This window comes from Mobula hypostoma, chromosome 2, assembly GCF_963921235.1.
Source record: "Mobula hypostoma chromosome 2, sMobHyp1.1, whole genome shotgun sequence".
In the NCBI taxonomy this organism is placed as follows: Eukaryota; Metazoa; Chordata; class Chondrichthyes; order Myliobatiformes; family Myliobatidae; genus Mobula; species Mobula hypostoma.
In genome coordinates this window covers 249811326-249924446 of record NC_086098.1, presented here as the reverse complement: position 1 = coordinate 249924446, position 113121 = coordinate 249811326, and the positions used below count along the sequence as shown (strand labels likewise).

Below are 113121 nucleotides of genomic sequence, written 5' to 3'. Positions count from 1 at the left end.
AAAGCTGCATTTAATTGAATATATGTCTGGTGTCAACCTTTCCTGGTAGTTGAATTGGAAAAAAATCAGAATGTTTCTGTTTGCATTCGATGCAGGAATATTTCGCGTGTGAGGCGAACGCGATGTCCACTGCACTGGAGAAATACTGGCCGCCAATTAGCCTGTATTGCTTGAGCAGACGCGAACGTCCTCTGTCCAATGCACACTGCCAGAAGTTTGTCCAGCTCGCCAGCATGAAAGGACGGTTAAAGTACCTTTAAAAATTATTCGCGGTATCAATAGACTAAACTGAATCCAGTGCGTCATTTCCGCTGATATCAACCATAACAACCCCACCGCAATTGAACTGCATCACTCATTTCACATTCCAATAGAGGTCCTGTGGTTTCATTCCTGTGTGTGCAAGTCGGAGATTTCAATTCGAAAGGCAAACGAAAAAAAACAGAAATTATCAATGTAGGCCGTACTGTGTAAACGGAAAGAAATAAACGGTGAGAGAGATACCCGCGATGAGGCGAAGTGCTGATTGTAGGCGGGTCTACAGACTCAGGCACGATGAGAACACAGTGGGATTAATTGTGTACATTTACGGTTAATATATGTGGCATTGCACTGTTCTAGTACCTCGTCCAGCCAGAGGTGGTCATAGACTTTTGAAACTGTGTTAGGGTGTTTTCAAACTGTAAGCGCATTCCCATGTTTCTGAAGCAAAGCTTCGGACACTTGTTGTCAATGTTAACGAAACAGCCTGACATCGCAATCGCCATCAATATAGAATTTGAAACCTTTCGCGTGTAATGGGAACGTGATAGTGACTACACTACAAAGTCGGCTACGTAAAGATGCAGACCATGGAACCCAGCTGGACATTTACGATGACAGGGAAATATGTAATGTCAGTCTGCTGGTCGGAAGCGGAATCTGTTGAAAGGTTTCTGGAAGCTTCTCCCAGTAATGGGTAATAAACTTCTGTCGAACTTGTTCGCTTCCGCACCACTTGGGGCTGAGGACGTCCTGAGGGAGGGGATGTACACTCAAGGAATAATTCCCTTGGGCGTGCGAGTCAAATTAAACGCAACAGGCCGGCAACTGAAGTTCTCCAAACCGAGCTAAAGAACTATCAGCAGCCGCCAGCTTGTGCAATTATCAATGCTGTACAGCTGGTGAACCTCAGCCAATCCATTGGAACGTAGATGTTGCTTGTATAAGTCAACTGCCTTCGCTTGACTTCGTGGCGCAATGGTAGCGCGTCTGACTCCAGATCAGAAGGTTGCATGTTCGAATCAGTCGAGTTCACAAGCGCTGCGTCGGATTTTGTCACTAAAATGTTTGCTGCGTGTCCGCTCAGTTGTTCCTCACGAAATTGAACGCACTTTACCCTTCGGAAAACAGCCAGCAGAAGTGGGCCTGTGAGGCCAATTTTAACAATGAACTGTCATGTCTGAAATGAAATACTGTGTCGAAATACAAAATCATCTTTCCTTTATTCTGAAGCCTCTGTTCTTGGAAATTTGATATAAAAAAAAGATTATGCGGTAGGTCACTCAGCATCGGTGGAAAGCAGCTACAATTTCAGCACATTCAGCGTTCCCACCATCTCTGCATTATTAATTTTCTTCCCTCTGTTACCTGTCCCGTGAGCATGATGTAATTATCTTGTGATGGGCATGATGTAATAGTCTCATGATAGCTGAGTGATGTGATGTAACGTGATGGTATGTTCCAACCGGTATAAAGGGGTAACCGTAGTTTGTTTCGTTGGTGTTTTTGTTGGGAGTCATAGTCGGTAGTTACGCAATCGCAGAAGGAGAGAGAGAGAGAGAGACAGAGAGAGAGAGAGAGAGAGAGAGTGAGAGAGAGAGAGTGGAGAGTGAGAGAGTGAAGAACTCTCCAGCTTCGTACGAACCCAAAAGAATTGGGTAGAAATCAACGGCATTCTGTGATTGACAATTGGTCCGGCACATACGGGTATTATGGCACACACTGTTGGTTAACCCCTGCATGGCCGTGGGTGCGGTGTGATGTCCACCTCCGGCAAAAGGTCAGTTACTGTGAGAACGCAAACAGGAAATCTGCAGATGCTGGAAATTCAAGCAACACACATCAAAGTTGCTGGTGAACGCAGCAGGTCAGGCAGCATCTGTAGGAAGAGGTGCAGTCGACGTTTCAGGCCGAGACCCTTCGTCAGGACTAACTGAAGGAAGAGTGAGTAAGGGAGTTCCGTCTTTTCTTCATCGCTGGTTCACGAAGTCTCTCCTCTCATTTATTTCATAAATCACTTGGACGCTTTAATCTACCACCTTAAGACTGTGCTTAAATAAGATCTGTTAAGAATTGTCTTTAAGTTCGACTGTTTGATAACTATATACGCATATCACTGTTAACTTCCGTTTAAGTTAGTCGTTTGTTTATGTTCTATGTTTTTGAGTAAAGGTTAATAAATCTCGTTGTTTATTTATAAAACCCGACTCAATTTCCTATCGATTGCTGCTGGTACATAACAAAAAAATGGCGGCTTGTCCAGATTTGAACAGATTTATGCCTTATTGGTTGTTTGATTATCGATCTGATTGGAAAAGTGGAAATAATCGGGTTTTTTTTGTTTGGTTGGTTTGTGAGTGGTAATCAGCAGCAATGGATGTTGGGGCATTTCTGGCATCACCAACACCTGAGGTATTAGCGAAAGCCAAAAAGGGTGAGGTGCTGGAAATTGCTGAAGGAGCTTCTTTGGATAACATCGGCTATGACAAAGTCAGTGATTCAGAGAAAAAATAGCTGACTACTATATAGCTGCGAAAGTGCTTGATGAGGAGGTGTTAGAGAAGTTTCCAGTGAGTAAACTTGAGATGCAGCTACAAATGGAACAAATGAAGTTTGAGAGATTTAAAGATTACATCGTCTGCATACCATCCAGAATCACAAGGAGCCTGAGAAAGATTCCAGTCTACCCTCAAAAGTGGTTAGGACGTATTGTGTTGAAAATGAAAAGAATTGTGATGAAGGAGTTTATTTGCTTTTGTTTGCAGTAAGGGAGTCTGTGCAGGAGTCCCTATGCTTTAGTCCCTTTGAACTTGTGCTTGGGCACAGAGTCCGAGGACCTTTAGCATTGTTAAAAGAACAGTGGGTTAACAAAGAACTACTGTACATACTAATTTGCTCGATTATGTTTTAAATTTTACGGAGAAATTACAAAAAGCTTGCAGCTTAGCAAGGGAAAATTTAAAATCTGCTCAGGAAAGGAAGAAAACTTGGTATGACAAGGAAGCTAGAATGAGATCATTTAAGCCGGGAGATAAGGTGTTGGTTCTTTTCCCGGTGCAAACGAACCCTTTGAAAGCTAAATTTCATGGACCTTACGAGATTATATCTGAAGTTAATACTGTGGACCATGTGGTAAAAATACCAGATCGACGAAGGCCAACGCATCTTTGTCATGTGAACATGATAAAACCATATTATGAAAAACAATCCACTACTATGACTGTTGTCGTCAATAACAATGAGTCTGATTTCCCTGGAAACTTGTTAGCTGATCCATCTGAGGGTTATTTTAAACCTAACATTATTTCTACCAGACTAACAAATTCGACAATTTTGGAAAATATTGATGTGAAATTGACCCATCTACAGCCACAGCAGCGGCAGAAAATGAAGCAGTTAATTACGAAATTTAGGGATTTATTTCCAGACATTCCAAAAAGAATAACAGTAGCCTCATATGATGTAGATGTTGGAACCACCAAACCCATAAAACAGCAGCCATATCGAATGGACCAGGAAAAATGTAGAATCGCTGAACAAGAGGTAGAATATATGTTAGAAAATGATATTATTAGACGTTCTACTTCGAATTGGAGTCATGGTGCCCAAACCAGGTGGTAGTGTTCGGTTTTGTACTGAATAAAGAAAGGAGAACTCTGCAACAAAAACCAATCCCTAGGGTAGATGATTGTGTGGAGAAGGTTGGAAAAGCTAAGTTTCTCACAAAGATCGATATGTTAAAAGGGTATTGGTGTGTTCCAATGACAGATAACACCATCTTCAGTTCTGCGTTCTTCGCTCTTTTGAATTTTGCCTCTGTGGTACAATTTAACTTTGCATTTGTACACAATTATTAACTTGTCCTTCCTTACATTCATGTTACACCCATCATCCACTCGTAAATCTTCTAGCTCATCCTCAGCTATATCATACGGGTCCCAATCTCCCTGCCAAATTAATTTATACCACTCCCAACAGTCTAGTAAGTCTGCACGGAAGAGTATTGGTCCTCTTCGGATTGAAGTGCAACACGTCCCTTTTGTATAGGTCCCACCTGCCCCAGAATAGGACCCAATTACCCAGAAATGTGAATCCCTCCGCCCTGTTCCAATTCTTCAGCCACGCATTTATCTGCCACCTCATTCTATTCCTATCCTCAGTGTCGCGTGACACAGGAGTCTCCTGGATATCCCACATCTGACACTCAGAGCAGGACCCTGGCTCTGTAGACGTACTCCATATTTTCTCTAGAGTTAAATAAGAAATAATGGAATTAACTTATATATATCCGGCTGTCCTCGCCGAAGATTACTACTCGGTAACTTGATGGGCATGACACTGTGTAGAATCCACCCCTGAACACGCTGATGCAACGTTTCGAAGTAAAAGGCATAGTGAATCTGAAGAAGTTAGCAGAAGCTGACACAATTCCCTCGCTGTCAGACGATACAGAGCAAGACACATCTTACCTGTACAGGCCGAGGACGGTACCAATGAAACATCGCTTGACTGATTAAAACGTCTGTGCAATGAAAACAAGACGATGGTCTCAACTCCCAGAGGCGCGCTTAGTTTATATGGTGAATTGCCTTTGCGGAAGACGCGTTTCATGCAAGCATTGGCGCTCTCCGCCCTGACACGGAAGCGTTGCTTGTGGTCAGCGACCGATCTCAGCCTTAGAAGCACCTGGGAACCGATATCCCTTGCCGGCTCAGTCCAGCCACACATCGTACCATGCATTAATCTGTCACGCTGCAATCTTCGTTAGATTCATTGAGAATTTTATTCAAACACCGCAGCCCCTCCCGACGCGCTATTCTGCCCGCTTAGTTTGCACAGATGAAGATAACAAGAATAACCAGAAGACGAAGAAAACTGAAATGATGGACTATATGAAAGAGGTCTCTCTCTCTCTCTCTCTCTCTCTCTCTCTCTCTCTCTCTCTCTCTCTCTCTCTCAGTGTCTATGTCTGTCTCTCTGTCTCTCTCTCTCTCTCGCCCGATGCACACGCTTCGACATTTAGGGCTGCCGCTGCGGCCTGACTTCGTCCTCCAGGAGAACGGCAGCCTATCTCATTGACGGGCCATTGCCGCCCGTTGATCCGGAAGTGCGGCCTGACAATGGCGGCCGCTTTCAGACCGCACTGCCGGAGGGGAGGCATTGGAGAAGGATTTAGGGTCGGACGGAGAGGGGACGTTCCCCAAAACTTTTCCCGCTCCAGGGAGCGGAGGCTTAGCAGGAGCTTGGCAAGGGAACGGGAAAGAGTAAAGGGGTCATATGCGTTTGTCAGCCATTTGCGTGTATGTAGTTGTAGAGCTCTGGTAACTGAAGATGTCAGGCTAGCAGGTCTATAATGTCCCTTCTGCTGCCTCCCACTCTTCTTGAATAGCGGAACAACATTTGCAAATTTCCACTCATCCGGTAATATGCCAGAATCTATCGATTGCAGAAAGATCATTTTGAATGGCTCCGCAAATTCTCCAGAGTCCTTCAGAGTCCGAGAGTGAATTATATCAGCTCCAGGAGTTTTATCCACCCTGAGACCATTAAGCTTCCCGACCACTTTCTCAGTCGTACTATTCACTGCACATACTTCACTTCACTGACACTGCTGAATGTCCGGTATATGCAGAGGACTTCCACTATAAAGACTGATGCAAAATACGCATTCAGTTCCTCTGCCATCTCAGCATCTCTCATTACAATATCTCCAGCGCCATTTTCTATTGGCCCCATATCTATCCGCAGCTCTATTTTACCCCTTATATACGTTTGCTCTTAAAAAAACTTTTACTATCTTCTTTGATATTAGTCGCCAGCTTCTTCTCATAATTCATCTTTTCCTCCCTAATGACCTTCTTAGTTTCCTTCTGCAAGTTTTAAAAACCCTCCAAATATCTGTCCAGCACGTCCCTCATTTTTCGCAGAAACTCCAGCCATTGCTGCTGTTCTGCCCTTCCTGCTTGTGTCCCTTTCCAGTCAACTATGGCCAGTTCCCCTCTCATGTTATTGTAATTTCTTTTATTCCACTGAAATACTGGCACATTGGAATCTAGTTTCTCCTTCTCAAATTTCAAAGTGAACTCGAACATATTGTGATCACTGGACCCTAATTGTTCCTTAACCTTACGCTCTCTTATCACCTCCGGATCATTGCACAACACCCAGTCCAGCACAGTCGATCGCCTAGTGGGCTGAACAACACGCTGTTCTAAAACGCCATCCCTTAGACATTCCACAAAATCTCTCTCTTGAGGTCCAGTAAAGGCCTGGTTTTTCCAATCCACTTTCTTGTTAAAATCCCGAACGAATTTCATTACATTGCACTTCTGATACGCCTTTTCTATCTCCTGCTATAATTTGTAATCCACATCCCGGCTGCTGTTTGGAGGCCTGTATACAACTGCCATTATGGTCCTTTTACCCTTGCCATTTCTTAACTCAACTCACAGAGACTCTAGTGCTTCCGATCTTATGTCATCCCTTTCTAATAATTTAATATTATTTCTTGTACATAGGGCCACACTACCTTTTCTGACTGCTAACCTACCTTTCTGATACACCGTATATCCTTGGACGTTCAGTTCGAATGGCAGCCATCCTTTAGCCAAGTTTCAGAGATGGCCACAAGGTCATACTTTCCAATCTGTAGTTGCATTTCAAGTTTGTTCATTTTATTTATGCTCCGTGCTTTTAAATATAACATTTTCAGTTCAGTATTTTTTGCTTTCCGTTTTAACTGCATCACGGCTCTGTTGCCCTGTAAATCAGCGGTCCCCAACCACCGGGCCGCCAAGCATGTGCTACCGGGCAGCGAGGAAACGATGTGATTTGGCGTTATGAGTCAGCTGCACCTTTCCTCATTCCCTGTCACCCACTGTTGAGCCACTACGTACGCGAGGACATTACCCGCGTGTCATCCATGTCAGCGCGGGAAGGAGATCAACTCCTCGAGCTTGCAAATGACGGCGGGCTGAAAAGTATGTCTGACATAACATCTCTGCCAGCATTCTGGATCAAAGTCAAGGCTGAATATCCTGATATAGCCACGAAAGCACTGAAAACGTTGCTTCTATTTCCAACGTATCTCTGCAATGAATGCAACGAAAACTAAATTGCGGAATAGACTGGACATAAGGAACCCCCTTCGGGTATCGCTGTCTCCCATCACCCGTCGATGTACCGTCTTGTTGCAGGAAAAAAGCCCAGGGCTCCCACTGAATCTGCGATATTGGTGCGTTGCAATGATTTTATATGTTCATACGGGGAAGATATGTGCTGTGTGTTTCATATCCAGCGTTACTTAAAACGTTATGATGCTATTGACTTATAAATGACTTATAATTGACTTAGCATTATATTCATGCGACGAAAATATGCGCTGTGTGTTTAATATTAAATTCGTTAGATAAACGCTTTTAGAAACGAAATTGAGTGTATTAGCCACTTAGCGCCTATATTCCGGTCGTGATTAACACCCCACTGGAACAGAATCGCCAAAAACAATTTGTAGGGAAAAAAACCGGCACATAAACGCATGCGCACTGGTGCCCGCGCAAGGCTTCATGGTTATGGTAGTCTTTTGGGATAAACTCAACGTATTTGACTGCTACTCTCGTCCGTTGGCAACGCTCCCCGCCGCCCCTCGCCCCCCGCCCCCTTCCAGTTGGCCGGTCCGCAAGAATATTGTAAATCCGCGGTGCAAAAAAGGTTGGGGACCCCTGCTGTAAATCATCCTACTGGCTCTGATTATGCCTCATTTCCTGTCTGCCCTTTCTATCATCTCTGTTGCACGCTATCTTTATTTTATTTCTATTTTCTCCTTCCTCAGCCGTATCAATCCGGTTCCCATCCCCCTGACAAATTCATTTAAACGGTCCCTAACAGCTCTATTCAACCTGCCTGCTGGGATACTGGACCCCTTTGGGTTCAGGTGCAGCCCATTCTTTTTCTACAGGTCATTCCTCCCACAGAAGAGGCCGCAATGATCCGGGAACTCGAAGCTCGCCCCCTACCGCTGTCTCTCAGCCACGCATTAATATGCCTGATGATACTATTCGTCAGCACATGGCACAGGCAGCAATCTTGAGATTACTACCCTGGAGGTCCTGTTTTTCAGCTTCCTGCCCAACTCTCTGAATTCTCTCTTCAGGCCAGCTCCCTTTCTCTACCAATGACATTGGTACGAACGTGTCGCAAGATTTCTGGCAGTTCACCCCATGCCTTCAGAATACTCTGCACCCGATCCGAGACATCCCATACTCTGGCACCTGGGAGGCAACACACTATATGCGTATTTCTATCAGGCTGTTCCCCTGAATATTGGGGAATATTGTGATTGAAATGACAAACTGGGTGCTGAGTGAATCGTACGCATGTACCTGGGATGAGAAGAGATCACAGTGTGGGACAGAGAGAGTGTGTCACTACGAACAGTGTCTGAGATCAGAATTTTATACAATTCTTCTCCACGCTCCCTGCACCTTACCTTCCCTGTCAACTGCCTCCTCCTATCACCTGCCGGCGTGTACACACCTTTATCAAACTTCTTATTCTGGTTCGTGCCCTCTCTTTTGCAGACCTGATGAACGGTCACGGCACGAAATTAACTGCTCTTGCTCCAGAGTTTTGTGGGTGAGGGGATGCTCTGTTTACGGAACGAGTAACAGAAATACTCCATTGAATTAGCGTGTGGTTGTGTCCCTTTCCAAGGACTTGTTGTATACAAAAGTATGACAGAATGTTTCTGCCTGGTTTCGAACCAGGGACCTTTCGCGTGTTAGGCGAACGTGATAACCACTACACTACAGAAACGCTACGACTGCCTACTATGTACCACATCCAGCGGATACGAATAGACCTATACAAAACACTCACTGCAACCTAATGGAAAGCTGATATGAATGACTGAAATGTATACTGAAATCAAACACAGTAGCAATAACAAATGCATGCTTTCGCTCATTTCCACTCTTCACTATCTTCACGAATCCCGCCCTAACTGTGACTAGCTCCCGCTGAGTCCATTTGGGACTGTAAGAGCGCACCACATATCTCAAAATCCGCTTGTCCTTCTTTGACTTTTTTAATGTGTCGTCGATTTAAAGTTTGCAACGCCAGAGAAACCAACAAACAAATTGAAAAATGTCAATAACGGTGGACACGAGAACATGGGGCAGAGATCACGATGGAGACAGGGCCCGACCGGGGGAAGCCTTCTTCAAAGTCGACTGAACGAAAGATTCCGACACACAGAGTACATAACGATGGCGATTCTTTCTTTTCATCCCTTGTGCTCCGTATTGAACCGGTGCTGCCCTACTTCCCACCTGTGATGGGCAAACAAACTTGTCCGAATGCTTGCAAAGTAGAAAGATACCTTCGGGAAGCATTTGTTCATTTGAATAGAAACCCACAGTAGATACGCTCTTGCTGACAAACTGGAACAAGAGAAATATGTTGGGATGTTAAAAAACAAGACCAGTTTACTTAGGACGTGAAAACCGGCTGGGCGTTGAAGAGTAAATCGAAGGATACTGCTTCAGGAAACGGCTGTGAGAGAAAGAGAAAGGGTAATCTGGTGAAATGTTTCATCGTGTTTCTCCCCGATCCAGAATGTGAAGATTTGTCACGAAACGCACACAATAGCGGCATAACTCTCTTGGTCATGCAGGAGCGAGAGAGAGGAATACGCCGTCAACGTTTCGAGCGAACACTCTTTACCCGAGCAACGATGGGGCGCACCTGCTGATCACCGCACCACTGGATCCGTCGGTGGTGTTGACGGCGCCTGAAGAGACGGGATCAGAGGAACGACACACTCACAGTATGTTTTCAGTGCGGATTGGGGGACAGTTCCAAACAAGCAGGCCCGATGCTGAAGTTCTTCAAGTCAGGCCGGTGAATTATAAGTAGTCGCCACTCTGCATTCCAAAGATCTCTATATCGGTGTAAATAAAGTATCGATCAAGCACCTTGGCATGAATTGTGAATTGTTTATTCTCCTCCGTAGATGCCGTCTGACATCTTGATTTCCCCGCAATTTTGAACGTTTGCGCAATTTGTTGTGATGTTGATTCCTGCAGCAGTTTGTGTTTCTTGCAACATACACACCAAGCGGATCGAACAGAGGTGTGGGGAGGGGATGCAGTTGTGACTTAAATTCCATTTAGCGAATGCAACGAAGATTAAGTCGTGTCAGGAAAGCGCAATCATCTACCTGCGGATGGACTGAGTCAGAAAAGGAAAACGGGTTCCCAGCGCTTCTCAGGCTGAGATACGTCGTTCTCCTGCGGAAATGTCTGCGTGACATCGCGCGGAATGGATATTCTTGCATGGAACGCCCCTTCAGTAAAGGAAACTCACTAGATCAACTAAAAGCGCCTCTGGAAGTTCCAAATCGCCTTGTCCTTTTCACGGGGCAGACTTCTTGACCATTTAAGCGACGTGGCACTCGCGCGTCCTCCAGCTGTACTGATGGGATGAGACTTGCTCTGTATCGGCTGATGGATGGAAATGCTTCAACTTCCGCTAACTTCTTTAAATTCAGTATTCCATCTATTTTGAAACGTTGCATAACCGTGTTCTGGGACGGATTCACCTTTGTGCAATCTACGCCTGATTTGCTAAATACTGCATTTGCTACATCCGAATCCTTCTCTCGCCTCTTGTCGATCTGTGAAGCCAGGTGCTAGAAGACACGTAGATGGGGGAAGATTGTGAAAGAAATGAGAAAATGGGTGTTGAGTGAATCGAACGCAGATACCTGCGATGAGACGAGTCGCATGTCAGAAGAGATCAGAATGTCGGACGGAGAGTCTAAACGCGTACAGTGGTCTCAGAGGAGAATTTTACACAATTCTTTTCCACGCTCCCTACATCTTATCTTCCCTGTCAACAGCCTAACTTCTATTAACTGCCGGAGTGTGCACACTTCTACCAAACTTCTTATTTTGATTCCTGCGCAATCTTTTCCAGTCCTGATGAAGGATTACGACGTAAATGCGGACTGCGCTTACTCTAGCGTTTTGTGAATGAGTGGATGCTTTGTTTACGGAACGCGTAACGGCAGTTCTCCATTGAATAAACGTGTGGCTGCGTCCTTTGCGAAGGACTCGATTTATACAAAAGTATGACGGAATGTTTCTGCCTGGTTTCGTGCCAGGGACCTTTCGCGTGTTAGGCGAACGTGATAACCACTACACTACGGAAACGCTACGGCTACCTATACACAATTGCACCACATATTTCAAAATCCACGTGTCGTCCTGTGACTTCCTTCGTGTATGTGCGAAATGGAGTTTTCAACGCGAAGCAATACGGTGTAATAGGATACCATTTCATTGAATCTGTCGGTTGTGAGAGAAAGCGGAATATGTTGAAGGCCTTTGACAAGCTACCCCATGAAAGGCTTACTGTGAAAGTAAGGAGTCATGGGATCCAGAAGGACATTGCTTTGTGGATCCAGAATTGTCTTGCCCACAAAAGGCAAAGGATGGTTGCAGACGGGTCATATTCTGTATGGAGGCCGATGACCAGTGGTGTGCCTCAGGGATCTGTTCTGGGACACCTACTCTTCGTGATTTTTATAAATGACACGGATGTGGAAGTGGAGGGATGGGTTCGTAAATCTGCTGATGACTCAAAGGTTGGGAGTGTTGTGGATAGTGTGGAGGGCTGTCAGAGGTTACAGCGGGACATTGATAGGATGCAAAACTGGGCTGAGAAGTGACAGATGGAGTTCAACCCAGATAGGTGTGAGGTGGTTCATTTTGGTAGGTCAAATATGATGGCAGAATATAGTATTAATGGTAAGTCTCTTGGCAGTGTGGAGGATCAGAGGGATCTTGGGGTTCGAGTCTACAGAACGCTCAAAGCAGCTGCGCAGGTTGACTCTGTGGTTAAGAAGGCATACGGTGCATTGGCCTTCATCAATAATGGGACTGAGTTTAAGAGCCGATAGGTAATGCTAAAGTTATAGAAGATCCAGGTCAGACCCCACTTGCGGTACCGTGGTCAGTTCTGGTCGCCTCACTACAGGAGGGATGCGGAAACCATAGAAAGGATGTAGAAGAGCTTTACAAGGATGTTGCCTGGATTGGGGAGCATGCCTTATGAGAATAGGTTGAGTGAACTCGGACATTTCTCCTTTGAGCGAAGGAGGATGAGAGGTGACCTGATGGATGTGTAGAAGATGACGAGAGGTACTGATCGTGTGGATAGTCAGAGGCTTTTTCCTGGGCGGAACGAAAGGGCACAGTTTTAAGGTGCTTGGAAGTAGGTACAGAGGAGATGTCAGGGGTAATTTTTTCACGTAGATAGTGGTGAGTGCTGGCGATGGTGGTGGACTCGGATCCCTCTGTCCTGTGTCCAAGCTCCGCTTCCTCTCCTTCAGGGTCCAGCTGTAACCCAAGCTGCCCAAAGACAGTCCACCCCAGGCCCCACTTCACCTGACTCAGTGGAAGAACGGCCAGGAGTCTCTTCCTCAATCAAAGGGGAGTTAGCGAAAGGCAGCATGTACCACACATCCAGAGCAGCATCCTACAAATCAGTATCCCTCTCATGGGCGGGGCTCGGCCCCGACTCTCCTGCTGTGGGCCCTGCAGTCGCCCCGCATTTTCGCAGAGTCCTCTTACCAGGTGTAGGCTCGAAGTCGGGCTCCGGGTCTACCTGCACCTCTTGTCACAGGGGCAACAGGTGGTTCCGATGGAGAATCTTGAAAGGCCCATTCCCCTCTTCTGGTTTCACACGGAAAACTGATAGCTCTGGCACCTGATTCTCCACTACATAGCGTGTGGCCGCCCAGCGGTCAGCCAACCTGTGCTTTCCAGGTAGCCCCAAATTCCTTATGAGGTCTCGGTCTCCCGGCGGGAGTTGGGAGAACCTCATTTTTTTGATCATACCTCCTCTTATCTCTCGATTCTGCTTGGCGGCCGCGACCTCAGCCAATTCATAAGCCCTTTTCAGCTCTTTCTTATATCAGACACCTACTTCAGATGAGGCTTAGGTGGTAAGTCACCCTCGTTAGTCCCAAAACAAAGGTCAATGGGCAACCTCTCCTCGCGCCCAAACGTCAGATAATTTGGCGAGTACCATGTAGTTTCATTTCGTATACAGTTGTAACAGTGAACCAGACGCCCAATATGTTGACTCCACCTGCTCTTCTTTCTGATTTCCAGGGTGCCGAGTATGTCTAGCAAGGTCTGATTAATCCTGTCAGGCTGGGGATCGCCCTGCGGGTGATAGGGTGTGGTCCTCGACTTCGCCACTCGAAGCATTCCCAATAACTCATTGATGAGTCTACTCTCGAAGTCCTGTCCCTGGTCACTATGCATCCGCCTGGGAAGGCCATAATAAACGAAATACTTCTCCCATTAAACTTTTGCCACCGTAGTACCCTCTGGTCCTTGGTAGGAAAAGCCTGAGCCTACCTGGTGTGGTGGTCCGTGATGAGTAAGACATTCGCCGCGTTGGTGGCATCGGGTTCTATTGACAGGAAATCCATATACATCAGGTCCAGGGGCCCTGCACTCTGCAAGTGGGATAAAGGAGCTGCCCGCGTTGGCAGTGTCTTCCAACGTATGCAGCGAATGCATGACTTGCAGGCTTCTGCGACCTCCGACTTCATTCGAGGCCATTAAAACCGGTCTCTGAGCAATCCATAGGTCTTTGCCACGCCCAAAAGTCCAGAATCATCATGAAGTGACTTCAACGCAATCCTCCGATACTTCTCGGGCAGAACCAGCTGTCAACGTGACCCGGTATAAGATCTGGTACTTCAACTCAAGCCGAGGCCATTCTTTCAGTAATGGAGGCACCGAAGCGTGTTTCGTCTTCTCCTCCTGAGCCATATCTCCCTTTTTGACCGCGAACCAAATAATGCCAATGCCCGGATCATCTCGCTGAGCAGCTGTCACTTAGGCAGAACTCATTCCACAGCTGATTTGTCTTAAGAGCAGTCCGGTTACAGTAAACTTGGGGTATGCCGTCATCAGAACTTGGTCTGTATCGTCTGATAGCGAAGGAATTGCTTCAAATTCAGTATTCCATCTACTTTGAAATGTTTCGTAGCCGTATTCAGGGACGGATTTTCCCCAGTGCAATGTACGCCTGATTTGCTGAATGCTGCATTTGCAGCATCCTCATTCTTCTCTCTCCATCTGATGATCAGTGAAGCTAAGTGCTATAAGGCACGTAGATAGGGGACTATTGGGGATGAAATGACAAATTGGGTACTGAGTGAATCGAACGCACGTACGTGGGATGAGAGTAATCGTAGGTCAGTAGATATGACAATGTAGCACCTGATGGATGTGTCCCCTTGTCAGCGTACTGAGATGAGAATTCTTCAGAATTCTTCCCCACGCTCCCTACACCTTACATTCGCTCTCACCTTCCTCCTCCTATCACCAGCCGGCGTGTACACACTTTTACTAAACTTCTCATTTTGGTTCGTGCCCTTTCTTTCACAGTCCTGATGAACGGACAATTTGCTGACTAAATGCTGACTCAACCTGCTCCAGCGTTTTGTGGGTGAGAGGGTGCTTCGTTTATGGAACGAGTAAGAGAAGTACTCCACAAAAGCGCAAGATATAGGAGCAGAAGTAGGTTATCCGGCCTATTGAGTCTGCTTCGCTATTCAATCTTTGGCTGATCCAATTATCCAGTCATCCACACTTCCCTGACTTCTCCCCATACCCGTTCATGCCATGGCTAATCAAGAACCTATCTATCTCTGCCTGAAATACCCCCAATGACTTGGCCTCCACAGGCGCTCGTAGGAACAAATTCCACTGATTTACCACCCTCTGACTAAAGTAATTTCTCTGCATCTGCGTTCTAACCGGACGTCCATCAATCCTGAAATCTGCCCTCTTGTCCTAGGCTCCCCTACCATGGCAAATAACAACAATATCTAATCTATTCAGGCTTTTAACATTCGCAATGTTTCGATGAGATTCCCCCCTCATTCTCCTGAACTCTGGGGAATACAGCCCAAGAGCTGCAAAGATTTTCTCATCCGGTAACCGTTTCACTCGCGGAATCACTCTCGCGAATCTTCTTTGAAACCTCTCCAATGTCACTATATCGTTTTCTAAAATAAGGAGCCCAGGACTGCACACAATGCTGCAAGTGGTCTCACGGGGGATGTGAGCCTCAACATCACACCCCTGCTCTTATACTCTATACTTCTAGAAATGAATGCCAACATTGCATTCACCTTCTTCACCACCGACTCAACCTGGACATTACCATTTAGGATATCCTGCAAAAGGTCTCCCAGGTCCCTTTGCATTTCTACATTTTGTATTTTCTCCCCATCTAAATAATAGTCTGCCGTTTATTTCTTCCACCAAAGTGCACGACCATACATTTTCCAACGGTGTATTTCATTTGCCACTTCTTTTCCCATTCCCCAAAACTATCTAAGTCTCTCTGCAGGCTCCCTGCTTCCTCAACACTGCACCCTCCTCCACCTATCTTTGTGCCATCGGCAAATTTAGCCACAAGTCCATTAATCCCATAGTGCAAATCATTGACATACAGCGTAAAAAGCAGCGGTCCCAACACCGGCCCCTGTGGAGCTCCACTGGTAAACGGCAGCCAGCCAGAATAGGATCCCGTTATTCCCACTCTCTGTTTTCTACCGATCAGTCAATGCTCCACCCATGCTAGTAACTTACCTATAATTCCATCGGTTCTTATCTTGCTAAACAGTTTCACGTGCGGCATCTTGTCAAAGGCCGTCTGTAAATTCATGTACACCACATCTACTGCATCTCGTTTGTCTTCTCCGCTTGTAATGTCCTTGATAGATTGCAGTAGGTTAGTTAGGCAGGATTTTCCTTTCAGGAGATCATGCTGGCTTTGGCCTATCTTGTCATGTGCTTCCAGGAGCTCCATAATCTCATCCCCAGCAATCGATTCCAACGTGTTCCCAACCTATGATGTCAGGCTAACAGTTTTATAGTTTCCTTTCTGAAGCCTGCCACCCTTCTTAAATGGTGGAGCAACATTTGCAATTTTCCCATCATGTGGTACAATGCCAGAATCTATCGATTCTCCAAAGATCATTGTTAATGCCTCCGCAAATTCTGCAGTTACTTCTTTTAGAATCCGAGAGGGCATTCCATTAGCTGCAGGAGATTTAGCCACCAGCAGACCATTAAGTTTCCTGAGCACCTTCTCACTCGTAATTCTCACTGCGCATAGTTCACTGACACTCTTGAATGTACAGTAAACTGCCCAGGTCCTCCACCTTGAAGTGTGATGCAAAAATACGCATTCAAATCCTCTGCCTTCTCTGCGTCTCCGATTACAATATCTCCAGCGACATTTTCTATTGGTCCTATATCTACTCTGAACTCACTTTTACCCTTTATATACTTAATAAAGCTTTTACTATCTTCTTTACCATTATTCGCCAGCTTCCTTTCATAATTCATTTTTCTTTCCTAACGACCTTCTGCGGTTCGTGCTGCAAGTTTTTAAAAGCTGCCCATCCTCTATTTACCCACTATCTTTTATTCCCAGTATGCCTTTCTTTTGCTTTTACTTTGGCTGTGTCTTCACTTGCCAGCCGCGGTAGTGTCCTTCTTCATTCATTGGAATATATCCTGCCTGCACTTCACTCATTTCTCGCAGAAAGTCTAGTCATTGCTCCTGTGCTGTCCTTTATTCTCATGTCTCTTTCCAGTCAGCTTTGGCCAGTTCCCCTCACATGTCATTGCAATTTCCTTAATTCCACTGAAATATTGACTCATTGGAATTTCCTGTAAAATGCTTTATACTTTATTGTCGCCAAACAATTGATACTAGAACGTACAATCATCACAGCGATATTTAATTCTGCGCTTCCCGCTCCCTGGAGTACAAATCGATATTAAATATTAAAGATTTAAATTATAAATCATAAATAGAAAATAGAAAATGGAAAGTAAGGTAGTGAAAAAAAAACCGACAGATAGGTCCGGATATTTGGAGGGTACGGCCCAGATCCGGGTCATGATCCGTTCAGCAGTCTTATCACTGCAGGAAAGAAGCTGTTCCCAAATCCGGCCGTAACAGTCTTCAACTTAGTTTTTCAGTCTTCAATTTTTCTACGAATTTAGTTTCTCCTTCTCGAGTCTCAAATTGAACTCGTTCCTATTGTGATCATTAAGGGATCCTTAACCTTACGCACTCTTATCACCTTCTAATCATTGCATAAAACCCAATCCAGCACAGTCGATCGCCTCGTGGGCTCACAAACAAGCTGTTCTAAAAAGCCAAACTTTAGACATTCCACAAATTCTCTGTCTTGAGGTCCAGTACTGGCCTGCTTTTCCCAATCCACTTCCATGTTAAAATCCTCAACGATTATCATGACATTGCCCTCCTGATACGCCTTTTCTATCTCCTGCTGTAATTTGTAATCCACATCGCATCTGCTGTTTGGAGGATTGCATACTACTGCCATTATGGTCCTTTTACCCTTGCCATTTCTTAACTCAACCTATAGAATCTCTGGACCTTCTGATCTTATGTCATTCCTTTCTAAGGATTTAATATTATTTCTTATGCACGGGACCACACCACCCCATCAGCCAACTACCCTATCTTTCTAATTCCCTGGATGTCCTTGGACGTTCAGCTCCCAATGGCAGCCATCCTTTAGCCAAGTTTCAGAGATTGCCACAACGTCATAATTTCAAGATCGTCCATTTTATTTCTTATGCTGCGTGCATTCAAATATAACATTTCCACTCCAGTATTTGTTGCTTTCTGTTTTAACTGCACCGCGCCTCTGTTGTCCTGTAAATCATTCTACTGTGTATTATTATGCCTCATCTCATGTCTGTCCTTTCTGTCATCTCTGTTGCACGCTATCTTTGATTTAGCTCCATTTCCCCCAATCACCCCGGTTCGTGGAGGCTAAAACATTAGGGGTATTTAAGAGCCTCTTGGGCAGGCACACGGATGAAAGATAAATAGAGGGTTACGGGGTAGTATGGGTTTCGTACTTGTTTTTAAAGGAATATATAGGGTCGGCACAACATCGAGGGCCGACGGTCCTGTACTGTCCTGCAGTATTCTAGTGTCTAGTGTTCAGGGACGGAATTTTTCCAGTGCAATGTACGCCTGAATTGATCAATTCTGCACTTGCAACACCCGAATCTTACTCCCACAATTTTACGATCTGTGAAGCCAAGTGCTAGAAGGTACGTTTGGGGGCGTGGAGTGGGGAACAGGGGGGCCGAAATGACAACCTGGGTGGTAAGTGAATCGAATGCACGTACCTAGGATCGAAGTGTCACAGCTCAGAAGAGATCACAGTATAGGAGCAGAGAGACTGTGTCACCGTGAGCAGCCGTCTAAGAGAAGATTCTTCAACAATTCTTCGCCACTTCCCCTATACCTTAGCTTCCTTCTCAACTCCCTTCACCTATCACCTGCCGGCGTGCAGAAACCTTTACCAACCTTCTTAGTTTGGTTCTTCCCCCTTCTTTTTTTGAGTCCTGATGAACGGTCACGCCATAAATGCTGACTGCTCTTGCTTCATCGTTTTGTATGTGATGGGATACTCTGTTTACGAACGAATAACGGAAGTACTTCATTGAATAAATATGTGGTTACTTTATTTGTACAAAAGCATCAGAGCATGTTTCTGCCTGCTTTCGAACCAGGGACCTTTTGCGTCGAAGACCTCGCGGGGCCTGCTGTCCCATTATCCTCTCCTGGACCTCCTGTCCCATGATCCTCCCCTGGGCCGCCAGTCCCATGATCCTCTCCTGGGCCTCCTGTCCCATGATCCTCACCTGGGCCTCCTGTCCCATGATCCTCTCATATCCCCTTTTGCCAATCACCTGTCCAGCTCTTGGCTTCATCCCTCCCCCTCCTGTCTTCTCCTATCATTTTGGATCTCCTCCTCCCCCTCCCACTTTCAAATCTCTTACTAACTCTTCCTTCAGTTAGTCCTGACGAAGGGTCTCGGCCTGAAACGTCGACTGTACCTCTTCCTAGAGATGCTGCCTGGCCTGCTGCGTTCACCAGCAACTTTGGTGTGTGTTGCTTGACCTTTCGCGTGTTCGGCGAACGTGATAACCACTACACTACATTAATATATCATGTACCACATGCAGCCAATACAAATGGACCTACTGTAATTCTTTATTGATATTGAAGTTGATGTTGGTATATAATTTAGTCATCAGTGTTTAGCTTCTGTTGGCTGGAAGAGTGTGTTGTATGTAGTTCCATTGGTATTGGCTGATTGCGGTACTTGATGCACAGCCACAACGTTTCTGTAGTGTAGTGGTTATCACGTTCGCCTAACACGCGAAAGGTCCCTGATTCGAAACCAGGCAGAAACAGTCTGTCATACTTTTGGGTAAATCAAATGATTGGAAGGGACGCAGCCACATTTATTCAATGGAGTACTTCTGTTATTCGTTCCGTAATCTGAGCATATCCTCACCCACAAAATGCTGGACAAAGAGAAGTCAGCATTTATGCCGTGACCGTTTACCAGCAGTAAAAACGATACGCTCTTTTTATTAGTTCGGGCTTTTCAATTTTCGATTGCCCAATGAAACTTCTTGGTCAACTGACCTAGATTGCGCAATCAGCTTCTTTCTGCTGAGTATGAGCTATTCAAATCTTGATTGACTTGATTGCACAATCCAACTGCCAAAATTATCAAAGCCTCTTGATCCACGGTTCTGAAACAGTTCAAATGAGAGGGAACACTGAATTTGAAGACGTTAGCAGAAGCTGAAGCAGTTCTATAGATATCAGACGATGCAGAGCAAGTTCCATCTCATCAAAACAGCTCGAGGACGGGCGAATGCCACGTAGCCCAACCTGCCAAGAAGTCTGTCCAGTGAAAAGGAGCCGGGTTTTGGAATTCCCAGAGGCGGTTCTAGTTTATAGGGTAACTTCCTTTATTGAAGGGGCATTACTTGCAAGAATCGCCATTCCCTGATTTGTCACACAGGTGTTGCCGTAGGACAACGACCTATCTCTGTCTGAGCAGCGCTACTAAACTCTTTTCCGTTTCTGACTCAGTGTATCCACAGGTAGTAGAGCGCGACACGACTTAATCTTCGTTATATTCACTATGGAATTTAAATCACAGCTGCACCCCCTCCCCACACCTCAGTTCGTTGCACCTAATTTTGGATGTAGCAAGAAACACAAAGTGCTGGAGGAACTCAACAACACAAGAAATTCCACAAATGGCGGAAATGTGAGGGGAAATCAAGATGTCAGAAGGCGTCTCCGGAGGAGAATAAACAATTGACAATTCATGCCAAGACACTTGATCCATACCGATACTGAGATCTCTAGAATGCAGCGGGGAGGCTTGACATGAAGAAATTAAACACCGGGCCTGATTGTTAGAAACTGTTTCCCACCCCGCAGTGAGAATATAACGTGAAAGTTTCCCTTCTCTTCGGGTGCCGTCAGCACGACGGAGGTATTCAGTGGTGCGATGAGGAGCGGGTTCGCCAGATCGTTGTTGAGATGCAGAGTCTTCGCCGGAAACGTTGGCGGCGGATTCCTCTCTCTCGCTGCTGCGTGACCAGAGGAGTTATTCCACTACTGTGTGTGTACTGTGACAGGAATTCACAACCTGGATACAGGAGAAACACGTTGACACATTTCACCAGACTGCTCTTTCTCTTACAGCCGACAGATTCACTGAAATGGTATCTTTCCTTTTACTCTTCAACGCCCAGCAGGTTTCCATGTTCTATGTAAATTGGTCTTGTTTTCTACACCCCAGCGGTTTTTATATTGCACTGGTTATCACGGTCAGATTATATGGCCATAATTCCCAGTTCGATAGAGGACGGCGACGTAAATATTGCTGGTGTCCCAGGTTGTCAGTAAGAGCGTGTCTATTGTCAGTTTCTATTCAAACGGACAAACGCTGCCCGAAGGTATCTTTCTAATTTGCAAGCATTCGGACAAGTTTGTTTGCCCATCACAGGCGGGAAGTAGGGCAGGATCGTTTCAATACGGCGCCCATGGGATGAACAGAATTACCATCGCTATGTACTCCGTGTGTCTGAATCTCCCGTTCAGTCGACTTTCAAGCCTTTCTCCATCTTGTCTCCATCTTAGTATGTCTCCATTTTCTCAGTATCTGCCGCTATTGACAATTTTTAAATTATTTGTTTTCCTACGCATTGAAAACTCTATTTGGGCCACACATGAAGGAAGTGAAAGGGCGACAGGCTGATTTTGAAATACGTGGTGCGTTCCTACAGCTGCAGGTGGACTCAGCGGGAGCCAGTTACAGTTGGAGCGGGATGCGTGAAGATTGTTAGGAGAGAAGTGAGCCATTGCATTCAGTTTAATTTATATTATGTATGATTTTATTGTATAATTCAGTCTTTACTGTCAAGTGTCTATTAGTTGGAAGTGAACGTTTTGTATAAGTCCATTCATATCCGCTGCATGCGGTAAAGGATAAGCAGCAACAGGGTTTCTATAGTGTAGTGGTTATCACGTTCGCCTAACACGCGAAAGGTCCCTGGTTCGAAACCAGGTAGAGACATACTGACCTACTTTTGTGTAAATCAAGTCCTTCGAAAGGGACGCAACCACAGGTTTATTCAACGGAGTACTACTTCCGTTATCGTTCCAAAAACAAAGCATCCCCTAACTCACGATGCGGCAAAAAACACAAAGTGCTGGAGGAACACAACAACAGAAGAAAATCAGCAAATAATGGAAATCTGCCGGCAAATTAACAAGTCAGACGGAATCTACGGAAGAGAATAAACAATTTGCATGTCACGCCAAGACACTTGATCGCTACATTAATTACACTGATACTGAGATCTCTGCAATGCAGCGGGGGCGGATAGTTATGATTCACCGGCTTGACTTGAAGAACTTCAGCACCCGCCAGCTTGTCTGAAACTGTCTCCCAATCCGCATTGAATATATACGGTGAGTGTGTGGTTCGTCTGATCCTTTCCCTTAAGGCGCCGTCAACCCCGCCGACGTATTGAGTGGTGCGGTGATAAACAGATTCGCCAGATAGTTGCACGGATAAAGGGTCTTCAACGCCCAGCAAGTTTCCACGTTATACGTAAACTGGTCTTGTTTTTAACACTCCAGCGCTTTTTTTTTATAGTGCGGAGGTTATCACGGTCAACTTACACGCGAATACTTTCTTGTTAAATAGAGGATAAATCGTAAATATTACTCTCGGACATAAACCCTTCGTGAACAATAGAGGGCTCGATTGGAGGGCAGACTTAGATTGATCCTCGAGTAGCATAAAAGATGAGCACAACATTGTGGGCAGAGTTACGGTGCTGTTCTGTTCTATGTGATGTCTTACATTGGAAAATCTGCTTTTGGGGCAGGCAGTGGCTTCCTTGGGCTTTAGGAAGGAAGAAAATGAATAACGTAGAGATGGTGGGAACGCTGAATGTGCTGAAAATGAAGCTCCTTTCCACCGATGCCGAATGACCTACTGCTTAATTTTCTTGTTTTTTATTTCAAATTTCCAGCAACGCAGGTTTTGAAATAAAAGAAAGGTGCTTTCATATTTCGACACAGTATTTCATTTCAGACACGACAGTTCACTGTTAAAATTGGCCTCACAGGTCCACTTCTGCTGGCTCTTCTCCGAAGGGTAAAGTGCGTTTAATTTCGGGAAGAACGACTGAGCGGACACGCAGCAAACATTTTGATGCCAAAATCCGACACAGCGCATGTGACCTCGACATGATTCGAACACGCAACCTTCTGATCTGGAGTCAGACGCGCTACCATTGCGCCACGAGGTCAAGTGCGGACAGTTTCATAGAACATAGAACATAGAATAGTACAGCACAGTACATGCCCTTCGGCCCACAATGTTGTGTCGACCCTCAAACCCTGCCTCCCATATAACCCCCACCTTAAATTCCTCCATATACCTGTCTAGTAGTCTCTTAAACTTCACTAGTGTATCTGCCTCCAACACTGACTCAGACAGTGCATTCCACGCACCAACCACTCTCTGAGTGAAAAACCTTCCTCTAATATCCCCCTTGAACTTCCCACCCCTTACCTTAAAGCCATGTCCTCTTGTATTGAGCAGTGGTGCCCTGGGGAAGAGGCACTGGCTATCCACTCTATCTATTCCTCTTATTATCTTGTACACCTCCATCATGTCTGTTCTCATCCTCCTTCTCTCCAAAGAGTAAAGTCCTAGCTCCCTTTATCTCTGATCATAATGCATACTCTCTAAACCAGGCAGCATCCTGGTAAATCTCCTCTGTACCTTTCCAATGCTTCCACATCCTTCCTATAGTGAAGCGACCAGAATACTGTTCAGCAGTAAACATTTTGATAACAAAATCCGACGCAGCGCATGTGACCTCGACGTGATTCGAACACGCAACCTTCTGATCTGGAGTCAGACGCGCTACCATTGCGCCACGAAGTCAGCGATAGCGGTTTCCTTGTACAAGAAACTTCAACGTTCCGTCGGATTGGCTGAGGTTCACCAGCTATACAACAGTGATAATTGCACAAGCTGGCAGCTTCTTTATTTCTTACGCGCGGTTTGGAGAACTTCAGTTGCCGGCCTGCTGCGTTTAAGTTGACTCGAACGCCCACTGAGAATTATTCCTTGAGTGTACATCCCCTCCCTCAGGGCGTCCTCAGCCCCAAGTGGTGCGGAAGCGAACAAGTTCGACAGAAGTTTATTATCTGTGACGGGGAGAAGCGTCCTGAAACCTTTCAACAGATTCTGCTGCCGACCAGCAGACTGACATTACATATTTCCCTTTCATCGTTTATGTCCAGCTGGATTCCATCCTCTGTATTTTTACGTAGCCGACTTTGTAGTGTAGTCACTATCACGTTCCCATTACCCGCGAAAGGCTCCAAGCTTGATATTGATGGCGATTGCGATGTCAGGCTGTTCCGTTCACATTGACAACAAGTGCCCGAAGCTTTGCTGCAGAAACATGGGAATGCGCTTACACTTTGAAAACAACCGAACAAACTTTCCAAAGTCTATGACCATCTCTGGCTGGACGAGGTACTGGACCAGTGCAATGCCACATATATTAATCGTAAATGTACACAACTCATCCAACTGTGTTCTCATTGTGCCTGAGTCTCTAGACCCGCCTACAATCAGCACTTCGCCTCATCGCGGGTATCTCTCTCACCGTTTATTTCTTTCCGTTTACACAGTACGGCATATAATGATAATTTCTGTTTCTTTTGCTTTGCCTTTCGGATTGAAATCTCCGACTTGCACACACAGGAATGAAATCACAGGACCACTATTGGAATGTGAAATGAGTGATGCAGTTCAATTGCGGCGGGGTTGTTAAGGTTGTTTTCAGCGGAAATGACGCACTGGATTCAATTTTGTCTATTGATACTGCGAACGATTTTTAAAGATATTTTAGCCGCTCTTTTGTGCTGGAGAGCTAGACAAACATCTGGCAGTGTGCATTGGACAGAGGATGTTCGCGTCTGCCACTGCGGTACAGGCTCATCGACGGCTAGTATTCCTGTAGTGCAGTGGTCATCACGTTCGCCTCACATGCGAAATATTCCAGCTTCGAATGCAAACAGAAACATTCTGATTTTTTTTAAATTCAACTACCAGGAAAGGTTGACACCAGACATATATTTAATTGAATGCAGCTTTTGATCCTTCCACTACCATCAACATTTCTTCACCGACTTCCCGCCGTTTCAGTGCGCGCACGTCAGACATTACTCCGGATCTTTCCTCGGGGTTTAGTCCCGAAGCCTTTCCCATAAGTGCATGTATCCGCAAGGCAGAGAAGGACTGAGATCAGAATTTGCCTTCTCCTAGATGAGTTGCCAACCCCGCCCTTCGAGCCTTATCTTCCCAAAGCAATAGGTTTTAAGCCGCCAGTATTCCGCATTTGCCCCTTCTCCTCTGCGTAGAAAAAGTTCCGTTGGGAGTTGTTAAACCACGCGTGAAGAGCGGGAGCTGCACTTGGTTGACAGAGGCTATTTGAGATGCAATCGGCAGGTAGTGAGAGCTTGGCCCGACTACCTCCGCTGGTTAGCACACCCTTAAGGAACAACCAGCCATATATGCCAGATGAAATGTGGAATTGCACTGAAATAAAAATTGAAGCGCAATATGATCACAGACAGGCAGCCACTGTGGAAATATATACAATTTTAGCGGTACGGAACTATCGGAGATCGTGATTATGTGATAAATCACTGTCTTTAACCTGATGAAAAATATCGTATTCCTCGTTTTCTTTCGGTGTCAAGAAACAAGTGTATATCCCCGTTTCCTTTCATTCTTTGGATTTCGCACTTCTCCTGAGCTCCACATAAGAGGTCTGCGATGCCCCTTGTCGGGTAACCATCTCTCTCTGGTTATCCTATTCCTCTTAATATATTCATAGAATTTCAGAGTCTGATCATCTGCAGGCCGTATTTCCTACCGCACTCTCCTCTTCACGCCACGGGAACAGAAGGAAGCAAGAGGATTAATGGCAAAAATTGAAGTTTTCCAGCTTATTCCGTCAGTGCAATTCCCCAAGTAAATGGAACCCGGCTACAAACAGGGTTCGAACCTGCTCAGTCGGATTTCGAATCCAGCGCCTTAAACACTCGGCCATCACAGCGTGGCAATGAAATGTTGAAATGGAGGTCACATACCATGATGGAAGTGGTGCTTCCTTATGGAGGCAACGGGAGAGGTGTGCGTATTTTAATTTGTAATTTAGGCGAAGTTAAACCCGAAACTAATTCCAGAACGAAGCTAGAATAATATAGAAGAAAGCCAAAGTGAAGGAATGAATTTGAATATAACCTATCTGAAAATATGCAACGGAAATGAATGTTTGTTTTTCCAGCTAATGGTGTAGGGTGTTTCATTTAATAGTTTTCTGTCGGATTGAATTGACTTTATTTCAAACGTCCTTCACACACATGAGGAGTAATAATCTTTACTTTACGTCTCTGTCCAAATGAGCAATGAGCAATTTATCGTCATTTTGTAATAAATAGTATGTGCAACACGACAGTTAATGTAGCATAGAAATACAATTGTATCAGTGTGATTTAATCAGTGTGATGGGCTGGTGGAAAGAGATGTCCCGAAGCCTGTTGGTCCTGGCTTTTATGCTGCGGTACATTTTCCAGCTGGAACAGGTTGTGGTTGGGATGACTCGTGTCCCCAATGATCCTTCGGGCCCTTTTTACGCACCTGTCTCTGTAAATGTCCTCTGTAAATAGTGGAACTTTATTAATGCCAGTTCACCATATATGCATCTTTTTTTTAAAATTTTGCTAGAATCCTCAAAATGCCTCGTCAACCGTGGTTCCCTAATCCTGTCATAACCAATCTTCACACCAATAGGTGTGAGTCAGGTTGACAATTCACCTGCTTATATGTTACCTTAATCAACGATCGTCTGGTGATTCACGTGTTTGGAACTGCATCGCAACTTCGTGGTAAAATGCTCTGTGGAAGACAATAAATTACATATTCGACGTGGGCAATATACGATTAATCCATTTGCTTTCTCAGGAACAATTCATTCATCGCTGGCTGTCTAATTTCAAAAAAAAATATTGACTCATCCTCAATCTCCTTGAATGCTGCTTGATGTGTTGAACATCCTGATATTGATGAACATCCCACAGGCCGTGTCACGCACTCTCCTCACGTCACTGTCTCAGATGAAGACACTCAGTTCAAAGGCAAAAGCTGGTACTTATCAGCCTAAATCTTGAGTGTAAGATTAATGAAACCAGCTGCGAGCAGGGTTTTGAATCTGTGTGCAGAAACTCCACCGGATTTCGCATCAGTTGGCTGTGACTGCTTTCTGTTGAATTACTCGAAAGGATGTCATATATCAAGAGCAGACTTGTCACTTGAAGTAATAAATATTACCATTTGCAAGCGAGGTTTATGCGGGATCCAGATACCAGTTAAATAGACTCTTGCATATAGATTGAGGCGACAGATTCCAGGTAGAAAAGTGTCATCATTGCTGAAATATAGAATACAAACTTACAGATCTTTAATCAGAGAGTTAGATGAACATGATACAAAGTGCTTGTCACAATTAGGACATTAAACTAATGGAATAATTTAAGGAATGTGAAGGCACCCAGAGGTATATATATCTGCAGACATACGTCCGTGCGCTTTGGTAAGACTGACATTTCAGAATCAAAATCTAATTTAGGTTTACTAGCACTCGCATATGTCTGCAATTTGTTGTTTTGCGTCAGCTGTATATTGCAATGCATAATACAGCATGTATTAGATTATTAGATTATGAGGACACTCAGTCCTCGTTTATTGTTATTTAGAAATGCATGCATTAAGAAATGATACAATGTTCCTCCGGAGTGATATCACAGAAAGAACAGGACAAACCAAAGATTAACACTGACAAGACCACATAATAATAACATATAGTTACAGCAGTGCAAAGCAATACCATAATTTGATAAAGAGCGGACCATGGGCACGGTAAAAAAAAATTCTCAAAGTTTCGATCGACTCCCGGTAGTCCCGATAGCAGGCGGCAAAAGGGAGAAAAATCTCCCTGCCATAAACCTCCAGGCGCCGACAACTGCCGGTGCATTGGAAGCACCCGACCACAACCGCGTCTGAGTCCGTCCGAAAACTTCGAGCCTCCGACACCGGGCACCGAGCACCATTTCTGCCGAGCGCTTCGACTCCGTCCCGGCCGCCGAGCAACAAGCAAAGCCAATGACTCGGGGCCTTCTCTTCGGGAGATTCTTACTTTTAAACCGTAACTGATTATATCCTATAATTGATTCAGGTGTTGAGTGATGGAGTTCAGTATTTCAAACAATGATCTGTTTTTCCTATTTTCTCCGCCATCGTTTACTGGAATTCTGACTATCTATATCTGACCTTCTATAACTCTAGAAAATTGAATTCAGACGCAACACCGGCTCTGGTGGGACTCGAACCCACAACCTTTGAATTACCTCTTCACACATTCTTAGAAGTCCAACACGCTATCCATTGCGCCACAGAGCCTGTAGTCGATACTGCTGGGGAAAATTATTTCACAAGAATTTGCAATTTGTCAACTGGAGGCATTCGTTCACTCTCAATCGTTCTTCAACTGAAGAACCGACAAAACCAGTCCATCAGTACCAATAATATTACAGCAGTAGATTTCTCAGGAACATTTGGAGCGGATGATTAATTAATTAAATTAATTTAATTACCTTAAGAATAGGTAATGGAGGCATCAGCTAGTGCCGTTGAGTGCTCCGTTTGCAGTATTTGGGAAGTCAGGGCGAACACAATTGTCCTTGATGACTACACCTGAAAAAGGTGCATCCAGCTGCAGCTCCTGGAAAACCGAGTTAGGGATCTGGAGCTGGAGCTGGACGAAGTTCGGATCATTCGGGAGACAGAGGCAGAAATACACAGGAGTTACAGGGAGATAGTCACCCCTAAGAGTCAGGAGACAGGTAGCTGAGTGACTGGCAGGAGAGGGAAGGGGAATAGACGAATGAGCAGAGCTCCCCTGTGGCTGTTCCCTCCAATAATAAGTATATCATTTTGGATGCTGTTGATGGGGACGACCTACCAGGGACAAGTTGCAGTGGTTGTGTCTCGGGCACCGAGACGGCACCCTGAGCACAGAAGGGAAGGAGGGAAAAGAGGAGAGCAGTAGTCGGTGGTAAACCATGTATACCTGTCTGGACATGCCTGGACATGCCTCTCTGCTGACTGCGCCTGTGGCTCCTCCCACAGAGCCCTGAATAAAGACGATTGTATCACTGCTCCTCCCTCAGTCCAGGACAGATACTCAGCATGGGCGTTGGTCCATTGACTGTTAATAAAAGCCTTTCAGTATTTACTCTACTTCCAATTTTTTGGAGTAATTGATAGAGCATCATAGTGATAGGGGATTCGATAGTTAGGGGGACAGATAAGAGGTTCTGTGGAAGCGATCGAGAAACCTGGATGCTCTGTTGCCTCCCTGGTGCCAAGGTCCGCGAGATCTCGGATCGAGTTGTCAGTATTCTGAAGAGGGATGGTGAGCACCCGGATGTCGTTGTCCGTGTAGGGACCAATGATATGGGTAGGAAGAGTGAGGAGGTCCTGAAAGGCGAGTTTAGGGAGTTAGGCGTCAAGCTAAAGGACAGGATTTCCAGGACAGCAATCGCAGGATTGCTATCAGTGGCACGTGCAGGCGAGTTTAGAAATAGTAAGATAGCGCAGATCAACGCGTGGCTGAAGACATGGTGCAGGAGGGAGGGTTTAGATTTATAGATAATTGGGCTGTTTTCCAGGGAAGGTGGGACCTGTTTCGGCGGGACGGTTTACATCTGAACTGGAGGGGGACAAATCTTCTTGCAGGTAGGCTCCAGTGGATTTAAGCTAGATACATGGGGACAGCGGAACCAGAAGGTAGGAACAGATGTAGAGGAGAAGGAAGAAAAACGAAATAGTAAAGTTGTTTGCACCGTCAGTGATAAACAGAGAGTAAGAGATGGAATATTTCTTAAATGCATTTATTTTAATGCCAGGAGCATTGTAACAAAGATGGATGAGCTTCAAGCATGGATTGATACCTGGAAGTATGATGTGGTAGCTGTTAGTGAAACATGGTTACAGGAGGGGTGTGATTGGCAACTAAATATTTTTGGATTTTATTGCTTCAGGTGTGATAGAATCGGAGGAACAAGAGGGGGAGGTGTTGCGTTGCTTGTCAAAGAAAACATTACAATGGAGCTCATGCAGGATAGATTAGAGGGCTCGTCTAGGGAGGTTATTTGGGTGGAATTGAGGAATGCTGAAAGGTGTACTAACACTTATGGGGTGTATTGTAGACCACCAAATGGGGAGCGAGAATTCGAGGAGCAAATTTGTAAGGAGTTAACAGGTATTTGTAGTAAGCACAAGGTTATGATTGTGGGAGATTTTAATTTTCCACACATAGACTGGGAAGCCCATTCTGTAAAAGGGCTGGATGGTTTGGAGTTTGTAAAATGTGTTCAGGATAGTTTTCTGGAGCAATACATAGAGGTACCAACTAGAGAAGGGGCAGTGTTGGATCTTCTGTTAGGGAATGAGATCGGTCAGGTGATGGAGGTTTATGTTGGGGAGCACTTCGGGTCGAGTGATCACAATGCAATTAGTTTCAATATATTTATGGAGAAGGATAGGTCTGCACCCAGGGTTGAGATTTTTGAGTGGAGAAAGGCTAACTTTAAGGAGATGCGAAAGGTTTTAGAAGGAGTGAATTGGGACAATTTGCTTTATGGGAAGGATGTAATAGAGAAATGAAGGTCATTTAAGGTCAAATTTTGAGGGTACAGAATCTTTACGTTCCTGTTAGGTTGAAAGGAAAGGTTAAAAGTTAGAGAGACCCATGGTTTTCAAGGGATATTGGAAACTTGGTTCGGAAAAAGAGAGATATCTACAATAAATATAGGCAGCATGGAGTAAATGAGGTGCTCGAGGAATATAAAGAATGTAAAAAGAATCTTAAGAAAGAAATTAGAAAAGCTAAAAGAAGATACGAGGCTGCTTTGGCAAGTAAGGTGAAAATGAATCCAAAGTGTTTCTAGAGTTATATTAATATCAAAAGGATAGTGAGGGATAACGTTGATCCCTTAGAGAATCAGAGTACACAGCTATTTGTGGAGCCAAAAGAGATGGGGGAGACTTTGAACAGTTTCTTTCCTTCTGTATTCACGAAGGAGAAGGATATTGAATTGAGTAAGGTAAAGGAAACAGATAGGGACACCGGTGTGGCCTTCTATATATTGATGAAACGGGGAGACCGTTCCTCTGAACACCTACGCTCTGTCCACCAGAGAAAGTAGGATCTCCCAGTGACCACTCATTTTAATTCCACCTCCCACTCCCATTCTGAGATGTCAATCATGTCCTCCTCTATTGTCAAGATGAAGCCACACTCAGGTAGGAGGAACACATTATCTTCCGTCTTGCCCCATCCCTTATTGATGTATTTATTATTGACTCCCTTTCTCTCTCTCTCTCTCTCTCTCTCTCTCTCTCTCTCTCTCTCTCTCTGCCTTTTTTTCTCTCTCTCTCTGCCCCTCTCACAATCTCTCATTGCCGGCTTTCCATCTTCCTCTGGGCTCCCCTCCCCTTTCTTTCTCCCCAGGCCTCCCGTCCCATGCTCCTTTTCCTTCTCCAGCTCTGTATCCCTTTAGCCAATCAACTTTCCAGCTGTTAGTTTCATCCCTCCCCCTCCTGTCTTCTCCTATTACTTCGGATCACCCCCTCCCCTCCCATTTCACATCTCTTACTATCTCTTCTTTCAGTTAGTCCTGACGAAGGGTCTCGGTCCGAAACGTCGACTGTACTTCTTCCTATAGATGCTGCCTGGCCCGCTGCGTTCCCTCAGCATTTTGTGTGTGTTGCGAGAAATTAGATAGTTTAGGGGCATGGTCAAAAAAGTGGCAAATGAAATACAATATAAGAAATTGTATGATCATGCACGTTGGTAGAGGAAATAATCGGGCAGACTATTATTTAGATGGGGAGTGTATTCAAAATGCAGGGATGTAAAGGGGCTTGGGAGTCCTTGTGCAGGACACTCTAAAGGTTAACCAGGTTGAGTCGGTTATGAAGAAGGTGAAAGCAATGTTGGCACTCAGTTCGAGAGGAAGAGAATATATGAGCAGGGGTGTGATGTTGAGGCTCTATAAGGCACTAGTGATACCACACATAGTATTGTGTGCAGATTTTGTCTGTCTGTTTTAGAAAAGGATATACTGACGTTAGAGAGGGTTCAGAGAAGATTGGCGAGAATGATTCCCGGAATGAAACGGTAACCGCATGAGGAACGTCTGAAAGCTCTTGGGCTGTGTTCCCTGGAGTTCAGGGGAATGAAGGGCAATCTCATAGAAATATTTGGAATGTTAACAGGCCTGAACAGATTAGATATGGGAAAGTTATTTCCCATGGTAGGGTAGCCAAGGAAAAGAATGCACGACTTCAGAATTGAACATTTAGAACACAGATGCGGACAAATTACTTCTGTCAGAGTGGTTAATCTGTGGAATTTGATGCCACGATCGGCTGTGGAGGCCAAGTCATGGGGTGTCTTTCCCGCAGATATAGATAGGTTCCTGATTAGCCAGGGCATCAAAGGGTATGGGGAGAAATCAGGGGAGGGGAATGAATGGAGAATTGGATCTGCCCCTGATTGAATACCTTTGCAGACTCGATGGCCCGAATAGCCAACTTCTGCTCCTGTGTCTTGTGGTCTTAAGAAGTACTTCTGTTACTCGTTCCATAAACAAAGCATACGCTCATCCAGAAATCGCTGAAGGAAGATTAGTCAGCATTTATGCCGTGACCATTCATCAGGACTGGAAAAGAAGGGCCACAAACCAAAATAAGAAGCTTGATAAACGTGTGAACACGCCGGCTGATGACAGGAGGAGGCAGATGAGAGTGAATGTAAGGTGTAGGAAGCGTGGAGAAGAATTTCTGACTTGGCTTGATCTCCGTTGCATTCACTAAGTTCAGTTTAACTCAAAACCGCACCCAGTCCGCACACCTCCGTTCGTGCAGCCTAGTTTGTATGTAACAAGAAAGACAAAGTGCTGGAGTGACAATTCATGCCAAGTCATTTGATCGATACTTTATTTACACTGATAATGCGATCCCTGGAATGCAGAATGATGGCTACTTATAATTCTCCGGTTTGACCTGAAGAACTCCAGCCCACGGCCTGCTTGTTTGAAGCTGTCTCCCAATCTGCACTGAAAATATACGGTGAGTGTGCCGTTCTTCGGATTCCTTTCCTTAAAGCGCTGTCAACACCACCGGCGGATTCAGTGAACAGCGCTGAGTTCAGTGGACGGATTCAGTCTTGTTTTTTACATGAGTTACTCCACTTTTGTGTGCGTATTGTGACAGGAATTCACAAACTGCATCGGAAAGAAACACGTTGAAACATTTCACCAGTTCTGCTTTCTGGCAAATCAACAAGTCAGACGGCATCTACGGAAGAGAATCAACAATTTGCTTTTCATGCCAAGACACTTGATCGCTACATTAATTGTACTGATACTGCGATCTCTGGAATTCTGCGGGGCGGCTAATTATGATTCACCGGATTGACCCGAAGAACTTCAGCACCCGGCCAGCTTGTCTGAAAGTGTCTTTCAATCCGCACTGAAAATATACGGTGAGTGTGTAGTTCGTTTGATCCCTTCCCTTGAGGCGCCGTCAACCCCACCGACGTATTCAGTGGTGCGGTGATGGACAGGTTCGCCAGGTAGTTGCACGGATAAAGGGTCTTCAACGCCCAGCGAGTTTCCACGTTATACGTAGACTGGTCTTGTTTTTAACACTCCAGCGTTTTTCTTTATATAGTGCGGAGGTTATCACGATCAACTTACACGCGAATACTTTCTAGTTCGATCGAGGATAAAACGTAAATATTACGCGTTCTCCAGTTTCTCAGTCAGAGCGTGTGTACTGAAGGTCACTACTCAAACGACACAACTACTGCCCTAAGGTAGTTTTGGTGCTTTGCAAGCATTCGGTCAATTTTGTTTGCCCATCACAGGCGGAAAGCAGGGCAGGACCGGTTCAATGCGGCGCTCAGAATTACCATCGCTATGTACTCTGTATGTCTGAATCTCTCGTTCAATCGACTTTGAAACCTTCCCCCTCTCAGGCTGTCTCTACCTTAGTTTTTGTCTCATTTTGTCAGTATAGGCCGTAACTGAATTTGTTTATTGTGTTCCTTCGTGCTGAAAACTCTATATCGACCACACACGAAGGAAGCCAAAGGGCGGCAAGCGGATTTTAAAATACGTGGTGCGTTCCTCGGCTCCAACTAGACTCAACGGGAGCCAGTTACAGTTGGGCCAGGATTTGTGAAGATTGTTAGGAGTGGAAATGTGCCATCGCATTAATTTTTATTGATATTCAGTTTGATTTTAGAACACAACTCAGTCGTTAATATTGGTTTCCCATCAGCTGAAAGTGAGTGTTTTGTATAGGTCCATTCGTATCCGCTGCATGCGGACATAACAGGCAGCCGTAGCGTTTCTGTAGTGTAGTGGTTATCACGTTCGCCTAACACGCGAAAGGTCCCTGTTTCGAAACCAGGCAGAAACATTCGGTCATATTTTCGTTCTTAGAATGGGACGCAACCACATGTTTATTCAATGCAGTACTTCCAATTCTCGTTCCCTTTCCTGTTCCATCCGCTCACCCACAAAATGCTGGAGCTCGATCAGTTACGGATTTTGTCGTGACCGTTCATCCGGCGTGCAAAAGAAGCGGCACGAACCAGAATAAGAAGTTTGGTAAAGGTGTTTACACTGCTGCAAGTCACAGTAGGAGGCAGTTGAGTGGAAAGTTCAGATGTACGGAGCGTGGAGAAGAATTGTGTAAAATGCTGATCTGAGCCACTGTTAGCGCTGACACACTCTCTCTGTTCCACACTGTGATCATTTCTCATCCCTGCTACATGCGCTCGATTCACTCAACACCCAGTTTGTCATTTCAACCGCAATCTTGCCCAATATTCAGAGGAACAGATTTGAGGATCTTGCCGCCTGATAGAGATATGGTGTGTTGCTTCCCATGTGCCAGGGTACGGGATGTCTCGGATCGGGTGCAGTGCATTCTGAAGGCAGAGGGTGAACAGCTAGAGGTCTTGGTGCACCTTGGTACCGGTGACATTGGTGAAGAAAGTGGGGAGGCCTCTAGGGTAGTAATCTCAGGATTGCAGCCACTGCCACGTGATAACGAGCCCAATAATAGTATGATCAGGCATGTTAATACGTGTCCGAGAGACTGCTGTAGGGGGCGGGCTTCAGGTTCCTGGATGACTGCGGCCTCTTCTGGGGGAGGTATGACCTGCGCAAAAAGAATGGGTTGCAACTGAAGCCAAAGTCGTCCATTATCCCATCAGGCAGGTTTAAAGGAGTTGTTAGGGAGCGTTTAACTTAATTTAACAGAGGGGTGGGAACAGGGGTGATGGGGAAAATGGAACTAAATCAAAGATAGCGTGCAACAGTGATGATAGAAAGGACAGACAGGAGATGAGGCATAATAATACACAGTGGGATGATTTACAAGACAACAGAGGCGCGGTGCAGTTGAAACAGAAAGCAACAAACACTGGACTGAAATTTTTATATTTGTATACACGCAGCATCAGAAATAAAATGGACGATCTTGAAATTCAGCTACAGATTGCCAAGTATGACGTTGCGGCCATCTCTGAAACTTGGCTAAAGGATGGCTGCCTTTGGCAGCTGAACGTCCAAGGACATCAGGGGTATCGGAAAGATAGGTTAGTAGGCAGATGGAGTAGTGTAGTCCTGTGTATAAGAAATAATATTAAATCATTAGAAAGGGATGACATAAGATCGGAAGGTCCAGAGTCTCTATGGGTGGAGTTAAGAAATGGCAAGGATAAAAGGACCCTAATAGCAGTTGTATCCAGACCTCCAAACAGCAACTGGGATGTGGATTACAAATTTTAGCTGGAGATAGAAAAGGCGTGTTCAAAGGGCAAAGTCATGATAATCGTGGGGGATTTTAACATGAATGTGGATTGGGAAAAGCAGGCCAGTACTGGACTACAAGAGAGAGAATTTCTGTAAGGTCTATGTCATAAGGGGGTCATTGGTGGCGTACCAAATGCAAGACATAGACACTGATGTACTAGGAACAGGACAAGTTTTATCAAGAAAACAAGGGGAGTCAGGAAGAAAGAACGCTGGACATTGACACAGGCCCCGAACGAGACTAGGATGCAGGGCCTGCGCTAGGACAAGGACAAAAAAACACAACCCGGAGAAGGAACTAGGAACAAGGAGCCTCGACGAGGGACACGAGACTCCGGAACTACAGCCTGAACAAGTACCCGGATCCTGGGTCTTTTTAGGACTAGGAACCTGGGTCTTGATTCGGGACCAAAATCCGGGTTTAGGCTAGGACAAGACGTGGCTACAGGACAGGACGTGAGACTCCTGATCAGGACGAGGGAACTCCAGCACAGGGCTGGGCGAGGCGAATGGACCAGAAGAGATATATGGACAGGAAGAGAACACGAAGCTTTGACTTGATCTTGGGAGACAGGAACCTCGGAGTCTTGGACTTGGAACTCCGGAACCTCGGAGCCTTGGAATTGGAACTCCGGAACATCGGAGCCTTGGACCTTGAACTCGGGAAACACGGAGCCTTGATGTTGAGCACAGGAGTATGGAACACAGAGCCGGGATCCTTCCTTGGGAGCAGGACGTAGGGCCGGGACTCGTACACAGCACACAGAGCCAGGTCGCCCTCCTTGGAAACAGGATCAAGGGCCGGTTCTCTTCCTATACACAGTACACTGAACACGAAGAGACAGTTTGCCACTCAGGGCAACGGTAAACGACGGGACCTACATAGCGAAAGCGAGGACAGAAAGAGACAATTCCAAACACCGACAAACTGTTCCTTATCTTGACACAGCATGGCCCGGGTCTTGTTCCGGCGGTTGAACTTGACGGCGTTACAGGCAAGGCTTCAAGTGAAGTCATCAGGCAAGGCTACAGGGAAATCTTCAGAAAGCAGAGGAAGGGAAGAGAACCGTCCAGCAAATGAAGCTGAACCCAGGAGCTATTTATGTAGCCAGCCCAAAATGAGAATCAGATGCCTCAATTGAGACACTCAAAAAAACAAGGATCGATGGACCGGACCGTGAACCGGAATGCGGTCTTCAAGGACAGGACCATGACAGTCTAAGGGATGGCTTTTTAGAACAGCTGCTTGTTGAGCCCACTAGGTGATCGACTGTGCTGGATTGGGTGTTATGCAATGATACGAAGGTAATAGGAGAGCTTAAGATTAAGGAACCCTTAGAGATCAGTGATCACAATATGATCGAGTTCGCTTTGAAATTAGAGAAGAAGAAACTAAATTCAAATGTGTCGATATTTCAGTGGAATAAAGTAAATTATAACAGCATGAGATGGGAACTTGCCAAAGTTGACTGGAAAGGGACACGAGCACGAAGGACAGCACAGCCATAATGTGTCATAGTGGGGCACGAGGAGTGGAACTAAATGCAAGACATAGACACTGAAGTACTAGGAACAGGACTTCACTAGAGAGCTGGGACAAGAACACAGACTTGGGCTAGGACATTGGCTAGGCAAGTGGGACCAGGACAAGGAACTGGGAACTAGGACCCAGGGCTTGGACCCCGAGCCGGAGACTGGACAAGGACCCAGAACCTAGGTCTTGACTCGGGCTCGGAGCCGGAATTAAGCGAGGACATGACGTGGCTACAGGACTGGACATGGCTTGCGTTCTTCATGGCTTGGGTTCTTCGAGGCGAGGACATGACGAGGCTTGGGTTCGGACTCCGAGGCAGAGACTGGACAAGGACCCGGAACTTGAGGCTTGACTCGGGCTCGGACTCCGGAACTAGGCGAAAACATGATGTGGACTTGGGAGACAGGACTAGGCGAGGCTGCAGAGCAGAACAAGAGACTCCTGGGCAAGATGAGGGAACTCCAGTGCAGGACGAGGGAAATCCAGCACAGGTCGAAGCACATGGACAGGGCGAGAACATGAAGCCTTGACTTGGTACTTAGGAACAGCCGAGCCTTGCACTTGGGACGGCCCAGGCGAAGGTGGACACATAGACAACTCCCCACCAGTCAATCCCTTCTTCACCGATGGAATAGCAATTTGGATCGATCCGCCTGATCGAACCTCCAAAACCCACTTTTTCTGCGGGCACAACAATGCTCATTCAGTGTCCAGATCATGTGTCCTGAGGTCTGCATCATCTGACCTCCCATTTATTTCACCAGGCTGAGCATCACCTGTCATTCAAAGAGTCCTTCCTTCCTTTGTCTACAAAGGAGTGCAAACAGGCAACAAGTCCTCGAAGATAACATCAACAACCAGCCTTTGGTCACCATAGCAACCTTCGAGCTGCTCGGTGCTGTCTCCAAACCCAACTCAGTAGAAATCCAAAGTTACTTCCAATGCCTTAAAGTGACAGTCCAACCGTTAATCTTCGTCTCTCTTTCTCTTCAAAAGCAAAATATCGGTGGTAAATAACTCTTGTCTTTCTCTCCTTTCCAAACAAACCATCAATGATAAATGTCTCTCTCCGAACAGTTAATAGGGGCACTCTTGGATCCCCTCACAGCAGAGACAAGGGTCATGTCGAGTATCCAGGAAACGATGCGGAACTTAGTACTGACAGTTCTCAGGAATCATGAAACGAGGTTTGCTCACTCTAGAGTCGACCAACGAATTGTCAGCTCCTTGTTGTGATCACAGGGTCTTTATACTGATTTTCTGATCGAAAGCAGGTGTGTGTAGTTGGTGGAATCAGGGAATGATTGGAAATTCATCAAGGCAACGTAAATATTGCTTGTGTTCCAGTTTATCACTATGAGCGTGTATACGGTGGGTATCTATTTAAATAGACAACTGCTGCAGGAAGATATCTTTCTACTTTGCAAGCATTCGGACGAGTTTGTTTCCCATCACAGGCGGGATGAAGGGCAGGACCCGTTCAATACGACGCACATGGGATGAACAGAATTACCATCGCTATGTACTCTGTGTGTCGGAATTTCTTGTTCAGTCGACTTTGAAGACTACCCCCTCTCGGGCTCAATGACCATAGTGACCTTTGCCCCATTTTCTCCGTGTCGGCCGTTATTGATATTTTTTAATTTGTTTATTGTTTTCCTTCGCGTTTAGATCTCTATTTCGCCCACACATGAGAGAAGTCAAAGGGGGCAAGCGGATTTTGAAATACGTCGTGCGTTCCTACGGCCCAAATTGGACTCAGCGGCTGCCAGTTACCGTTGCGGCGGGATTTCTGAAGATTGGTAGGAGTGAAAATGAGCCATTGCATTCACTTTTAGTTGATATTATGTATAATTTTAGTATATAATTCAGTTGTTACTGTCAAGTTTCTGTTAATTGTGAAGATTTGTGAAGATTGTTAGGAGTGGAAATGAGCGAAAGCATGCATTTGTTATTAATATTGAGTTTGATTTTAGCATTCATTTTAGTCGTTCATATCGATTTTCCATTAGCTGGAAGTGCGTGTTTTGTATAGGTCCATTCGTATCCGCTGGATATGGGACATAACTGGCAGCCGTAGCGTTTCTGTAGTGTAGTGGTTATCACGTTCGCCTAACACGCGAAAGGTCCCTGGTTCGAAACCAGGCAGAAACATTCGGTCATACTTTTGTATACAACAAGTCCTTGGAAAGGGACGCAACCGCACGCTAATTCAATGGAGTACTTACGTTACTCGTTCCATAAGCAGAGCATCCCCTCACCCACAAAACTCTGCAGCAAGAACAGTTAGAATTTATGCCGTGACCGTTCATTAGGACTGCAAAAGAAGGGGTACGAACCAGAATAAGATCATTTGTAAAGGTGTGTACACGCCGGCAGGTGATAGGAGGAGGCAGTTAAGAGGGAAGGTAAGATGCAGGGAGTGTGGAAAAGAACTGTGTAAAATTCTGATCTGAGACACTGTTAGCGGTGATACTCTCTCTCTGTCCCACACTGTGATCTTTTCTTATCCCAGGTGCATGCGTTAGATTCACTCAGCACCCAGTCTGTCATTTCAACCCCAATCGTCCCCAATATGCAGGGGAACAGACAGGAGACTCTAACAGACGGATAGAGATACCCGCATGGTGTGTTGCCTCCCAGGTGCCAGGGTATGGGATGTCTCGGATCGGGTGCAGTGTATACTGAAGGCAAGGGGTGGACGGCCAGAAGTCTTGGTACTCGTTGGTAACAATGCCATAGGTAGAGAAAGGGACGTGGCCTGAAGAGAGAATTCAGGGAGCTGGGTAGGAAGCTGAAAAGCGGGGCCTCCAGGGTGGTAATCGCAGGAATGCTGCCTGTGCCACGTGCTAACGAGCGCAAGCATATTATGATCAGGCATAGCGTGGCTGCGAGACGGCTGTAGGGGCAGGCTTCGTGTTCCTTGATCACTGGGGCCTCTCCCGTGGGAGGTATGACCTGTACTAAAAGAATGGGCTCCAGTATCCTACCAGGCAGGTTGAATAGAGCTGTTTGGGACGGTATGATGGGAACCAGACTGATAGGGCTGAGGAAGGGGAAAATAGAAATAAATCAAAGGTAGCGTGCAACAGAGATAATATAAAGGACTGACAGGAAATGAGGCATCATCACAGCCAGTGGGATGATTTACTGGCTACAGAGGCGTGATGCGGTTAAAGCAGAAAGCAAAAAAAAAAAACTGGACTGAAAGTAAAAACGCAAACAACAGGAATTCTGCAGATGCTGGAAATTCAAGCAACACACAAAAGTTGCTGGTGAACGCAGCAGGGCAGGCAGCATCTCTAGGAAGAGGTGCTGTCGACGTTTCAGGCCTGAAACGTCGACTGCACCTCTTCCTACAGATGCTGCGTGGCCTGCTGCGTTCACCAGCAACTTTTATGTGTGTTGCTGGACTGAAAGTCTTCGATTTAAAATCACAGAGCATAAATAAAATGGACAATATAGAAATTCAGCTACAGGTTGGCAAGTATGACGATGTGGCCATCTCTGAAACGTGGCTAAAGGATGGCTGCCATTCGAACTGAACGTCCAAGGATATACGGTGTATCGGAAAGAAAGGTTAGTAACCACAGAGGGTAGCGTTTCCCTGTGTACAAGAAATAATATTAACAAGAAAGGCATGACAGAAGATTGGAAGGTCTTGAGTCTCTATGGGTTGAGCTAAGAGATGACAATGGTGAAAGGACCATAATGGCAGTTGTATATAGGCAGCCAGGATGTGAATTACAAGTTATAGCAGGAGATAGAAAAGGCGTATCAGAAGGGCAATGTCATGATAATCGTTCGGGATTTTAACGTGGAAGTGGATTGGGAAAGCCAGGCCAGTACTGGACCTCAAGAGAGAGATTTTGTGGAATGTCTAAGGGATGGCTTTTTAGAACAGCTTGTTGTTGAGCCCACTAGGCGATCGACTGTGCTGGATTGTGTGTTGTGCAATGATCCGGATATGATAAGAGAGCTTAAGGTTAAGGAACACTTCGGGTAAAGTGATCACAATATGTTCAAGTTCACTTTGAAATTTGAGAATGAGAAACTAAATTCCAATGTGTCAGTATTTCAGTGGATTAAAGAAAATTACAATGGCATGAGAGGGGATCTGGTCAAAGTTGACTCAAAGGGACACGAGCAGGAAGGACAACACCGCAGCAATGGCTGGAGTTTCTGCGAAAACTGAGGGAAATGCAGGACAGATATATTCCAAATAAGAATAAATTTTCGAATGGAAGAAGGACGCAACCGTGCCTGACAAAGTGAAGTCAGAGCCAAAGTAAAAGCAAAAGAGAGGCATACAAGGAAGCCAAAGATAGTGGGAAGATGGAGGATTAGGAAGCTTTTAAAAACTTGCAGAAGGAATGTCATTAGGAAGGAAAAGATGAATTATCAACGTAAGCTGGTAACTAATATCAAAGAAGATAGTCAAAGCCTTATTAATTACATACAGTCCCAAAGACACTCTCGGGTTCTGAAAGAAGTAGCTGGAGTATTTGCGGAGGCATTAGCAATGATTTTCAAGAATCGATAGATTCTGGCATTTTACCGTATGTCTGGAAAATTGCGAATGTTACTCCGCTATTTAAGAAGGGTGGGAGGCTGCAGAAAGGAAACTATAAACCTGTTAGCCTGACATCAGTGGGAACATGTTGGAATCGATTGTTAGGGATGAGACTATGGAGCACTTGGAAGCACATGACAAGATAGGCTAAAGCCAGCCTGGTTTCCCGAAAGGAAAATCCTGCCTGACTAATCTATTGCAATCTATTAAGGAAATTACAAACGGGGTAGACAAAAGAGATGCAGTAGATGTGGTGTACTTGGATTTACAGAAGGTTTTTGACATGGTTCCGCACATGAGGCTGCTTAGCAAGATAAGAGCCGATGGAATTACAGGGAAGATAGCAGAATGGGTAGGGCATTGGATGATCGGCAGAAAGCAGAGAGTAGAAATAAAGGGATCCTATTCAGGCTCGCTGGCGGTTACCAATGAAGGTCCACATGGGTCGGTGTTGGGACCGCTTCTTTTTACTATATATGTCAATGAAATGGACTATGGTACAAAACATAGGTGGACGAGCGGGTAGCGTTGAGGAAACAGAGAGCTTGCAGAGAGACTAGATAGTTTAGGGGAATGGGCAAAGAAGTGTCGAATGAAATACGAGGTTTGGAAAGTGTATGGTCATGCACTTTTTCGGAAGAATTAAACGGATAGACTATTATTTAGATGGGGAGAAAACTCAAAATGCAGAAATGCAAAAGGACTTGAGATTCCTTATGCAGGATACCCTACATGTTCCCCTCCAGGATGAGTCGTGGTGATGAAGGCGAATGCAATGTTGGCATTCATTTCTAGAGGTGTAGAATATAACAGCATGGATGTGATGTTGAGACTCTACAAGACACTCGTGAGACCACACTTAGAGCATTGAATGCAATTTTGGATTCTTTATTTTAGAAAAGATACGCTGACATTGGCGAGGTTTCAGAGAAGATTCACAAGAATGATTCCATGAATGAAAGTGTTACCGTATGAGGAATGTCTTGCAGCTCTTGGGCTGTATTCCCTGGAGTTCAGGTGAATGAGGGGGAATCTCATAGAAACATTCCCAATGTTAAGTAGCCTGAACAAATTAGATATGGCAAAGTTATTTCCTAAGGTAGGGGTGACTAAGACAAGAGGGCACGACATCAAGATTGAAGGACGTCCAGATAGAACAGAATTGCGGAGAAATTACTTTATTCAAAGGGTGGTAAATCTGTGGAATTTGTTGCCAAAAGAGGCAGTGGAGGCCAAGTCATTGGATGCATTTCAGGCAGAGATAGAAAGGTTCTTGATTATCCATGACATAAACCGGCATAGAGAGAAGTCAGTGGAGTCTGGATGACTGGGTAATTGGATCAGCCCATGATTGAATAGCGGAGCAGACTCAATAGGCCGGATAATCTACTTCTGCTCCTATGTCTTGTGCTCTTGTGGAGTACTTGTGAAAAAACGGCCTTGAAGTACCAGCCCTTAGTGCAGGAGAGTGTAAAGAGAAGGGATGGCAGGCATGGTTGTTCCATCTGGAGCTCGGCTGCAGAGGTTTCCCAGCCAAATCAGCATGGCGGTTGTTGTCAGCTCTGGGCCCGGACGGAAAGCACAAGCAGCTCCTAGGATGGTGGAAAAGACAGAACGAGTCTCTTGTTGGATTTAGAGTAGGCGAGAGGAGGGAAGCTGGGAGCCAGGAGCAGAGGAGCAGTGATTTGGCCACCACTGCTGGCCCACCAACTGGAGAGTGTCGTGGTTAAGGGTCGAAACACTCTGTGAAGGTTGGCAACCACCTGATGGCATCTGCTCCTGGCTGAAGGCTACGGTTAGCTTATAAGTTATCTGGAGAATGCACCCTAACAGGTGTATGTAACAAGCGAACAAGTTACTCGTTCCATAAACCAAGCATCATCTCACGCACAAAACGCTGGAGCAAGATCAGTCAGCATTTAGTCAGCAACGTGACCGTTCATCAGGACTGGGAAAGAAGGGGCACGAACCGAAATAAGAAGTTTAGTAAAAATGTGTTCACGCCGGCAGGTGATAGGAGGAGGCAGATAAGAGCGAATGTAAGGTGTACGGAGCGTGGAGAAGAAATGTTCAAAATTCTCATCTCAGTCCGCTGACAAGGAGACACATCCGTCCTGTCCCACGCGGTCATATATGCAGACCTACGATTACTCTCATCCCACGTTGGTGCGTTCGATTCCCTGAGCACGCAATTTGTCATTTCAGCCCCAATCGACCCCATTCTACGTGCCTCATTGTGGCACTTTGTCTGACTGATCATCAAATGGAGGGAGAAGGATGAGGATGTTGCAAGTGCAGTGTTTAACAAATCAGGCAGACTTTGCACTGGGGAAAACCAGTCCCTGAAAACGGTTATGAAACATTTCAAACTAGATGGAATACTGAATTTGAAGAAGTTAGCGGAATTTGAAGCAATTCCATCGGTATCAGATGATACAGAACAAGTTCCATCTCAACAGTACTGCTCGAGGGCAGCCGAATGCCACGGAGCTTAACTGGTCAAAAAGTATTTCCAGTGAAAGGGAGACGATGGTTTGGCATTCGCAGAGGCGCTTTTAGTTCCTAGGGTGAACGATCTTTATTGAAATGGCGTTCCTTGTAAGAATTGTCATTCCCTGATATGTCACACAGGTGTTGCTGTAGAAGAGCGACCTGCCTCTGCCTGAGCAGCGCTGGGAACCTGTTTCCCTTCTCTGACTCTGTCCATCCGAAGATAGTGCAACGCATTTTTCTGACACAACTTCTTCTTCGTTACATTCGCTGAGTGGCATTTAACTTAAAGCGCACCTGCTCGCCCAAACTCCGTTCGTCACGCCTAGTTTGTACGCAGGAAGAAACACACAGTGCTGGAGGAACTCAACAGCATAAGAAATTCCGCAAATGCTGGAAATGCGCGGGGAAAGCAACAAGTCAGTCGGCATCTACGGAGGAGAATAAACAATTGGCAATTCATGCCAAGGCACTTTAAGGATACTTTATTTACACTGATACTGAGATCTCTGGAATGCAGCGTGGGGGCTACATATGATTCACCGGCTTGACTTGAAGAACACCAGTACCCGGCCAGCCTGTTTGAAACGGCCTCCCAATCCCCACTGATTATATAATGTGAATGTGTCGTACCTCTGATCTCCTCCCTTAAGGCGCCGACAACTCCACCGACGTATTTAGTGGTGCGTTGATGAACGGATTCGCACGATCGTTGTTCGGATAAAGGGTCTTCGCCCGAAACGTTGACAGCGAATTCCTCTCTCTCGCTGCTGCATGACCAGCGGTGTTACTCCACTATTGTGTGCGTATTGTGACAGGAATTCACAATCTGGATCCGGGAGAAACACTTTGAAATACTACCAGCTTCCCCTTTCTCTCACAGCCGACAGATTCACTGAAATGCGATCCTTGCATTTACTCTTTAACGCCTAGGAGGTTACCACGTTCAATGTAAACTGGTCTTGTTCCCCCCCCCCCCCCAAGCGGTTTTTATACTGCAGTGGTTATCACGGTCAATACATACGCCAATAGTTCCCAGTTCGATAGAGGACGGTAACGTAAATATTACTCGTGCTCCGGTTTCTGAGTAAGAGCGTGTATAGTGAAGGTTACGACTCAAACGGACAACCACTGCCCAAAATTATTTTTTTGTACTTTACAAGCATTCGGTCAATTTTGTTTGTCCATCACAGGCGGGATGAAGGGCAGAAACCGTTCAATACGGCGCACGTGTGATCAGCTGAATTACCATCGCTCTGTCCTCTGTGTGTCTGAATCTCTCGTTCAGTCGAATTTAAAGCTTTCCCCCTATCGGGCGCCTGTCTGCATCTTCGTTTCTGTCCCCATTTTCTCAGCATCGGTCGTTATGGATAATTTTGAACGTATATATTTTTCCTTCGCGTTGAAAACTTCTTTCGACACACACACACACAGGAATGAAGTCACAGGATGATAGACGGAATTTGAGATACGTGGTTCATTTCTACACCCTCATCTGGAGTCAGTGGGGTGCAGTTTCAGTTGTGGCGGGATTCGTTAAGATTACTATGAAAGGAAATGATCCATTGCATTCATTATTTATTGATATAGAAGGTTGATTTTAGTATATAATTCAGTCGTTAGTGTTTGGTTTTTAATGGAGGGAAGTGTGTGTTGTGCATTGTATCCACTGCATGTGGTACATGATAGGTAGCCGCAACGTTTCTGTGGTGTAGTGGTTATCACGTTCGCCTAACACGCGAAAGGTCCCTGGTTCGAAACCAGGCAGAAACAGAATGTGATACTTTTCTATAAATCAAATCCTTGGAAAGAGACGAAACCACTTTTTTTCAATGTAATACTTCTGTTACTCGTTCCGTAAACTGAGTATAACCTCAGCCACAAAATACTGGACAAAGAGAAGTCAGCATTTATACCATGGCCGTTTATCAGGGCAGGAAAGGATGCTCTGTGTGTGTCCTCCGTCGGTCGTGGTCGACCATGGGTACTGCGCCTCTGGTAGTCACTGGTTTGTCGAGCAGCGTCGACTGTGGCGTGAATATTGTGGGAGGCCCAGCGCGGGAGAGGACCTCAGAGTATGGGACCTTGTCTCTCCAGGTGATGCCGAGGCTGCGGCGAAGGCTGCGCAGCTGAAAAGTATTGAGTTTCCTCTCCTGTTTCGAGTAGATGGTCCAAGTCTCGCTACCATACAGGAAGGTGCTGATAAGGTATGCAGTCCTGGTCTTTGTAGCGAGTTTCCGATTCTCCCAGAGCCGCGTGGAGAGTCGAGCAAGGATCGATGCTGCTTTGCTGATATGGCTATTATTTTCAGCAGCAAGGGAGAGAGTGTCGCTAATGGTCGACCCCAAGTGTGTGAACTCGTGGACCACTTCCAGATCATAATTGTTGATGGTAATGATTGGTGTCTCCACTACGTTCTGGGCAACAACATTTGTTTTCTTTAAGCTGATGGTAAGCCCAAAGTCCTTGCGTGCCTTAAAGAAGCGGTCCATGAGAGTTTGTAGTTGCTGTTTGGTGTTCGAGTTTATAGCAGCGTCATCGGCAAAGAACATGTCACATATTAAGATCTTTCAACACCTTTGTTTTTGCTCTCAGGCGCGCAGGGTTGAACAGCCGCCCATCAGACCTGGTGTGCCTTCTGTCGACGTCCCAAACGCGTGCTTCAATAGCAAAGGAAGAAGATGCCGAATAATGCTGGGGCCAATACGATCCTTGTTTGACACCACGATGAACAGCGAAGGGTTCTGATGAGCTGCCATCGTAATGAACAGTAGCCCTCATGTCGTCTTGGATGACTTGATCATACATTGGACAGCCGATCTTGAGGAGAATTTGAAAGAGCCCATCCCTGTTGACAAGGCCGAAAACCTTGGTCAAGTCGATGAAAGCGACATAGCGGGGTTTCTGTTGTTCCCTGCACTTCTCCTGGAGTTGACGGAGTGAGAAAATCATGTCGACAGTTGACCTCCTTGTGCGAAAACCACACTGGGACGCGGTAGACCCATTCTGCCAGAGCTTGTAGACGTGCCAGAGTTACACGAGCAAAGACTTTGCCCGACAATACTCAGGAGGGAGATACCCCTGTAGTTGTTGCACTCACTCCTGTCACCCTTGTTCTTGTACAAAGTGACGATTTTGGAGTCGCACATATCCTGTGGTACGGCTCCTTCTTTCCAGCACTGACGGAGGACCTTGTGTAAAGGTTGGAGGAGTGAGCTCTTGAGGTGTTTGATCAGGTCTGGAGGAATCCCATCATTGCCAGGAGCTTTCCCTGGGGCCAGACTGTAAATTGCCTTGCTGATGTCCTCAATGGTTGGTTCGGAGTCGAATTCATCCATGACGGGTCCATAATCGATGGCATCAATGGCTGAGCTAAGAACAACATTTTCCCTCGACTAGAGCTCAGAGTAGTGTTCTACCCAGAGCTCCAGCTGCTTGATTTTATCGGTGATTATTTCACCGCTGGTTGACTTTAGGTGTGCTGTCTCGCTCTGCGATGGGCCAAGGGCCTTCGTGATGCCATCATACACCGATCTGATGTTTCCTGTCATAGCTGCTGTCTGAATGTCCTCACTGAGCTGGAGCCAGTACTCATTTGGGCACTGACTTGCAGTCTGATGCACTTTGCTTCTAGCAGCTCGAAGTGCCTGGAGTGTTTGGTCGGATGGTGAGCACTTGTACTCTGTGAGAGCTGCACGCTTGGCTTCGATGACAGGAGTCATGATGTTGGACTTTGCCGCAAACCAGTCACTGCTCTTCGTGGTCTACCTTCCAGAGATAGAGAGTGCTGATTCGTGGATTGGGTTGCGAAGGTATGACCATTGCTCTGTTGCAGTATCTCCTTGTGAGGGGGTAGTCATAGCACCCTGTCCTGACTTGGCAAAGTGGTCAACCGTTTCTGACTGTTTCATCTCTGTTGTGTTGACGCGAGGTTTTCCACTTTGTTTGGAGTGGTGGATTTTCTTCGGACGTAGAAAATGTCCTGGTTATGATCATGTCTAGACGGTGCCGGTGTTTAGACCGTGGATATCGCCATGAGACCTTGTACTGCGACTTCGTCTGAAAGTAGGAGTTACTTACACACTAGCCGTGATAGGAGCAGAACTCCAGGAGACGTTGTCCACTGTCATTTATTTTGCCAATTTCAAAGATGCCAAGACAAGACGGCCAGAAATCGTTATCGGCTCCCATTCTGGCGTTGAAGTCACCAAGGAGAGCGAGGTGTTCATCACTGGGAATATTCCTGAAAACGGCTTGTAATTTGTCGTAGAACATGTCTTTTGCCTCAGAGGTGCAGTTCAAGGTAGGGGCATACACACTGACAAGAGATACTGGGCCATGATTGGTGTGGAAGCGGAGAGTCATAAGTCGTTCTGATCCATTTTCTGGTGGCTCCACCATTTGAAAGTTCCTAACGGCAAAACCCACTCCATGCTCGCGGGGCTCATCTTGATTCTTTCCCTGCCAGAAAAATGTGCAAGTCCCTTTCATTCAGTGTACCTGAATCCGCCAAACGTATTTCTTGTAGGGTAGTTACTAACTTGAGCCTTGGTCATTCATTGTTAATGACCGCTGTTTTTCGTGCATCTCCGGTATCCTTGAGGTTTTGGTCAAGTCCAGTCATCATTGTGCGGACATTCCAACATCCCAACTTGTGGGGTGTTCTTTTATTCGATTTGCTTTCTTTCTTGTCTGGTGCAGTACCTACAGTCAGCTCTTCGTGGAATAATCTATTACTGTATCCCCATGGACCAAGTGAGGAAGACTGACTGTGGCGGGACAGCACCTTATTGGCTGGGGGCCGCACAACTTGAGGCGGGCGGTATCTGTCCAGTGAAACGCGGTGGTCTCTTCCACAGTCGAAAGTAACCCCTGGCGCCATGCTCTACACCAATCCAGCATTATAACTTATAACCGGTAACTCCTGCTTCCCGTGTTTGTCCGACGCTATAAAGCGAAGCTAGAGTGGCCTCTCCAGGGCGCAAGCCAGGGCAGAGTTGATATGGAGATCCGTCTGTTGCTCATGCATTCGGACCCCCTCTCCGTACTGATGACAGGTTCAAAGGAACCACGAAAGTCGATACAGTTTGGTGTCAGAAGCATCGCAGGAGTTGCCGTGCCGGTGTTAGATACAGCAGTCAGCTGCCTTCGGGACTCCGATTCCGGATTTTTCCTCGGGGTTTACTCCCCAAGCATTTCCCGTGAGCGGGTATAGCCGCAAGGCAGCGGAGGTTTGAAATCGGAGTTTTTCCTCTCCTAGATGAGCTACCATTCGTGGTTAACGAGCCCCAACTGCCCGGAGCAACTGGTTTTAAGGCGTCAGCTGCCCGCCTTTTCCCCTTCCCCTGTCAGTGAGAAAAGCTCCGCCAGGCTAAGAACTCTGCCACGCGTGAAGGCCAGGAGTTGGACTTGGTTGTCAGAGGCTGTTTGAGATGCACGCCATGAAGACCATTTGTGTAGCAGTGGGAGCTCGTCCCCACTACCACTCTTCGGCTATGACTACCTTTGGAAACAAAAGATGGTGCACGAACCAAAATATTAAGTTTGGTAAATCCGGCTGGTGATAGGAGGAGGCAGATGAGAGGGAAAGTAAAGTGTAGGGATAGTGAAGAAGAATTGTGTTAAATTCTCGTCTGAGACCACTGTACACGGTGACGCACTCTCTCTGTCGCACACTCTGTTGGCTTCTGACCTGTGATTCTTCTCATCCCAGGTACATGCGTTCGATTCACTCAGCACGAAGTTCGTCATTTCATCGCCAGTCTTCCCCCCAATCTTCCCCTATCTAGCACCTGGCTTCACTTATCGTCAAATGGCAGGAGAAGAATTCGGGTGTAGCAAACGCAGTACTTAGCAGATCAGACGTAGATTGCACATTGAATCCCTCCCTGAACACGGCTATGCAACATTTCAAATTAGGTCATGGAACACTGAATTTAAAGCAGTTAGCAGAATTTGAAGCAATTCCATCGGTCAGACGATACAGAACAAGTCCCATCGCATCAGTACAGCTCGAGGACGGTGCGAATGCCACGTAGATTAACTGGTCAAGGAGTCTGTCCAGTTAATAGGAGACTGTGGTTTGGAACTGCCAGAGGCGCTTTTAGTTCATAGGGCGAACTTCCTTCACTGAAGGGGCCTTACTTACGGGAATTGGCATTCCCTGATTTGTCACGCAGTTGTTGCCCTAGGAGAGGGGCCTATCTCTGCCTGAGCAACACTGGGACCTCTTTTCCTTTACTGACTCAGTCCATCCGAAGGAAGCAGGACGCATCTTTCTGATACGACGTAATCTTTGTTACATTCCCTGAGTGGATTTATCTCAAGACCGCACCCCATCCACACACCTCCGTTCGTCCCGCAGCAAGGAACACAAAGTGCTGGAGAAACGCAGCAACAGAAGAAATTCCGCAAATGCTGGAAATGTGCAGGGAAGTGAACAGGTCAGATGGGATCTACGGAGGAGAATAAACAATTGACAATTCATGATCCATACTTTATTTACACTGATACTGAGATCTCTGGATTGGCGCGTGGCGGTTACTTGGTTTGACTTGAAGAACTTCAGCACCGGACTTGCTTGTTTGAAACCGTGTCCCAATCAGCACTGAAAATATACGGTGAGTGTGTCGTTCCTCTGATCCCCTCCCTTAAGGCGCCGTCAACACCACCGACGGCTTCAGTGGTGCGTGATGAACGGGCTCGCCGGATCGTTGCTCGGATAAAGAGTATTCGCCCGTAAATGTTGACGGTGAATTCCTCTCTTTCGCTGCTGCAAGAACAGAAGAGTTAATCCACTATTGTGTGCGTATTGTGACAGAAATTCACAATCTCGATATGGAAAAAAACCCTGAAATATTTCATAGAAACATTGAAGCATAGACAACCTACAACAAAATACAAGCCTTTGGCCCACATAGCTGTGCTGAACAACCCTTACTTTCGAAATTACCTCGGGTTACCCATAGCCTTCTATTTTTCTAAGATCCATGTACCTAGCAAGGCCTCTCTTAAAAGACCTTACCGTATCAGACTGCACCACCGTCACCGGCAGCCCATTTCACGCACTCATCACTCTCTGCGTAAAAAAAAACCTTACCCCTGACATGTCCACTATACTTACTTTCAAGCACCTGAAAGCTGTGCTAGCCATCTCAGTCCTGGGAAAAAGCCTCTGACTATCCATATGATCAATGCCTCTCGTCAGCTTGTACAAATCTATCAGGTCACCTCTCATCCTCCGTCGCTCCAATGAGTTCACTCAACCTATTCTCATAAGGCATGCTCTCCAATCCAGGCAATATCCTTGTACATCTCTGCTGCACGTTTTCTATGGTTTCCACATCCTTCCAGTAGTGAGGCGACCAAAACTGACCAGAGTACTCCCAATTGGGGTCTGACCAGGGTCCTATATAACTGTAACATTACCTCTCGGCTCTTAAACTCAATCCACGATTGATGAAGGCCAATGCACCGTATGCCTTCTTAATCACAGAGTCAACCTGAGTAGGAGCTTTGAGTGTCCTATGGACTCGGACCACAGGTCCCTCTGATCCTCCACACAGCCAAGAGTCTTTGCATTAAAACTATATTCTGCCATCATATTTGACCTACCAAAATGAACCACTTCATAGTCATCTGGGTTTAGCTCAATCTGCCATCTCTCAGCCCAGTTTTGTATCTTATCAATGTCCCGCTGTAACCTCTGACAACACTCCCCCCCCCCCACACACACACTATCCACAACATCCCCAACGTTTGTGTCATCAGCAAATTTACTAACCCATCCCTCCACTTCCTCATACAGGTCAATTATAAAAATCACGAAGAATTGGGGTCCCTGAACAGATCTCTAAGGCACACAACTGGTCACCGACCACCATGCAGAATATGACCCGTCTGCAACCACTCTTTGCTTTCTGTGGGCTAGATAGTTCTGGATCTACAAAGCAATGTCCTCTCGGATCCTGTGCCTCCTTACTTTCTCAGCAAGCCTTGCATGTGTTACCTTATCAAACGCCTTCAACATATTCTGCTTTCTCTCACAGTCGAAAGATTCACTGCATTGATATCCTATCATACCGTATATTCTATTCCTTCGCGTTGAAAACTCCATTTCGCACATACATGAAGGAAATCCCAGAACGACACGCGGATTTTAAAATAGGTAGTGCAATTGTACATCCTCATCTGGACTCAGCAGGAGCCAGATTCAGTCGTAGCAGGATTCGTGAAGATTGTAAGGAGAGGAAACGATCCATTGCATTCATTCATTATTGGTATTATGTTAGATTTTAGAATATAATTGACTCGTTCCTGTCGGGCTCCTATTAGCCGGAAGTGAATGTTTTGCATAGCTCCATTAGTATCCTTTGCAATCGGTACACGGTAGGTAGTCATCGCGTTTCTGTAGTGTAGTGGTTATCACGTTCGCCTCACACGCGAAAGGTCCCTGGTTCGAAACCAGGCAGAAACATTCTTTCACACTTTTGTATACATCAAGTCCTTCGAAAGGGACGCAACCACACGTTTATTCAACGGAGTACTGCCGTTACGCGTTCCGTAACCAAAGCATCCATGACTCACATGACGCTGGAGTAAGCGCAGTCAGCATTTATGTCGTAACCGTTCATCGGGACTGGAAAAGGGGCAGCAACCAGGATAAAGTTTGATAAAGGTGTGCACACTCCGGCAGGTGATAGAAGGAGGCAGTTGAGAGGGAAGGTAAGATGCAGGGAGCGTGGAAGAAAATTGTGCAAAATTCTCCCTCTGAGACTGCTGTACACGTTGAGACACTCCGTCCCACACTGTGATATTTCTGACATGCGACTCTTCTCATCCCAGGTATGTGCGTTCGATTGACTCAGCAACCAGTTTGCCATTTCTTTCCCAATCTTCCCCTATCTACGTGTCTTCTAGAACCTGGTTCCACTGATCGACAAGTGGCAAGAGAATGATTCGGATGTAGCAAATGCACTATTTAGCAAATCAGGCGTAGCTTGCACAGGGCTGAATCCGTCCCTGAACAAGGTTATGCAACGTTTCAAAATAGATGGAAAACTGAATCTAAAGAAGTTAGCAGAAGTTGAAACAATTCCATACATCAGACAATACAGAGCAAGTCTCATCCCATCAGACATAAAAGTTGCTGGTGAACGCAGCAGGCCAGGTAGCATCTCTAGGAAGAAGTGCAGTCTACGTTTCAGGCCGAGACCCTTCGTCCTTTATGTGTGTTGCTTGAATTTCCAGCATCTGCAGAATTCCTGTTGTTCTCATCCCATCAGTACAGCTCGAGGACGGTGTAAATGCCACGTCGCTTAACCAGCCAAGAAGTCTGTCCAGTGAGAAGAACACGGCGGTTTGGAACTCCCAGAGGCGCTTTTAGTTTATAGAACATGGGACATAGAAAAGTACAGCACAGTACAGGCCCTTCAGCCTACAATATGGTGAACTTCCTCTACTGAAGGCGCGTTCCATGCAATAATCGCCATTCCACGATTTGTCACGCAGGAGTTGCCGTAGGAGAGCGACCTATCTCTGCCTGAGCAGCGCTGGGAACCCTTTTTCCTTTTCTGACTCAGTCCATCCGCAGGTAGAAGAACGCATTTTCCTGACACGATTTAATATTCTTTACATTCACTAAGTGGAACTTAAGTCACTGCTGCATCCCCTCCCCACACCTCTGTTCGTCCCGCCAAGCTTGTATGTTGCAAGATAAAAAATTGCTGCAGTAATCAACAGGAAAAGAAATTCGGCAAATGCTCAAATGTGCGGGGAAATCAAGATGTTAGACGGCATCTACGGAGGAGAATAAACAATTGACAATTCATGACAAGGTTCTTGATCGATACTGTACTTACACGGATATAGAGATCTTTGGAATGCAGAGTGGCGGCTACTTATAATTCAGCGGCTTGACTTGAAGAACTTCAGCATCGGATCTGATTGTTTGAAACTGTCTCCCAATCCGCATTGAAAATATACGGTGAGTGTGTCGTTCCTCTGATCCCGTCTCTTCCTGCACCGTGAACACCACCGACAGATCCAGTGGTGCGGTGATGAACAGGTGCGCCCCATCGTTGCTCGGGTAAAGGGTGTTCACCCGAAACGTTGACGGCGTATTCCTCTCTCTCTCGCTGCTGCATGACCAGAGGTGTTACTCCACTATTGTGTGCGTATTGTGACAGGAATCTGGATCGGGGAGAAATACGTTGAAGCATTTCACCAGATTCCCCTTTTTCTTACAGCTGACGTATTCACTGAAATAGTATCCTTCCATTTATTCTTCAACGCCCAGCCGGATTTCACGTCCTATGTAAACTGGTCTTGTTTTTTGCACTCCAACGGTTTTTATACTGCAGTGGTTATCACGGTCAAATTACACGCCAATAGTTCTCAGTTCGACGGAAGACGACAACGTAAATATTGCTCGTGTTCCAGTTTGCCACTATGGGCGTGCATACTGTGTGTTTCTATTTAAACGGACAACTGCTGCCCGAAGATATCTTTCTACTTAGCAAGCATTCGGACGAGTTTATTCGCCCATCATAGGTTGGGAAGCAGGGCAGGACTGGTTCAACGTGACGCACATGGGATGAACAGAATTACCATCGCTATGTACTCTGTGTGTCTGAATCTCTTGTTCAGTCGACTTTGAAGCCTTCCTCCTCTCGGGCCCTGTCTCCATCGTGATCTTTGCCCCATTTTCTCCGTGTCAGATTTTGACAAGCGGATTTTGAAATGCGTCGTGCGTTCCTACGGCCCCAACTGGACTCAGTGGGTGCCAGTTACATTTGCGGCGGGATTTGTGAAGATTGTTAGGAGTGGAAATGAGCCATTGCATGCATTTGTTATTAGATTAGATTATGAGGACACTCAGTCCTCGTTTACTGTCATTTAGAAATGCACGCATTAATAAATGATAAAATGTTCCTCCAGTATGATATCACAGAAACACAAGACAGACCAAGACTAAAACTGACAAAAACCACATAATTATAGCATATAGTTACAACATTGCAAAGCAATACCATAATTTGTTAAGAGCAGGCCATGGGCAAGGTAAAAAAAAGAAGTCTCCAAGTCCCGATAGCCCCAACATCTCACACAAACGGTAGAGGGAAGAAACTCTCCCTGCCATGAGTTTCCAGCGCCGCAAAATTGCCGATGCAGCATCCTGGAAGCAGCCGACCACAGTCCGACTCTGAGTCCGTCCGAAAACTTCGAGCCTCCGACCAACCCTCCGACACCGAGCGCGGAGCACCAGCTCTGCCGAGCGCTTCGACCGCATCCCCGGCCGCCAAGCAACAGGGAAAGCCGAGGATTCGGGGCCTTCCCTTCCGGAGATTTCGGATCACACAGTAGCGGCGTCAGCGAAACAGGCTTTTCAGAAGTTGCACCAGATGTTTCTCCGTGCTCTCACGTCTGCCTCCATCAAATCAGAATTGTGCACGGCATCCTACTTGACAGATAACAGATATTCATCACCGGAGAGACCGCGCGGTAATATTGAGTTTCATTTTAGTATACAATTCAGTCGTTAATATCGGTTTTCCAGTAACTGGAAGCAAGTGTTTTGTATAGGTCCATTCGTATCCGCTGAATGTGGGACATTACAGGCAGCCGTAGAGTTTCTGTAGTGTAGTGGTTATCGCGTTCGCCTAACACGCGAAAGGTCCCTGGTTCGAAACCTGGCAGAAACATTCAGGCATACTTTTGTATGCAACAAGGCCTTGGAAAGGGGCGCAACCACACGCTAATTCAATGGAGTACTTTTGTTACTCGTTCCATAAACACAGCATCCTCTCACCCACAGAACTCTGGAGCGAGAGCTGTTAGCATTTATGCCGTGACCGTTCATCAGGACTGCAAAAGAAGGGGAACGAACCAGAATAAGAAGTTTTGTATAGGTGTGTACACGCCGGCAGGTGACAGGAGGAGGCAGTTGAGTGGGAAGTTATAATGTAGGGAGCGTGGAGAAGAATTGTGTAAAATTCTCATCTGAGACGCTGGTAGCGGTGACACACTCTCTCTGTCCCATACTGTGATCTCTTCCGACATACGACTTTTCTCATCCCAGGTACGTGCGTTCGATTCATTCAGCATCCAGTCTGTCATTTCAACCCCAATCATCCTCAATATTCGGGGGAATAGTCAGGAGGCTGTATCAACCTGATAGAGATACCCGCATGATGTGTTGCCTCCCAGGTGCCAGGGTATGGGATGTTTTGGATCGGGTGCAGAGTATTCTGAAGGCATGGGGTGAACGGCCAGAAGTCCTGGTACACGTTGGTAAAAATGAAATTGCTGGAGAAAGGGAGGTGGCCTGAAGACAGAATTCAGGGAGTTGGGTCGGAAGCTGAAAAGCAGGATCTCCAGGGTGGTAATCTTAGGATTGCTGCCTGTGTCACGTGCTAACGAGCGCAAGGACAGTAAGATCAGGCCTATTAATGCGTGGCTGAGAGACGGCTGTAAGGGGCGGGCTTTGATTTCCTGGATCACTGGGGCCTCATCTGTGGGAGGAATGACGAATGGGTTGCACCTGAACCCATCGGGGTCCAGTATCCGAGCAGGCATGCTGAATAGAGCTGTTAGGGAGGGTTCAAATGAATTTGCCAGGACGATGGGAACCGGACTGATAGGACTGAGGAAGGGGAAAATAGAAATAAATCAAAGATAGCGTGAAGCTTTTAGTCTCATGAGACCATGGATTTGCGCCTTGGAAGATTTCCAGAGCGCAGGCCTGACAAGTTTGTATGAAAGATCGGCAGTTGCCCATGCTGAAAGTCTCCCATCTCCACGCCACCGAAGTTGTCCAAGGGAAGGGCACTGGGGCCGATACAGCTTGGCACCGGTGTCGTCGCAGAGAAATGTGTGTTTAAGTGTCTTGCTCAAGGACACAACACGCTGAGGCTCGATCTAGCGAATTCATATCACTAGACGAACGCCTAACCACTTGGCCACGCGCCAATACAATATCGTGCAACAGAGATGATAGAAAGGACAGGCAGGAAATGAGGCATCATCACAGCCAGTGGGATAATTTACAGGGCAACAGAAGCGTGAAACAGTTAAAACAGAAAGCAAAAAATACTGGACGGAAAGTGTTATATTTAAAAGCACGGAACATAAATAAATTGGACGATCTTGAAATTCAGCTACAGATTGGCCAGTATGACGATGAGGCCATCTCTGAAACTTGGTTAAAGTATGGCTGCCATTCGAACTGAACGTCCATGGATATACGGTGTATCGCAACCATAGATTAGTAGTCAGAGAGGGTAGTGTGGCAAAGTTATTTCGCAAGGTGGGGAAGTCTAGGACAAGAGGGCAAGACTTCAGGATTGAAGCACGTCCGGATCGAACAGATATGCGGAGAAATTACTTTATTCAGAGGTTGATAAATCAGTGGAATTTGTTGCAACAAAAAGCGGCTGTAGAGGCCAAGTCATTGGGTGTATTTCAGCCAGAGATAGATAGGTTCTTGATTTGCCATGTCATGATCCAGCAAATGGAGAAGTGAGTGGAGTGTGGATGACTGGAGAATTGGATCAGCCCATGATTGAATAGCGGAGCAGACTCAATAGGCCGGATAACCTACCTCTGCTCCTATTTCTTGTGCTCTTATGGAGTACTTCCTTAATCATTCCATTAACATAGCATCCTCTCACCCACAAACCCTGGAGCATGATCAGTCAGCATTTAGTCAGCAGCGTGCCCGTTCATCAGGACTGTGAAAGAAGAGGCACGAACCAAATTAAGAAGTTTAGTAGAAGTGTGTACATGCCGGCAGGCAATAGGAGAAAGAAGGTGAGAGCGAATGTAAGGTGTAGGAAGCGTGGAGAAGAATTGTGCAAAATTCTCATCTCAGTCCGCTCACAAAGGGACACATCCGTCCTGTCCCACGCTGTCATATCTACTGACCTACGATTACCCTCATCCCACGTACCTGCGTTCGATTCACTCAGCACCCAATTTGTCATTTCATCCCCAATCGTCCCCTATCTACGTGCCTTATAGCACTTAGTTTCACTGATCATCAAATGGAGGGAGAAGATTGTGGATAAGAAAGAAGAGCAAGGTGGCAAGCCTGAATGACTATCGACCTGTGCCTCTGACATCAATTGCTATGAAGTGCTTCGAGAGATTGGTTATGGCATACATCAACCACAGCCTACCGGTCAACCTCGACGCTTTGCAATTCGTCTACCGGAGCAACAGGTCAACGGCAGATGCCATCTCTCTGGCCTTGCATTCCTCCTTAGAGCACTTGAAGAATAAAGACTCATATGTAAGGCTCCTTTTCATTGACTACAGCTGTACCTTTAATATCATCATTCCAAAATAAACTGATTTCTAAGCTCTGGAGCCTGGGCCTTAGCACACAGATCTGCAGCTGGATCTTCAACTTCCTCACAGACAGGACCCAGGCTGTAAAAATAGAGGACAAGCTCCCCTCTACAATCACTCTGAGCACCGGTGCCCCACAAGGTTGTGTGCTCAGCCCCCTGCTGTACTTACTGTGCACCCATGATTGTGTAGCCAAGTTTCCATCGAACTCAATATGTAAGTTTGCTGATGACACCAGAACTGTAGGCCGTATATCGGGTAATGATGAGTTTGAGTACAGAGAGGAAATTAAGAACCTGGTGGCATGGTGTGAAGACAATAACCTATCCCTCAACATCAGCAAGACGAAGGAATTAGTTGTTGACTTCAGAAGGAGTAGCGGACCGCACGACCCCATTTACATCGGTGGTGCGCAAGTGGAACAGGTCAAAAGCTTTAAGCAACATTTCCAATTAGATGGAATACTGAATTTAAAGAAGTTAGCTGAAACACAAAGTGCTGGAGGAACGCAACAACACAAGAAATTCAGCAAATGCTGGAAATGTGCGAGAAAATCAACAAGTCAGTCGGCAACTACGGAGCACAATAAATAATTGACAATTCATGCCAAGACACTTGATCCATACTTTATTTACATGATACTGAGATCTCAGGAACGCACCGTGGCGGCTACTTGTGATTCACGGCTCTGACTTGAAGAACTTCCGCATCGGGCGTGATTGTTTGAAACTGTCCCCCAATCCGCACTGAAAACATACTGTGAGTGTGTCGTTCGCTGATCCCTTCTCTTCAGGCGCCGTCAACACCACCGACCGATTCAGTGCTGCGGTGATCAGCAGGTGCGCCCCACCGTTACTCGGGTAAAGAGTGTTCACCCGAAACGTTGACAGCGTATTCCTCTCACTCTCGCTGCTGCATGACCAGAGGAGTTACTCCACTATTGTGTGCGTATTGTGACAAGTATTCACAGTCTGGGTCGGGGAGAAACACGTTGAAGCATTTCACCAGATTCCCCTTTCTCTCACAGCCGACATATTCACTGAAATGGTATCCTTCCATTTACTCTTCAACGCCCAGCCGGTTTTCACGTCCTATGTAAACTAATCTTGTATTTAACAGCTCAGCTGTTTTTATACTGCAGTGGTTATCACTGTCAAATTACACGCCAGCAGTTCCCAGTTCGATAGAAAGCGGCAACGTAAATATTTCTCGTTTTCCAGTTTGTCACAATGAGCGTGTATAGTGTGGGTTTGTATTTAAACAGACAACTGATGTCCGAAGGTATCTTTCTACTTAGTAAGCATTCGGACAAGTTTGTTTGCCCACCTTAGGTGGGAAGTAGGGCAGGACCGGTTCCATACGGCGCACATGGGATGAACAGAATTACCATTGCTATGTACTCTATGTGTCTGAATCTCTCGTTCAGTCGACCTTCCCCCTCTCGGGCCCTGTCTCCATCGTGATCTCTGCCCCATTTTCTCAGTGTCGGCCGTTATTGACCTTTTTTTAAATTCTGTTTATTATTTTCCTTCGCGTTGAAAACTCTACATCGACGACACATGAAAAAAAGTCAAAGGGGAACAAGTGGATTTTGAAATACGTGGTGCGCTACAGCCCCAACCGGACTCAACGGGAGCTAGTTACAGTTGGGGCGGGATTCGTGAAGATAGTTAAGAGTGGAAATAAGTCATTGCATGCATTTGTTACTGAGTTTGGTTTTAGTACAGTATACAATTCAGTCGTTAATACCGCTTTTCCAGTATCTGGAGTGAGTGTTTTGTATAGGTTCATTCATATCCGCTGGATGCGGGACATAACAGGCAGCCGTCGCGTTTCTGTAGTGTAGTGGTTATCACGTTCGCCTAACACGCGAAAGGTCCCTGGTTCGAAACCAAGCAGAAACATTCGGGCATACTTTTGTTTACAACAAGTCCTTGGAAAGGGACGCAACGACATGTTAATTCAATGGAGTACTTCTGTTACACAGCATTCTGATATTTCTGATACAGAGCATCCCCTCACCCACAAACCTCTGGAGCAAGAGCAGTTAGCACTTATGCCGTGACCGTTCATCCGGACTGCAAAAGAAGGGGCACGAACCAGAATAAGAAGTTTGGTAAAGCTGTGTACACCCCGGCAGGTGATAGGAGGAGGGAGCTGAGAGAGAAGGTAAGATGCAGGGAGCGTGGAAAAGATCTGTGTAAAATTCTGATCTGTGACACTGTTAGCGGTGACACACTCAGTCTGTCCAACACTGTGATCTCTTCTGACATGCGACTTTTCTCATCCCAGGTACGTGCGTTCGACTCACTCAGCACCCAGTTTGTCATTTTAACTCCAATCTTCCCCAGTGTTCAGGGGAACAGACAGGAGGCTCTATCAGCCTGAAAGAGATACCCGCATTGTGTGATGCCTCCCAGGTGCCAGGGTATGGGATGTTTCGGATAGGGTGCAGAGTATTATGAAGGCATGGGGTGAACGGCCAGAAGTCCTGGTACACGTTGGTACCAATGACATTGGTAGAGAAAGTGAGGTAGCCTGAAGAGAGAATTCAGGGTGTTGGGGAAAAATCTGAAAAGCAGGACCTCCAGGGTAGTAATCGTAGGATTGCTGTCTGTGCCACGTTCTAACGAGCGCAAGAATATTATGATCGGGCGTATTAATGCGTGGCTGAGAGACGGCAGTAGGGGGCGGGTTTCGGGTTCGTGGATCATTGGGCGCCTTCTGTGGGAGGTATGACCTGTACTAAAATAATGGGCTGCACCTGAAACCAAAGTGGTCCAGTATCCGAGCAGGCAGGTTGAATACAACTGCTAGGGATTGTTTACAATAATTTGGCAGGGGGATGGGAACTGGACTGATAGGGTTGAGGAAAGAGAAAATAGAAATATATCAAAGATAGCGTGCAACAGAGATGATAGAAAGGACAGGCAGGACATGAGGCATCATCACAGCCAGTGGGATGATTCAGAGGGCAACAGAGCGGTGATGCAGTTAAAACAGAAAGCAGAAAATACTGGACTGAAAGTGTTATATTTAAAAGCACGGAGCATAAACAACGGACAATCTTGAAATTCAGCTACAGATTGGCAAGTATGACGACGTGGCTATCTCTGAAACGTGGCTAAAGGATGGCTGCCATTCGAACTGAAAGTCCAAGGATATACGGTGTATCAGAAAGATAGGTTAGTAGCCGGAGAGCTTAGTGTGGCTCTGTGTACAAGAAATAATATTAAATCATTAGGAAGGGATGACTAAGCTCGGAAGGTAGAGAGTCTCTATGGGTTGAGTTAAGAAATGGCAAGGGTAAAAGGACCATAATGACAGTTGTATATAGGCCTCCCAACAGCAACCGGGATGTGGATTACAAATTATAGCAGGAGAATAAAAAGGCATGTCAGAAGGGCAATGTGATGATAATCGTTCGGGATTTTAACGTGAAAGTGGATTGGGAAAAGCAGGCCAGTATTGAACCTCAAAACAGAGATTTTGTGGAATTTCTAAGGGATGGCTTTTTAGAACAGACTGTTGTTGAGCCCACTCGGCGATCGACTGTGCTGGATTGGGTGCTGTGCAATGATCCGGATGTGATAAGAGAGTTTAGGATTGAGGAACACTTCGGGTACAGAGATCACAATATGTTCGAGTTCAGTTTGAAACTTGAGAAGCGGAAACTAAATTGCAATGTTTCGATATTTCAGTGGAATAAAGGAAATTGCAATGGCATGAGAGGCGAACTGGCCAAAGTTGACTGGAAATGGGCACGAGAAGGAAGGACAGCGCAGCAACAATGGCTCGAGTTTCTGCGAAAATTGAGGGAAATGCAGGACAGATATAGTCGTTTAAAGTGAAATTGGATAGATATATGGACAGGAAGGGAATGGAGGGTTATGGACCGAGTGCAGGTCGGTGGGACTAGGTGAGAGTAGGAGTTCGGCACGGACTAGAAGGGCCGAGATAGCCTGTGTCCATGCTCTAATTGTTATATGTTTATATATTCCAAATAAGAATAAATTTTCAAATGAAAGAAGGACACTACTGTGCCTGACAAGTGAAGTCAGAGCCAAAGTAAAGCAAAAGAGAGTCATATAACGAAGCTAAAGATAGTGGGAAGATAGAGGATTGCGAAGTTTATAAAAACTTGCAGAAGGAAACTAAGAATGTCATTAGGAAGGAAAGGAAGCAGGTAACTAATATCGAAGAAGATCGTAAAAGCTTTATTAAATATATAAAGTCCCAAATGCACTGTCGGGTTCTGAAGGAAGTAGCTGGAGAATTTGCAGAGGCATCAGCAATGATTTTCAAGAATCGATAGGTTCTGGCATTGTACCGCATGACTGGAAAATTGCGAATGTTGCTCTCCTATCTATGAAGGGTGGGAGGCTGCAGAAAGGAAACTATACACCTGTTAGCCTGACATCAGTGGAAACATGTTGGAATCGATTGTTACGGTTGAGATTATCGAGCACCTGGAAGTACATCATAAGTTAGGCTAAAGCCAGCCTGGTTTCCTGAAAAAAAATCCTGCCTGACTAAACTACTGTAATCTTTTAAGGAAATTATACAGGCGGGGTAGACAAAAGAGCTGCAGTAGATGTGGTGTAGTTGGATGTACAGAAGGCTTTTGACACAGTACGCACATGAGGCTGCTTAGGAAGATAAGAGCCGATGGAATTACAGGGAAGATAGTAGAATGGGTGCAGAATTGGCTGTTCGGCAGAAAACAAGAGAGTGGGAATAAAAAGATCGTGTTCTGGCTGGCTGCCGGTTACTAATGGAGTTCCACAGGAGTCGCTGTTGGGACCGCTTCCTTTTACGATGTATGTCAATGATTTGTACTGTGGTACGAAGATAGGTGGAGGAGCGGGTAGTGTTGAGGAAACAGAGAACCTGCAGAGATAATTAGATAGTTTAAGGGTATGGGCAAAGAAGTAGCAAATGAAATACCATGTTAGAATGTGTATGGTCATGCACTTTGGTGAAGAAATAAACGGGCAGACTATTATTTAAATGGGGAGAAAATGCAAAATGCAGAAATGCAAAGGAACTTTGGAGTCCTCATGCAGGATACCCTAAATGTTAAACTCCAGGTTGAGTCGGTGGTGAAGAAGGCGAGTGCAATGTTGGGTTTCATTTCTAGATGTATAGAATAAAAGAGCAGGGATGTGATGTTCAGGCTCTATAAGCCATTCGCGATGAGACGACACTTTCAGGCGAGACGGAACAAGTTCCATCTCATCCGTACTGCTCGAGGACGGTGTGAGTGCCACGTAGGTGAGTGGAATTTAACTCAAAGCGCACCTCATCCCACTACCTCTGTTCATTCCGCCTACGTTGTATGTACCAAGAAACAGAAAGTGCTGCAGGAACGCAACAACAAAAGAAATTCCGCAAATGCTGGAAATGTGCAAGGAAATCAGAAGTCAGACGGCATCTACGGAACAGAATAAACGATTGACAATTCGTGCCAAGACACTTGATCGATACTTTATTTACACTGATACTGAGATCTCTGCAATGCAGCGGGCCGGCTAATTATGATTCACCGGCTTGACTTGAAAAATTCCAACACCAGGCCTGCTTGTTTGAAACTGCCTCCCGATCCGCACTGAAGATATACTGTCAGGGTGTCGTTCCTCTGATCCCTTCAGTTAAGGCGCCGTCAACCAATCGACGGATTCGGTGGGGCGATGATGAACAGGATCGTCCCATCGTTGCTCGGATAATGGGTCCGTGCCAGTAATCGTTGACGGCGAATTCCTCTCTCTCGCTGCTGCAAGACCAGAGGAGTTACTCCACTATTGTGTGAGTCTTGTGACAGGAATTCACAATCTGGATCGGAGAGAAACACTGAAAAATTTCTCCAGATTCCGCTTCCTCTCACAGCCGTCATATTCACTGAGATGGTATCTTTCCAGTTACTCTTCAACGCCCAGCAAGTTTCCACGTTTTATGTAAACTGTTCTTGTTTTTCACAGCCCAGCACTTTGCTTCACTGATCGTCAAATGGCGGGAGAAGGGTTAGGATGTTGCAAATGCACTATTTAGCAAATCAGGAGTACATTACACACGGAAAAATCTGTCGCTGAACACGGTTATGAAACATTTCAAAGGAGAGGGAACGCAGAATTTGAAGAAGTTAGCAGACGTTGAGGCAATTCCATCGCAATCAGACGATACAGAACAAGTTCCATCTCAACAGTACAGCTCGAGGGCAGGCGAATGCCACGTAGCTTAACTGGTCAGAAAGTCTGTCCACTGAAAGGGGGAGGGAGGTTTGGAATTCGTAGAGGCGCTTTTAGTTTCTGAGGTTATCGTCCTTTATTAAAGTGACGTTCTTTGCAAGAATTGCCATTCCCTGATTTGTCACACAGGGGTTGCCGTAGAGGAGCGACCTGTCTCTGCCCGAGCAGCGCTGGGAACCTCTTTTCAGTTTTTGACTCAGTCCATCCGAAGATAGTGCAACGCATTTTTCTGACACGACTTCATCTTCGTTACATTCGCTGTGTGGAATTTAACTCAAAGCGTACCTCCTCTCCCAGCCTCCGTTCGTCCCGCCGAGTTTGTATGTAACAAGAAACACAAAGTGCTGGACGAACTCAACAACACAAGAATTTCTGCAACTGCTGGAAAAATGCGGGGAAATCTACAAGTCAGACGGCATCTACAGAGGAGAATAAACAATTGACAATTCATGCCAAGGCACTTGATCGATACTTTATTTACACTGATACTGAGGTCTCTGGAATGCAGCGTGGCGGCTACTTATGATTCATCGTCTTGACTTGAAGAACATCAGTACCCGGCCTGCTTGTTTGAAACTTCCTCACACTCCGCACTGAAAATATATCGTGAATGTGTGGTACCTTTGATCTCTTCCCTTAAGGCGCCGTCAACACCACCGACGGATTCGGTGGTGCGTTGATAAACGGGTTCGCCCGATCGTTGTTCCGAAAAATAGTCTGCGCCCCAAACGGTGACGGCGAACTCCCTCTTTTTCGCTGCTGCATGCCCAGAGAAGTTACTCCACGATTTTAACAGGAATTCACAAACTTGGTCGGGGAGAAACACGTTGAAACATTTCACCAGATTCCTCTTTCTCTCACAGCCGCCAGATTCAGTGAAATGGCATGCTTCCATTTCCTCTCCAACTCCCAGCAGGTGTCCACCTTCCATGTAAACTGGTCTTGTTTTTTACACCCCACTGGTTTTTATACTTCAGTGGTTATCAGAGTGAACTTACACGCTAATAGTTCCGAGTTCGATAGAGGACGGTAACTAAGTACTACTCGTGCACCAGTTTCTCAGTAAGAGCGTGTATACTGAAGATTACAACTCAAACGGACAACTACTGTCCCAAATCGTTTTTTGTACTTTGCAAGCGTTCGAAAAAATTTGTTTGTCCATCACAGGCAGGATGAAGGGCAGGACCGGTTCAATACTGCGCCCATGGGATAAACAGAATTACCATCGCTGTGCACTCTGTGATTCTGAATCTCTCGATCAGTCTACTTCGAAGCCTTCCGCCTCTCGGGCGCCTATCTGCATCTTTTGATACTATCCTCATTTGCTCAGTACCGGCCGTTATGGATAATCTAGAACGTGTATATTTTTTCCTCCACGTTGAAAACTCTATTTGACACCCGCACCTGAATGAAGTCACAAGACGGCAGGTGGAATTTGAGATACGTGGTGCATTTCTCCATCCTCATCTGGACTCAGCAGGAGGCAGTTTCAGTAGTGACGGGATTCGTGAAGATTGTTAGGAGAGGAAAAGATCCATTGCATTCATTTTTTATTAATATTGGGGATGATTTTAGTATATAATTCAGTCGTTAGCGTTTGGGTTATAATGGAGGGAAGTGTGTGTTGTGCATTGTATCCCCTGCATGTGATACATGATACGCAGCAGCAGCGTTTCTGTAGTGTAGTGGTTATCACGTTCGCCTAACACGCGAAAGGTCCCTGGTTCGAAACCAGGCAGAAACATTCTGTCATAATTTTGTATTGTTACGAGAATACACATAAAATTAAGATGTTTGCTGGCCTGGGCTAGCATCAGTGGCATCAGCAGTTGGTCTGCCACCTGCCCTCAGGGGAAGGAGAGATAAGGAACAATGGAGCAGCGTCTGGAGATGTGTAATGAAGGGATGTGGGAGGAAGAGCTGTCTGGAGCGGCTCCCCCCTTTGAACCCTGAACTGTTTGAAGTGATGGACAGGCGATACCCCAGCAGGGGGATAAAAAGGGACAGGTTCGCTAAGACAGACACACGCCACCCGAGGTAACGAGACCCTGGAAGCGGTACGCTTCTCACGAGTGGTGAGAAGTACCGGACAACGACAAGGGTGGAAAGGTACGATCAGCGGGAACCCGGTGTGTGTCCGCCCTTGCCTGGGTGCCGGGTTCACTGCAGAGGATCGACCGCATCTGGAGGAGGGGTCACAGTCGGTGACCTCAGGTGACATCACCAAGGACCCGCCCAAAAGCTGTTTGTGAGCCATCTCGCTGGTCTGTGAGCCATCCCGCTGGTCTGTGAGTGAAGCCGTTCTGAATGATGAGTTGTTCCTATTCTATCTCTCTCTTCCCCCACGTTGTCCACCGCCATGGCAACGATTACTGCGAACTGAACTACTAAACTGGACTGAACTTTGAGTCATTTTGAAATTGGTCATTTACCCCTAGACAACGATAGAGCTTGATTGATGCTGTTATCTTAATTCTGTGCACATGTGTGTTTATCATCACTGAACTGTTGCATTTGTTATCCTTTCGATTACTGTGTTGCTTGTTTCTTTAATAAAACTTTCTTAGTTCTAGTACTCCAGACTCCAACTGAGTGATCCATTTCTGCTGGTTTGGCAACCCAGTTACGGGGTACGTAACATAAGTGGGGTTCTCGTCCGCGATTTTGAACGCTAAATTTGGGACGGAGTAAATTGGTTGGGTTAAAATTCCCGAAAGAAAGAAAAGACAAACAGCAGAAATGGAGGTTGAGGAATTTATAAAGGCGCCGACCTTGGAGGCATTAGAGGATGCCAGGAAATCGGAATTGATAGCTGTGGCAAAACGGGTGAATCTTGCTAAGGTGAAGTCGACAATGAGGAGAGAGGAGATACACAGAGCTATTGTAGAGCACTATGTATCTAAAGGTGTGTTTCCCCAAGGTGAGCTGGGGGAGGTGTCTATTGAAAAACCTGCTGGAGACGCGGTACAGGTACAGCTTGAAAAACTGAGACTCGAGCACGAGTTCCGGGTACGACAGTTAGAACACGAAGAGAAGCAGTTAGAAAGGCAGGAGAGAGAGTTAGAAAGGCGGGAGAAAGAGAGAGAGTTAGAAAGGCGGGAGAGAGAGAAAGAGTTAGAAAGGCGGGAGAGAGAAAGACAGTTGGAGAGAGAGGAGAAACAGAGGGAAAGGGAATTTGAGCTGGAGAAGTTAAAGATAAGGGCCGAGCAGGGGCTCGTGCCGAACCAAGGTGGAGGGTTCCGGGCGACCCAGGAGGTTAGGCTGGTTCCCCCATTTGACGATACCGATGTGGATCGGTACTTTCTCCACTTCGAAAAAGTAGCTATAAGTCAGGACTGGCCGAGGGATAAGTGGGTTGTTTTACTTCAGAGTGTACTGAAAGGGAAGGCCCAACAAGCTTACTCCGCTTTATCCGCGGAAGATGCCCAGAAGTATGAGGTGGTGAAGGAGGCCATCCTCAGGATTTATGAGTTGGTCCCGGAGGCATACCGGCAGAGGTTTCGGAATGCGAGGAAGCGGTGGGACCGCACGTATTTGGAGTTTGCTCGCGAGATGCAAACATATTGTGAGCGTTGGTGCGCCTCGAAAGGGGTAGAGGGGGATTACGACAGACTGCTGCAGCTGATTCTGATTGAGCAGTTTAAAGGTTGTGTCCCTGAGGGTATGAGACCCTACCTCGATGAGAAAGAGGCAGCCACGTTAGCCGCAACTGCTAAGTTAGCGGATGAGTATGCGTTGACGCATAAAATGAAGGTTGCCCCGAGTAAAGGCTACCAGAAGGGTAGTCAGGACGGCGGGGAGAGTCCGCCGGAAAAGTCAGAAAGTAAGCCGGGGACTAGTGAAAAGGATAAGGTAGACCGGGAGCAGCCTGGTAGGAAGTCTCCTGGGGTCGTCTGTTATAATTGTGGGAAAGTCGGACACTTTGCGTCCAGGTGCTTTGCCCCAAGGAAGGAGACGGGGAAAGGAAAAGCGGAAATTTTGAATGGCTGTATTGAGCTGTTAAGCGAACCGCTAGGGAAGGACAGGTCTGAAAAAGTCCAGGAAGGGCGCGAGAGGTTTATCTCGGCCGGACTGGTGTCAGTGAAGGAGAGGTTAAAACCAGTTCCAGTGCGGATCTGGAGAGACACGGGAGCGTGTCAGTCACTAATACTGAAGAGTGTATTAGAGTTTAGCTCAGAGACCCAGACTGGGGAGGTAGAGGTCAAAGGTGTTGGGGAAGGGACAGAGTCAGTCCCTTTGCACCAGATACATTTACAGAGCAACCTGGTCTCTGGACTAGTCACGATCGGGGTGAGGTCCGAATTACCGATGAAAGACGTGGAAGTCTTGCTCGGTAATGACATCGCCGGAGGAATCGTGTTCCCAGTCGTGAGATTGACGGGTCAGCCTGCCAGCATGGAGGCCCCGCCCGCGATGGTGAATTTGGCTGAAACATTCCTGCCAACCTTGTATGAGACAGGGTGTAGTGAGATAAGAGGTAGTGAGGGAGCTGGGACGGACGTAGCAGTAGCCAGGAAAGAATTTGTGCAGACGCAGGAGCGAGACGAGGGGCTGATGGTTTTTGCCGAGACCGCTCTCTCTGACACAGCCTTGACAGGCTATTGTGCGGATGAGGAAGTGCTAAGGAAGAAAGGGAAATCAAGGACAGTATCCGCAGATGAGGAGTGGGGGGTGATGCAAAAGAGTTACGGGGATGAGGTTTTTAACATGGCCCACGAGGTACCCCCCGGTGGACATTTTGCGGTGCTGGAGGAAACAGTTGGTGGAATCATGAAAGAGAGTTACCGGCTGCCCAGGGGGAAAAATGTTATTGATCATGACCGACGCGAACTGAGACGGTCACCGGCTTTTGATATGCTAACAAACCTAGTCGGTGTTAGCGTGGAAATCAATGAAGCTAGGGGCCCCTTGATAAGAGAAAAAAACCATTTTGAAAAGATTAGGATGGGATCGGTCAGATGGGAGAAGGCTATTGTTTTGGCCAGGTCTACTGATAAGGTCTCTCCCTTAATCCCCGAAGGAGTAATTAAACGACTCGCACCCATGTGTTTGATTGTCCCGAGGAAATGCAAAGAACTGGGACGTTGGGTTATGTCTGTTACAATAGGGCAGCCAAGTAAACAACACCCATATTTTTCGAGTAATTCAGTGACTAAAGGGCTGATGACCACAGAGGTGTGTATTGGCAATTTAATACGGCTGTCTGAAGCCAGCTTGATAGTGAACCTTGGAAAAAATGAATTCGGCCACACGAATGTCACTTACCTGGGAATTGTGGTGACACAGGGGCAGCTGGCAGTGATGCAAGCTACAGTGCAGGCTATCGCTGACCTCCCAACCCCGACAGACAAGAGGGCCCTCAGAAGGCTTTTGGAGATGGTGGGGTACTGCAGGAAGTTTTGCAATAACTCTGCGGTCAATACCCGTCCCCCTCCTACTAAGCCCTTGCGAGAGAAAATTGAGTCGGAATGGGACGACCCTTGTTATTGTGGTCCGGGACAAAACCAAATGAGAGGTTACATTGGTCGCAATTCATCAGTGTTTTTGGCCACTATGAAGTTTGCTGAGTTGGAGCCTGGTCTAAGGGATTATTAATAACACGTGTAAAAGGAACAGAAAATGTGATGACTGTCTGTCAAGGTGTTGACAGCTTCAAATTCTCTGTATTAGCTAAATAACTGTTAAAGATGTATATTGTGTATGTATCAGATAATGTAGTCATGTTTGTAATTTTTACCTCCCGGTAAAAATCCTTAAAGGGGGGAAGTGTTACGAGAATACACATAAAATTAAGATGTTTGCTGGCCTGGGCTAGCATCAGTGGCATCAGCAGTTGGTCTGCCACCTGCCCTCAGGGGAAGGAGAGATAAGGAACAGTGGAGCAGCGTCTGGAGATGTGTAATGAAGGGATGTGGGAGGAAGAGCTGTCTGGAGCGGCTCCCCCCTTTGAACCCTGAACTGTTTGAAGTGATGGACAGGCGATACCCCAGCAGGGGGATAAAAAGGGACAGGTTCGCTAAGACAGACACACGCCACCCGAGGTAACGAGACCCTGGAAGCCGTACGCTTCTCACGAGTGGTGAGAAGTACCGGACAACGACAAGGGTGGAAAGGTACGATCAGCGGGAACCCGGTGTGTGTCCGCCCTTGCCTGGGTGCCGGGTTCACTGCAGAGGATCGACCGCATCTGGAGGAGGGGTCACAGTCGGTGACCTCAGGTGACATCACCAAGGACCCGCCCAAAAGCTGTTTGTGAGCCATCTCGCTGGTCTGTGAGCCATCCCGCTGGTCTGTGAGTGAAGCCGTTCTGAATGATGAGTTGTTCCTATTCTATCTCTCTCTTCCCCCACGTTGTCCACCGCCATGGCAACGATTACTGCGAACTGAACTACTAAACTGGACTGAACTTTGAGTCATTTTGAAATTGGTCATTTACCCCTAGACAACGATAGAGCTTGATTGATGCTGTTATCTTAATTCTGTGCACATGTGTGTTTATCATCACTGAACTGTTGCATTTGTTATCCTTTCGATTACTGTGTTGCTTGTTTCTTTAATAAAACTTTCTTAGTTCTAGTACTCCAGACTCCAACTGAGTGATCCATTTGTGCTGGTTTGGCAACCCAGTTACGGGGTACGTAACAGTATCTATCAAATAATTAGAAAGGGTAGCAACCAGGTTTATTCAATGGAGTACAGTACTTCTGTTACTCGTCCGTAAACTGAGCATAACCTCACCCACAAGTCGCTAGACAAACAGAAGTCAGCATTTCTGTCGTGATCGTCTATCAGGACAAAAAAAAGATGGGGCACGAACAAGAATAAGAAGTTTGGTAAAGCTGGCTAGTTCTAGCAGGAGGCAAATAAGAGGGAAGGTAAGGTGTAGGGAGCGTGGAGAAGGATTGTGTAAAATTCTCATCTGAAACAGCCGTGTACCGTGGCACAGTCTCTCTGTCGCATACTGTGATGGCTTCTCACCTGCGATTCTTCTTCGTATCCCAGGTGCGTGTCTTCGATTCACTTTGCACTCAATTTGTCATTTCATCCCGAATCTTCCACGTATTTGCGTTCCTTCCAGCACCTGGCTTCAAATATCGGTAATTGGCGGAAGAAGGATTCGAATGTTGCAAATGCAGTCTTTAGCAAATAGGCCGTACATGCCGTTGGAGAGAATCCTTCCCAAAACACGGTTATGCACACGTTTCAAATTATATGGAATACTGAATTTAAAGTAGTTAGCAGAATTTGAAGCAATTCCATCTTCAGACGATACAGAACAAGTTCCATCTCATCAACACGGCTCGAGGACGATGTAAATGCCAGGTACATTAACTGCTCAAGGAGTCTGTCCAGTAAAAAGGAGAATGTGGTTTGGATCTCCCAGAGGCGCTTTTAGCTTATAGTGTGAACTTCCTTTATTGAAGGGTCGTTACTTGCAAGGATAACCTTTCCCTGATTTATCACGCACGTGTTGCTGTAGGAGAGCGACCTACCTCTGCCTGAGCAGCGCTGGGAACTTCTTTTCCTTCTCTGACTCTGTCCATTCGAAGGTAGTAGACGAAATTTTCTGAATTGACTTAATTTTCGTTGCATTCACTAAGTAGAATTTAACACAAAACCGCACCCCAAACACACACCTCCGCTCGTCCTGCCTAGTTTGTATGTAGCAAGAAACACAAAGTGCTGGAGGAATGCGACAAAACAAGAAATTCCACAAAAGATGGAAATGTGCGAAGAAACAAACAAGTCAGACGGCATCTACGGAGCAGAATAAACAATTGACAATTCATGCCAAGACACTTGATCGATACTTTATTTACACTGATACTGAGCTATCTGGGATGCAGCGGGGCGGCTAATTATGATTCACCGGCTTGACTTGAAGAACTTCAGCACTCGGTCTCCTTGTTTGAAATTGTCTCCCAATCCGCACTGAGTGTGCTGTTCCTCTGATCCCTTCCCATGATCCGCCGCCAACACCGCCGACAGATTCAGTGGTGCGGTGATGAACATGGTTGTTCGGATAAACGGTCTCCGCACGAAACGGTGACGGCGAATTCCTCTCTCTCGCTGCTGCAAGACCAGAGGAGTTACTCCACTATCGTGTGTGTATTGTGACAGGAATTCACAATCTGGATCCGGGAAAAACACGTTGAAACATTTTACCAGATTCGGCTTTTTCTCAAGCCGACAGATGTACTGAAATGGTATCCCTCCACTTACTGTTCAACGCCCAGCAAGTTTCCACGTTCTATATAAATTGCTCTTGTTTTTTACATGCCAGCGATTTTTATCGTGCGGTGGTTATCAAGGTCAACGTACACGCCAATAGTTCCGAGTTCGATAGAGGACGGTAACGTAAATATTACTTGTTCTCCAGTTTCTCGGTAAGGGCATGTAAAAATAAATCTCAGATAGTGAGCAGTAAAGTTGTCAGGAAGGACAGGCAGGTGATGGCGCAAATTTGCAGCCATTGGGATGAGTTGCAGTGCAATAAAGTTGCAGTGAAATCAAGGGAAAAATTACCAAATACTGGACTTAAGATGTTATACTTAAATGCACGCAGCATAAGGAATAAAGTGGATGATCTTGTCGTGCAGCCACAGATTAGCAGGCATGATATGTGGCCATCACAGAGACGTGGCTGAAGGATACATGTCTCTGGGAGCTGAACATCCAAGGATACACGGTGTATCGGAAGGATAGGCAGGTAGGAAGAGGGGGTGGGTGGCTTTATTGGTAAGAAATGATATTAAATCATTAGAAAGAGTTGACATAGGATCGGAAGGTGCAGAATATTTATGGATTGAGCTAAGAAATAGCAGAGGTAAAAGGACCCTGATGGCAGTTATTTATAGGCCTCCAAACAGCTGCAGTCATGTGGACTACAAATTAAAACAGGAAATAGAAAAGGCTTGTCAGAAGGGCAGTGTTATGATAATTGTGGGGGATTTAAACATGCGAGTGGATTGGGAAAATCAGGTCGGCACTGGATCACAAGAGAGAGAATTTGTAGAATGTCTGCGAGATGGCTTTTTAGAGCAGCTTGTTGTTGAGCCCTCTAGGGGATCTGCTGTACTGGATTGGGTATTGTGTAATGAACCAGTGGTGATCAGAGAGACTGAGGTGAAGGAACCCTTAGGAGGCAGTGATCATAACATGATTGAGTTCACTGTGAAATTTGAGAAAGAGAAGCCGAAATCCGATTTGTCGGTGCTTCAGTGGAGTAAAGGAAATTACTATGGCATGAGAAAGGAACTGGCCAAAGTTGACTGGAAAAGGACACTAGCGGGAAGGATGACAGAGCAGCAGTGGCTGCAGTTTATGCGAGAAGTGAGGAAGGTGCAAGACAGATATATTCCAAAAAAGAAGAAATTTTCGAATGGAAACAGGATGCAACCGCGGCTGACAAGACAAGTCAAAACCAAAGTTAAAGCAAAGGAGAGGGCATACAAGGAAGCAAAAATTAGTGAGAAGAAAGGCGATTGGGAAGTTTTTAAAAGCCAACAAAAGGAAACTAAGAGGTCATTAAGAGGGATAAGATGAACTATGAAAGGAAGCTGGCAAATAATATCAAAGAGGATACGAAAAGCTTTTTCAAGTATATAAAGAGTAAAAGACAGGTGAGAGTAGACATAGGACCGATAGAAAATGATGCTGGAGAAATTGTAATGGGAGATAAGGAGATGGCGGAGGATGTGAACGAATATTTTGCATCAGTCTGCACTGAAGAAGACATCAACAGTATACCGGACACTCAAGGGTGGCAGGGAAGAGAAGTGTGCGCAGTCACAATTACGAAAGAGAAAGTACTCAGGAAGCTGAATAGTCTAAGGGTAGATAAATCTCCTGGACCAGATGGAATGCACCCGCGTGTTCTGAAGGAAGTAGCTGTGGAGATTGCGGAGGCATTAGCGATCATCTTTCAAAAGTCAATAGATTCTGGCATGGTTCCAGAGGACTGGAAGATTGCAAATGTCACTCCGTCATTGAAGAAGGGAGCAAGGAAGCAAAAAGGAAATTATAGACTTGTTAGCTTGACATCGGTGGTTGGGAAGTTGTTGGAGTCGATTGTCATGGATGAGATTACGGAGTAGCTGGAGGCATATGACAAGATAGGTGAAACTCAGCATGGTTTCCTTAAAAGAAAATCCTGCCTGACAAACCTATTGCAATTTTTTGAGGAAATTACAAATAGGCGAGACAAGGGAGATCCAATGGATGTTGTGTACTTGGATTTTCTTTTTTTTTCCCATAATCTTTTATGACAAACAGAAAAACAACTAAAAGAACAGCACACCTACAAAAACCATGATCTTAACAAAATCTAATTAAATAACGAGCAGCAAAAGGGAGAAAAATATAAAGGCAAAAGTAAACATACACAGCAGAGGTTCACCACACCAAAAAACCCCAGTCTTCACCCCGTAAGAAAGTCCAATACAGAGCCCCATATCCTTTCAAAGATGTCTCCTCTGTTCTCATTATATAGTATCGGTCTCTCCAAATGTAAAGTATTTGCCAGTTATCTCAGCCACAGATCGTACGTAGGCACAGAGTCCATTTTCCACATTTGCAGCATTAAATTCTTAACAATCACCATGCCAAACAATACAACCTGTTTTTTAATATTTATTGGCTGAAGATAGGGAACTTGTTGCTCCAAGGATGGCTATGAGCGGGTGTGGTTCCCACCGCTTCCCATAAGCCTCAGAGAAACAGTGAAAAATACTCTTCCAGTATGCATAAAGCTTACTACATAACCAGAATGAATGTGACAAGTTACTGTTCACAGATTTACATCTATTACAAACTGATGAAACATCAGGGTAGAAACTGTGCATCTTTGCTTTGGAATACTAAAGTCTATGTATTGTTTTAAACTGTATAAGTCTGTGTCTGACGTTGACCGAACAATCATGTATACGCTTTAAACACTCATCCCAGACCTCCTCTGTCAGTTCTATGCGCAATTCATCCACCCATGCCTGGATGACCCGCAGTATTCAACCGAGCTCCATTATGTAGGATCTGATAAAAATAGGATACCGCGCTACGAGTGACAGGATTAAATTTATTTTTTGCCTCCAGGGACGCATGTTTCTCTAAAACTTCGAAGTTAGGTGTATATTTCCTGACATAATCTCGAATTTGTAAATATATAATAAACACTAGATGCAGGGATATTGTAAACTGCTTGTAACTGCGCAAATGAGGCAAAGGTTCCATTAATATATAGGTCACCTACACTACAGATGCCTCTCTGTCTCCAGGTAGAAATAAACATCATCATTCAGGCCAGACCTTTAACAAGGTGCCGTACATGAAGCTGCTAAACAAGATAATAGCCCATGGAGTTACGGGAAAGTTACATACGTGGATAGAGCGTTGGCTGATTGGCAGGAAACAGAGAGTGGCAATAAAGGGATCCCATTCTGGCTGGCTGCCTGTTACCAGTGGGTTCCACAGGGGTCCGTGTTTGGGCCGCTTCTTTTACGTTGTACATCAACGATTTGGATTATGGAATAGATGGCTTTGTGGCTAAGTTGCTGACGTTACGAGGATAGGTGGAGGGGCCGGTACTGCTGAGAAAACAGAGATTCTGCAGAGAGACTTGGCTAGATTGGGAGAATGGGCAAAGAAGTGGCAAATGAAATACAATGTTGGAAAGTGTATGGTTATGCACTTTGGTAGAAGGAATAAACGGGCAGATTATTATTTTAATGGGGAGAGAATTCAAAGTTCCGAGATGCAACGGGACTTGGGAGTCCTCGTGCAGGATACCCTTAAGGTTAACCTCCAGGTTGAGTCGGTGGCGAAGAAGGCGAATGCAATGTTGGCATTCATTTCTAGAGGTTGCACAGAGCGTCATAGGAAGTCATTCCTGCCTGTGGCCATCAAACTTTACAACTCCTCCCTTGGAGGGTCAGACACCCTGAGCCAATAGGCTGGTCCTGGACTTATTTCATAATTTACTGGCATAATTTGCATATTGCTATTTAACTATTTATGGTTATATTATTATTTATGATTTATGGTGCAACTGTAACGAAAACCAATTTCCCCCGGGATCAATAATGTTTGACTATGACTATGACTATGAGTAGAGTATAGGAGCAGGGATGTGATGTTGAGGCTCTATAAGGCGCTGGTGAGACCTCACATGGTGTACTGTGTGCAGTTTTGGGCTCCTTATTTAAGAACGGATGTGCTGACGTTGGAGAGGGTTCAGAGAAGATTCACTAGAATGATTCCGGGAATGAGAGAGTTAACATATGTGGAACGTCTGACCGCTCTTGGACTGTATTCCTTGGAGTTTAGAAGAATGAGGGGCGACCTCATAGAAACATTTCGAATGTTGAAAGGTATGGACAGAGTGGATGTGGCAAAGTTGTTTCCCATAATGGGGGAGTCTAGTACGAGAGGGCATGACTTAAGGATTGAAGGGCGCCCATTCAGAACAGAGATGCGAAGAATTTTTTTTTTAGCCAGAGGGTGGTGAATCTGTGGAAGTTGTTGCCACGGGGGGCAGTTGAGGTCAAGCTATTGGGTATATTTAAGGCAGAGATTGATAAGCATCTGAATAGCCAGGGCATCAAAGGTTATGGTGAGAAGGCGGGGGTAATGGGACTAAATGGGAGAATGGATCAGCTCATGATAAAATGGCGGAGCAGACTCGGTGGGCCAAATGGCCGACTTCTGCTCCTTTGTCTTATGGTCTTTACTGTACTGAAGATTACCAATCATATGGACAACTGTTGTTCCATGTTATTTTTTGTACTTTGCAAGCATTCGGAAAATTTTGTTTCTCCATCTCAGGAGGGATGTATGGCAGAGTCTTGTTAAATGCGGCGCAGATCGAATAATCATAATTACCATCGCTATGTACTGTATGCGTCCGAATCTCTCATTCAGTCAACCTTGAATCCTTCCCTCTCTCGTGCGCTTGTCTACATCTTCGCATCTATCCCCATTCTCTCAGTATCGGCCGTTATGGACAATTTTGAAAGTGCATAATTTTCTCTTTGATGCTGAATATGATTTTAGAATATAATTCAATCATTGGTTTTTGGACCCTATTGGCTGGAACTGTGTGTTGTCTGTAGTTCCACTGGTAGCCGCAGTATGTGTTCCATGGTAGATAACTGCGAGGTTTCTGTAGTGTAGTGGTTATCACGTTCGCCTAACACGCGAAAGGTCCCTGGTTCGAAACCAGGCAGAAACAGAATGTGATACTTTGTATAAATCAAATCCTTGGAAAGGTACGAAACCACTTTTATTCAATGGAGTACCCCTGTTACTCGTTCCGTAAACTGAGTATAATCTCACCCACAAAACGCTGGACAAAGAGAAGTCAGAATTTATAACATGACAGTTTATCAGGCCTAGAAATGATGGTCTGTGTGTGGCCTCCGTTGGTCGTGGTTGACCATGGGTCCTGCGCCTCCGGTAGTCACTGGTTTGTCGAGAAGCGTCGACTGTGGCTATTGAGGCCGATCCTGGAACGGCAGGGTCTGCCACAGTTGCTGCATGTGTAGGGCGTCGTGGAATTGTTGTCCGCTGTCCGCTGTGCTCTCCGTTTAGCTCTCCGCTCCTCAGACTGACTCAGGATCACTCTTTCGCCTCGCTCTCGGTGTTGCTGAAGGGTACCTCGCCATTTGTTGCGGTCATCTGCTGTACCCTCCCAGCACTGTGTTGATTTTTAAGGCTTTCATATCGCGCTTGCAGAAGCGAAGCTGGGGTCTACCAACGTTCCTCTTGCCTGTTGCTGGTTCTCTGTAGAGTTCGTCTTTGGCAGTCTACCATCCTTCATAGAACGGACTGTCTGCGTTGTCTTAAAAGCGTGAATATTGTGGGAAGTCCAGACGACCTCAGAGTTTGGGACTTTATCTCTCCAGGTGATGCCGAGGATGTGGCCAAAGCTGTGCAGGTGAAAACTATTAAGTTTCCTCTCCTGCTTGGAGTAGATGGTCCAAGTCTGATAACGCAAGCATTGCATACAGCAGTCTTGATCTTTGTAGTGAGTTTCGGATTCTCCCAGACCCGCGAGGGGAGTCGAGCAAGGATCGATGCTGCTTTACCGATACACCTCTTGATTTCAGCAAGTGTCGCTGATGGTCGACCCCAAGTATGTGAACTCGTGGACCACTTCTAGATCGTAATTGTCAATGGTAATTAGGGCCGGAAATTTGGCAGAACTAGGCTGGGCTGCAGCTCAGGGGCCCAAAATAGGTAGCTGTCATCATGCCGGACAAAAAACATACGAGAGTGGAGCACAGAAAAGAAAAAAGAAACAGGAAAAAGAGGACCATGAAGAAGAAGCATTAAAAAAGATATTGAAATTGACAGCATTTTTAAACCTGTTCTCGATGTTGCAGCAGTACCATCGTTCCTGTGACAGTCTGAGACCGGTGGACAAATGGAGACTTGTTTAACAGTTAGCGCTATCACCGGCGTTAGCACAGGTCCACCGTTCTTACCACAGTCAGCAGCTAACGTTGGAGAGGCAGAGGGCATGACTTTTGGGATTCCCGACCACAGAGGCCTCCGAACAACCAAGTCGGGCCGCCGTTGATGTTAACGTTTCCGCTACGGACGATCCTTACAGCACTGATCCTGCTCGCTGGGGAAAGGAAACGTTAGATGATTCACTCCGAGCGTACTGGGCTAAGAAAGGGCCGGAGTCCTGCCAGAATAAGGATGCGGATATCAAAGCATCGGAACGAGTATACAAACAGCAGAAACATTTTTTCTCCAAATTTCACTTCAAACGCAAGCTCGTAAATGGTGAGTACATATCAAGGCACTGGCTCTTATATTCCCCTTCCACCGGCTGTGTGTTTTGTTTTGCATGTCGCATCTTCAGTGATGGTAACTGTCAGTCCATCTTCGAAACTGGTTTTGGCGGCTGGAAACACGTCGCTGAGCGCATAGGAGAGCATGAAAATAGCGAACTCCGCAGGAAAAATACTGACCGACGTTACACTAGCGTCTGACAGCGGAAGAATAGATACAGAACTGCAAAAACAGTTCAAGTCAGAGTGTGTCTACTGGACTGACGCATTGAGAAGAGCGTTGATGGTTGTGAAGGTTTTGGTCGAGAGGGGACTCGCAATCCGAGGCTCCAGTGACATATTTGGCAGGCCTGATAAGGGCAACTACATAGGCTCAGATCCACAATGGAGCAGTACAGGCTGAGTCATCTTACTCTGATGTTACTTGAAAGTGATCTTGTTCGGAAACCAGTGATCTGATCAAGGAGTTTGTTGCAAAGAAATCGAGAAGAACTAGGCTTTAATTGTGAAAAACAAGCATCTGACTTTGTAAATATCTAGGCTCGTGTGTCAGTGCTGTTCCTGCTTTTGTGGCAACAGGCTAACAGTTGACTGTTTACAAACCTAGTAAGTAATAAGTGATCTTTACTCTGCAAGCCACACAGTACAGCAATAGGTTAGTATGTGCTAGATCTCATTTATCAAAAAGATTGTTGGAGTATTGTCAAGTTTCCTAGTTTGCCATAGTGCCATCTCTCTTGTCCTTTTTGTCTCTCATTTCCATTTTACTTTCTCAGAACACACGGTTGAGAAAAATACCGAGATAAAAATGCTTTGGCATTGTTTGAGAAATAAGGCCTGTGGTATGTGCAGCATTAGGTAAATGAAGATTTAAGATTGGGTACATCATACTTCATCTCCCTCATTACTAAGCCAACTAAGCCTATGTCAATATTTGAGTGTTTTAGATGCTGTCCTTCAAGCCAGGAATCTGCATTACTTTCTGTCCTCCATCTTAAGGCCTATAGGTTTATAGCCTAAACCAATGTCTTGGTCCACAGCTTTCATATTTACACCAGTACGACCTTTGCTCTTGTTCTTGCCTTTCTTTGCTTGGTACAGCAGCATTTTACGGTGTCGGCAGGGGCCCATCAGTGCCTCGTGCCCAGGGTCCCCGACCCCACTAAATCCGGCCCTGGTCTACACTATTGCTCTGTTTAGCAAAATGCATTATTGTGCATTTCAGAACACTTATTCCACCTGCTACTTTTTGCCCATTCTTCCAATCTGTCGAAATCCAATTTTAATCGCATTGCTTCCGCAACACTACCTACTCGTCCACCTATCTGCATATCATCCGCACACTTTGCCGCAAAGCTATCCATTCTATTATATAAATCATTGACACCCAATACTGACCCCTGAGGAACACCACTACTCACTGGCAGACAGCCAGAAAATTCAGGTAAATGACATCCAATGCCTCTCCTTTGTCCACCCTGCTTGTTACTTCGTCGAAGAATTCTAACAGATTTGTCAGGCAAGATTTCCCTTTTCAGAAACCATAATGATATTGAATTATTTTATCATTAGTCTCCAATCGCTCAGAAACCTCATCCTCAATAATAGACCTCAACACTTTCTCAACTACTGAGGTTAGACTAACTGACTAATTTCCTTTCTTTTGACGTCCTCCCTTCTTGAAGGCAGATGTCAGGCACAGCCATGGTAGGAGGGGACTCCATCGTGAGAGGTACAGAAAGGGGTTTCTGCGGCAACAGGCGGGATTTAAGGATGGTGTGTTACCTCTCTGGTGCCAGGATCCAGGACATCACAGACTGATTGCAGGGCATCCTCAAGGGTGAAGGTGAACAGGCGGAAGTGGTGGTGCATGTCGGCACAAATGACGTCGGGAGGAGGAAGAAAGAAATTCTACAGCGTGACTTCAGAGAACTCGGAAGAAGGCTGAAAGGCAGGACCTCCAGGGTGGTTATTAGCGGGGGCTACTGAGGTGACTTTAAACTAGAATGGTTGGGGGGTGGGAATCAAATTAAAGAGGCTAGGCGTGAGGAGGTTAGTTCACAACAGGGGGATGGGAACCAGTGCAGAGAGACAGAGGGGTGTAAAGTGAGGGTAGAAGCAAAAAGTACAAAGGAGAAAAGTAAAAGTGGCAGGCCGACAAATCCAGGGCAAGCATTAAAAAGGGCCACTTTTCAACATAATTGTATAAGGGCTAAGAGAGTTGTAAAAGAGCGCCTGAAGGCTTTGTGTGTCAATGCAAGGAGCATTCGTAATAAGGTGGATGAATTGAAAGTGCAGTTTGTTATTAATGATTATGATATAGTTGGGATCACAGAGACATGGCTCCAGGGTGACCAGGGATGGGAGCTCAACGTTCAGGGATATTCAATATTCAGGAGGGATAGACATGAAGGAAGGGGAGGTGGGGTGGCGTTGCTGGTTAAAGAAGAGATTAGCGCAATAGAAAGGAAGGACATCAGCCAGGAAGATGTGGAATCGATATGGGTAGAGCTGCGTAACACTAAGGGGCAGAAGACGCTGGTGGGAGTTGTGTACAGGCCACCTAACAGTAGTAGTGAGGTCGGAGATGGTATTAAACAGGAAATTAGAAATGTGTGCAATAAAGGAACAACAGTTATAATGGGTGACTTCAATCTACATGCAGATTGGGTGAACCAAATTGGTAAAGGTGCTGAGGAAGAGGATTTCTTGGAATGTATGCGGGATGGTTTTTTGAACCAACATGTCGAGGAACCAACTAGAGAGCAGGCTATTCTGGACTGGGTTTTGAGCAATGAGGAAGGGTTAATTAGCGATCTTGTCGTAAGAGGCCCCTTGGGTAAGAGTGACCATAATATGGTGGAATTCTTCATTAAGATGGAGAGTGACATAGTTAATTCAGAAACAAAGGTTCTGAACTTAAAGAGGGGTAACTTTGAAGGTATGAGACGTGAATTCGCTAAGATAGACTGGCAAATGACACTTAAAGGATAGATGGTGGATATGCAATGGCAAGCATTTAAAGGTTGTATGGATGAACTACAACAATTGTTCATCCCAGTTTGGCAAAAGAATAAATCAAGGAAGGTAGTGCACCCGTGGCTGACAAGAGAAATTAGGGATAGTATCAATTCCAAAGAAGAAGCATACAAATTAGCCAGAGAAAGTGGCTCACCTGAGGACTGGGAGAAATTCAGAGTTCAGCAGAGGAGGACAAAGGGCTTAATTAGGAAGGGGAAAAATATTATGAGAGAAAACTGGCAGGGAACATAAAAACGGACTGTAAAAGCTATTATAGATATGTAAAAAGGAAAAGACTGGTAAAGACAAATGTAGGTCCCCTGCAGACAGAAACAGGTGAATTGATTATGGGGAGCAAGGACATGGCAGACCAATTGAATAATTACTTTGGTTCTGTCTTCACTAAGGAGGACATAAATAATCTTCCAGAAATAGTAGGGGACAGAGGGTCCAGTGAGATGGAGGAACTGAGCGAAATACATGTTAGTAGGGAAGTGGTGTTAGATAAATTGAAGGGATTGAAGGCAGATAAATCCCCAGGGCCAGATGGTCTGCATCCTAGAGTGCTTAAGGAAGTAGCCCAAGAAATAGTGGATGCATTCGTGATAATTTTTCAAAACTCGTTAGATTCTGGACTAGTTCCTGAGGATTGCAGGGTGGCTAATGTAACCCCACTTTTTAAAAAAGGAGGGAGAGAGAAACCGGGGAATTATAGACCGGTTAGCCTAACGTCGGTGGTGGGGAAACTGCTGGAGTCAGTTATCAAGGATGTGATAACAGCACATTTGGAAAGCGGTGAAATGATCGGACAAAGTCAGCATGGATTTGTGAAAGGAAAATCATGTCTGACGAATCTCATGGAATTTTTTGAGGATGTAACTAGTAGAGTGGATAGGGGAGAACCAGTGGATGTGGTATATTTGGATTTTCAAAAGGCTTTTGACAAGGTCCCACACAGGAGATTAGTGTGCACACTTAAAGCACACGGTATTGGGGGTTAGGTATTGGTGTGGGTGGAGAATTGGTTAGCAGACAGGAAGCAAAGAGTGGAAATTAACGGGATCTTTTCAGAATAGCAGGCGGTGACTAGTGGGGTACCGCAAGGCTCAGTGCTGGGACCCCAGTTGTTTACAATATATATTAATGACTTGGATGAGGGAATTAAATGCAGCATCTCCAAGTTTGCGGATGACACGAAGCTGGGTGGCAGTGTTAGCTGTGAGGAGGATGCTAAGAGGATGCAGGATGACTTGGATAGATTGGGTGAGTGGGCAAATTCATGGCAGATGCAATTTAATGTGGATAAATGTGAAGTTATCCACTTTGGTGGCAAAAATAGGAAAAAAGATTATTATCTGAATGGTGGTCGATTAGGAAAAGGGGAGGTGCAACGAGACCTGGGTGTCATTATACACCAGTCATTGAAAGTGGGCATGTAGGTACAGCAGGCGGTGAAAAAGGCGAATGGTATGCTGGCATTTATAGCAAGAGGATTCGAGTACAGGAGCAAGGAGGTACTACTGCAGTTGTACAAGGCCTTGGTGAGACCACACCTGGAGTATTATGTGCAGTTTTGGTCCCCTAATCTGAGGAAGGACATCCTTGCCTTAGAGGGAGTACAAAGAAGGTTCACCAGATTGATTCCTGGGATGGTAGGACTTTCATATGAAGAAAGATTGGATGAACTGGGCTTGTACTCGTTGGAATTTAGAAGATTGAGGGGGGATCTGATTGAAACGTATAAGATCCTAAAGGGATTGGACAGGGTAGATGCAGGAAGATTGTTTCCGATGTTGGGGAAGTCCAAAACGAGGGGCCACAGTTTGAGGATAGAGGGGAAGCCTTTTAGGACCGAGATTAGGAAAAACTTCTTCACACAGAGAGTGGTGAATCTGTGGAATTTTCTGCCACAGGAAACAGTTGAGGCCAGTTCATTGGCTATATTTAAGAGGGAGTTAGATATGGCCCTTGTGGCTACGGGGGTCAGGGGGTATGGAGGGAAGGCTGGGGCAGGGTTGTGAGTTGGATGATAAGCCATAATCATAATAAATGGCGGTGCAGGCCGAATGGCCTACTTCTGCACCTATTTTCTATGTTTCTATGTTTCTTTGTTATCTCCGGTTTGCTTCCAGTTCCTTGTGCTGGAGAGGACAGGAACAGGGAGATAGAGGATCTGAATGTGTGGCTGAGGAACTGGTGCGGGAAACAGGGATTCAGATTCTTAGACCACTGGGATCTGTTTTGGGGTAAGGATGAATTGTACAAAAGGGACGGGTTGCACCTCAACAGGCGGGGGACCAGCGTTCTGGCAGACAGGTTTGCCTCTGCTGCACAGGTGAGTTTAACCTAAGTCGTGGGGGGCGGGTAGGAGAGGAAATATAAGGATGGAGTTAAAGGGAAAGAGAGAATAAGGAAAGTTAAGAAAGACAACAGAATTAACGGGGCAGAAAGCTCAGGAAGGGATCAGAAAGTGTGGCCAAGTGCAATAGGAATCGATGTGAAAGCTGAGGGGAGTAAAAGTATTACTTTAAATGGATTAAAAGTATTATATATGAATGCACGAAATACAAGAAATAAAATGTATGAGCTTGAGTCTCAGTTGGAAATTGGCAAGTATGATGTTATAGGGATAACAGAGACATGGCTGGAAGAGGACCAGGGCTGGGAAATGAATATTCAAGGGTATACATCCTATCGAAAGGACAGACAGGTGGGCAGAGGGGGTGGGGTGGATCTGTTGGTGAGGAATGAAATTCAGGATCTTGTGAAGGGCGACATAGAATCAGGAGATGTAGAGTCATTATGGATAGAACTGAGAAATTGTAAGAGCAAAAAGACACTAATGGGAGTTATCTGCAGGCCCCCAATTAGTATTCTGGATATAGGGTGTAAGTTGAATCAAGAGTTAAAATTGGCATGTTGCAAAGGTAATGCTACGGTTGTTATGGGAGATTTCAACATTCAGGTAGACTGGGAAAATCAGGTTGGTACTGGACCCCAAGAAAGGGAGTTTGTGGAGTGCCTCCGAGATGGATTCTTAGAGCAGCGTGTACTGGAACCTACCAGGGAGAAGGCAATTCTGGATTTAGTGTTGTTTAATGAGCCAGATTTGATAAGGGAACTCGAGGTAAAGGAGCCATTAGGAGGTAGTGACCATAATATGATAAGTTTTAATCTACAATTTGAGAGGGAGAAGGGAAAATCGGAAGTGTCAGTGTTACAGTTCAACAAAGAGGAGTATGGAGCCATGAGGGAGGAGCTAGCCAAAGTTGACTGAAAAGATACCCTAGCAGGGATAACAGTGGAACAACAATGGCAGGTATTCCCGGAAATTATACAGAAGGTGCAGGATCAGTTCATTCCAACAAGGAAGAAAGATCCTAAGGGGAGTGAGGGGCGACCGTGGCTGACAAGGGAAGTCAAGGACAGTATAAAAATAAAAGAGAAGAAGTATAACATAGCAAAGATAAGCGGGAAGCCAGAGGATTTGGAAACTTTTAAAGAGCAACAGAGGATAACTGAAAAGGCAATACGGGTCTCTGGGCTGTAATACATCTGGACCAGGTGACTTATCAACCTTAAGACCTCCAAGTCTGCCTAGCACTTTGAACTGAATATATTTTATTTCTTACTTCCTTCATAGACACGAGAAGTAAAAAGTTTTACGTTACGTCTCTATCTAAATGTGCAATCTACAATTTATAGTCTCCTAAAGAGACTATAAATTTATAGTCTCTTAAAGCGGTCTCCTGCTTTCTCTGGCGGACAGAGCATAGATGCTTTGCTGAACATCTACGCTCTGTCCGCCAGAGAAAGCAGGATCTCCCAGTGGCCACACATTTTAATTCCACATCCCATTCCCATTCTGACATGTCTGTCCACGGCCTCCTCTACTGTAAAGATGAAGCCACACTCAGGTTGGAGGAACAACACCTTATATTCCGTCTGGGTAGCCTCCAACCTGATGGCATGAACATCGACTTCTCTAACTTACGCTAGGCCCCACCTCCCCCTCGTACCCCATCTGTTACTTATTTTTATGCACACATTCTTCCACTCACTCTCCTTTTTCTCCCTCTGTCCCTCTGAATATACCTCTTGCCCATCCTCTGGGTCCCCCCCCCCCGTCTTTCTTCCCGGACCTCCTGTCCCATGATCCTCTCGTATCCCCTTTTGCCTATCACCTGTCCAGCTCTTGGCTCTATCGCTCCCACTCCTGTCTTCTCCTATCATTTTGGATCTCCCCCTCCCCCTCCTACTTTCAAATCCCTTACTCACTCTTCCTTCAGTTAGTCCTGACAAAGGGTCTCGGCCTGAAACGTCGACTGCACCTCTTCTGGCTGCCTGGCCTGCTGCGTTCACCAGCAACTTTGATGTGTGTTCCATAAATTAAAAGTCTCTCTTTGATCTGAACCAAGGATCTCCTTTTCATTAGGCATGCGCTTTGAGCCGTTAAACCAGGAAGCCTTTGCGACGTTCCTCAGCTGTAATGATAAGCTGTAACTTGCTCTGTTTCACCTAAAGGCGAGAGAATCGCCTGAGGTTCTGATCATTTCTTCAGATTCACTGCTCCGTCTATTGCCAAACACTGTATCCGTATTCAGGTACGCAAATTTCGCAGGGCTTTTACCGTATGATTTACAGAACACTTCATTCGCAGTACCCAATCCCACTGCTGCAGTCGCCTGTAAGAATCCACTCTTTGTGTTTGATCTCACCACTGCTTCGGAATATGTCGTCAGAGGACACTTACAGCAGCATAATCTTTTTGATCATCCACATCATACCGCTCACTTTGATGTTTTGAATATGTTTCTCTCTCGACCTTAATGTTTTATAATGATCTGCCCTCGTCTGCTACCAGGGCAAACATTTCCGGGGATTCACTAATCATCTCTACATCACTGTGTTTATGACCTTTGAACAAGAATAAGGACCGTGTTTATTACTGACGCGGTGTTCGCTTATTACTCCGAATAACAATTTTAAGTACACATGGAAACAAACTTCAATCTGCCTTCACACTGGCTTTTGCTAAACACTAAGCTTCCTTCCACAGTCCAAAGGCGGAGCGGTTAGTAGATTTTAAAATTGTCCCGATTCCACAATGTACGTCTGAATAATCAAACTAATTTCCTTCATTTGCAAACACGAGAAGTTCTGCAGATGCTGAAAATCCAATGTAAAACATACACAATGCTGGAAGAACTCAGCAAGTGAGGCAGCACCTATCGAAATGATAAACAGTTGACCTTTCAGGCCGAGAAAAATCTTCAGGACTGTAAAGGACACCAGACGAAGAAGGTGGGTGGTAGGAGATGGAGGGAACCCAGAAGGTGATAGATGAGGCCAGGTGAGCAGAAAAGGTAACGGGCTGGAGAGGAAGGAATCTGAAAGGAGAGGAGAAAGTGAAGGAGGAGGAGTCCCAGGAGGACGTGATAGGCAGCTGAGAAGAGATAAGAGGCCAGAGTGGGGAATAGAAGTTGGGAAGGGGAGGGGAGGGGAAAATCACTTTACCGGAAGAGCTGTCAGGCAATCCAAAAGGAAAAATAATGGGCCTATGGAGTACCTGATCTCAGTGTGTTGTTTTTCATTGAATTTGGAACCGGGTTTTTGGGCTATTTATCGTCGTGACGTTGGGAATGCAATTAAACACAATATTCTGTTGCTCTAGAATTGATAACCCTTCGATCCCTTGATAATTAGCGACGATGCTGAAGCGGATCGCTTCATACGTCTCACCCAGCCCGCATGCCCAGATTGCACCTGTCAGCGAGAAAGGATGGAGCAACACAAGTCAGCCTTATAACCCCAGCCGGAAAGGCAACTCACTTCAATGTGCATGTCCTTCTAGCCCCTTAACGTAATCGTTCTATCTGTTAAAACACTTGACTGTTGGTGATAGAAAACTGCTCCCCACTCTACCATGGGCCGGATTCTTGTTTTTTGTCCCTTTGCGTTCCCGACAGGGTGCAACCGTGTGGCCCAACGGATAAGGCGTGTGATCCGGAGTTTGATGCGAGATCAAACTGAAGATTGTCGGTTCGAGTCCAGTCACGGTTCTTGCACACGGCTGAAGGTTTCGGTTTCATGCTGCCACTTACTCATCCCACCACAGTTGTCGAAGTGGCTGACATGCGTTTACGGACCGACGGACTGACGTTCCTCGTGTCGTCAGTAGACAGGCTGCGGTCGTCGGGTGTGGCCGTTCCCTGGGAGCAGGAACTCTATTCGCAGGAGCGGCACTGAAATCCAAGTTGTTTTCGGAAGGGGCACAACAGCGAGGAGATCGGGTGAGAAACAAGTTAGCAGGGACAAAGGGGCATCACAGCAGGTTATCTCAGCCGGGCCGACAGCAGCGGGCAGATACAAATAGACCAGGCAGAGAGAGCGTTTAATATAGCCATAGTAAATACAGAGCCGGCTCGAGACCCACACAATCGTGAACACTGCGTACTTAGGAAAGGAGGTCAGACTATATGGTCTTAATTTCCTTTCTTCTGCCTCCGTCCCTTCTTCGAGAGTGACATTTGCATTTTTCCAGTCTTCTCAAACCATTCCAGAATCTAGTGATTCTTGAAAGATCGATTCCAACGCCTCACAATCTCTTCAGCTACCTCCTTCAGAACGCTGTGATGTACGGTTTCTGGGCCAGCTGACGTGTCGACCTTCAAGTTGATACTCTGCAGGAACTTCCTCCATACTGCTTATGTCTTCCATAGTGAAAAACGATGCGAAATATTTGTTCAGTTCGTCCGCCATTTCCTTTTCTCCACTACTACCTCTGTAAAATCGTTTTCAAGCGGTCCGATATAAACTCTCGCCTCTCTTTTACGCGTTATTTATGTGCATAAACGTTTTCTATACTTACTAATATTACCGGCCAGCTTGCTTTCCTGTTGCAACTTTTACCTCTTAATGAATGTGCCCTTCCTTTGGCTTTTATGTTGGCTTTGTCTTCTCTTTTTAGCCTCTGTTGTGTCATCTTGCCTTTGGAATACCTCTTCCTGTTTGGGATGTATATATCCTGTGCCTTCTGAATTGCTGCCATAAATTCCAGCCATTGCTGCTCTGCTCTCATCCTTGCCAGTGTTTGTGTGCTGTCCATTTTGTTCAACTCCTCACTGATGCCTCTGTAATTCCCTGCGCTCCACTGTAATACGATACATCTGACTATATTTCCTTATCAAATTTCAGGGTGAATTCGATTATTCTATGATCACTTTTCCCTAAGAGGTCTTTTACCTTGAGCCCTCAGATCAATTCCGGTACGTGGTACAACACCGAATCCAGAATAGCTGGTCCCCTAGTGGGTTCACCCAGGAGCTGGTCTTAAAAGCCATCTGGTAGGCATTTCAGAAGTTCCCCCCTTTGGGATCCAGCGCCAATAGGATTTTCCCAATCTACCGGCATATTGAAATTCCAATTGCCTTACTGGGCACGCATTTCCTGTCTCCCGCTGTAATTTGTAGTCACATCTTTATTACTGATTGGAGGTCAGCATACAACTCCCATCAGGATATATTTACTCGTGCAATTCTTTAGTTTTACCCACAACGACCCTATGTCACCTCTTTCTAATTATTTGATGTTCTTTTATTATTACCAACAGCTAGGCTTGCAGAACAGCTGCTGTGTTGAAACTGACTCCCAATCCGCGCTCAGAATTATTCCTTGGGGGCACATCCGCTCCCTCATGGCTTTCTTAGCCCCAAGTATTACGGAGGTGTACAGGTTCGACAGAAATTCACAGTATGAAACCGGGAGAAGCGTGTCGAAACATCTCAAAAGCTTCTATTCCTGTGGAAACCGATCAGTTGACGGAAATTTCATCTTTCTATTTCCTCGTGTACGTCCAGCTGCTTTCCATGCCTGTATCGTTTTCATTCATTCACTGACCTTTGTTTCAATTCGTTCCTTTGTCAAGCATTTACTCTCTGACATAAACCCTTCGTGAACAATAGAGGGCTCGATTGGAGGGAAGACTTAGATTGATGCTCGAGTAGCATAGAAGATGACCACAACATTGTGGACGGAGTTATGGTGCTGTTCTGTTCCATGTGATATGTTACATTGGAAAATCTGCTTCTGGGGCAGGCAGTGGCTTCCTTCGGCTTTAGGAAGGAAGAAAATGAATAACGTAGAGATGGTGGGAACGCTGAATGTGCTGAAAATGTAGCTCCTTTCCACCGATGCTCAATGACCTACTGCATAATTTTCTTTTTCATTTCAAATTTCCAGCAACGCAGGTTTGAGAATAAAAGAAAGATAATTTTGTATTTGGACACAGTATTTCATTTTAGCCATGACAGTTCATTGTTAAAATTGGCCTCACAGTCTCACTTCTGCTGGCTGTTTTCGGAAGGGTAAAATGCGTTTAATATCGTGAGGAACAAGTGAGCGGATACGCAGCAAACATTTTGATGACAAAATCCGAAGGTGCGCTTGTGACCTCGACGTGACTCGAACACGCAACCTTCTGATCTGGAGTCAGACGCGCTACCATTGCGCCACGAAGTCAAGCGATGACAGTTTTCTTATACAAGAAACTACAACGTTCCGTCGGATTGGGTGAGGTTCACCAGCTATACAGTATTGATAATACGCAAGCTGGCGGCTTCTTTAGTTCTTTTGCTCGGTTTGCAGAAACTCATTTTCCGGCCTGCTGCGTTTAAGTTGAATCGCACGCCCAATGGGAATTTATTCCTTGAGTGTGCATTCCCTCCCTCAGGACGTCCTCAGCCCCAAGTGGTGCGGAAGCGAACAACTTCGACAGAAGTTTATTACCTATGACGGGAGAAGCTTCCAGAAACCTTTCCACAGATTCCGCTTCCGACCAGCAGACTGACATTACATATTTCCCTGTCATCATTTACGTCCAGCTGGGTTCCATCCTCTGTATCTTTACGTAGCCGACTTTGTAGTGTAGTCACTATCACGTTCCCATTAACTGCGAAAGGTTCCAAGTTCTATATTGATGGCGATTGCGATGTCAGGTTGTTCCGTTCACATTGACAACAAGTGTCCGAAGCTTTGCTGCAGAAACATCGGAATGCGCTTACAGTTTGAAAACACCCCAACAAACTTTTCAAAGTTTATGATCATCTCTGGCTGGACGAAGTACTGGACCGGGTCAATGCCACATATATTAATCGTAAATGTACACAATTAATCCCGTTGTGTTCTCATTGTGCCTGGGTCTCTAGACCCGCCTTTACGTTACGTCTCTGTCTAAATGTGCAATGTGCAATTTATAGTCATTCGTAGTAAATAGTGTGTACAACACGACAGTCAATTTAGCAGAGAAATGCAATTGTATCAGTGTGAATTAATCAGTCTGATGGGCTGGTGGAAAAAGCTGTCCCGGAGCCTGTTGGGCCTGGCTATTATGCTGCGGTACACTATCCAGCTGGACAGGTTGTAGTTGGGATGACCTAGGTCCCCAATGATCCTTCGGGCCCTTTTTACGCAGCTGTCTCTGTAAATGTCCTGAATAGTGGGACTTTATTTATGCCAGTTAACCATATATGCATCTTTTTTTTTCACTTTACTCGAATCCTCAATATCCCCGTTCAACCGTGGTTCCCTAATCCTGTCATAACCAATCTTCACACCAACAGCTGTGACATAGGTTGACAATTTACGTGCTTATATGTTACCTTAGTCAACGATCGTCTGATGATTCACGTGTTTAGAACTGCATCGCAACTTCGTGGTAAAGTGCTCTGTGGAAGACAATAAATAACAGCTTCGACGTGGGCAATATACGATGAAGCCATCAGGAACAATTCATTCGTCGCTGGCTGTGTAGTTTCAAAAAAAAAATATTGACTCATCCTCAATCTCCTTGAATGCTGCTTGATGTGTTGAACATCCTGATATTGATGAATATCCCACAGGCCGTGTCGCGCACTCTCCTCACGTCACTGTCTCAGATGAAGACACTCAGTTCAAAGGCAAAAGCTGGTATTCATCAGCTTAAATCTTGAGTGTAAGATTAATGAAACCAGCTGCGAGCAGGGTTTTGAATCTGTGCGCAGAAGCTCCACCGGATTTCGCATCAGTTGGCTGTGACTGCTTTCTGTTGAATTACTCGAAAGGATGTCATATTTCAAGAGCAGACTTGTCACTTGAAGTAATAAATATTACCATTTCCAAGCGAGGTTTGTGCGGGATCCAGATACCAGTTAAATAGACTCTTGCGTATAGATTGAGGCGACAGATTCCAGGTAGAAAATTGACATTTTTTCTGAAAAATAGAATATAAACTTCTAGATCGTTGTTCAGAGAATGGTTGAGTTACACTAACATGATACAAAGGGTTTGTCACAATTAGGACATTAAAGTAATGGAAGAATTTAAGGAATTTGAAAGCGAGGTATAAAATATATTACCTGCAGAGAAACGTCCATGCGCTTTGGTAAGACTGACAAATGAGAATCAGAATCTAAATTAGGTTTAATAGCACTCGCATATGTCTGCAATTTGTTGACTTGCGTCAGCTGTATATTGCAATGCATAATACAGTATATATTTTTAAACTGCAACTGATTATATACTATAATTGATTCACGTGATGAGTGAAGGAGTTCAGTAATTTAAACAATGAACCTGTTTTTCCAACTTTCGCCGCCATCGTTTACTAGAATTCTGACTATCTATATGTGACCTTCTATATCGCCAGAAAATTGAATTCAGACGCAACACCGGCTCTGGTGGGACTCGAACCCACAACCTTTGAATTACTTCACACACTCTTAGAAGTCCAACACGCTATCCATTGCGCCACAGAGCCTGTATACTGTTGGGGAAAATTGTTTCACAAACAATTGCAAATTGTCAACTGCAGGCATTAGTCCACTCTCGATCGTTCTTCAGTTGAAGACCCGACAAAACCAGTCCATTAGTACCCATCATATTTCTCATGAACATTTGGAGCAGATAAGAGGAATTCTGCAGATGCTGGAAATTCAAGCAACACACATCAAAGTTGCTGGTGAACGCAGCAGGCCAGGCAGCATCTCTAAGAAGAGGTACAGTCGACCTTTCAGGCCGACACCCTTCGTCAGGACTAACTGAAGGAAGAGCTAGTAAGAGATTTGAAAGTGGGAGGGGGAGGGGAGATCCAAAATGATGGGAGAAGACAGGAGGGGAAGGGATGAAGCCAAGAGCTGACAGGTGATTGGCAAAGGGGATATGAGAGGATCATGGGACAGGAGGTCCAGGGAGAAAGACAAGGGGGGGAGACCCAGAGGATGGGCAAGGGGTATAGTCAGAGGGAGAGAGGGAGAAAAAGGAGAGTGAGAGAAAGAATGTGTGTATAAAAATAAATAACAGATGGGGTACGAGGGAGAGGTGGGGCATGAGCGGAAGTCAGAGAAGTCGATGTTCATGCCATGAGGTTGGAGGCTACCCAGGCGGAATATAAGGTGTTGTTCCTCCAACCTGGGTGTGGCTTCATCTTTACAGCAGAGGAGGCCGTGGATAGACATGTACAGTAGAGGAGGCCGTGGATATTTCACGCACGTCTGCTCTCACTCCATCCTCCCACCACCACACTAGGAATAGGGTTCCCCTGGTCTTCACCTACCACCCCACCAGCCTCCGGGTCCAACATATTATTCTCCGTAACTTCCGCCACCCCCAACGGGATCCCACCACTAAGCACATCTTTCCCTCCCCTCCGCCTCTCTCTGCTTTCCGCAGGGATCGCTCCCTACGCGACTCCCTTGTCCATTCGTCCCCGCCCCCCATCCCTCCCCACTGATCTCCCTCCTGGCACTTATCCTTGTAAGCGGAACAAGTGCTACACATGCCCTTACACTTCCTCCCTTACCACCATTCAGAGCCCCTGACAGTCCTTCCAGGTGAGGCGACACTTCACCTGTGAGTCGGCTGGGGTGATATACTGCGTCCGGTCCTCCCGATGTGGCCTTCAATATATTGGCGAGACCCGACGCAGACTGGGAGACCGCTTTGCTGAACACCTACGCTCTGTCCGCCAGAGAAAGCAGGATCTCCCAGTGGTCACACATTTTAATTCCACATCCCATTCCCATTCTGACATGTCTATCCACGGCTTCCTCTACTGTAAAGATGAAGCCACACTCAGGTTGGAGAAACAACACCTTATATTCAGTCTGGGTAGACTGCAACCTGATGGAATGAACATCGATTTCTCTAACTTCCGCTAATGCCCCACCTCCCCCTCGTAACCCGTCCGGTATTTATTTTTATACACACATTCTTTCTCTCTCTCTCCTTTTTCTCCCTCTGTCCCTCTGACTATATCCCTTGCCCATCGTCTGGGTTCCCCCCCTCCCCCGTCTTTCTCCCCGGACCTCCTGTCCCATGATCCTCTCATATCCCTTTTGCCGATCACCTGTCCAGCTCTTGGCTCCATCCCTCCCACTCCTGTCTTCTCCTATCAATTTTGATCTCCCCGTCCCGCTCCCCCTCCCACTTTCAAATTTCTAAACAACTCTTCCTTCAGTTAGTCCTGACGAAGGGTCTCGGCCTGAAAGGTCGACTGTACCTCTCCCTAGAGATTCTGCCTGGCCTGCTGCGTTCACCAGCAACTTTGATTTGGAGCAAAGGATTTGACAGATTGGTTAAAACGACGGACTGTTAAGTCATTGTGATTTGTACGCGTGGACAGGAACTCCACCCTCGTCGAGAGACCTTGACTACCTGTGGGTGGTACGGTCGCGTCCAGCGCTACGGACCTCTGTTAAATTCCGCCGCGGTCTGTAATCGCAGGGTTAGATATTGTATTAATAGGTCACCTGGGTGAATTGGGCGGCGTGGTTCGTTGGGGCGGAAGGACGTGCTGTAACTCTAGATGATAAGAAAACATTTGAAAGCAAATGTACGCCATGAACTTCTATTTCGAGAGACCTGCAAAGACTTCTTCTCCTGCCGAGGGAGCCGCGCTGAAAATCTCCAGAATCAGCATATTTCCGGGTGAGAACAGACCGGGGCACTCCGATTAACGTTACTGTCAGCACACTGCTGTCCTGCACTTAGACGACATAATTCGGGAATCACTTCAAACTCCGCAGGATAACATTTGGAACAGAACTCCCAAAGCATCGCTGCTTACGGTCCCGGACTCTGCCGGATTTTGCTTGATTGATTTTTTTATTGAAACCTCAGTTAACCTCTCTGCATGGAAGTTCTCCAATTTATCACTTCAATTGGCATCCCGATGTAATAATTATCAGTGCAAAGACGGAAAATACGAAAAAAATGTTTGAAGCTAGAACAACGGTTGATTTTACGTGATCGTTGCTACGAGTATTGCGCTGTGATTAACCTCGAAAAATCCGTAGCAAAAATTGCCGAGGCCAATTTTACAAAAGAGATCTTCTTGCATTTTCCCAGAATCCTCTCCCTTGCCGAATGTTTACTGCTTGTCCATCTTCTCTCCGTGCGTGGTTCCAATGCACATGTGATTACTGAAAATGCTGCCCATGTTCTGCAGTTACATGCACTACCATTGCGCCATGAGGTCCGGCGGCAAGTTACATGCGTAGAAGGAACCGATGATCTGCCGTAGTGGGAGAGACTCATTTACCAGAGAGCAGGACATCTGTTCTCTCACCCAGCCGCTGCTAGTGCGGGCTGTCAGTTTTGCCTCAGCAGTTACTGGGAGCCGCATTCTCTTCAGGGACCAAGTCTGTGCACACACAGAAATCACACAATGTCCTGTCACATTTTAGTCTTCTTTAGATTCACCAAGAGCAATCTAAATCAACCTTCCGCCTCATCCAATCTGCCGCTTAGTACTTTATTTAGTGACGTACACAAAATACAGGAGGAACTTGTCAAATCAGGCAGCATCTATGGACGTTAAAAAAGTTAATGTTTCGAGCCAAGACAATTCATCAGTACTTTATTTGCACTGATACTGAGATCTGGTCCGGATGGAATACCTGGCCGTGTGCTCAGAGTCTGTGCAGGGCAGTTGGCTTGGGTCTTCTCGGAGATTTTCAATCTGTCCCTGGCCCAGGCCGTTGTCCCCACAAGCTTCACGATCGCCACCATCGTGCCAGTGCCGAAGCATTCCACAGCCACGGGCCTGAATGACTTCCGCCCAGTTGCACTCACCCCCATCCTTGCAAAGTGCTTTGAGAGACTGGTTCTATCGCATCTGAAATCCTGTCTGCCCACTACCCTGGAGCCCCATCAATTTGCCTATCACACCAACAGGTCCACAGAGGACGCCATCTCCACGGCACTTCACTCTGCCCTGACCCACCTGGACAGTCCCAACTCCTACGTCAGAATGCTATATATTGACTTTAGTTTGGCCTTCAATACTGTGGTCCCCTCCAAGCTGATCGCCAAACTTCGCCAACTTGGTATCAGCTCATCCCTCTGCAATTGGACCTTGGACTTTCTGACTAACAGATTCCAATTAGTTCAGTTAGACAACCTCTCCTCCTCCACTCTGACCCTGAACACCGGCGTGCCTCAAGGCTGTGTGCTGAGCCCTCTTCTGTACTCCCTTTTTACCTATGACTGCGTTCCTGTCCATGGTGCTAACTCCAGAATCACGTTCGCAGACGACACCACGGTGGTTGGTCTGATCAGAGGGGATGACGAGACGGCCTACAGGGTCGAGGTCCAGCAGCTGGCCGCTTGGTGTGCCGACAAAAACCTGGCCCTTAACACCTAGAAGACCAAGGAGATCATTGTGGACTTCAGGCGTGCTAGGAGCCACACTCACATCCCCATCTACATCAACGGAGCTGCAGTGGAGCGTATATCAAGCTTCAAATTCCTTGGTGTCCACATTTCCGAAGATCTCACCTGGTCCCTGAACTCCTCCATCCTGGTCAAAAAGGCGCAACAGTGCCTTTATTTCCTGTGGAGCATCAAGAAAACTCACCTCTGTTCCAGGATACTGACGGACTTTTACCGCGGTACCATTGAGAACATGCTCACCAACTTCATCTCAGTGTGGTATGGCAATTGTCCCGTATCCAACCACAAGGCACTCCAGCGTGTGGTGAAATCTGCCCAGCGGATTATCGGCACCCAATTTCCCACCATTGAGAATATCTACTATAAACACTGCCTGGGCAGGGCGAAAAGCATTATCAAGGATGCATCTCACCCTAACATGGACTTTTTACTCTCCTCCCATCCGGTAGGTGCTACAGGATCCTCCGTTCCCCCACTAGCAGGCACAGGAAGAGCTTCTTCCCTGAGGCTGTGACCCTGCTGTACCTCACATCACAGCGCTACGCAGTACTGGACCCATATTGTACTGTCTCAGTACTTTTATATTTGTGTGCTGCAGCACTTACTTTTTATTCGCAGTTATTTTGTAAATAACACTATTCTTTGCATTTCTGGTTAGATGCTGACTGCATTTCATTGGCTTTGTATCTGTACTCGGCACAATGACAATAAAGTTGAGTCTAATCTAATCTCTGGACTGCAGTGTGGCGGCTGTTTATAGATCACCGGCTCGACTGGCGGAACTTCAGCAACCGGCCTGTTTTGTTCAAACTGACTGCCACCACGCACTGAGAATTTACACGCGTGTGCCGCTACCCGGATCCGTTCCCTTAATGTTCCCTCAGCACCAACAGCAGATTATCTGCCCTGCTGGTGAACTCTGAGTTGCTCTAGAATTTTGTGCGTTTCGTGACCGGAATTCACAACTGAAAACGGGAGAAACGCGTTGAAACATTTCAGGAGCTTCCGCTTTCCCTCACAGCCGACAGGCAATCTGAAATTGCAGTTTTCCATTTACTGTACAACGTCGTGCAAGTTTCGATGTTCCACATAACCTGGTCTTTGTTTTAAACCTCAGCGGTTTTTTTTTTCGTACACTGGTTATCACGTTTACATTACGCACGACTGGTTTCCAGTTGAATAGCGGCCGGGAACATAAATCTGACTCTTGCTCGAGTTTGTCAGGAGAGTGCGTATTCTAGCGGTTCCGATTCACATTGACTACCGCTGCCCGAACGTAATTTTTAGCACTTAGAAACCACCCGATCAATCTTCAATGTCCACCACAGGCTGGAAGAAGGATAGGATGAGCTTAATGCCTCACACTTGGCATAAAATACAATCACCCTCGCTATCGCTATGTCCTCCCTGTAGCAGAATATCTCGTTCAGTCTGCATCCAACCCTTCCCCCTCCTCGGGTGCGTGTCGCCCTCTCCGTTTCTGTCTTCCTATTTCCTCAGTTATTAGAAATTTCAGATTTTTTTTTTTTGTCTTCCACATTGAAAGCTCCATTTCGCACACACATGAAGGAACTTGCAGGACCACACACAGATTTTCAATTATATAGTGCAGTTGCAACTCCTGGCCTGGACTCAGCGGGAGCCAGTTTCGATTGTAGCAGGTTTCGTGAAGACTGTTGTCAGCGGAAATGGGCCACTGCATTCAACGTTTTATTAATACCGAGGTGACTTTCAAGGTTATTTAGCCATTAGCATTGGGTTCAAATTAACTGACAGAGCGTGTTGTGTACAGATCAATTCGTATATGCTGCGTGCGGTAGAGGTTAAACTGTAGTAGTGTTTCTGTAGTGTAGTGGTCATCACGTTCGCCTAACACGCGAAAGGTCCCTGGTTCGAAACCAGGCAGAAACATTCGGAGATACTTTTGTTCAAATCAGGTAATTGGAACGGGACACAACCAGTCGTTTATTCAATTATGTACTGCCGTATCTCCTTCCATAATGACAGAAATTAGTCTCACAAAATACAGTCAACATTTTCGCCGAGACCGTTCAACAGGATTGGAAAGGAAGGGAAAACATGGTAGTGGAAGGAAGGTGATAGGTGAAGCCAAGTGAGAGTGTTATGGGAGTGGGGTAGAAGGGTAGAATTCTGAAGAAGTTAAATCTTCTCTTCGACGGGACTTCCGTGTGACTTTCTCACTGGTCCCACTCAGTGATCTCTGCTGCCCTGCGACTTTTCGATCTGAGGTACGTGCATTCGATTCACTACCCACCCAGTTTTACACTTCGTCTCCCCACAACTCAACTCCTACCCCCCCCCCCCGAGAATCAGTCCCTGAACACCGTGGTGGAACGTGTCGAAGGACAGGGAACTGCGAATATAAAGAATTTAGCAGAATCTGGCGGAACATCACTATCAATGTTGCGGAGCAAATTACATCTCAACAATACAGCTCGAGGACGGTGCGATGGCTCTGGTCAAAACGCCTGCCTAGTGAAAACGAGTCGCTGGGTTCAGCTCGCAGAAGAGCGTTTAGTTCCTGAGGCAAACTGAGTTTGGAGCAGCCACGTTCCACGGAAGCAACGGCATTCCCGAACAGGCGTTGCCTTTGGAGAGCTGACAATCTCTGCCTCAGCAGCGCCTGGAATCCTCTTTACCTTTCTTGACTCAGTCCATCCGCAAACCACATAAATGTTTCCAAGCGGGAGAAGAAGATGGCGGCGCGCCTGCGCGTGCGCAGCCCTCCGGTGAGAAATGATGTCGTATCTGTTAAATAGGGGCCGTGGGCAATTCTGATTTGATGGAGAATGGATGTGAATGCACAGAGGAAGAACTGGAGACATTTCTGAAACGCTCGTTCGCTGCTGTCGTTACTGCGTGGTCGGGAATCTTCCGGAGGGTAGGCCTCAAAATCCCCGGCCTTGCCTGCTTTTGGCGAGCGAGAAGGAGGTCGAATCGTTCGGACAGAGATGGCGCTCAGTACTCGGTGTCGGAGAACTGATCAAAGCTCGAAGTATTCGGATAACTCGCAATCGGATTGTGGTTGGCATGGCAGGGAGAGTTTTTCTTCCTTCTCCCGTCGGCGTGAGATGTGGGACATTTGAGAGACTTTGAACTGTTTACTGTGCTCATGGACTTCTTCATCAAGTTATGGTATTGTTGCACTGTTGTAACTATTTGTTATAATTATGTGGTTTTGTCAGTTTTTTCAGTCTTGGTCTGTCCTATGATTTGTCATATCACACCGGAGGAAAGATTGTATCATTTCTTAATGCATGCGTTACTAAATGACAATAAAAGAGGACTATGTGTCTTCATAATCTACAAAAAAAAAAATCGAAATTGGCTCCCGCTGAGTCCAGGCCAGCAGCTGGAACTGCACCATATAAGTGAAAATCTGTGTGTAGTCCAGTGAGTTCCTTCATGTGTGTGCGAAATGGAGTTTTCAATGTGGAAGGCAAAAATGAAAAAAATTCTGAAATTTCCAATAAAGGTTCCTACTGAGGAAATGGGAAGACAGAAACGGAGAAGGCGACACGCACCCGAAGACGGGGAAGGGTTGGATGTAGACTGAACGAGATATTCTGCTACAGGGAGGACATAGCGATAGCGAGGGTGATTGTATTTTATGCCAAGTGTGAGGCATTAAGTTCATCCTATCCTTCTTCCAGCCTGTGGTGGACATTGAAGATTGATCGGGTGGTTTCTAAGTGCTAAAAAATACTTTCGGGCAGCGATGGTCAATGTGAATCGGAACCGCTAGAATACGCACTCTCCTGCCAAACTCGAGCAAGAGTCAGATTTATGTTCCCGGCCGCTATTCAACTGGAGAATAGTCGCCAGTAATGTGAAGTTAAAAAAAAAGCCGCTGAGGTTAAAAAAACAAAGACCGGGTTATTTGGAATATCGAAACTTGCAGGACGTTGTAAATAAATAGAAACCTACAATTTCAGATTGTCTGTCGGCTGTGAGAGAAAGCGGAAGCTCGGGAAATGTTTCAAAGCGTTTCTCCCGTTTTCAGTTGTGAGTTCCTGTCACGAAACACACAAAATTCTAGAGCAACTCAGTGTTCAACAGCAGAGCAATGAATCTGCTGTTGGTGCTGAGGGAACATTGAGGGAACGGAACCGAGTGGCGGCACTCTCACTGTAAATTCTCAGAGCATGGTAACAGTCAGTTTGAACAAAACAACCCGATTGCTGAAGTTCCGCCAGTCGACCCGGTGATCTATAAACAACCGCCACCCTGCAGTCCAGAAATTAGATTAGATTCAACTTTATTGTCATTGTGTCGAGTACACAGGCAAAGCCAATGAAATTCAGTTAGCAACCAGAAATGCAAAGAATAATGTTATTTACAAAATAACTGCGAATAAAAAGTAAGTGCTACAGTACACAAATATAAAAGTACTGAGACAGTGCAATATGGGTGCAATACTGCTTAGCGCTGTAATGTGAGGTTCAGCAGGGTCACAGCCTCAGGGAAGAAGCTCTTCCTGTGCCTGCTGGTGCGGGAGCGGAGGTTCCTGTAGCGCCTGCCGAATGGGAGGAGAGTAAAAAGTCCATTGTTACGGTGAGATGCATCCTTGATAATGCTTTTCGCTCTGCCCAGGCAGCGTTTATGGTAGATGTTCTCAATGGTGGGCAATTGGGTGCGGATAATCCGCTGGGCAGTTTTCACCACACGCTGGAGTGCTTTGCGATTCGTTAAGTGACAATTGCCATACCACACCGAGATGCAGCTGGTGTGTATGCTCCCAATGGTACAACGGTAAAAGTCCGTCAGTATCCTGGGAGAGAGGTGAGCTTTCATGATGCTCCACAAGAAATAAAGGCGCTGTTGCGCCTTGTTGATCAGGATGGAGGAGTTCAGGGACCAGGTGAGATCTTCGGAAGTGTGGACACCAAGGAATTTGAAGCTTGATACACGCTCCACTACAGCTCCGTTGATGTAGCTGGGGACATGAGTGTGGCTCCTAGCATGCCTGAAGTCCACAGCGATCTCCTTGGTCTTCTGGGTGTTAAGGGCCAGGTTGTTGTCGGCACACCACGCGGCCAGCTGCTGGACCCCGTCACTGTAGGCCGTCTCGTCATCCAACCACCGTGGTGTCGTCTGCGAACGCGATTATGGAGTTAGAACCATGGACAGGAAGGCAGTCATAGGTGAAAAGGGAGTACAGAAGAGGGCTCAGCACACAGCCTTGAGCCACGCCGGTGTTCAGGGTGAGAGTGGAGGTGGAGAGGTTGTCTAACTTAACTGATTGGAGTCTGTTACTCAGAATGTCCAAGATCCAATTGCAGAGGGATACGCTGATACCAAGCTGGCGAGGTTTGGCGATCCGCTTGGAGGGGATCACAGTATTGAAGGCCAAAGTAAAGTCAATGAACAGCATTCTGACGTAAGAGTTGGGACTGTCCAGGTGGCTCAGGGCAGAGTGAAGTGCCGTGGAGATGGCTTCTCTGTTGACCTGTTGGTGCGATACGCAAATTGATGGGGGTGCAGGGTAGTGGGCAGGCAGGATATCAGATGTGATAGACCCAGTCTCTCATAGCACTTTGCAATGATGGGGCTGAGTGCAACTAGGCGGAAGTCATTCAGGCACGTGGCAGTGGAATGCTTCGGCACTAGCACGATGGTGGGGATCTTGAAGCTTGTGGGGACAACGGCCTGGGCCAGGGACAGATTGGAAATCTCCGTGAAGACCCTGGCCAACTGCCCTGCACAGACTAAACACACGGCCAGGTATCCCATCCGGGCCAGATCTCAATGTCAGTGCAAATAAAGTACTGATGAAATGTCTTAGCTCGAAACATTAACTTTTTTAACGTCCATAGATGCTGCCTGATTTGATAAGTTCCTCCTGTATTTTGTGTACGACACTTAATGAAGTACTGAGCGGCAGATTGGATGGGGCGGAAGGTTGATTTAAATTGCTATTGGTGAATCTAACGAGGATTAAAATGTGACAGGACATTGTGTGAATTCTGTGTGTGCACAGACTCGGTCCCTGAAGAGAATACGGCTCCCAGTAACCGCTGAGGCAAAACTGACAGCCCGCCATTAGCAGCGTCTCGGTGAGAGAGCAAATGTCCTGCTCTTTGGCAAATGAACCTCTCCCACTGCGGCAGATCACCGGTTCCTTCTATGCATGTAACTTGCCGCCGGACCTCGTGGCGCAATGGTAGTGCAGCTAACTCCAGAACATGGGCAGCATTTTCAGTAATCACATGTGCATTGGAACGACGCACGGGGAGAAGATGGACATGCAGTAAACATTCGGCAAGGGAGAGGATTCTGGGTAAATGCAAATAGATCTCTTTTGTAAAATTGGCCTCGGCACGTAAACGATCACGTAAAATCAACCGTTGTTCTAGCTTCAAACGTTTTTTTCCTATTTTCCGTCTTTGCACTGATAATTATTACATCGGATGCCAGTTGAAGTGATAAATTGGAGAACTTCCATGCAGAGAGGTTAACTGAGGTGTCAATAAAAAAAAATAATCAAGCAAAATCCGGCAGAGTCCGGGACCATAAGCAGCGATGCTTTGGGAGTTCTGTTCCAAATGTTATCCTGCGGAGTTTGAAGTGATTCCCGAATTATGTCGTCTAAGTGCAGGACAGCAGTGTGCTGACAGTAACGTTAATCGGAGTGCCCCGGTGTGTTCTCACCCGGAAATATGCTGATTCTGGAGATTTTCAGCGCGGCTCCCTCGGCAGGAGAAGAAGTGTTTGCAGGTCTCTCGAAATAGAAATTCATGGGGTACATTTGCTTTCGAATGTTTTTTTTTATCGTCTAGAGATACAGCACGTCCTTCCGCCCCAACGAGCCACGCCGCCCAATTCACCCAGGTGACCTATTAATACAATATCTATCCCTGCGATTACAGACCGCGGCGGAACTGAACAGAGGTCCGTAGCGCTGGACGCGACCGTGCCCCCCACAGATAGTCAAGGTCTCTCGCCGAGGATGGAATTCCTATCCACGCGTACAAATCACAATGGCTTAACAGTCCGTCGTTTTAACCAATCCGTCAAATCATCTGCTCCAAATGGTCTTGAGAAATCTACTGCTGTAATAAGATGGGTACTGATGGACTGGTTTTGTCGGGTCTTCAATTGAAGAACGATTGAGAGTGGACGAATGCCTACGTTTGACCAATTGCAATTTCTTGTGAAATAATTATCCCCAACATTATCGACTACAGGCTCTGTGGCGCAATGGATAGCGTGTTGGACTTCTAAGAGTGTGTGAAGTAATTCAAAGGTTGTGGGTTCGAGTCCCACCAGAGCCGGTGTTGCGTCTGAATTCAATTTTCTGACGATATAGAAGGTCTCATATAGATGGTCAGAATTCTAGTAAACTATGGCGGCGAAAGTTGGGAAAACAGGTCATTGTTTGAAATACTGAACTCCTTCACTCTTCACGTGAATCAATTATAGTATATAATCAGTTGCAGTTTAAAGATATATATTGTATTATGCATTGCAATATACAGCTGACGCAAGTCAACAAATTGCAGACATATGCGAGTGCTATTAAACCTAATTTAGATTCCGATTCTCATTTGTCAGTCTTACCAAAGCGCACGGACGTTTGGCTGTAAGTAATATATTTTATACCTATGGTTGCCTTCAAATTCCTTAAATTCTTCCATAATTTTAATGTCCTAATTGTGACAAGTCCTTTGTATCATGTTCATCTAACTCTCTGATTAAAGATCTATAAGTTTGTATTCTATATTTCAGAAAGAATGTAACTTTTCTACCTGGAATCTGTCGCCTCAATATATAAGCAAGAGTCTATTTAACTGGTATCTGGATCCCGCACAAACCTCGCTTGGAAATGGTAATATTTATTACGTCAAGTGACAAATCTGCTCTTGATATATGACATCCTTTCGAGTAATTCAACAGAAAGCAGTCACAACCAACTGATGCGAAATCCGGTGGAGCTTCTGCGCACAGATTCAAAACCCTGCTCGCAGCTGGTTTCATTAATCTTACACTCAAGATTTAAGCTGATGAATACCAGCTTTTGCCTTTGAACTGAGTGTCTTCATCTGAGACAGTGACGTGAGGAGAGTGCGCGACACGGCCTGTGGGATGTTCATCAATATCAGGATGTTCAACACATCAAGCTGCATTCAAAGAGATTGAGGATGAGTCAATATTTTTTTTAAAATTAGACAGCCAGCGATGAATGAATTGTTCCTGAGAAAGAAAATGGATTAATCGTATATTGCCCACGTCGAAGCTATCATTTATTGTCTTCCACAGAGCATTTTACCACGAAGTTGAACTGCAGTTCTAAACACGTGAATCATCAGACGATGGTTGATTAAGGTAACATATAAGCAGGTAAATTGTCAACCTAACTCACACCTGTTGATGTGAAGACTGGTTTTTACCGGATTAGGGAACCACGGTTGACGAGATATTGAGGATTCTAGTAAAGTTAAAAAAAAATGCATGTATGGTGAACTGGCATAAATAAAGTCCACTATTCAGGAGATTTGCAGAGACAGGTGCGTAAACAGAGCCCGAAGGATAACTGGACACCCGAGTCATCCCAACCACAACCTGCTGCAGCTGGAAAATGTACCACAGCATAAAAGCCAGGACCAACAGGCTCAGGGACATCTTTTCGACCAACCCATCAGACTGCTTAATTCACACTGATACAATTGTATTTCTATGCTATCGTGTCGTGTTGTACATACTATTTATTACAAATGACTATAAATTGCACATTGCACATTTAGACAGAGACGTCACATAATGATTATTACTCCTCATGTGTGTGAAGGACGCAAGAAATAAAGTCAATTCAATCCTACAGAAAACTGTTAAATGAAATACCCTCAGCAAATTTCCATTTCCGTTGCATATTTTCAGATAAGTTATTTTCAAATTCATTCCTTCACTTTCGCTTTTTTGTCTATAGTATTCTACCTTCGTTCTGGAATTAATTTCGGGTTTAACTTCGCTAAATTACAAATTAAGTTATGCACACCTCTCCCGTTGTCTCCATAGTAAGCACCACTTCCATCATGGTATGTGACCTCCATTTAAATATTTCAGTGTCACACTGTGATGGCTGAGTATTTAAGGCGCTGGATTCGAAATCCAATAGAGCAGGTTCGAACCCTGCTTGTAGCCGGTTTCCATTTACCTGGGGAATTGCACTGACGGAATAAGCTGGAAAACTTCAGTTTTTGCCATTAATCCTCGTGCCTCCTTCTATTCCCGTGGCGTGAAGCGGAGTGTGCGGCACGAAATACGGCCTGCAGATGATCAGATTCTGAGATTCTATTAATATATTAAGGATAATCAGGGATAGATGGTTACCCGACAAGGGGCATCGCAGACCTCTTTATGTGGAGCTCAGGAGAAGGGACGAAATCCAAAGAATGAAAAGAAACGGGGATATACACTTGTTTCTTGACACCGAAAGAAAACGAGGAATACGATATTTTTCATTAGGTTAAAGACAGTGATTTATCACATAATCACAATCTCTGATAGTCAGTAACGCTATATTGTTTATATTTCCACAGTGGCTGCCCGTCTGTGACCGTATTGTACTTCAATTTTTATTTCAGTGCAATTCCACATTTCACATGCCGTACATGGTTGGTGGTTCATTAAGAGTGTGTTAGCCAGAGGAGGTAGTCGGGCCAAGCTCTCACTACCTGCTGAATGCATCTCAAATAGCCTCTGTCAACCAAGTGCAGCTCCCGCTCTTCACGCGTGGTTTAACAACTCCCAACGGAACTGTTTCTACGCACAGGAGAAGGGGCAAATACAGAATACTGGCGCCTTAAAACCTATTGCTTCGGGAAGATAGGGCTCGCGGGGCAGGGCCAGCAACTCATCCAGGAGAAGGCAAATTCTGATCTCAGTCCTGTTCTGCCTTGCGGATATATGCACTCATAGATAAGGCTTCGGGACTAAACCCCGAGGAAAGATCCAGAGTAATGTCTCACGTGCGCGCACTGAAACAGCGGAAAATAGGTGAAGAAATGTTGATGGTAGTGGAAGGATTTAATTGAATATATATCTGGTGTCAACCTTTCCTGGCACATGAATTAGAAAAAAATCAGAATGCTTCTGTTTGCATTCGAAACAGGAATATTTCGCGCTGGAGGCGAACGTGATGACCACTGCACTACAGAAATACTGGCCGCCGATTAGCCTGTACCGCATTGGCAGACGCGAACATCCTCTGTTCAATGCACACTGCCAGATGTTTGTCCAGCTCCCCAGAATGAAAGAGCGGCTAAAACATCTTTAAAATTCATTCTCGGTATCAATAAAAAAAAGTGAATCCAGTGCTTCATTTCCGCTGACAACAACCTTAACAACTCCGCCGCAATTGAACTGCATCACACATTTCACATTCCACTCGTGGTCCTGCGATTTCATTCCTGTTTGTGCAAGTAGGAGATTTCAATCCGAAAGGCGAAGGAAAAGAAACAGAAATTATCAGTATAGGCCGTACTGTGTAAACGGAAAAAAATAAACGGTGAGAGAGATACCCGCGATGAGGTGAAGTGTTGCTTGTAGGCGGGTCTAGAGACTCAGGGACAATGAGAACACAGTTGGATGAGTTGTGTACATTGACGATTAATATATGTGGCATTGCACTGGTCCAGTCCTTCGTCCAGCCAGAGGTGGTCATAGACTTTTGAAACTGTGTTGGGGTGTTTTCAAACTGTTTCTGCAACAAAGCTTCGGACACTTGTTGTCAATGTGAACGGAACAACCTGACATCGCAATCGCCATCAATATAGAACTTGGAACCTTTCGCTGGTAATGGGAACGTGATCGTGACTACACTACAAAGTCGGCTACGTAAAGATACAGAGCATGGAACCCAGCTGGACATAAACGATGACAGGGAAATATGCAATTTCAGTCTACATATCGGAAGCAGAATCCGTTGAAAGGTTTCTGGAAGCTTCTCCCAGTCGCAGGTAATAAACCTCTGTCGAAGTTGTTCGCTTCCGCACCACGTAGGGCTGAGGACGTCCTGAGGGAGGGGATGTACACTCAAGGAAGAATTCCCTTGGGCGTTCGAGTCAAATTAAACGCAACAGGCCGGCAACTGAAGTTCTCCAAACCGAGCTAAAGAACTATCAGCAGCCGCCAGCTTGTGCAATTATCAATGTTGTATAGCTGGTGAACCTCAGCCGATCCGACGGAACGTTGAAGTTTGTTGTACAAGGTAATCGTCCTCGCTTGACCTCGTGGCGCAATGGTAGCGCGTCTGACTCCAGATCAGAAGGCTGCGTGTTCGAATCACGTCGAGGTCACAAGCGCTGCGTCGGATTTTGTCATCAAAATGTTTGCTGCGTGTCCGCTCAGTTGTTTTTCCCGAAATTAAACGCACTTTACCCTTCGGAAAACAGTCAGCAGAAGTGAGCGTGTGAGGTCAATTTTAACAATGAACTGTCGTGGCTAAAATGAAATATTGTGTCCAAATACAAAATTATCTTTCTTTTATGCTAAAACCTGCGTTGCTGGAAATTTGAAATGAAAAAGAAAATTATGCAGTAGGTCATTCAGCATCGGTGGAAAGGAGCTACATTTTCAGCACATTCAGCGTTCCCACCATCTCTACGTTATTATTTTTTTTTCCTCTTAAAGCCCAAGGAAGGCACTGCCTGCCCCAAAAGCAGATTTTCCGATGTAAGATATCACATAGAACAGAACAGCACCGTCACTCGGCCCACAATGTTGTACTAATCTTTTATGCTATTCGAGGATCAATCTAAGTCTGCCCTCCAATCGAGCCCTCTATTGTTCACGAAGGGTTTATGTCCGAGAGTAAATGCTTGACAAAGGAACGAATTGAAACAAAGGTCAGTGAATGAATGAAAACGAGGAGAAATCAGCCCCTGAGACAAACGCACATTGCAGTATTTTTCTTCCATGCAAGTATTTTATCAAAATAATCTTCTTGGCCAGGATTCAACTTGGAACCTTTCGTGTGCGATGGGAACGTGATAGTCATTACACTGTAAAGCCCGCTACGGTAAACATACAGACATGGAAACCAGCTGGACGTAAACGAGGAAATGGAAAGATGCAATTCCCGTCAACTGATCGGTTTTTACAGGAATAGAAGCTGTTGAGAAGTTTCAATACACTTCTCCCGGTTTCATACTGTGAATTTCTGTCGAACACATCCGCAATATTTGGGTCAAAAAACGCCATGAGGGAGCGGATGTGCTCCCAGGGGATAATTCTGAGCGCGGTTTGGGAGTCAATTTCAAACAGCAGCTGTTCTGCAATCCTAGCTGTTGCTAATAATAAAAGAACGTAAAATAATTAGAAAGAGGTGACATAGGGTCGTTGTGGGTCGAACTAAAGAATTGTAAGAGTAAATATATCCTGATGGGAGTTGTATGCTGACCTCCAATCAGTAATAAGGATGTGACTACAAATTACAGCGGGAGATAGCAAATGCGTGCCAAAAGGGCAATATTACAATACTCAACTGGAATTTCAATATGCCGGTAGATTGGGAAAATCCTACTGGCGCTGGACCCCAAAGGGGGGAACTTCTGAAATGCCTACCAGATGGTTTTTAAGACCAACTTGTGGATGAACCTACTAGAGGATCAGCTATTCTGGATTCGGTGTTGTGCCACGTACCGGAATTGATCAGAGGCGTCAAGGTAAAAGACCTCTTAGGGAAAAGTGATCATAGCATAATCGAATTCACCCAGAAATTTGATAAGGAAATATAGTCAGATATACCGTATTACAGTGGAGTGCAGGGAATTACAGAGGCATCAGTGAGGAGTTGAACAAAATGGACAGCAAACAATCACTGGCAAGGATGAGAGCAGAGCAGCAATGGCTGGAATTTATGGCAGCAATTCAGAAGGCACAGGATATATACATCCCAAACAGAAAGAGGTATTCCAAAGGCAAGATGACACAACAGAGGCTAAAAAGAGAAGACAAAGCCAACATAAAAGCCAAAGGAAGGGCACATTCATTAAGAGGGAAAAGATGCAACAGGAAAGCAAGCTGGCCGGCCCCAGAGGGAGAAGGCTTCAAAGTAGATTGAACGGGAGATTCAGACACACAAAGTACATAGCGATGGTAATTCTGTGCGCCGTATTGAACCGCTCCTGCCCTACTTCCCACCTGTGATGGGTAAATAAAATTGACCGAATTCTTGCAAAGTATAAAAAGTACCTTGGGGCAGCAGTTGACCGTTTGCTTCGTAACCTTCAGTACGCGCGCTCATAATGAGAAACTGGACCACGGGTAATATTTACGTTATATCCTCTATCGAACTAGAAAGTATTGGCATGTAATTTGACCGTGATCACCTCTGCACTACAAAAAACGCCGGAGTGTTAAAAACAAGGCCAGTTTACGTAGAACGTGGAAACTTGCTGGGCGTTGAGGAGTAAATGGAAGGTTACCATTTCAATGTTCTATAATATAGTACCATTTCAGTGAATCGGTCGAATGTTAGAGAAAGTGGAATCTGGTGAGAAGTTTCAACGTGTTTCCCCCCGATCCAGATTGTGAATTCCTGTCACAATACGCACACAATACTGGATTAACCCCTCTGGTCATGCAGCAGCGAGAGAGAAGAATTCACCGTCAATGTTTTGGGAGAAGACCCTTTATCCGTGCAACTATCTGTCGAACCTGTCCATCACCGCACCACTGAATACGTCGGTGGGGTTGATGGCGCCTTAAGGGACGGGATCAGAGGAACTATACATTCACCGTACATTTTCAGTGCGGATTGGAGACAGTTTCAAACAAGCTGGCCGGGTGCTGAAGTTCTTCAAGTCAAGCCGGTGAATCATAATTAGCTGCCCCGCTGCATTCCCAGAGCTCTCAGTATCAGTGTAATTAATGTAGCGATTAGGTGTCTTGGCATAAAATGCAAATTGTTTATTCTCTTCTGTAGATCCCGTCTGATTTGTTGATTTGCCGGCACGTTTCCACCATTTGCGGATTTTCTTGTGTTGTCGCGTTCCTCCAACACTTTGGGTTTCTTGCTACATACAAACTGGGAAGGACAAACGGAGGTGAGTAGATGAGGTGCAGTTTTTGAGCTAAATTCCACTCAGGGAATGTAACAAAGATTAAGTCGTGTCAGAAAAATGCGTCCTATTGTCTTCGGATGGACTGAATCAGAGAAGGAAAAGAGGTTCCCAGCGCTGCTCAGGCGGAGATAGGTCGATCTCTTACGGCAACACCTGCATGACAAATCAAGGAATGGTGATTCTTGCAAGTAGAGACCCTTCAATAAAGGAAGTTCACCCTATAAGCCAAAAGCGACTCTGGGAGATCCAAACCACAGTCTCCTTTCCAACGGACAGACTTTGTTGACCAGCTAAGCTACGTGGCATTCGCACCGCCCTCTAGTTGACCTGATGAGATGAAACTTGTTCTGTACCGTCTGAGAGCGATGGAATTGCTTCAAATTCTGCTAACTTCTTTAAGTTCAGTATTCTATTTAATTCGAAATGTTGCATAACCCTGTTCAGGGAAGGATTCTCCCCAGCGCAATGTTCGCCTGATTTACCAATGACTGCATTTGCAACGTCGGAATTTTTCTCCCGCTATTTGTCGATCAGTGAAGCCAGATGCTAGAAGGCACGTAGATAGGGGAAGATTGAGGATGAATTGACAAACTGGGTGCTGAAGAATCGAAAGCACGTACCCGGGATGAGAAGACTCGCATATCGGAAACGACGAAAGTGTGCGTCAGAGAGAATGTGTCACTGTGTACAGTGGTCTCAGATGAGAATTTTATGGAATTCTTCTCCACGCTCCCTACACCTTACCTTCCCACTAATCTATCTCATCCAATCACCAACCGGCTTTACCAAACCTCTTATTCTGGTTCGTGCCCCATCCTTTTTAGTCCTGATAGACGGTCTTTGCATAAACGCTGACCTCCCTTTCTCCTGCGTGAAGTGGGTGAGGTGATGCTCAATTTACTGAACGAGTAACAGAAGTTATCACGCTCACATTAAGCGCCAACCGTTTCCAGTTCCATAGAGGACGGGGTAACGGCATCTGCGGAGGAGAATAAACAATTGACAATTCATGCCAAGACATTTGATCGATACTTTATTTGCACTGATACTGAGATTTCTGGAATGCAGCAGGCTTATAATGATTCACCGGCTTGACTTGAAGAACTTGAGCACCGTGTCAGCTTGTTTGAAACTGTTTCCCACTGAAAATATACGGTGAATGTGTCGTTCCTCTGATCCCTTCCCATAAACCGCTGTCAACACCACCGATGGATTCAGCACTACCGGCCCCTCCACTTATCTATGTATCATCAGCAATCTTAGCCACAAAGCCATCTATTCCATAATCCAAACCGTTGATGTACAATGTGAAAAGAAGCGGCCCCAACACGGACCGCTGTGGAGCACCATGTGTAACCAGCAGCCAACCAGAATACGGCGCACATGGGATGAACAGAATTACCTTCGCGATGTTAACTCGCAACATCGCTGTTGCAAGAGAGGAGGAGTTAATCCACTATTGTGTGCGTATTGTGACAGGAATTCAATGCGGATAGGGAAAAGGAACACTGAAATACATGACAGAAACATAGAA

At 45.8% G+C, this 113121-nt stretch overlaps 19 non-coding genes across 19 annotated transcripts; 13 read left to right on the top strand and 6 right to left on the bottom strand.

Moving 5' to 3' along the window:
• Positions 1–9002: 9002 nt before the first annotated feature.
• On the bottom strand, positions 9003–9075 carry trnav-aac (transfer RNA valine (anticodon AAC)). Its single transcript has one exon. It is a non-coding gene; the product is annotated as a tRNA-Val (tRNA).
• A 10465-nt stretch (positions 9076–19540) lies between these two features.
• Positions 19541–19613, top strand: trnav-aac (transfer RNA valine (anticodon AAC)). Its single transcript has one exon. It is a non-coding gene; the product is annotated as a tRNA-Val (tRNA).
• A 2119-nt stretch (positions 19614–21732) lies between these two features.
• On the top strand, positions 21733–21805 carry trnav-aac (transfer RNA valine (anticodon AAC)). Its single transcript has one exon. It is a non-coding gene; the product is annotated as a tRNA-Val (tRNA).
• A 1174-nt stretch (positions 21806–22979) lies between these two features.
• Positions 22980–23051, bottom strand: trnaw-cca (transfer RNA tryptophan (anticodon CCA)). Its single transcript has one exon. It is a non-coding gene; the product is annotated as a tRNA-Trp (tRNA).
• A 572-nt stretch (positions 23052–23623) lies between these two features.
• On the bottom strand, positions 23624–23695 carry trnaw-cca (transfer RNA tryptophan (anticodon CCA)). Its single transcript has one exon. It is a non-coding gene; the product is annotated as a tRNA-Trp (tRNA).
• A 4502-nt stretch (positions 23696–28197) lies between these two features.
• Positions 28198–28288, bottom strand: trnar-ucu (transfer RNA arginine (anticodon UCU)). Its single transcript is given in 2 exon segments — positions 28198–28233; positions 28252–28288. It is a non-coding gene; the product is annotated as a tRNA-Arg (tRNA).
• A 6020-nt stretch (positions 28289–34308) lies between these two features.
• Positions 34309–34381, top strand: trnav-aac (transfer RNA valine (anticodon AAC)). Its single transcript has one exon. It is a non-coding gene; the product is annotated as a tRNA-Val (tRNA).
• Positions 34382–39399: 5018 nt separating this feature from the next.
• trnav-aac (transfer RNA valine (anticodon AAC)) lies at positions 39400–39472 on the top strand. Its single transcript has one exon. It is a non-coding gene; the product is annotated as a tRNA-Val (tRNA).
• Positions 39473–46081: 6609 nt separating this feature from the next.
• Positions 46082–46154, top strand: trnav-aac (transfer RNA valine (anticodon AAC)). Its single transcript has one exon. It is a non-coding gene; the product is annotated as a tRNA-Val (tRNA).
• A 6630-nt stretch (positions 46155–52784) lies between these two features.
• trnav-cac (transfer RNA valine (anticodon CAC)) lies at positions 52785–52857 on the top strand. The gene has a single exon. It is a non-coding gene; the product is annotated as a tRNA-Val (tRNA).
• Positions 52858–56010: 3153 nt separating this feature from the next.
• trnav-aac (transfer RNA valine (anticodon AAC)) lies at positions 56011–56083 on the top strand. Its single transcript has one exon. It is a non-coding gene; the product is annotated as a tRNA-Val (tRNA).
• A 4478-nt stretch (positions 56084–60561) lies between these two features.
• On the top strand, positions 60562–60634 carry trnav-aac (transfer RNA valine (anticodon AAC)). Its single transcript has one exon. It is a non-coding gene; the product is annotated as a tRNA-Val (tRNA).
• A 6012-nt stretch (positions 60635–66646) lies between these two features.
• trnav-aac (transfer RNA valine (anticodon AAC)) lies at positions 66647–66719 on the top strand. Its single transcript has one exon. It is a non-coding gene; the product is annotated as a tRNA-Val (tRNA).
• An 11408-nt stretch (positions 66720–78127) lies between these two features.
• Positions 78128–78200, top strand: trnav-aac (transfer RNA valine (anticodon AAC)). Its single transcript has one exon. It is a non-coding gene; the product is annotated as a tRNA-Val (tRNA).
• Positions 78201–91239: 13039 nt separating this feature from the next.
• trnaw-cca (transfer RNA tryptophan (anticodon CCA)) lies at positions 91240–91311 on the bottom strand. Its single transcript has one exon. It is a non-coding gene; the product is annotated as a tRNA-Trp (tRNA).
• A 2187-nt stretch (positions 91312–93498) lies between these two features.
• Positions 93499–93586, bottom strand: trnar-ucu (transfer RNA arginine (anticodon UCU)). Its single transcript is given in 2 exon segments — positions 93499–93534; positions 93550–93586. It is a non-coding gene; the product is annotated as a tRNA-Arg (tRNA).
• Positions 93587–99338: 5752 nt separating this feature from the next.
• trnav-aac (transfer RNA valine (anticodon AAC)) lies at positions 99339–99411 on the top strand. The gene has a single exon. It is a non-coding gene; the product is annotated as a tRNA-Val (tRNA).
• Positions 99412–104707: 5296 nt separating this feature from the next.
• Positions 104708–104795, top strand: trnar-ucu (transfer RNA arginine (anticodon UCU)). The gene is given in 2 exon segments: positions 104708–104744; positions 104760–104795. It is a non-coding gene; the product is annotated as a tRNA-Arg (tRNA).
• A 3951-nt stretch (positions 104796–108746) lies between these two features.
• trnaw-cca (transfer RNA tryptophan (anticodon CCA)) lies at positions 108747–108818 on the top strand. Its single transcript has one exon. It is a non-coding gene; the product is annotated as a tRNA-Trp (tRNA).
• The last annotated feature ends 4303 nt before the right edge of the window (positions 108819–113121 follow it).